The 144,179-nt window shown below is 45.3% G+C and overlaps 1 protein-coding gene across 1 annotated transcript; it reads left to right on the forward strand.

The window, feature by feature from the left end:
- Positions 1-14,357: 14,357 nt before the first annotated feature.
- WRAP53 (WD repeat containing antisense to TP53) lies at positions 14,358-113,507 on the forward strand. Its single transcript, XM_078671299.1, has 11 exons — positions 14,358-14,540; positions 24,999-26,002; positions 37,525-37,623; positions 40,448-40,556; positions 41,658-41,746; positions 51,782-51,872; positions 64,352-64,484; positions 90,149-90,357; positions 103,220-103,323; positions 107,093-107,236; positions 112,610-113,507. The coding sequence occupies exons 2-11, from the start codon at positions 25,188-25,190 to the stop codon at positions 112,854-112,856; spliced, it is 2,040 nt and encodes a 679-aa protein (XP_078527425.1). The 5' UTR covers positions 14,358-14,540; positions 24,999-25,187; the 3' UTR covers positions 112,857-113,507.
- Positions 113,508-144,179: the final 30,672 nt, after the last annotated feature.

The following is a 144,179-nucleotide window of genomic DNA, read 5'->3' on the forward strand; positions in this document are numbered from 1 at the left end:
AAGATGGTGGAGATAGGTGGGGGGGAGAAGTATTAGAGGCAAGATTAATTACAAGAACCTTTAGAGCGGCGAAGAAGGTAAAACATGTATATATCTAAGGAGATTTGGGGTTTTGTAATTAAAGATCTAGTTTATTGCAAAGAGATTTTGAAAGACTTGATTGTCAAGAAAACTGATCAGGACAAATGCCTTTATTTTTGGCTTATCACCAAAACAACACAGGGCTGCTTTGTTGAGCATATGGTTTCCCGCAAGCAAAGAAGTGTAACACAAACACTCTTCTTCCGTGGAAGTATACAACTTCTGCCCAATCGAATGCTGTATGAGGTTATCAAAATATGGGTAGAGCCTAAGACTCTCTCTCAGTAGTAATTCTGAACGTTATTTTTCTGTTGATCACAGAAAGTCCAACAATAGCTTTGCTGTCAAGGCAGACCTAAGGAGGCGATCAATGGCAACAGGCATATGTAGGCATTACAAAGAAGTGATAAAATGGAAAAATCGTAAGGTAACCCTCACGCTGATGGAAGTGTCTGTGAGTAAAGAGGATGCAATTGTATTGCCAAACTGTGCTTAAAAATTAAAGAGCCATCAGATTCCTGTGCAAGAAATCACAACGATGGCAGGGTGACAGCAGTTTGTGATGGTTGACAGAGTTAAAACACTGCTCATCACCAAAGGTGAAGACCCTGCCGACTATGAAGGAAGTCAGAGGAGAAGCCTGCTCCTTTGGGGGGAGTTATTCCATATCTTAAAGAATATACTGAGAGCAGATATCCCCTACTCAAAAGAATAGGACATTAGTAGCACGAGATAAGTACCAGTCAGAAAGTGGTCTACAATACATGACTAAATGGTCCAGTTATTACTTATGAGAAATCAACAAAAGGTGTACCAAATATAGTCTATAGAAGTTGAACCAGGAAAGTTTGTAGCTGCTATACTACCCAACCCACAACAAAAGGAGAGCTACATGTCGGTCTACTCTAGTTGAAGGGTTGTGGGCATGGGTCTTGTTCTGAGATCCCTCTACAGAATTAGCTAGGACTTTCTACAAAACTTTAAAATTGTGTGTGTTGCACTGACTTACCAAACTGTGCTCACTAGTCTAGTCACAGTCTCACCCCCCCCCTTCCAATCTATTTTGCTAGCTCTCTACTGATATGCACACCTGTTATCGCATGTTCTGTATACAGGTCCTTAGTTTACTTTAGGAAGTGCGCTCTTCACAAGATTCTTGTTTATTAAAACTCATGGTTCACCAATCACACATAAAAGACCAACAGCTACTTTTTTTAATTGACAAAATACCATTCAGATACTATCATTTACCTGACTGTCTCCACTAAAATAAATTAAATCTATTAGCAAATAAAGAAGAGGGGTTGAAGAAGGCTCTGTACCTAATGTCTTTCACAAACAGAAAAGACAAGCGGTATAAACCATATGTGTAGTTCATCATAGCGAAGGCACCCCCTACCTGGTCTCCCCACACGGATCCCACAAAATTAGACCATACCAATTTCACGTTATGGCAGAATTGAGGCCGCAATTTATTAGGCAGTTTTAAACTTACAAGCGATCCTTCGACATGCATTACTTTAAATTATTCAGCAAGCCTGTGACATCTGTACCATAGCCAGAAGCACTGTGCCCTACATTCAATGCCAGCCATAATTTTACTTCCACTCTGGGCAAGCGTCTGCTTTCAGCCCCAACAGGGTGACCTTTCACTTCCGTGTAACCACACGTTTCGTTCCGGGTAAGCGTCTGCCTCCAACCCGACCGGGTGACCTTTCACTTCTGTTGCCACCACACATTTTATTCCGGTTGAGCGTCTGCTTCCAAGCCGACAGGGTGACCTTTCACTTCGGGTACCACCACGCCTTTCCTTCTGGGTAAATTTCTGCTTCCAACCCGGCCAGGTGACCTTACATTTCCGGTGCCATCACACCTCCCAACTTCTTCTGGGCCACAGGCTCTGCCCTTGACAATTTTCTTCCAGTTCAACCCCCAAGGCCATTGCTGTAGCCTGCCAGAACCCCCTGGGTCCTGATTGTCACCAGACTGTGGCTTGTTCCCCTTTGGCAAATGCTATGTTTATGTAGGAAATCTTTGTAAGTACCGCCAAGCCTTTCTGGGAGCTTTCAATGCTGTTTAATGTTTTATCAGCTATGGCGTTTGCCCTCTTTCAGAACAGCCTTGTTAACCCGATGATCCATTCCTCTGTATTTCAATGCTGGTATTACAGTATAAAAGCCCCACTAGAAATCATCTCTTTTAGCACCAGTTTAGCAAGATGTGACTCTTTTCAATGCCCGTATGTGAAAACATTTTTGTTGCATAAACCTCCAACCTTTTCTGACATCCCATATACCTTCTATAGTATATGCTACACCTCACTCCCCTGGACCGGTGTTGCACTGGTGTGGGCATGCTGGGGAGGGCAATAAGGAGCAAGGAGCGCTTAGTATCCCCAAATCCGCTTCACACACCCACCCCAGTGAGAAGGCGGCCAAGGGATGCTCCGCACTATAGCTAAACTAGTAGTTTCTTTTTTTTTTTTAAATATAATCACATTTTGTGAGCGACTCTGGCCCATGAAACAAAATGTGCTTCGAAATTTCGTCAGTATGCAATTGTCAGTGTGAACCCAACCTTCTTGAGGACTCTGGAAAGCGTAGTGGCCTCACATTGTCAGAATCACTCCATTATGTAGACTCTACATGTAAAAGATACGCCTTTCCTATCTATAGGTCTTTCTTTTGCATATTTATTTATGTATACTCTCTCCTGAATCTCAGTTGGCCACAAACGTTGACGATATACAGGCAAGCGCGACCAGATGTCACACGTTGGTGCCTTTTGTTTGGGAAGCACAGGTAATTAATCCATTAAATTGGCATTTGCTGTTGCTTATATTTCCATTTTTTTAATCATTTTGTCCTAAAATATTTCACCAAAACCTCACTCCAACCACCTCAGCTCCCTCCACCTGCAGTGTGACCTCACTGTGCGTTTGTGTCTGTTGAGGTGAACTGGTGCTAGACCGGCAACTATGCCTTTGCGAATCGGCCAGTGCACCCCCCATGCACAGAAAAAAAAGGGCCCCACGGCAAACAGCAGTATACTGGTGGTACCTCGCATCTAACCATCTGCAGTGAGCTACTAAGCGATGTACAAAGGAATACATTATTGAGACCATGCTTTTGTGGCCTTTTTTTTTTATAAGTGGTAGGTCCCTACCTACATCTTCTAAGGACACTTGTCCATGTGCGCCAGCGTGCCACCAATGACTCACTCCAAACACCTCAGTTCCTTCCCAACTGCGGTGTACCCTTACTGCACGTTTGCATCTGTTACAGTGAACTGGTGCTAGAACGGCATCTATGCCTGCGAATTGGCCAGTGCACCCCTATGTTCTGGAAAAGGTCACTATACTGGTAGCACCTCGCAGCGAACAATCTGACAGTGTGTGAATGACCAGATAATGGCAAAAAAATCCCCTGTAATATAACGGAAGAAAACATTGGTTTTGTAGGCTCTGGGACATCAAGTTATCTGCCCAGAATCACAGGATGTCAAGCCAACTCTTAAACTGGAAACCATGGTCCCCTGTTCCCAAAGTCTGCTGCCCTGACGGTTACGCCACTCCCTGTCTCTTAACCTACCATCTCACATCCATTGTACATCGCCGCCCGCGATCAGTACACAGGACTCCACTAAGGTACCGGTCTTCAAATGTGGCCTATTTTGGTTTTCTTAATGTCAACACCTTCTCCCCTTGTGTTAACACCTCCCAATCGGGGTAACACGCGATGTGACTCAGAAGAACCATCCATAGAGTTAAAGCCTGACATTGTCCCTCTAATGACACCAAATACCTATATCTAGTTCTGCATTGCGCGGAGCACGTCAACAGGGTGCCAGAGTACCTTGCACACAGACACAAAACATGCCGTGGAAGCTGCAGCATCTCATACATATCCAATCCCTCCTCAAATGCTCGACATCTACCCACGTAGGCCTTGAAGCCCTACCTAGGGCAGACAGCAAGAGACACTTTGGTGGGGCAGGAGGCTGGCAGAGCACTCTCCCTGCCATGATCCCCTCCATTCGCCTCAACCTTTGTGCGCGACTTTCATCACATCTCCAACACTAGCATTACTATCACTGGTTATAGTATACTTTTGTGTACACTCTTGCTGTGTTTGTGCTTACTCCACGTACTGTACTTCCCCTATGTGTAACTCGATAACTGTTTCTGAGCCAATGACGTGTATCAATTTCCGCCCCTCCCCAACCCGTCCTGCTTTGAAGTAGGAGCACTGGGGAAGGGGGAAAGAGCAGTTAGGAGCTCCCATTCTCCCAAAACACCCACCTCCCACAACCCCGGCGATGTGCCTAGCACATCTACTCCGAGGCAAGAAATGATTCTAATCCCTTTCCAGGGACACTGTCCTACTATACTCTGTGAAATGGAACTTGGAGCAGGACCCTAGAAACTATAACTAACTTACTATACTGCTCTGCTGCTACGACTAATAACTGCACCATTAGTTCGTAGCTTTGGGGCAACACTGCTAGGTCACTGCACTGTAGCTTAATGCATTAGTTGATATACTGTGCCCCAAGAGAGACGCTGCGTATGCAACAATGAATCATGGCTTCCCCCATCACTGCACGCCTGCCTTACTGTTTGACATACATGCATTAATGCTACTGCAGCATTCCCAGTTCAATCCTCATTGAATGAATTTTGTTGCGTTTGAAAACACCCTTTCTGTTTGCCTTTCCCCTTCTTTTATTCCTGTACCGTAGTTACCCCTTTCTCTTTATCTTTCTTGTACTTCCATGACTTGCCTTCTCTCCCATTTTTCAGCAGCTTGTGCCGTTTTTGTCTCCTTTTTCTACGTCCCTATATTCCTGTAGGACATCTGCCCTTATGACATCTTCTATTTGAACCCGAAGCCCCGCAGGCCGTACACCCCACCAAGCTATGCCTGGGGAAAAGCCCCCATGGAGATGCCCGCCATTTACCGCAGTTTTAACGGAGGCTGCCCCATGGGCCAGCGCCATAACAGCTGCCTGGGACCCGGGAAACCGGTTTGGGCAGCTTAGTACGCCCAACAAAGGGAGGGTTCTACCCACCACCCCCTGGGAAAGAGCTCATGCTGAAGGTGGCAGCGAAAATACCTGGCCAATGGGAGGCCAAGGGCGACAACTGCAATCTCCCCGCCAATGGGTGGACGCTGACGCTGGCCAAAAGGGGACAATGTGGGGGGCTAGAAGTGCACCGCCAACCCACCAACGGTTACTTTTGGAAGCTGGGGCGGTGCGCTAAACAACTTTTTAGCCCCACCCACCCACACCGAGGAGCAACAGCATTGTTGCAGTGCTGGACGGCAGGCGAGCCGGATAAGAAGGGGTTCAATTGTTGGTAAGGAGACACACCCACAGGGCGGTGTGCAGGAGAAAGGGCACTCACCTTGGGATGCCTTATGGCAGGGTGAGTAGGCCGGAAGGGGAAAGCAAGTGGGGACGGCACTCGCAGCCCAGACCCATGGAATGGCAGGGCACAATATGGACAAACAAGGTAGCAAGTTGGGGCCTAACTCCAGGGAGAGGCTACCCCCCACCTAATCAGCATGAAAACCAACAGGGAACTTTATGACCCCCATAAAATGACATGTACAATGGCCTAAACAAACTAGGAGGGGTCACAAGTACGGTAGAGAGATAACAGAGTAAGATTGTGATATGCCAGAAAAGTTTTATGACCTGTCAGACGCTGCGATTTATGACCGGTCGCGTGATTTACGAGGCTGTCAAAATTATTTATGCCTGCTAAGGAATTGATTGATGATCTGCGATGTCTATGATTTATGAGCTTGTCAAAATGATTTATGACATTCTGCGACATCAGTTCATGGCCTGGTCATAGCTGGTGATGACCAAGGTACTGTAACCAAAAGTAAGTTGTATATGTTATGCTAAATAAACTGCAGCCAACATATAACACAAGAAAAACAAGACATACACGTGTTGGTAAACTTGATTGGAAAATATATGTGGAAAAGGGTATGCATAGCAGTTTGGAAGTGGGCCCAGTGCAGAAGTTATGCTGTGGGTATACTGGCTGTAGAGACGAAGCTCACCCCATTTTCTTTATATATATTTATTAAACGCAACCCCGCAGGGAGGAAAACGCTTCAAAGAGCACCAGTTGTATTACAGATGGTGCTTTTTTGTTCGGAAAAACGCTTCACTGTCAGGCCCAACGTGCTTTAAGTGAGCACCCGCGCATTTCGCCGGACCATATATTGCTAGGCTCATGGGGGAAAGTGATTTGCCCAGAATCCTGGTTTGTTGATCTTCCCGCTATCCCTGAACCTGGTTTCTTAAGCATTAAAATGGGCTGCTCCAGCCATTATGCCACCTCCTTTATTGTTCAAGCAGTAACTTCCCTGGGACAACTCTGAATGTGCTGCCTTTTTGTGTTGCGTGCGAACCTGTGGCTGCTTTGAAGGGGCAGGACTATGTTAATGCAGAACGTGACACTAACTAGAGGTGTCATTGTAAGAGTTCCCCAAAGGACGGTGCAGCCAATTGACAATGTAGGCTCCCCTGCGGCCCAAATTACCCAACCAACCACCACCGGATGTAGCACTGCCAGGCACCGCTGAGGTACTGGGTTTTTAAGAACCGGCACAGAACCGGTAACCCAGCGGTGTCAGGGAATCAACACCCAGAGACCTCGGGTTCTCCTGAGTCAGACCTACAGAAACTCAGTCTTCTAGGTGAAGTCAAAGATTAATTTATTTGCTGCAACCAAGGTAACAGGGTCCTAGAAGTACAATATGGGTATGTTCTCAGGAGACTGCACACTTTCACGAAGTCAGGCTTCTCTCTTTATACATGATTTTCAGCCTTGGGCAAAACATTCCTTGAATTCGTGGTATTTCATTTATAGTTACTGGTTACAAAAGAAAAGCAGAGTCATGATGACATGTACATATTTCATGTCGTGCTGCCCATAACAAATCATCCGGCAAGGCCCAACATTTCATCAGATATCGCTGGACCCCAATAAAAACGGTCACCTCCCCATCATAAAGCAAGTAAAGAAAAGGAGTGGAGAAAAGATGTGAGCGAGATATGGCAGGTGTGCGTGCTCAAATGGTTTTATGGCTGGTTGAGCCTAGATGCTATCTTGCTCGTCCACTGGGAGGGAACTGACCTAACGAGTTCGGCCTGGGGCAATGGTTCTAACTTGTACTGGGGTCAGGGAGAAGTCGATTAAGGAGTATGTGTCCTTGTGGAATCAAATTCAACTGGATTAAGGCCTATGTAAAGGGCAACATGTAGCTAAGGGTTCAGAATGTAAATGACGATTTCGAGGTGGAATCGTCGCTCGAATACGCCGAAAATACATGTACATGATGTACTCGTCATTCTCGGTGTTTTGATACCAAATTCGTCCTATTTCGACGACGTTTTTATTCTCGAGTCCAGTACTATTATATGAATCCAGATTTTCAGAACCACACCGCTACATTCAATCCTCCCTCTTTCTGCTGTGAAAAGGGGGGGGTCTTTTCCCTAATCACTGCAGCAATTAGACTCCTGTAAACTTATATAATTTGCCCAGGATCACAGGATGTTGAGCCACGCCGAGATGAGAACCCGATTCCCCCAATTCAAAATTAACAGCCCCAAGCATAAGGGCCACCTCCCTTCCCCCTTAGTCCCCGCTATTGTCTACTGTTGTCTGCTTTAATAACCTTGTGCTCTCGAGCCCCATTACCTTGGCTGATTAAGCCCTAACCAGCGAGCATTTCCCTGTATGCCGTCCTAGCAAGTTACTACTTCGCAACCCCTAAACTGAGCATCCAGCTGCCTGAGAAGCCACACCCCTCACGAGCAATATCATTGCACCAAGCCTTCCTGCGCCCCCTCTGCCGTATGCATTATTTTACCTTGATTCGCCCTACCCCAAAAATGTTACCCAGACCTCCCTACACCTGACCTGCTGTCCGTGCGTATTTAAACTTCACTGGACTCATCCTTGTCTCCTGTGCATGCACCTCAAAGCTCCCGGGTCATGGCATGTGTGTGGCCTGAACCCGCAAACTTTCCAACGCCCCTGAAGGGCACTTGAATCCCCGCTGTGCTATCTCCGGTATTTGGGTGCACCTGCATTGCATTGATACCGCCTACCCTACCACACGTTAAGGGAACCCGATCGTGCTCACCTCCCCACCCCACCCCCCCAACCATCCTTACTGTGCCTACACTAATTCTCCTGATGCCCTCCGAAGCTTTACCCAGAAAGGACACAATCCGTCACTTATGGTAGCCACACCCTCTTGTGGCAAGCACTGCAACTCTTGCCCTCCACCAATGCCAGATGTACTGAATGCCCAGAGAACGTTTGGGAAGCCATAAATCCCAGCATCCTATATCCTGATCCTCCCCTGGATAAAATAGCCGAGATGCGGCCCTCCCAGCACTCCACCTCCCTGTGTGCTGCCCCCTCTTGCGTTGCTTCTAGCCCTCCCCTGTCCACCGCTATTGTTTAAGACCTAAACCTCCCTGTGTTCCTTAAAAACCATTATTGTGACATACCCATAAACAGACACGCTCCTTGTACGTCCTTAGCTACTAATTAAAGAATGTGCTCTTTCCCACAGAGACCTCCGGTCAACGCGTCCGCGCCCTAGAGCCTTGCATGTCACTAACTTGCACATCTTCTAACCACCACTGTGCCAGACCCAGAACCAACAGCTGAAGAGCGTCATTCCTGCCCCCTGTCATCCTGTGCAAGCTGGGGCACTCTGAGCCATCCATCACACGTCATTCACCTATTCTCCAGCACATTGTTCCACTCCTGCTGCCCACATCATTCACCTATTCTCCAGCACATTGTTCCCCTCCTGCTGCCCACATCATTCACCTATTCTCCAGCACACTGTTCCACTCCTGCTGCCCACATCATTCACCTATTCTCCAGCACACTGTTCCACTCCTGCTGCCAGATTAACCGCCCCCACGCTTGGAGCCAGCTGCTTTCGGCAGTGCTCTGACTGATAAACATCCGGTAGGAGCTGGGGGACAGTCGGAGGCTGTAGGAGTTCTCTGTAGCTGGATCTTGAGAGCAGTGGAACAGCGGTCTACACCTTTGGGCCACAAGAGAACAAGATTGACCCTGTCCAAACCTTGGTTCTCCAACTAACTAAAAGAACAGAAAAAAGCATGTAAAAAGTTTGAACGCAGTTGGCAGCAAGCTTATTGCCCACTGGCCAAAATAGCACTCAGGAAAGGTCAGAACAGCTACTATGCCGCGGTCAAGATCGCCAAGGGCCGGTTTTATGCAGAGCGCATCGCACAATCTAAGAACAACTTTAAAGAAATCTTTAAGATTGTCCAGAGTTTTCTGAAGCCATGTGCGGAACGGAACGCAAGGTCGCTCCTGCCTCCAATTTCTGGTGCGCGCAGCTTTTGGATTTTTTTATTGATAAAATAAAAGCTATCCAGGATAGCTTTGGGCCAGCATGCTCTGGGCTGGCGGAACACTCGCTCCAGACAGTCTGCGAATATGAGCCTGCCCGCACTACTTTGACAGTGTTTACGCCCATTCCTTTGCCAGATACTATGGCCATTCTCAAATCAGGTTCCCCAGCAGATCCCCGTCTTGCCAGGCAGTTGGCCGCTGTGGCGGAGGTAGTCAACCCCAAAGTCAATAACATGATCAATTTGTCTCTGCAATCTGCCACGGTGCCCAACGAATGGAAACAGGCCAAGCTACTCCCCCTGCTAAAAAAGCCCTCATCTAACCCCAAAGTTTTGGCTAGTTACCAACCAATCTCACTCCTCCCGGCTGTGGCAAAGGTATGGGAGAAGGCAGTCGACAAACAACTGTTCGCGTTTGTCGAAACGTCGGGCGCCGTGCATCCCGCTCAGTCCGGTTTTAGGGCCTCATACAGTACAGAGACTGCTCTGGTCGAGATGACGGATTCTAGCGGCAGAGCGGCTCTGGTTTTACTGGACCTCTCTGCCACATTTGATACGGTACCTCATCGCCAGCTACTTGCCAGTCTGTCAACATTGGAAACTCAGGTCAGGTGTGGAACTGGATTTAATCCTTTCGGCCAACAGAACACAGCAAGTGTGGCTGCCGCCTTTTTCATCCACTCGGAGAAGTATTACTACGGGTGTTCCACAGGGCTCAACATTGAGCCCTTTACTTTTCAATGTTTATGTGACACCACTGATCTATTTGGCGGAAGGGCTGGGCACCAAAATCATAGCCTACGCTGACGATACCCAGTTGCTCTTTACATGGAAAAAAAATGAGGTATCTCTGGACTCCGCTAAAAACTGCCTGACAAGAGGTTTTTAAATGGTTAAGACTGAGGTTCTCCTCTACGGGTCCTTCCCGCTGAATTTTGGGGATGACCAAGGGTAGCCCAGCAAAAAATCTGAGGGTATGGTTTGGTGAGGACCTCAGATTCCTAACACAGATGAATAAACTGGCTAGAGTATGCTTCGGTAAACTGAAACTCCTTAAAAAATTTCTGCCGTTATTGCCTAAAGCGGCTAAAGAAATTGTGACCTGCGCTCTCATTCTTTCGCGGCTAGACTATGCGTATCCTCTCTATATCGGCCTTCACCCTATCAGCTGAAAAAGCTACAGATCATTCAGAATGCGGCCGCTAGAATGCTACATGGTATTCCGGGTAGTTCCAGCATTAAGCATTCTCTTCATGATTTGCACTGGCTTCCGGTTGACCAGTGCATTCTGTTTTAGGCATTGACCATTGCCCACGGTGCCCTCTATAAAACAGGACCTCTATACCTCAGGAGCAAAAACAACAAGTGATGGACTGAATGTGGATCAATGTCACACACTCCCCCAGTCAAAAGATCTGGGCCCAAATCCATCGTTTTTTTGCACTCCACACCACCCTGGGTTAGACAATGGCGATATGCAAATCAGCTCTGACCCTGTTGCCCCATGGGAACAGTCCAGTCCGAACTACAAACGCCATGTCCTTCCCAGAACGGAATCAAGCATCCGAGGACCGGACCGGTTTCGAGGTAACACCTCTCTTCAGCCCGGCTAGCTTGACTAGGTGTGGAGTGCCTGGATGCTTGATTCCGTTCTGGGAAGGACATGGCTTTTGTAGTTCGGACTGGACTGTTCCCATGGGGCAACAGGGTCAGAGCTGATTTGCATATCGCCATTGTCTAACCCAGGGTGGTGTGGAGTCTTTTGACTGGGGGAGTGTGTGACATTGATCCACATTCAGTCCATCACTTGTTGTTTTTGCAATTGCCGCCCTAAGTGCGCTGGGGATGCCCAGACGTGGGTCCCAGGCACTCCACACCACTTGGAGTCAAGCTAGCCGGGCTGAAGAGAGGTGTTACCTCGAAACCGGTCCGGTCCTCGGATGCTTGATTCCGTTCTGGGAAGGACATGGCTTTTGTAGTTCGGACTGGACTGTTCCCATGGGGCAACAGGGTCAGAGCTGATTTGCATATTGCCATTGTCTAACCCAGGGTGGTGTGGAGTGCAAAAAAACGATGGATTTGGGCCCAGATCTTTTGACTGGGGGAGTGTGTGACATTGATCCACATTCAGTCCATCACTTGTTGTTTTTGCAATTGCCGCCCTAAGTGCGCTGGGGATGCCCAGACGTGGGTCCCAGGCACTCCACACCACTTGGAGTCAAGCTAGCCGGGCTGAAGAGAGGTGTTACCTCGAAACCGGTCCGGTCCTCGGATGCTTGATTCCGTTCTGGGAAGGACATGGCTTTTGTAGTTCGGACTGGACTGTTCCCATGGGGCAACAGGGTCAGAGCTGATTTGCATATCGCCATTGTCTACCCAGGGTGGTGTGGAGTGCAAAAAAACGATGGATTTGGGCCCAGATCTTTTGACTGGGGGAGTGTGTGACATTGATCCACATTCAGTCCATCACTTGTTGTTTTTGTCTATACCTCAGGAGGCGCTTCGAGTTCTATGTGCCATCTAAACATCTCAGGTCCCAGGGTCAATATCTTGCTGTTATCCCTTGTCACTGCCTCGCCAGAATGGAAGGTAGCTCCCTCTCTGTAAGGGCAGCCATGGCCTGGAAAGCCTGCCTTTTGAGCTCAGGAACAACCACGATCTTAGGCTGTTCAAAAAGCAGTTGAAAACCTTGCTCTTTGTTTAGTCTTTCAGCCGCGTCTCTCACTCCCTTTCTCTTCTGTACAGGTTTATTTATTGTATTTATTTAAAGAGTTTTATATAGCGCTGGCTGGACCCGAAGGTATCAGAGCGCTTTACATGAGAATCAACAATGTAACAGAAAAAGGGACACTTCCGAGTAGCCGCGCGCATTACAAATGCTGGTTAACAGAACATGGACGGAGGGGGGAGGGAAGGGGTGGGAATTCAGTCCTCCATCTGCCCACAAGGTGGTACCTGGGCTAAGCCTCTGGTGCAGCCGCGCCCTACCGCCCAGTGTAGTTATCGATCATTTTTGGCCCAACTGTACCCGGACCCCGCCCATGTTCCTGTGCTGTCAATTGCCTCCTAACCTTAGGGGCTGCATCATCATCCCAGTGTGTCCTTAATACCACCCGCCCCCAGGGCCCTCCGTAAATCCCAAAGGTGACCGTCCGCCCCACAACCACCTGAGTATCTACCTGCCGGACGCCCTCCACACTCCCCAGCATTTCTCCCTGCATAGCGCCCCTTCATCCTTCCCCAGACAAGGGGTCCTGAGTGCTACCGTAGGCACCACTGTTATTCCCAAGGAATTGTAACTCATTTAACAGACCTCGGAAGGATGAAAGGGCGAGTGAATCAAGACTGGGGCACGAACCGCCCTCCAAGGATACCAGCAGCTCCTCAAGTCCTCTCCTTAAGCCAGTTGGAGCCAGCCCGGCAATCCCTTTGAAGGCGGAGGACTGACAACCTTCCCTCATCGTCCTACCTCTGCCCTTACTACCACCGGCCCATTCAGCAACGACACCCGGCTGCCTGGCTTACCAAGAAAATGTTCGGCCCCCATCAGTCCACAAACCAAGCACTGAAAGAAAGTGCCAAGCTCGTCCCCCCGGGCCTGCGAAGAGCTCTCCCCTATGGCCGCCAGCCTACAAAATGTCTCGAAATTCTTCTGAGACTCCGATGCCTCACCCCTCCTCCCGGACGAAAAAACAGAAACCAGGCGTGCTCAAACAGCACTGAGACCCATCCAGTGACGAGTGCAAGCAGACCACGGTGCAAGGTCACACAGCTGGTCTGCTGAGCACACATATCCGAAGCGGCGGGGCACTCGGAGGCCCGGGCAGAGGGGTGCACGCAGGGCTTTAAGTGGGATAAAAAACTGGAGGGTCTCTCAAAGGGGCGTGATAAATGTAATGAAGGGCATGGCTAAAAAAACAAGCAAGCTAAAAATCTGTGCTTAGGCGCCCGACTTGTATTTTGCAGTTTCTTTCATTGTATCCAGATACTTAATATTTAGTAATATCATACATACAAGTCAGCACTATTGGCTTTGTCAATAGTTGTTCGTTGCATAAGATAAATAAGCAGCAACTATGGCTTGTATATAATATTGAAAAAGCTTCCACTTAAAGCCCTTACCACGACCATGTTACTGCTCCTGAGTTTCAAAAAGAGAAGGGAAATCCAGAGAGAAAATGACTCTCTTTAAAGGATCTCCCTTCCCCTACAACGCTCACCTGGCATGACGACATGTGGTAACTTCTCCACTAGTGAGAAGTGAGCAGTGTGAGCAGCACATCCATGTGCCTGCTATCACTGCAGTCTGGGGGAAAATGGACCGCCTGTGCCAGGCTCAAAACAAAGCCCGATAGAGACCCGTTTCAAGGCCCCCTTTAAAAAACTGCCGGTGCTCAGATCCGGTGAGACCCGGCCCACTTAAAGCCCTGGGTGCACACACTCTCCTAACCCACCTCGAGGCCCAGCCTTCACCACGGCTAAAGGTCCCCCGAGCAGGCAGCGGCTCCTGCAGGACGCCCCCTAAGATGGCCGGACCGCGGGAGACTCGCGGAGCCCAGTCCCCATCCTTCCCACCTATGCAGAGCTGCTCAGGGCAGGGCCTTAATCTGGCCTCCCAGACAGAAACATCCAACAACCGTCCCGAACCCGTCGAGAATACCGCCAGCTTGACAGAGTCAAGGAAAAGATTCCACAGCCAATCGGCACATCTCACTCCTGTGCGGCACGCTAGGATTGGATAAAGCATCACCAGTGCTCCAATCCTGGGTCACCTTGTACTTTAAATTACTTACTAAACGAGTCCCAGAATATGTTCAGCTGTGGGATTGGTTGACGTACGACCCGGAAGTACTAATGTGAAGGACGCATGGTACTATTAAAAAACATAAACAGCGGGCCAGAGTAGTGTGCTGAATTCAATGGACGGTCCGTGTAAGTAGTGGGCAGTGAACTCCCATCTTTCTCTCTGAAACCCGCCACAGAGAGATGGACCACCGGTTCAGCAAGTTGGGGAACCAAAGAACAGGGTGCGTACTTTGCAGATGTGCTTCCGAATTGTGTTTCGCCACAGATGCTAACTTTCTCATTCCTTGAGAGTGAAGTTTCTGTGTTTTCATTCAGTTAATGTGTGACACTTCTGTGGTATATGTCATGGTGAGTGTAGTGAAGCATATTAGTCCATTTATTGAGTGCATGTCCCTAGGACCAGTACGCACACTGAAGATGAGCGCAGCTAAGTTGTAAAGATGTCCCTATGATGGTCCACAGTTGATTGACTGTAGTGTGGGATGTACCGGCAGCTCCTGTACATAAATGCTATTCTCAAGGATGTTTTAAAACATGCTTATATTCATTGAAACTAATCAGGCATATGATCTCAAAGATTCAAAGACACTTTCAGAAATAATACCCTCATTCTCAGAACCCGGCCGCCAGGAAGTTAGTTCATCATTGTAAATTTGTAATATCTTCTTATTGATTCTCCACCCTTGATTGCTGTGTTTGATATTTTATGATTGCCTATATGGTTTTACTCTACCTCTCCTGTTGATTTTTGTGACGTTTTATTTTGTACCATTTCTCTCATGTAACGTAACTGGTTCTATTGTACAGCGCTCTGACATCTTCGGGTAAAGTCTGCGCTTTATAAAAGTCCATTAAATAAATAAATAAAATAAATAAAAATTATGATGTTGTAAAACAGCATATTTTGTCGGTAACTAACAAATAGCTTTAACCTGATACTGTTAATAGTTAAGCAATCAGGCCGCAAAGTTGGAGCTGGCATAAAGCGTAAATCGCATGCGAGGAGGCAAATTGGCAATCACTGCCCCAAATGCAAACCCTGCAAAATAATTTTCCGATTCAATGGTATTTCCCATCAGAAGGTGAAGGATTTTTGAAATATGAGCTTTTTTTTATTTACTTCAATGTAATGTGCAAACATCAATACATCGGTTTTTAGTTTGCCACCCACACAGTACAGCACTACAGTTAGCATGTGTTAAACCACCCTATCTACTTGCCTCTAATACTCTTACCAGTTGCTGCAACATAGTTCTGGGGCACTCTCAGACCTGATCCGATAAGAGTGCCTCTTCTTAGGTGCTTATGTAAGCCTGCCCATGTGTCAGCAGTGCTCTTACAGCTGTTTTGACCACTGGAGCTGGCTGGCACTAGATGTCACTGTCTGGCAGCTAATTAAAAAGAGTAGAGTGATCCACAAAAAGGCAGGGGAAAAAAGAGATATGTAGCTTAGCTTCCTCTTCATCTTGTTTGCTTGACAAATTACTAATCACGTGGTAATGCGGAAACTTAACTTAAATTTCATTACTCTAAACGAGCCATGCTTGGCACTTGGTAGGACTGTTTTAAGCAGTGGTAGCCCTTGTAGTGTGTATGAGATAGGGATAGACAGTGACACATATGCTGCACATGTGTTGAAAGCTGGTTCCATCCTCCATAGTATACCAAGTGTGTAGGGTTTCAACCTTCCCTAGAGAACAGTTCACGTTTTAAAGTTCTGCATAGGCCTGGACATGATTCTTTAGGAGAACATAATATGAGATTATCTATATTATTTTTTAGGTCGAAACCTACTGTTTATTCTACAGCGGAGCCTTTGGTAACTTACTGGATCTTGACTCACCCAGCAGTCATCGCAGACTCCAACCGGGTTGGAATTATCACCGGTTCTGGGATTTACTGTTCTCATCCATTAGGATTTGGCCCCGAAGAGTCAGAGTTGAATGTACTCTGATGAAACACGTGTCGGTTGGCGGTTTTGTGATTGAGCATTAAATCAACAAGAAAAGACGTGTCAACTGCTTGCTTTTCTGTTCTGTATACTGACATATCATATGTATGATTTTTTTGTGTGCACAGGTCCTTGGTTTTTAAGTGTAGATGCTTGGAATGTCAAACATTAATTAAGGGGTAGTGAGGGTCACCCCTTGCCTGTCTGCACCGTAACTAGCCCGATGACATTACTGAACGAAGTGTATGCTGAAGCACTAGCTGCGTGACTGATTGCAATTTACGCCGCTCTACTTTTAAAAATATCTGATCTCAGCCGAGCAGCGTTGGAAAACGATTGTATGTTTTGAGCGTGAAAAACACCTCACTTTTAAAACTGCACCGCGTCAATTGATTTTAAAATTGCACTGTGTGATGAAAACTGTGAATCACCTCGGTAAGATCCTCTTTCTAAAATATCTGTTGACCCCTGTAGCCCCGGTCCACCGCAAGCGCTTGGCTTGTTTGTGTGGAGGGTGCAGGGCGGTACCTTCTTCCGGCTTTCAGGCTGGGGCAGGCATTGATTGGGCAACGAATGTGTAGAGGCGGAGCTGAAGACCAGCCCGTCCTCTACATAAACCAGGCACTCACTATGAAGCGCAGCGAATACGCGCAGCGCCTGCGCCACAGCCGCGCCAAAGACAAGCCTAAGACCAGCCCGTCTGGGCCCGTCCGGGACAGTACGGGGCAGGGAACTATACTCCACCAGTCCGTCACATCTCAGGTATGGGTTCCAACCAACTAAGAGCCTTACGGCCTGCAATACACAGTAACTGCACCGTGCTAACGCCATCTGATAGCACACACTGTACGAATTGCAACTTCTCCATTACTAATATTCAACCATATCCTGACCCTGGAATTTGTACTCAAAGACCACCCCAACGATCAAAGCAGGCCTCCTGTGAATACTCCTTTTTTAGCGTTAACTGTAGATCCTTGCCGCAGCACAAACTCGACATCTTCAACCTCTTGCTAGATGAAGTACCTAGTGTCCTGTTCCTAACGGAAACATGGCTACACGAAAGTTCAGGGCCAGACATAGCTACCGCCCTCCCCTCTGACTACGCTATCGTAAGAAGAGACAGACAGGGCCAAGTAGGTGGCGGTATTGCGATTATTTTTCGCGAAGATTTTACCTGCAACTTGGAACCAGTTAATATTTCCGATTGTGAAGCCGCATCTTTTAAAATTACCCTAAACCCCAACTTCACGCTCTCCGGTCTCCTAATTTACAGGCCACCCGGGAATGCCAACACTTGGGCAGCTAACCTAGCAAATTATATCATCCCTTTCCATCTAGATTACAAAAACTTCACACTCCTTGGTGACTTAAATTTGGACTTTAAGGACTCAACAAACGTGACATGTTGTAACCTAATCGACGACCTAGCTCCCCTCAATCTGACACTACTCAACTCAGGACCTACGCACAAGGCAGGACACCTATTAGACCCCATTTTGTCCAATATTCCAGGACTAAAATGGATGCAAACCAGCCCCATATGTTGGTCAGACCATCATCTCCTTCGCTTCTGCCTCACTCTACCCAATGCCCCCCCAATAAACAAGGCCGGGCCAGCTAACTCCATGAGAAACTGGAAACTTCTTGATATCGAAAAACTGAACCAAACCCTCACTAATAGACCGCCTACCCATGACCAGAATATGGAAAGTATAGCCGAAGCCACTAATTTATGGCTGGAAAACGCAGTCGACACATGCCTTCCTCCAATTCAAGCAAAAAGAAACATCCATCGCCCCCCAGCTCCCTGGTTCAATGAACTCCTTAAATCCGAAAAATCAAAATGCAAAGCCCTCGAAAGGCAGTGGCGAAAAGACTGCAACCATGATAAAAAGATGATCTATAATAAGGCCAGAAACGCGTACCACTCTTCCTGCATTAAGGCCCGAGCCCTATATGTTGCCAACACTATAAACACCGCCGCAAACAAAGCAAAAATACTATTTAACACAGTAAAGGACCTTGCAGGTGCTCAAACAATTGCTACGACTCGTCCTTTAAATAAAAAACAATGCCAGGACCTTGCCTCCTTTTTCAAAGAAAAAATAGAAAAAATCATTCTTAACATCAATTCCATCTCCGAGGAAAATGGCCCACAGGAAGATATCCTCGTGATATCGGACAAAATGAACATCTTAGAGAAATGGCCTCCTATAACCGTGGATTCCCTAAAATCCTCCCTCAAGTCCATCTCATCAGGCTCCCCTCGTGATCCAGTACCCGTTAGTGTCCTAAAACAGCTTGACACCACCTCCCTGACTATTATAGCAGACACTCTAAATTCCTCTCTCCAATTCTCCACAGTCCCATCTCATTGGAAACACGCAATGGTAAACCCACTCCTGAAAAAACCCTCAGCTGACCCCACCATCCTGACAAATTATCGGCCTATATCTCTGCTTCCAGCCTTCTCCAAACTCATGGAAAGGCACATACACTCTGCCCTCACCCTCTTTACCGAGGAAAATGACCTCCTCCATTCTACACAATCCGGCTTCAGAGCAGGATACTCCACGGAGACCGCTCTGCTGGGTGTTACGGAAAACATCAGGAAACTCCTGGATGAGGGGCAAACGGTCGTACTCATTCTATTAGATTTGAGTGCGGCGTTTGACACCATCTCCCATAGTATACTCCTGGCCACACTCGAGAGGAACGGTATCCGCGGTGATGCACTGAAATGGATCAAGTCTTTCCTAACAGATAGGACCTTTCAGATCAAATCTACTCTTGCCTGCTCTGACATTTTTTACGCCCCACATGGAGTACCGCAGGGCTCTATCTTGAGCACGCTGTTTTTTAACCTGTACCTCAGACCTTTAGCCGACCTAGCTGACAGCGTAGGACTCACCCTCATGACCTACGCGGATGATTCCCAAATTATTTTTTCATTGTCAGATTCAGAACCCTCAGCTCCTTCCCTCCTCAAACATGGGCTTCAAAAAATTTTCAGCTGGATGACCACCAACCAGCTGAAACTAAACGGTGATAAAACCGAGATCCTCCTACTAGGAAAAAATAAAGAACTATGGAACTCCTCTCATTGGCCCCCCGAACTGGGAAATCTCCCCACTCCAGCAACCCAGGTAAGAAACTTAGGGGTTATCATTGATAATGCCCTGTCAATGAAACAACAGGCAAACAAAATTGCAGGCCTATGCTTCACCATAATAAGGTGGCTGAAAAAAATTATATGGATGCTACCCCCCCGCCACCCAAAAGACCGTAGTCAACGCACTAATTACATCACGTCTTGACTACGGCAACATCCTCTACCTGAGCTCAAATCAGGCAGTCATCAAACGGCTTCATCTGATTCAAAATTCGGCTGCGAGACTCCTGTGTAGTATACCAAAAACCGCCAGAGTGTCAAAACATCTTAATGATCTTCATTGGCTCAGGGTAGAAAACCGTATCAGCTTTAAAACCCTGAGTTACATGTTCAAGATCAAATCCAAAACGGCACCAAACTATCTACAAGCTCTACCCACTCCCTATTTACCAGCGAGAAATCTGCGTTCTCACACTGCAGCAAATTTCGCTGTTCCTAGGTTCAGATTGTCAAGAATGGGTGGTAGATCTTTCTCTGTCAAAGTGCCTACTCTGTGGAACACACTCCCCCCACACATCCGTAAAGAAGAAAACTACGCCAGGTTCCGAAAAAATATGAACACTTGGCTGTTCCAGAAACAAACATGCTAATACCATGCCCATCTTATACCTTCGTTCATCCATATGCCACAGGCGCCGGGAAACCCTTTTTGGGTAGCTGCACGCCATATAAATGTAAAAAAACTAAAAAAAAAATGTTTGATTCTTGGCCAACTTATTTGCCAGTCACCCAGCGCAGCGCAACCACTCCCTCACACTAAAGAACCCTTTCTTTGACTAACAGGCCTTTAAATCTTGTTCTTATCTTGTCACATTCGCTATGCATTTAATGACAGAGGTCAAATGTCAGGCTCTGCCTTCAAAGGAGCTTGATGTTTAATTTTCTTTCTCTGACTTCAAAGTGAGAGAATGTATGTGACAATCATACTGGCTCCTAAGAGTGTGTTGGAGGAAGGCTATGAAATATGGTGGAAGCAAATATTTCATTGCAGCTGAAACAAATCAATATATTAGGTGATGAAATGTCCTCATATGATCGTTTCTGCGCTATATACTTCTATCAGTAAAACTGTATGTCTGTGCAAATGTAATGGTCCTTTCAATTGAAGATGTGTTCTCAATCAATCATAGGGTACTTCTAAAGCACTGCTTGTCACCCGAGAGGGTATTCAGGTGCTGTGTTGCGAAGTCAGTCGAAGAGTCGGGTCTTGAGTCTCTTCCCTGAAGTGGGTCAGCGAGAGTAAAGTGTGGAGGGGAAGGATTTTCAAGGACTTGGTGGCGAGAAGGAGCGTCCTCCGGTGTGGCACGGCAGATGTGTGGTAACTGTGTGAGGGCGAGGTGAGCAGAGGTTCCTCGGAGGTAGGCGGAAGTTCAGGCAGTGGTTTGTGTAGGCGGGTCCTTGGACGTGGAGGGCTTTGTAGTTGTGGGTCAGGAGCTTGAATTGGCATTTTTTCTGTATGGGGAGCCAGTGGAGGTCTTTCAGGTGCTCGGTGATGGGGGTTCTGTTTGGCAGGATGAGGATCAGTCTGGCTGCTGTGTTCTGGATCATCTGGAGCCTCCTTATGAGTTTGGTGGTGCTGCCTGCGTAGAGTGTGTTGCTGTAGTCCAGCCGGCTGGTGATGGGGGTGTGCGTCACAGCTTTCCTGGTTCTGATTGGGAGCCACTTCAAGTTTTTGCAGAACATACAGAGATTGTGGAAGCAGGCTGAGAAGACGTCATTGACCTGACGTTTCATGGAGAGTTCGCTGTCCAGGATGATGCTGAGGTTGCTGGTGTGGTCTTTCGGAGTTGGGGGTGGGTCAGAGTACCAATGCACACCTGGAGTCTTTCCAGAGGGTGGTGAAGATCAGTACTTTTGTTTTGTCCGTGTTTAGCTTCAGAAAGTTGCTCTTCATCCAGGCTGAAATGTTCTTCATTCAGTTGAGGAAGTTGGTCTTCGTCGTGTTGAGGTCCGCTGAGAGCAAGAAGACGAGCTGGGCGTTGTAAGCGTAGGAGATGATGTTGATGTTGTGGGTTATGATGATGTCTGCAAATTGACTGTAATGGCAGTGCACTACCACACTTTACATACTCCCCTTTACCCCACTCCTCTCTACTCTGCATCACAGCACTCTACTCTACTCTACTCCACTCCACTCTGTGCCACTTCACTCTACGCCGCTACACTACTCTGCACCGCTGCAGTTTATGCAATTGCACCCTATGCTAATGCACTCTACTCTTTACCATTCCACTCCAAGGTAGTGCACCAAATGCCAATCCGCTCTATGCACATGTTCAAGATGGGGCGCCTTGTCGCCCCACCCATTCGCACTGCTACGTTACGCCTCCTTGGCGATACTGTATGTAAGGTAATCCTGGTTTTTTTCAACATTTTTCAACATGACTTTTACTCTAGTCTTTTCTTAGTTTGACTGCGTCCACACACAGGGTGTAAATGCCACACTAATCTACTCTGCACCACTGTACTCTCCGCCATGGCAGACTACCATGATTCACTTAATTCTACACCACTTCACTTAACTTTGAGACAGTCTACTCACCGAAAACTGCATTCGGCACCTCAATGCCACTACAGTCTGAGCTGCACCACTTCAATCTGCTCCACTCTACTGTATGCCACTGTACTATACTCTAACCACTATGCTCTGTGCCAATGTACTCTTCACCTCAGAACCAATGTACTCTACGCCATTGTACTCTACACCAACCTACTCTGCACAGTTCACCTTTTGCCACTGTACTCTACTCTACAAAACTCTATTCCATTGCACTCTACACCATTATACTGTACGTCACTGCACTCTACGTCACACTATTCTACTCTGTACCACAGTACTCTGTCACTCTACTCTGCACCACTCTACTCTATGCCTTTGCACTCTACGCTACTCTACTATATTTCACTGCACTCTACAGAAGTCTACTCAGCAACACTGCTTTCTCTGCCACTGAACTCTACACCATTCTACTCTATGCCACTACACTTTACACCACTCTACTCTGCATTACTCCACTCTATGCCACTGCACTCTACCCTGCACTACTCCATCTCACAAAGATCCTCCCCATATCCATCTCTCCAATGACCTGTTTGTCCATGGCACATGCACACTTTATTTTTCCTATGAATGTTAATAGTTTCCAAGTCCTATTGTCTCATGTGTACTATTAGTTCTGGCACCTTAGGCAATATTTTGTTGCATTCTGGGACTTTGCATGGTTATATCTGAGACTATTCTCGCCATGTAAAAGCAAAACTGCTTGTCCCAGAATATGACATGCTTTTGGATAAGCTGCCAGGACTGGTTGAAGATGTTGCACAGGACATGGATCTACTTGGCAGCCGTCAGTGTTTTTGCTGCCTTAAGTGAGTAAACTAAAATGGTACTGAGAAACATATTTTACTGCAGCCAAATAATGAGTATCATATATGCTTGTTCTCTTGTGCACTCCAAGAGGAAAGTTAAAAGCTAAAATTCTTCCTTTAAAATGGCACCAATCGGAGTATTTAAACGGAATCATAGGGGGGTTCAAAGCAGTTGAGAGGGGTTGCAAATGAGCATCTTTGCACAGTCAGTGATCTAACATCCATTACTGCTATTCTAAGAAAGTGTCCCTAGTTTTTTGTATTTGTTTTGTATTAGGTGGCTATTTGTACTGGTTATCATTCTATATATATATATATATATATATATATAAATATGCTTCAGCCTAAAGCATTCTATAAAATGTGGTAAAACAAATGCTACTAGGTCCACCTTCTGGGTCAGAAGGGCAGTGGGCAAATGTCTAAAAGCGATAGATTTCATTTTGCGCAGGAAATGGTAGCTACAAATACGTTGGGAATTTATGTATCAAAAGGAGTTAATAACAACAGCTTAAAGCTTCAGTGGGTCATGTATTTGCATACTGGTGTTAAAGGAACTTTGGTATCTTGCTCAAATCTCATTATCTATCTGTCAAGTGGCCCTAAAAGGGGGGAGGGGGAAGCAGTGGAGATTTTCTCGCAAGGGGTTTTGAGAAAGAGATTTCGTAAGTAATGGATTTTAAAGCCCAATTTGAGCGAGAGCACCACCCAAAGCTGGCTGAAATGTAAACAACCCTGGACAGTTGAGTTCAGGAGCCACTCCGCTTGGCTTTTTTGTAAACCTAGTGCAAGGGATCAGAACATGGCAATTAGGTGGAGGTGGTCAAAGACTGCTCCAAAGAGTGCTTTGTAACTAAATAATCATTCTAATTGGTACAAATCAGAACCAGTTGAAAGCAGTAGGCAACATGAGTAGTGCCATAAACCACTTGTGCTTCTACCAAAACCACACTGTAGCAAGCTTAGAGTGTCGTAGGGAGCCCTTGGTGGTTCCCATGTTCTAGGAAAGTAGTTATTATAAACGGTAGACTCTATACCTCCTGCATTCCAAATCTTCTCACTTCAAATGTCTGTTTTTTTCTAGCAGAGATTTCAAGCATTGCATTAGCACAGTGCCATGCTCACCGAGCTACAAAGTGACAAAAGCCTTTTGCCATTTCTACAGCGTGGTGTTTAAGCACAGGATTAGCAAGTGCCATCCACACCGAGGTGAAAACATTGTAAACGCCCTTTACCATTCCAGGCACAGTATTCCAGTTTAGGATAAGTAAAATACTATCCAAACCAACCCAGAATTATTAAAAATGACCCCATACATGTGTTTCACTCTTATTAGTGCTCGTCGGAGGTGTTTCACTCTTATTAAAGCTCGTCGGAAGTATAGCTTTATCCAGACACAAGGGAGAAGGTGTTGTCAAAACAATACCCTTTCAAGCTTAGATTGCTGCATAAATTGGGTGGTGTTCCATATAAAAGGACTGCTTTTCACCTAAAACCTGAGAACTACCCAGGGTTCCCTGCTCCCTTTTGTGTGTGTGTAATATATATATATATATATATATATATATATATATATTTATTTATGAAGTAGCGGCACCAACTTTGGCAAATGAAACTGAAAAACTTCAGAAACCATAATGCACTGATGCAATACACCATGAGGGCGGGACTTTAACTACATTAAAAGCAAGAGAAATTATGCCGCCACATTTCCTCCAGAGCCATTTCCTGTGACCAAGGGCGATGACGCCCAAAATGCGTTGGGATTTTGAATGGCAGATTGTTTTAACTATGTTCCCGAAGATGTTTGCAATGCTGTCTTGTTGAATAATAGAGTGAACACACGCTGTGCGAGGTACCTTCAATTTTGGGAATCTTTTGTTTGGTGTGTGTATGTGTATGTGTATATATATATATATATATATATATATATATACACACAATATCATGTTCAGTTAGGCATCTAACAGCCCATTCTGATGGGCACAATATAAATTATGCAAATGTGAACATTGCATGCCTGCTGATGGTGCATAATAACCCCAGCCAGCCCAAACAAGAACTAATATTACCTCCAGCGGTGCTCCGTATTTGCTTCTGTCTGTCTAATGCCATTGAGCACACATTGCCCATTTTCCACAATGCTTATGTTTTCAATGCTAATAAATGTTTTTTCTCTTTCAGATAGCTGATAGAAGTTTGGATAAATCTGCAGCTGGGATGAGTGAGGAGTTTGTTGCCCATGCCACATTCCATCAAGCCAGAAAAAGAACTAGACATTTAAAAAAACATTACCTAGAGATGACATTGCAAACTATCATCTGAGATCTGTGAAATTCACTTTGCAACATTTTCGTAAATAAAGCAGAGGTAATGGAGGTAGAAGCTGCCAGAGACTCTGGGACAGAAACTCCCAAGGAGGTTCAATATGGGAATAGTGAACAGGATGGCGGACAAGTGGTGATTGGGGATATCCATGCTGCAGAACCTGCTCATGCAGGAGGGGATGCGCAGGAAGGACAAGACTGCATATTGAATGCAGCAGGCGAGGTCAGCACTGAGGTACTTGTAAGTGGTTCCTCAGTGAAGTTGTTACCCTCGCAGGTGGAGGCTGTTTGCATCACAAACACAAAGGAAGAGGTTGACAATGGAGAACCATTTGCAAAAGCTGCCCGCCTGAGCAGCAATAATCCGCCCAGTGAAGCTATTGTTGGGGAAAGCTATCCAGGCACCCCTCCCCCGGATCTCTCCACGGCCGCCACAGACCACTCCACTGGATCAACCTCTGTATATCCCTCTCTCAAGATTAAAGAAGAAATGCTTCAAGTAGCTGCTTCTGCTGACAGTGCACTGGGTAATGACATTGCTCCTTTCCCCGTAGGATCAGCTTATGTTTTCCCCAGTCTCAAGGAGGGGGTAGAAGTACAAGCAACTCGTGATCAAGATCCTACAGTCAGTAGAGCTAGGAGTCCCAACGAGAAATCAGAAATACCCGAAATAGCTCTTCCTCCTGCAGAAGCCTTGGAGAGTGCTGGAACACTTGTACCTGAAGCATTACCTGATGCACAATCCTCTCTCAAGGACGTAGCGGAAACACAAGACTTATCTCTTCCCAAAGAACACGGTCTAAATGAGACACGAGCTGAAGAATTTAGTGTTGGAACAGAGTATTCGGAGGAGCAATTCTAGTAAGTATTTCCACGCTCCCCTATAGAGGTGAAAGCTTATTATATGTACGCACACATTTGAGGTGAAATTATTTCTCTACCTTTTTTAGAAATAGAATGGTTACTACTAGTGACATCCCCCCCCCCAAAAAAATAACCCTTGCCTCCATTCTGAATTATGAAAGCATTAACTGCGCAAAAGCTTTCATTTTGTTGTTGTGTATGGTTTTTGTTAAAAATTGTGGCCTCTGCCGACGTTTAGAAGAATCTTTTTATATTATACTAATTAGATGCCTGATTGTCTTTTCCTCTGTCCCAATTTATGAAAACATTAAACTTCTTAAAGTTAACTCAAACAATACTGCTTCAAAATAATAGAAAACGTCTATGTATCAACACTGAATATACGTTTTCGGTGTAATGTAAAACATCTTTGCAGAACAGTGAATAATTCTGGTATTGCAGTCATTTGGCAAGAGAGCGGTTTGTTAATACTCCTTTTTAATTCTGTTACTCAGTTTGCGTAGTTCTAGCCAGGAGTAGCAACCTACAAAAATGAAACAAACTTCCAGGTGACTTAAAGTTGTCTACCTACTAAGGTATTTTTTGAGTGGACATTTTGTGGAAATTGCTTCAGAGTTAACCTTCCAATGGTATTGCATTGTTTATGCACAAATGCACCCATATGCTTCTCGGCAATGTATGTGTAACCGAGGACTGTAAATCTACGAAGTAAATCATCATGCAAACAGAAGTGAACTGATGGTTTTTCAGCAGGCCATATGGATGGACTGTGGGGGGACCGGCCATTTCTTAAGGGGCCAATACATGGAACGAGTGACTTAGATGTTTGAATTTGGGCATGGGCATTGAAAGATCAGAGCAAGCACCTAGCATCAGCTGGTACTTGAAGGTCTGCGTTTCTTAAAGAAGAAGGCAGGACCATTCTGTTAGAATGCACGATGCAAAGTGCTTTAAAATGAATGCTCTGCAACAACAGGAGCCAGTGAGACCTACAGGGAGCTTGTCAAGTGTCAGATTTCCTAAAGCCACTCTGCATCACTTGTAGTTTCTTCACTTGCCCATTCGGGATACCCAAATAGATGACATTGCTATAATCCATCCATGCATGCAAGGTTGGAAGGCATTGGTGAGGATAACAAAAGGAAACCACTTTCAAAAATGTGCCTTTAAACCTTGCTGAGTTAACCTGTGTATCCAAAGGTTTGTCAGGTTTGAATTAGGTGTCTTGCAGATACCACCATGGTATGAAAATCACACAGTGAACATGGGCCCAGCTAACAAGTCCAGAGTTTTTTTTCTGCCAGCGATAATCATAACATTGGTTTTATCAGTGTTTAGCTTGAGTAAATCCTTGCTTATCTTGACAGCTGGCACTCCCTGAAACAAAGGCCAAATTATCCATAATGCACCAATCTGGTGATGTCGTCAAGCGAGATGTCGGGCCAAGGTCCGACAGTCCTGAGATTCAACCTAATCAGTGACAGGGAGGAGTCCTTAAGTACACCATAAGTGATAACCTAATTCTTCAAGACACACGTCTAGAGCAGTGGGTCAAAAAAGAGTGCATCCAAGTTAACCATTTCCCCTTTATCTCTGTTGGGGCTTACAGCGCAACTATTGCTGAGTGCTCAACAGTATCGAAGGCTGGCAAGATGCCTAAAAGGACCAGCTCTGCAAAACTGGGCGAATTGGCAAAATGAAAAGATGATCCAAAACAAGTGAACACTACAGATCCCTTTCCACTAAGTGGGTGAAATCCTACTCTATGAGAATCCAGGAAATGGAATGGGTAGGAGGTCTCAGACTTTTCTGCCACCTTTACTCCTAATCGGAGATGAGAAATTGGTCTAAATTTCACTAGATCCCTAGATGGAGAGTCATTTTATAAGGCATAAGTACTATGGCTTTCTTCATAGATCATGGTTCCATGCTTATATGAGGGGAGTGGAATATCCCCCTTTAATCCCATGGAACCATGACGCTTATTGCTAGAAAATGCGAAAATAGATGCCAACAAACCTCTTTTTTCATTCTGGTATTAATCAAATGTCTAAAAATTGATAAAATAGCGTTCTTCCCTGAAACCGGTTGTGCAAAAAAATAACATTCAGATTTCAAAACTGAATCCGTTTTGCTGCTGCATATTAGAGATGGTGTTCTCTAAACCAAACTTAACATGTGCCAGAATACAGATCTTTTATCAAAATACCACGTCTGCATTTATAAAGACCTGCTTAAAATCTTGTAAACTGAAATCCAAACATGAGATGGGGAGTTACTTTGTCCTCAGTCAGTTAGAGCCAGGAAATCCATCTGGGGTTTATGTGCTGTAGAAAAACACATAAACTAAACTAACAACACAAGCAAACCTAAGACATAATTTAAAAAATGAAACCTGATTCCTCGTTTAACATTCCAAAGTCATATGTCAATTTGTTGTCCTATGACCCAAGAGCAGGGACAGTCCTAATCTGTGTTTTCTTACGATTAAAGGCGGATTGTTTTTTCATTTCCTGCCAGCTTTTCATACTTTTGAAGTGTTGTTCATATTTGTGGGTCCTTGCTTAAATTTCCAGGCAAATTGAGCTTCAAAGGCATCTGAAAGGAAGAAGGAATGATGGCTGCGAATGGTGCTAGTCATCATTGCAATATTCAGTACAGTCTTGCAGTGACCGAGGTACTAATTCATTGTAACACTCAGCTGAGTGTCACCAGGGATGAATTTTGTGCATTTTCACTGTACATTTCTGCATGGAATAAACCCAACTGCAGTTAAATAAGGGGAATATTAATATCCATTTTTTTTACGTTTCCCTTGCAGGTTTGACCTTTTTCCATGCATTAATTGAATCAATTTCTGTAGACTTTCACATTTTCATTCGGTATTGGCAGTCTCTTCACAAGTAATATCATTCAGTTGTTAATTGAAGTGAAATTCTTTTTCTTTTTGACTTTTTACTTCTAGGCACACCACTGTGACAGGAAGTTGTAATTCAATTAATTATTCATTGCTACAATTGGTCAACCTTCTTATTGCCATTTGTAGGGCTGAACACTATGTGTGTTTGAAACATAACTGCAATATTTGGGGAAAAAAGAAAATAATTTCCACCTTTTAGACATGTCTCATATGAAACCGCATCTGTTGCCTATGATATCTCTTCACTTCAGAGTGCTGTTTTGAAATGGAAGATGATAATAAATGTATTGTTCTATTTTTGGGACAACCCTGTTAGCACTATATCCTTTTCCCTACCATGCATACTTTGTTAGGTTTGACTTGACAGCACATTAGTTGTCAATACCGCGATCAACAGAAAAAGAGAAAAAACAGAAAAAGAGCACAATTTAGCAATCCTGGTCTCTCGTGAGATATCTGTATTCCCTGTGTTTAATATGTGCAGGACCTGTATCCATCACGTTGATTGTGGAGTGAGTTCAGCTGTCGCAAAGGTCTCCCTGGACTATCGGTCGGCACCTTACGATAATGTGCCGCACATTAAACACAACCTCCAAAATGAAGACAAACCCTCTCAGAGGTTCAACGTATCAGGATCAGGTTAAATGAGAGTGTCTTTGTTGTATAGGCAGCATTACCGCCCCTGTCATGTGCACAAACCTCAGCTTTATATTAATGTAAAGAACAACCCCTTAGCACTTCCAAACCTCCTTGTAAATCTGTCACTATTTCCTGACTATGTGGTGCAGAAACTGCAACCTTATTAGGAAATACAACTAATCTTCAAAAGTTGCAGGTGTTTATTCTGAGAGTTGCCTGTGAACTTTGCAATATCTGGTAAACCAAGAGTACATTTGTTGAGCTACTTCTGGACAGAGGTTCTTTGTGTGAATTTGCTGTTACAGCATTTGAGACTCCAAATGGACATACAAATTACAGTGAGTAGAAAATGATGAACATGGAAGAGGTGCCAATTGGCTGGTTCTAGGGCACCTTCACCTATTGCATTTAGACATGCTGGAGTCCATTTTTTTCTCCACTCATGCCTCTGATAAAGGGGCTATAGCTGAGTCCACATGTTAACTTCCTTGAGTACAACATTTGTATGAACAAACACTTTGCTTCCACTGAAAGTGCTTGTATTTCACTCCTACTGACTCACGAGTTTGATCCCTCACCTAACATGTCCACCATGTGCAAACGTAGGTGTGCTGGAGCTTGTACTGCTGTCCTTTTGGTTTTTGAGGGGGTTCCCTCCCCCCAATATGATCACTCATTAAAAGCCAATGACGTAATGATCCCTATCAACGTTTGAGCCCAACTGCTAGTTGTCCTGGAGAAGGCACAGAGATGTTACATAGCTGCAAGCAGGGACAGAGGCCAGTGCCCAAACAGCCCTTTCTGTAGGGGAAGGTGCATCCAGAGGTGGCTATCTACCAGCAGCACAATGCCATAGGTTACAGTTCCCCCACCAGTCATGCAGTACTGGGCTCGGTCAGCAGAAACTGAGACCCATTCTGCAGAAGACTGGGAATAGTCCCAGGCAGATGCTCTAGTCCTCTCCCTGCTTAAGCCGCCTCTGAGCCTTGTCATGCACTGCCCAAGATAATGGAGGCCAGCGACCCTTTGAGAGCGTTGAGATCTGAGAAGGTTCAGCTATTGCTGAAGATAAGACAACTCAGCAGACTTTGCTGGAGTGCTGTAAATGTGTTTCAGAGGGCCAACTTTTGCTCAGTATCACACATCACAGTGGTCCCCACTGGAGTGGCATAAACTAAGTTGTGCGGAGGTCCACAGCTTTCTCCAACAGGAAGTGTTCTGTGCCTTCCTTCACTTAACCAGTGAGCAGAACAGTGGAACGTAGCCCTTAAGCAGTCATCCCCAGCATCCCAATAAAGGATTACACTTATTTGTTTGGAAGCGTATAGACTGCAATTTGTTGGCATCTTTCATTACAAGCATCCCCTTTGAACTCCCTTTGAGGTGCACAGTTTGTAATGTTACACCTCTCCGTGAACCTTTAATACATGCTGACTCCGTTCATGCAATTGAACTAGGTTTGTAGTGTGTCTGAACAGTGTTGTACTTCTGTTGGTGGCTGCATAGGTGGGTTTGGTATGGTACTTTACTTTGGCCAATATGATGAGCTGTATGCGGAGTGGAGAGACGTCCGTATAAAAATGTCTTTGGGAGAAATGATTTCCTTCCATTTTCTTTCCTTTCTGAAGACTTACACTTTATTGACAGCAAGTTCCTAGTGTGCTGAAAGCTTTGACTTGCATGTTGTAATTGGGATGTAGGTGTTAACATAGCTTTCCAAAATATTGTTGAAGTTGTTATGAGGGTGTTGGCATCAGACGTGGAATTGATAAGGTGAAAGATGTTGTGTTATACCTTTTATGTACGGTACACATCACTCGGGAGAGTGTCATGGCTCCTTAAAATGGGTGTGCAGACCTGACCTGTCTGGGGCCTACTGGAAGAGCCAGATTTTTAGTTTTGTACGAAACTCTAGGATGGAGTGGGTGAAGTTGGTTCCAGGCTTTTGGCTCAAGGTAGGAAAAGGCCCGCCCCCTGCATCAGCAGATGTGTAGAATGTGGGTGAGGGGCATGTTGGGCAAGCAGAGGTGTCTAGTTGGTATGCGGAACTGTATGCAGCTCTTGAGGTATGCTGTGCTTTGGTTGTTTATAGCTTTGTAGATGTATGCGAGGAGTTTGGAGAGGGCGCGTCTACAGCTAGGAAGCCAGTGGATTTTCATAAGGTGTTTGGGCATGTGAGTGCAATATGGTGGTTTGAGTGTGAGTCTTGCTGTTGCATTCTGGATGGCTTGGAGCCTTTTTGGTGGGTTGAACAGTGATGCCGGCGTAGAGGACATTGCTGTTGTCCTGTCTGCTGGTGATTAGAAACTGTGTGACGGACCTCGGGTGCCAAGTAGAAGCTATCTGAGGACTTTCTTAAGTAGCTTCTGAGTGTGGAAGCAGTTGGTTGCAACCATATTGGCTTGGTTGTTCATTGAGATTTTGTTGTCATTCACAATACCTGGGTTCCTGGCCAAGATGGATGGGCTTGGAGTTGGTCCTAGCTCTGTGGGCCAAAAGACCAAGGACCAGAGCGAGTTATCGTTTCTGAAAAGACCATTTCTGTTTTATCATAGTTTTACGAAGTTGATTTTCATCCCGTCCACGACCTCGCACATGGAGCTGATTTTGAAGGTCGCTTGTGTGTTTGAGATGTCTTCTGCTAGGGAGAGGATGAGTTTGTGTTGTTGGTTTAGGAGTTGATCATTCGGTCCGTGTGTAAGGATGATGTTGGCGAAATGGGTCATTTAGATGTTGATGGGTATGGGGCTCAGCGAGGACTCTTGAGGGACGCCACAGGTCAAGTTGGAGTCGGCAGACAAATACAGAACTAAGGCTGTGTTTGAAAGAGTAGCTCCTTCCTCTCAGGAAGCACTCAAAGTGCTGGACTATGGTTATTGGCCCCATGGAGGCGTTGCATTAGAATGGGGTTAGGAGACTGTGCCGAACATTGCTGAGAAGTGTAGTAGGATGAGTGTTGCCGTGTCCCTCCTTGTCCACAATGCGGTTGTCGTCCATGGCAGCAATGCGGCTGGTCCCGTGCTGTGGTTTAGTCTGAAATAGGATTGGGAAGGGTCCAGGAGGTGGTTGGCATTTACATGGTTGGCCAGTCTGGTGTTGATGAGCTTCTCAAGTACTTTGGCTGGGTAGGAGTTGGGTGTGAAATAGCTCTGTAGTTAGCTGATGTCATGGGTTGCGCTCAAGGCTATTGTAGGAGTGGTAGGATGGTGGCGTATTTTCAAGAGTTCGAGAGGGTGGCGGTGGAGAAAGAGATGTTGAAAATAGTTGTTCGTGCAATACAGATGGGTCAAGTACGATGCTGGCTCCCGAGTGTATGGTGCACATGGTACAGGTGGTGTCCATATGTTAAGGCCTGGCCAGCAGGTTGGGTGTTATTTAGAACGTTCTTGCTGTTGGATTGGAAGAATTCGAGGTTGGAGAGGTCCGGTTTGTGGGCGTGGGTAAGTTGTTGCTAACGGATTTTATTTTATTAGTTAAAAAATGTGAGCGGGTTGGGTACAGAGTTCCTGTGAAAGGGGCAATGTTGTGGAGCTGCCAGCTCGGGGACATGAATCCCTTCTCTATGGCAAAGATTTATTTCACGGTGTTGGAGCTGTTTTGAATCTGTTCAGTGAGGTCAAGGCTCTTGCTGTGTTTGTTTTTTTTCTTAATTATTTTTATTTGGTTTTTGAAAGTCCTAACAGCAGGGACTCAAACAATTGTCCATTGCATATAAGAAAGCAGTTTGGAAGGGCATCAATACAACTGGTATCTCCACCCAGCTTCAATAATGTCATGAAGGTATTGAAAGAATCGATAACAAACTGACAAGCATCGTAAATCCAATAGTGTGGGTCTTTATTTCTAGTGTGACAACACTGCATTCTTTTCATCCTGTATATCCAACTCATAATATTTAATCCAACCACCTCATTTCTTCTAGCACTTGGTGGCTTTGACTCAATGGATGCAGATCTGAAAGGCTGATCTGTTGTTATTGCTGTGACACCACCATCGTACCATCTGTTTTCAGTGGCGCTTGGTGAGTCGGGGGTTCTTCTGTGTACTAGTTTGCTTTTAGCTTGGGTTGAGATGCAGAGGTAGTTATGGGGAGGGGGGGTGGTGTTGGTAGTCCGCACAGAAGGTGTCTATGTGTGAGGTAATCTTTGTGGGTCGGGGTATTGACTGTCTCTGGGGATCTGGCTCCTGCTTGCACCACTTAAGACAGATATAGGTTTTCCTATATCTGAGGTCACTGCCTCTAAAACCTATAAGTTACCCCGAAAGCAGGCCTTTCAATCCTGAAGGCAGGGTGCTCGGTTCTAAGTGCGAGGGTGCCCCTGCATGAGCAAAACACCTTTACAACCTTCAGAGTCCATTTTCCTGGGTTGTAAGTGCATCAGCCATTACGATACCTAGAGTGGCCATGCGTCATTACGCGACGACCATCTCTAAACTGGCTGTAACACACCCTGTCATGTTTTTTATTAAACATATCGGAATCCTGCGATGTGGGAGGTTTGATTCCATGCACTCTAAAGCTCCTCCGGGAGGCGCCCAGTACTCCAGGTACCAGTCTTCAAGACCAGGACAGCACAACATGACTGCTGCCGACCAGAGACACGATTGTGCCCTCCTGCTGCTGAGCCAAGCTTGAGCAAGAGAAGTCAGAACAATAGGTATCCTGTCACAGGGAAGTGTGACGATCTCCCAAACAGGGTTTAGTGTATTGGGGCTGGGTGGGAGCGCTTGCCGGCGCCACTCAGTCTGCTTGAAGGGCACATTTGGTGCCCTCCTTGCATAGTCCAGTTCAAACCAGCTCAGTGAGCCTTTGGCTCCCACTCTGGTGCGAAACTGAAAACAGGACATGGGAGTATCCTCCCCTCTATCCAACCCCTTGAATCGTTGCAACCCTTTCCTTAGGGTACTTAACCCCTTTACCGCGGGGCTAATTCCCCGCGGTGCGGGGGGGGGGGGGCACGGGCAGCGCCGCAGTGCTCGTGACGAGCTCAGCTCGTCACTCTGCACAGTGGGGTTGTGCTCATGGCGAGCAGAGCTCATCACGACTCCGCCCACTCAATGGAACACCCCGCACAGGAGGGGAATTATACCCGCGTGGGCGTTCCGCAGCGGTTATGACGAGCTCAGATCGTCATGAGCACAGCTCCACTGTGCCTCATGACGAGCTGAGCTCGTCATGAGCGTCCACCGGGTTAAGGGCTTACCTGTAGGTGGGTCCCTAGGTTCGTCGTGGGACAAGATTAATTTCAAGACTCCACTTCTACTTCGACCGTCTGGGCACTCTGGACTTCGCTGGACTTCACTCTGGCCATCAAGATCTCAACTGGGAAGACTCCTGCTGCTCCTGGTCTCGTCGCCCTGCTCCTCTGCTGCAACGTCCGTGCCTGTGCTCCATACAGGAACCTTCCAAGGCCTGTGGACATCCAAGAGACCTGAAGGAATCTCCCTTTGGAAGTGAAGGAGTCACTTCCCTGCATCTACAGGCACCACAACAAAGCTGACCTTTTTGCTGATCTGAGCTCCCACAGACTTCGAAAGGCTCAGCAAAACTGGTGGTGGTTCTTCACAGATCTTGAGGCCAGCCCTGCCCTCTCACCAAGTTTGAGGCCCGTATCCCTCATCGGAGCTGCAGGAACCGAACCCCTGTACACCGCGCCGACTTGCTGTTGCAAAGGCTTGTTGGCTTCCTTGCTCAAAGATGTTCGGACTCCAAGTAGCCCCAACCTCAAGCATCTCCAGTGACCAAGATCTTCGTCCTCACAGCAACACTTGCATCGTGGGCCTGCATCTTTGGTGAGTTGCTCTAGGTCCTCTTGCGACTACAGTGACTCCGACCTGTGGATCCTCTTGAGGGTCTTCTTTGATTTCTCCAGGCTGACCTCACTGCTCGGGGCTGCCCTGACTCCCCTGCTTGTGGTGAGTCACCTGGTCCTTGCTGCTCCCAACACTGCACCTTCTTCGCTTGCCAGGGCTTGTTTTGTTCTCGATGGACACCGACCCCTCAACCGTTGAAATCTGACGTGGGACAGCTCGTGAACGGCTCCTGGTCTTCCACAGTGTCACCTGGTCCTAGCAGCTGCAGCTCCAAGTTCACCGTCTTCTCTCCTGCAACACTCGACATCGGTAGCCATTAGTCTTCCGTGCCTCCTGGTCGCTCCTGAGTGGCATAACCTCTGTCCCCTCTGCTTGCAGGTACTTCTCATCCTGAATCCTCCTTTGGGTTCCACCAGACACTTTCACATTCTCCAGCAGTGGCATCTTCCTGAAGTCTCCCATTGAGTTTGACGGCTGTGTCCGACGCCACTTCATACCTATGCACCCAGCTTCCCGGGTGTAAGTATACTGGTTCCTAGGGTTCCTACAAGGTTTCTTCAGGGTCACTAGGGAGGGTCCTCCTTTAAAATTGAAACTGAGACTTACCTATTGACTTGTATTAAGGACACGGTTGTGTACCCACTCTGCACACAGCCTCTGTGGGGTTCTTGGTTACTTACCTCATATGGTTCCTTGGGTCCCCGGCACTTCTACGTCTTCTGGGTATAGTCTTGACTCGAGTCATGGTTCGCATGCCACTATTTTAGTATTTGTTTTGGTCTCCCCCTGGTGACCACTGTGTATTTGTGATACTTACCTGTTTCTGTTGAAAAGTATTGTGTGCGTTGTGTATTTCTCCGGCTAGGATATATCAGTATGTGTTAGTGAGTGTCTTGTAATAAATACATATTTTTATAAATACACTGTTTCTTTTTCACTTAATCTATACCAATAAGATTATGTTCAGGTAAAACAAGCTGCTTTACACTCTTTCTAGACTGTCTATAGGCTGCTCTCCACTGCTTCCACCAAGAGAGCTTTCTAAGGATGTCTAAGACCACTAAAATCACCATAATCGTTGTCTGGATTGGTGCAGGGTGCCCACTTACATAAGTGTGCATCAAATACCAAGCCAGCTTCTCCCATTGAGTGGTCTGAGCCGGTGAGCAGGGTGGGCTTGTTCAATGGAATGTGTGGGAAGTTGGTAAAGATGGGGTTGAGGAGCTGTCTGGTTGCGTTGATGGGGTTGTCCACTCGTTTAGTGAGTCCTAGTATGCTCAGAGCTTCCATGAGATTGGTGGTTTTGGTGTCGTTCTGGTCCTCTTTTGAAAGTTGAGTTCATGTAGTAGAATGAAGGCGTAGGATGCAAATGCCAGATGGCCCGCAAGTGTGGTGCTAAAATTGGATTTTGGTCTGGGCAGAGGGGAGGGGTGTAAGGCCTCTCCTAGGATGTTGGTGCTGAATATGAAGCCTAGGTGTTCTAAGCAGTCGCTGGTGTTTTCTGAGGTTATGAAACAGTTAATATTCTCTTGATAGATGATAGCGAGTCCACCCCTGGATTTGTTGGTTCTGCCTTGAGATTTTGTATCTGGAGCATGGTGGCCACTGCAATGTCTGGAGTGGATGTTGGGTTAAGCCACGTTTTGGTGAGAATTAGTAAATTCGGAGAGGCATCTTGAGGGGGATCCAAGACCTTTGTGGCCTGTTTAGCGTACAGGTGTTGAGAAGTAGGCAGTTGAGGGTGGAGAGTGTGTTGTTCCTGGTGGTGTCTGGCTTGGTTTGTTTTTGTTTGCAGAGTTTGGTGGGGCCGGAGATTGAAGAGTGCGGGTTTGGGCGGTGGGGCACAGGAGAAGTAGCACAGTGGACAGGAGAACCCACCTTTAGGCTTATTGCAATCATGGCTTTGGTTGGCAGTGCCTCGGGCTGCAGTAGGTGGCTGGCAAGCCAGGGGCATTGCCACTGGGTGGTCAGTGCTGATGGTCTTGCCTTGGCATGCCTGCTGTAGTCCGCGTTGCAGCAGCCTTTAAGAACAAGATATGGAGCAGTTGCTGATAAGATACCTTGCAATAAAGTGTATGTTCTGATGAAGGTGTAGGGAGGGAGGGGAACACTATATCAACATTTGTCTTTTCCACCCCCTTTGCAGTGGAGCAGAGTATGATTTCACCCACAACCCAACAATGCTGACCGGAGCATGGCACGATTATTGCAAGATGACAGAAAACTATCTCCGTGGCTGTAAATGGTAAGACATGCTACAGAGCAGCAGGACAATGTGCACAACTATCTATACAGATGGCTTTGTCATATGCCCCCTGTTTTTGCACATCGCTTGGCTCGGTTTAATCCTCTCTCCCTCACACCGATCTGGTTTGACAACTGCATGTGATGTTCATCTCTTATTGCTGCTGAAGCTTCTTACCCTCACATGCATTGCTTGTTCCTCATGGTCAGAAGGCAATAGAGCTTCCTCAGCACATTTTCTGTGTTATGTTATGTTATGTTATGTTAAATTTTCTTATAAAGCGCTCGTACACCAAGTGGTTTCTTGGCGCTGGACTTAAGAATTTTTTTGCTGGGACCACATGTGTTAGTTGTCAATAGAGTCTAATTATAAGCTTGGGTGAATAGCCAGGTCTTAAGAAGTCTACGGAATCTAACAAATTCAGTGCACGTTCTTGTATCTAAACGGAGAGTGTTCCAGAAACTGGGGGCCAGTACTGCAAACCTGCAGCCACCTATTTGTTTCCGTTTGTAGGAAGGAATGATTAGAGGGTTCTTATGGGCAGAGCGTAAGCTACGTGCAGGTAGGTATTTCTGGACAATACAAAATTATGGTAACCAGGTATAATTTCAGGCGCACAGCATAAGTATAGGCAGAGTATTGTCACAATAAGATAAACGTGCTACCAAGCTAGAGGGATAGTTTACCAAACTATCCCACACTAAACAAATAACACTCTGGGAACTACAGAAACTCAAAAGTTCTCACTGAGCACTCTACAATACAGTACATAATTCATAAATTATTACACAAGTATATCAACAAGTCCCAGTAATAGAAATCTGGTCGTCAAATTGTCCTGATCAAGTTGAAATCCACTCGATTAGTATCCTGTAGTAAACAGACACCGGGGCTCTATATTCAATCCATGTAATAGATCTATGTAAGATTTTATTGAAAATTCTCCATATCAAATAATATTCCTAGCAGCCAACACGTGTTTCGCCAAGCATTGTTATAATGCACCATTGACTTCATCAGGGTTGCAACCCAAGAAGAAGTAATTTGAAACATATTCACTAAAAACATATAATTCACAATCTTACACAAGTCTCTGCATCACCTTCAGAGTACTGGAAATAATTGAAAAGAGTGTAAACCACAACCTACTAAAAGTTAATTAATTAAAGTCCCAAAGTTGTGAGATGGTAGAAAAACAACCTAAATTTAGGTGCACCCCATAGTGCCCGTGAGAGAGCCCAAGTAGTTAGAAAAAGGAAAAGATAATCAGAACTTATTTTCCTTTGCTTTGCAACCATATTATTATGGTACTTGGATTATATGTTAAGGTAAAAATCTTTTAATTATCTTTTCCTTTTTCTTACTACTTGGGCTCTCTCACAGGCACTATGGGGTGCACTTAAATTTAGGTTGTTTTTCTACCATCTCACAACTTTGGGACTTTAATTAATTAACTTTTAGTAGGTTGTGGTTTACACTCTTTTCAATTATTTCCAGTACTAAGTGCTCGTTTTGACTTTGTAACTCAGAGGACACACATTTTTTGGGGTTTTGTTTTGTTTTTTTAAAGCAAAATTATTAACACAACTGAACTTTTGTAACATTCAGTTCCTGAGCTGTACATATTCGGCCTACATAGGCAGATTGGTTTGTAGTGAATTTAGCTAATTTCTTGACACTGCTGGTATGACTGGAAGCAGGGTCAGTTACTTGTTAGTTGCATCTTAATATTTTGATTTCCATGTCAGCCTACCACCTTCTTCTCTAACAGATAGTCTAGATTTAGTATACAAAAGTCACAAACTCTTGCATTGTCAGATCTTCAAATCTGATTGTGAAAACTGCTTTGTCTGGCAGGCCTAGTCTCCATGTTTACATTTTTTGTGCATGTACAGTGCTCGAAGGTGAGCCTCTGTCTTAATCCCTGTTTGAATCTAGAATTTTGTGATGCTTTCTAGCCATTAGTCATGCATTATATCAGGCACTTGACGAAATGCTGTGAATCAAACCAGTTTTAAAGCGAGTTTGAGCCAGTACTATGATGGACCAGCTACGTTTACATAACTTGTAGGAAATGGAAAAGAAAATCAAATTGTATGTACCAGGCGTAACTCGTACCCGGTCATCTGAAGTCTGCAGTTCATATTTTGGGTGCTAATGGCGTTGGCTTCAGTGTGGCTTGACAGTTACGTATGCAGAGAAGGCCATGCCATGGAAGGAATTTGTGGTTGGTTTCTAGAAGGGAATAACAGTAGCTTTTGAATTGATAACATGCCTGTGAGATGTACTGTTAAGTGGTACAGGTGTCTATAGGTGAGGGGCTGGTCAGAGGCATGAATGCGAAGACAAGAGGAACAGGCTGATGTAAGCAGAGAGTGGATCACATTTTGGGGCTGTACAGGATCTTAATGAATAAGATGACCTCTGCTGATATGAAGAATAAGTTGTGCTGGTGTTCTGTTACCTGTTCACTGTCGCCCATCGTACCACAGTCACTGTGGCTTCTTTTGCATGGCTAAATATAGGATCTGTTTGCATGTCAGCAGCCATGTGGTCTTCCTGTGCGTGCTAGGCATGCATTTATTTCCTAAGTGCCAATTGAGTGACTGCATTCAATTACGAAGATGGTGACCAGTCATGGCCTAGAAAACAGACATCCTGCCACTGTTGTCAGGTCTGTTTGTTGAGCGCCTTTAATAAAGTAGATTTTTGCAAAGGCTGCCAGGTCTGTTTGTTAAGCATCTTTAACTAAATATAATGTTGCAGTGGAGTTTATATTATCCACTTGGTTTATATAACCATCCTGGTTTTGTGTTTCTCCCAGGGCCCCAGATGGATCCTGTCTGCTCACAAACAGCGCAGACAACATCCTACGAATATATAACCTTCCTCCGGAGCTGTACAGTGATGATTGGGATATTCTTGTAGAAATGGTATGTAAGCACAGTGGATGCTGAAGCTAAAATGTGTCTCATACCAGTTTGGCTCTCTATCATCTTTCTAACCCCTAATCTTCTTTCATTTATCTCATGCATGTCTTTGTTATTCGTCTTATTGTATGTTTTCAATGCACCCCTTCATAGAGTGTTCCTTTTTATCATAGTGGGAGGATTCCTTACTCTCTTCAATTTCTCTCCATTCATGATATTGAGTCTTACAAACTAGTACAAGCATCATATTCCCGTCATTCCGGCAGGCTGAGGAATATCTGGCACTCTTTTTCTTCTGCTCTGCTCTGCCTGCCCTAGGAAAGCATGGATCGTCCCAATCTGCAAACAACTTGGTAGCAGACAGCTGCAGGTAGCCTTGAGGCTCTTGCACACAGAGTCCTTGCAGACGGTTGTCTGTGCTGTGTCCAAATATCTCCAGTGGAGCAGGTGCATCAGAGGTAACACGCTGGTCTGAGCCTTCTTGTCATCTGCTATGTTCCGAGCACTGGGTTAATCCTTCTAGTCTGCAGATTTACTTCTTCTGTTTCCATTATGTGAATGTGCAGGGATTCCCTCTTTATGGTTGTATTTTAATTACATTGATAAGCCATTAACCTTTTCAAACCATTTTTATTTTATTTGAACTACCTGTTTTTTAATTAGTGCTGGTATATGCTTTTGGCTTGTAACTACTCTTGGATCTTATTAGCCAGGTTTTAGCGAATGCAGATACACGTCTTAAATCTTAGTATATTCATGATTACTTTTTGTGGGCTCACTACGGTATGTGGCTGAGTCTAGCCTTGTTTATGTTTCACCTGATTCTAAAATGTTTTATATGGGATTGACTATTGACGCGAGTTGGGTTGGCTCCACCCTGATTTTATGTGTTTTTGTATACTGTATTTGCTCATGTACTTTTTTTGGTTGCAAACACCGAATAAAGAATTGATGATGATGATGATATTGAGTCTTACATAAAAATCATGGTTTTAATGTGTGGGAGGGAATCTCTCTTGTACGTTCAAATCACAACTAAGCCTCCTAAATGTTTGAATACAGAAGAGTGAAAGAACTCTGAAACATTTGCTTCCTTCTCTACAGAGTCGTGTGCTGCAGATGGCTGAAGGAGACACCATATATGACTACTGCTGGTATCCTCGCATGACCTCCCTGAACCCAAGCACTTGTTTGTGAGTTCTCATCCTTCCAACTTCTTCTAAGGTAGCAGGTTGATCTTGGGCTAAGTAGCCTATTGTTGGGGAAAACCCGGGTCAAAGAGATGAAGTTTATGGAATAGCACCAGGATCATACTGTGGGAATCAGATGGCGATAACAGCTGCTTCCATTTTAAGGCTGATGTATCCAGTATTGCAGGACCTTCTGGGATTTCGTGAAGGTCTATGACCCCTTAATGTAACCATTGTTCTATCTGTAGGGTGTCTTCTGACTCAAACCCAGTCTTTGGCTGCACTTGCTTGCTTTCAAGTTCACTGTGGGGTGAAGGACCAGCTTCTCACTTTCAGTGCTTGAAAGTTAAGAATATGTGCAGTCTATCCATCCATTAGTCTTTGCCCACTGCAATCCAAGACTCCGCACAACTACTACAGCAGGCAGCACCTCAGCAGCACGTTCCAGACTCTTCTCTGGCACCTCTGATAACCGTGTGACCATCAAGTTGCTTGTAGCAAACACAAAGCGAAATCTAGCTTCTCTAGTGCTGTTTTAAAGATTACAGCAAAGCCTTTGATCATGTAAACCACCAGTTGCTCTGGTCCAAACATACTGCCTGGCAAATACCATCACCACTACTGCGAAATAACAGTTCCTTCTCCAGTAAAATAAAGACCCACCACGCTGTTAAACAAGGGTGCTTACTAGCCCTGGCCTTCTGTAATTTGTATATTTATGACCTGGTTCCTGAATTGGATTCTGTTCTCGGCCAGGCTCCAAAACTCTCAAATCAATCCATAACTATGCTGCTTTACACAAATGGTGTGGTTCTTCTAACTCAAACGGTGATGTGGCTACAAAGATTGGTTTAATGCATTTTACAAACATAGAAGCTCAGATGCAATGCCAATAAATGTAGAAATAACAAGCATTGTAATATTCAGTAGAAAAAATAAAAAAAATAGGTGCCTTGTTCTTGAAAAACCACTGTTTGACCAAATCTAACAAATACAAATATCTTAGGTGCTGGCTAAATGACAAAGGAGTCCACTTAATACATCTCGACTCTTTGAAAACAAAAAAAACCAATTCTCTCCAATTTGCTTTTCAAACCATGCTTAAAACTACAAAACAAAACCAAAGGGGATGATGGACGGAGTGTTGAACATTGCAAGCACTCCCCCCCCCCCCCCCCCCCCCCCCCCAGTCAACTGATCTGGGTTTAATCCATCATCATTCTTTAGCTCACTCAGCCACCCCAGTTCAGACATGGCCAAATGCAAATCAGTCTGACCCTGTGCCTTATGGGAACAGTCCAGCCCGAACTGCCAAGCCATGTCTTCCCTTGACCGGGTTCAAGCATCCTGGGACTGGTTTCTGGCTAATCAGCCGTCATCAGCCAGGCTAGCTTGAATCCAGTGGCAAAGTGAGCAAGGGACCCACGCCTGGGCATATCCTGCCAATTTTGGGCAAACAAAACTAAAGAATGATGATGAATCGATTTGTACATCTTTGTTAAATTCTTTTGTTTGTACTTTAATTGACTTGATTGTCTAAATAAAGTCATTCTATCTATGTATCATTGAACTAGTATGATCTGTGTAATGACACTTTTTAGAATCTTCCCTCCTCTATCCATCCTTTATCCTATTTAAACCAACTAACGTGCCTACCACTCAGATTAACAACTTTTATTTCCGTATACTAATCCACTTTGGGTTCCAGAGTAGCGTCCTATGTGCCAAATAAAGCGCTTTGCCTCATCAGAGGTAATAAGAACTATATAAATAGTTACAATATGTCATTTATTATAAAATTTAGTTGGACAGATTTCACTAGCTTACATTTGGAGAGGAAACCTGCCCACCAAAAAATGGAGATTTGACCCGCAGTGCCCCGCTGCAGAAATGGATCAAACCAAGGTCAGTGGGAGAAGTGTACCCAAAAAGACCCAGAACGGTGATTCTAAGAAGGGGGGCTAGGCCCACAGATGGGAAAGGAAAAAGGTAGTAAACCTACCAAAGATGTTCCCTCAGAACCCTAGAGAGGGTGTCCAGACCGACCCAGGGCTAAAGAAAGTATCAGACATGAGTAAGTGCTTCGACTGCCAGCAGTCAGGACACTACAGAGGGGCTGCAGCCTACCTTAACCCCTTCCACTCTCATGACGAGCTGGGCTCGTCATGAGGTAGCCTCCTCGCACGCTCATGACGAGCCCAGCTCGTCATGTAAAGTGCGGTTTTAAAAATCTCAGCGTGCGAGCGGAATTCCGCCCGCCCGCACGCGGTTAAGATGAAGGTTAGCCCTGGGGTGGCTAGTGTAACCTTTGAGGAGGACCTCTCAGATGAGGAGGTCCTGGTAGCTTTCAACTGGGAGAGAGTCAATATGGTAAGCTTGTGATCCCTGAGGGTGGGAGTAGGCACTTCCACCACCTTAAATGTACTTAGGATCCCAACCACTGCCCTGAAATATACAGGTGCCACTCGCACCATAGCAGTGGACAGGTCAGTGTCCGTAGACTGATATTTGCTAGGAGAAGTAAGGAGAGTTTGGTAGTTCCAGGGAGGTCACAGACTCCTGTGGCCTTACTGCTCCTAGAAGGAGGGAGTGCCCTGAGCTGGCATAGGATGATAGTCAGTCCTGACCTCCCCTAGATTGTCTCCTAGGCATTGATCTTCAAGAGGTTGGTCTGACCCCAGAGGCGGTAGCCGCCCATGGTGCCTCCAGTCCCAAAGATCCTGGAGGCCGTAGGCCCCAGAAAAAAGGTAAAGATGGGAGAGGAGGGCCACTCATAGAGGCTCTGGGAGTCTGGGCCACCTACTGAAGTAGGGAAGGGCCCCAAGACTGGCCCTGCTGAGGTCCCCTCCAGACTCTCAAGAACCTCTAGATATTCAGTCAACTGCACAGTCAGGGTGCCCCCCCCCCCCGAACTGACAGCAAGTTTGGTGGAAGGGAGTGGTCTGCCACCTGCGGTAGTAGCTCCTCACTCTGTAAATTTAGAAAGGCCCCAAGTAACCCCCAGTTGCCACTTGGGTATCCCACCCATGTCGCTGGAGAGCTCAGGGTGAGGTTCTGGGCACTGACGGCTGTCAGTAGCCTCTATTGGGTGCTTGCCTTTGTGGCAGAACTATCCTTTTTTGGGGATCAGACCCCATGATAGGAAGTCAGGTAGGCCTTTTGATCCCTGATGGTCAGTGTGGGGATACTCAAGTGTTAGAAGGCCTCTTTGGGTCAGCTATGTGTTGCCCTAGCTTAGCTAGGGTTGGGTAAGGTAGGTAATGCACAGACTCAAGTATAGGGTGGAGAGAATGTTGAGAGAGACAATCCTTGCCAAGGCCCAATTCAGGTTGGGGTCTGTCGTAGTTGAGGGAGATAAGCTACCCAAAGGGTATTACCCTGGCCGAAGGTTGAAAGGCAGACTAGGCCCAGCAGTGGTCAGCCAGTTTCCCTACCTCCTTCTTCGCTAAATAGTCAAGGAGACATACCAAAAGTCAGGTTGAGTTCTCCTAGACATATTCGCTGGAGGAAGGGGGGTTGTGTAAGGAAACACAGTTTTTGCAGGTTTACCCCCACTTTGTGTCCCTATTTTGCATTTTTGCTACTAGGTACTGGTGTGGTTCTGAAATGCTCTGAGCCCTGCCGAACGGCACTGCATGTGCTCTGATCCTTGAAATGGTACATGTTTGATTGGCATGTCCCCGATTGGCAAGCACCATTTGGTTCATGGCACCTGGGGTTGATAGGGCCTGTAAGTTGAAGTGTCTCTCGTAGACTGAAGCTCCAGTTGTGCCCTCGTGACCATGACACGGTAAAAATCCCAGTCTGCCACTGCAGGCCAGAAGAACAGTTTCAAACTGCTAACTCGACTTTGCTGTTTAAGGTAATGGCAATGGCCAAACCTCCCATTTTAATATATGTAGGTCATCCCTAAGGTATACCCAACGAACCCTAAGTCAGGATGCTGAATGGTAAAAAGTGGAACATTTACTTTTACATGTTCCAGCAGTAATAACCCTAAATTAGTTTTTTTTTATTTTTTATTTTATTTTATTGAAACTACAAAGATCTGCGTATACAATTTTACGATCATGATATCAGTCACATACAGTCAATCGATATGCATTTCCTACATGGACTACAACACTTATAAGAGTTCGGTAATGTTACAGGTCCTTGTCCGAGTCGCGATCCAACTCCGGAGGTGTACAGATGTTCCCCCTATATACGTTCCATTTGCCCCACACCCTTCCCCATTTCTTTGGGCATTTCCTGTGAATAAATGTGGCCTTCTCCCCTACTATGTTGATATCCATATCTCTACACCAGTTCATTAAAGTCGGTATATTTCCTACTCCCCATTTTTGCGCTATGTTTCGTTTGGCTATCATCATGCCTGCCGTTGCCCTCTGATATTCAGCGTGGTTAAGGTCTGTTGGTTCCCAGACGTTGAGGAGGCATTATTTAGGCTCAGACGGGGCTTGTTTCTCAGTGACCTCCGTGATGGTTCCCATCACTGCCTTCCAGTACGGTGTAAGCTTTGTGCATTCCCATAAGGTGTGATAAAAGGTACCTATGATGCCACAAAGGCGTAAACAGCATGGTTCAGGATTTCTTCCCATCTTGTGCAGTACTACCCATGTATAGTAGGTCCTGTGTAATATTTTAAACTGTACCAACCGCAGTCTAGAGGAGATTGCCACCTCTTTAGGCGATGCTATCGCTTCTTGCCAGTCGGGGTGATCCATGTCCCCAACCGCTGTCTTCCTGAGCTCCCTGAGTCGGTCAAGTGGGTCTGTCTGGTTATTAATGATTTTTTTTATAGGTTAGTGAGGTTGCTTTTTTGTGTAGATAGTCGGTAAGCAATTGGTCTTCTAAAGCGGACGATTCAGGGAGTGTTTCTGCTGTTGGGAGGGCTGCATTTATCGCATGTTTAATTTGCATATATCGGAATTGTTCGCCCGGAGCCATTGTATATTGTTCTTGTAGATAGGTATAACTGACGACCTCTCCATTGTGCCAGAAGTCCCCCAGCCAGGAGATGCCTATCAGATCCCATTTTTTAAAACCTTTGCTTTTTCCCAATGTTCCTAATTTGCCTGTGTCCCACAGTGCAGTGTGTTGTATCAGTCTGTCTGACCAGCCCAGGTGCTTATTTACCGTGTGCCCTATACGGATTGAGTGTGCCGTTGGGCCCATGAGGTCACAGGCTTTCCGTTTGTAATAGAGCGCCCTATTAACACCTCCTTTTCCCAGGGCCATTTTGTCTAGGCGATAGGCAGGGTCTATGTCGGGTACATGAAGCCATTGATTGATGACTGTGAGTTGTGAAGCCCAATAGTACGCATTGAGATCAAGTAGGGCTATCCTGCCATCATACCAACTTCTTACCAGTTTTTTCGCTGCCACTCTTGCCGGTTTGCTATCCAATAGGAGAGCAGCGACCTCTGAATTTACTTCTTTAAAATACGATTTGGGAACTGGATAGGGCGTGTTGTGTAGGGCATATAGCAATCTGGCCAGGGCCGTCATTTTAAAAAGAGCTGCTCCACCCAGTAGGTTGAGTGGTAGTGCTCTCCAATGCTTGATATCGCGCTTCAGCCGTTGCAGAGGGGCTTGCAAGTTAAGTGTTCTAAATGTGTCCGGATCTGATGTTACATGTATGCCAAGGTACTTGAAACTATCCGTGACTATCTGAACCTTGCATTCCTTTGGGAGACGCGGGGGCTGTCCATGTATTATGTATAGTACGGACTTATCCCAATTAATGGCATACCCGGATACCGAACCAAACACTGCGCAGATATTGAGTAATGCATGGAGGGATCGCGTGGGTGAGGCAATATATAGTAGAACATCATCAGCGTAGAGGGAGATGCGATCTTCCCACCCCTCCCTCCATTTTAGACCTCGGACCATGGGATCCCACCATATCCAAGCCGCCAGTGGTTCCAGGACCAGTGTGAACAATAAGGGTGTCAATGGGCAGCCTTGTCTCGTCCCCCTACCCAAGGTGATCTCCAGTGATATGCGTCCATTGGCGACTACATGTGTCACAGGGTCGGTATAGAGCAGATGTATCCAGGAACAGAACTTCGATCCGAACCCTAAATGTTGAAGGTCCGCAAACAAGAAGGCCCATTCCAGCGAGTCAAAGGCCATTTTTGTGTCCAGCCGGAGGACTGTGGTGTCTTCCTGTACTGTATGTTTTCGACCTAGTACGCAATGCAGGTGCCTGAGATTCAGTGCTGTGTTCCTGCCAGGCATAAAGCCCGATTGGTCCAGGTGGACCAGTTTGACGAGATGGGGTGTTAGCCTAAACACCAACGTTTTTGCTAAGATTTTCCCTTCGGCATTGATTAAAGAGATTGGTCGATATGATGTGCATTCCTCCGCTGGCTTGCCCGGCTTGTGAATGGCCACAATAGTTGCCAGATGTTGATTTCTAGGGAGTGATCCCATGTCACGACTCGTTTCGAACATTTTCAGCATATATGGGGCTATCTTGTCCGCCGTATGTTTATATAACTCTATTGGGATGCCATTAGGACCAGTGGCCTTACCTGATTGTATATGTCTGCTTCTAGACCCTCAGTTTCTTAAGGAGTGAGCCTCGGCATGCGGATGTCTTTAAGAAATGCGAGTGCTTCCTGGACAGTGGTAGTACTCGTAGATGTGTAGATTCGTTCGTAATGTTGCGCTAGTGCAGTCACTATTTGTTGTGGGTATGATGTGACATCCCCGTTTTATTTTCTAATCTGCGCTATCCATCTATTCGCCCGTCCCTCACGTCTAGCCAGGCAAGAAGTTTGCCTGCTTTGTCTCCAGATTCATAGATCCGGTGTTGGATTGCTTGTAGACAGGACTTGGCGTCAGTTCAAAGGTGTTCTTTGTATTCCTGTCTTTTCATGCGTAATGTATGCGCCGTAGCGTCAGTGGACCCAGCAGCATGTTGGGATTCTAATTGCTGTACCTCTTGCTCCAAGGTCTCTTACATTTTTCTTTTCTTTTTTATGCCCTTCAATTAGGGAGATAGCCTGTCCCCGTATCACTGGTTTCTAAGCCTCCGATAGCGTTAATGGGGAGGAGACTGACGCCTCATTTTCTTGCAATTATTGCGTGGTTGCAGTGACTAAACTTTTCTTGATTTTTGAGTTTAGGAGGAATCCTGGGTATATGGTGTACATACGACTTTGAATAGTGCAGTGCGCCTGAATCTCTGCCATTACCGGGGAGTGATCAGAGATCCCTCTTGGTAAGTGTGTGGTCATCCCTATCCTCCCCATGTCGTCTAGTGTTGTGAATATGTAGTCTATGCGGGAGAGGCTATTATGAGCTCCCGAGTGAAAGGTGTATTGTCTCTCAAGTGGGTTTTGGAACCTCCAAATGTCCAATAGGCTGTGTGCTTCTAAAAAGGTGGCCAAGGGTGAGCTTAAACGATGTTGGGGGAGTGCAGGCGTATGGTCCAGTGCATCATTTACGGTCATGTTGAAGTCTCCCCGTAGTATTAAGTCCCCGTCCGGTAACGTTAGGAGGAATTTGCCCAGATCTTGGAAGGCGGGGGAATGTAGAGCGGTGGGATATAGACAGTCACTAAGTTAGGCAGACGACCCTCCTGTTGAATCGAGAGTGCTGCAAAGCGGTCTTGGTCATCTTTAAAAGTGCAGTGGACAATGAGGGGGAATCCCTTTCGCACTAAAATCCCCACCCCTGGATCCTGTGGTAAACTCTGAATGTACTGCCAATTGAAACCCCCACCCGTCAAGGGCTTTACACATGGAACCCATCAAGTGTGTCTTCTGTATCAGTATAACTGCCGGGGTCATGAGTTTCAGATATTGTAACACCAATCCGCGTTTTATCTTGTCCCTCAGCCCATTGACATTCCAGGAGAGGAACAACAGGGTCGGCGTTGTGGTGCGTTGTGCCATTGGATCAGACGAGGCCATAGAAGGTGTGAGTGGTTGCGACATGTTGTATAGTAAAGGTCATTGTGAACCTATTCCCATAATGACTGTGTGTCAATAATTGCAGATCGGTAACTATCAAAATGCTAACATTCAAAACATTCCCGTATTGCAGATATACATTACTTACATCTGAATTAGGCACTCCTCTGCCCCAGCCCAGTTGGAGTAATGACATGAACATAATATCACATTTCCCATTCCTACGGGGGCTTAATGAGTTCCATCATCATGACAATACTAAATTGTTGTTTTTACTATGGAAAGGCTAGTAGCCCCATTGGCAAGTGCGGAATTACAGGCCGACACCTCAGCCCTGCTAACTTCTGAATAGGACTACGAAAGGCTGTATTGTAGGCATCAACATAATCTGTGCATTAAAATCCAACTCTGCACTCAGTACGTCTTCTACATCTTCAGCATCCTTCATCCCTTGCATCAGGACTACTTCTATAGGAAAGCCCTGCCAAGGATAAAAGTGCTTGTAACTGCCTGAAGACTGCTTCACCTGCTGAGGTAACTGGTTCTGAGGACCTTGCTGGCCCCCCGTATAGCTCCCTACTGGAGTTGGCCACCTAAAGTGACTATAAGTGACCGCATTACAGCTTGCCCAAACTTTTTACTGAAAAAGTTTCCAAGTGTCAAATTTGTTGACTATGCCAGTCTTTGTGGACCGAGGTGTGTCTCCAGAAAGACCCCCACGACTCCGCTTCATCCATATCATCCTTGGAGCATGTTCAGCATCCTTCATCCCTTGCATCAGGACCACACCACAGGAATCCATTGCAATGCGGATAAACTGCTTGAAGACTGATTCTTCTGTGAAGGTAACCATTCTTGAGGACATTGCTGGGCCCCCTGCTGGAGGAGGTCGCCCTAAGTACTACCTAACCGAGCTCATTGACACTTACTCAAGTTTTCCTTGAAAGAGTTTCTTAGTGTCGAATTCGGCGAATTTGCCAAGGCTTGTTAGTGGTTTAGTGAACTGCTTTAGTTTATTATATCTTGTACAGATCTGCGGAACCCTCCAATGAATCTTTTTCTTTGTGGTGTCTAAAATGCATAAAAATACAGTACATTTTTATAAACTGGTGTAGGATTTCTTTGGTGTTGTGACGATTTCTACTTCAGTTGTTTTTGTGCTCTTTAAATCTTTACAGTTGTTCTTTTGTTTAAGCTTTGCTGCTCAGATTCAGCGCCACCACAGGTTGAGCTGAAGGTTTGAAAAACGAAACCCAAGGCTCCTAAAGGGGGTGGTAAGAGTATTACATGGCGAGGCCGCACAACCACACCGTATAATACGCCCTGATTTCCTCACAATCTAATATAAAAACAAAAACATATTTTGGTGCAACTAGCTTGAAAATCACACTTTTTTCAAACCGGGAAGGGTTTATTAAAAATGGTAATTGAAGTACATGTTTATATTCTTTGATTGTGTGTGATAAAAAGATGCGAATATTTAATTATGTACTTAAAAATACAGGGTTCGAGGAATAGACTTTTATTAACAAGCTGCTGACTAAACTCAATGTAGGTAGTGGTTGTGCTGGGAGATTATTGAAGCTTTCGCCGGCCTGTGAGAGCTAATATTAGTTCCCAACTGTGTTTAGAATGTTGAGGTTTTGCTTGGCTTCTGCAAATAGATTGCTATTTAAATTTTGGGCAAAGGCTAAGCCCAGAGATGTTTTAAACCTTTCCTTCAATGTTCAGCTATCAATATGCCCTGATCGCAATTTGAATGTTCAGCCTTCATGAGGAGCACAATAATTAATCAATAGACAATGTTGAAAATCTTGAGAGGCTGTCCTTTTGACATCATTTTCAACATAAGGGAAAATATAACCGGTATTTGAGGGTTTTGGTGACATCATAAACTATGAAGCAGAACAATGAGTGGTTTATAAATGCCACCATAAAACCATGATGTTTATATGATAAGTTGCTACCTATACCTTGCCTTCCCATGTGTAATGGGGGCTTCAAAAGACACAGAGCACTCTTCTGAGGCCCACACAGTGCAGTGGACCATTGAAGATATGATGTGCCGCCCACCCCAGCAAAATCTAAGTGTGCCATCCTTTTCTTGCAGCTTTGTCAGCAGCAGTAGAGACAATCCTATCCACCTTTGGGATGCTTTTACTGGGAATCTTCAATCGTCATTCCGGCCATATAATCATCTGGTAAGCAAAATCAATTCTTTTTTAAAATATTTTTTTCCCATTTTTGTACATTACACACATTTGCTGCAGTGCTACTTTGAAAAATGGCTGCAGTGGGCAGAATGATTTTGATTTGAATATTTATAATGCACAAAATTGACTTCAAGACTGTATTTGATATCCAAGTGCAATAATCCAGACCAATAGTAATTACATTTTCATAAAGACAAAATACAAGTTATTGTTGGTAAAATTAAGTGGGAGTATAAAACGGTAACGCAATCAAAACAAATAAATCTGCTACTCTGTAGACATTTATGACCATTTTCAATGTTACATTTTTTCGTGAGCTTAATCACATTGGCACTTTTCAAGTTCCACACGTTACCTCCATATATAGCAAATTGTTCCTTATCAGACCTTACTGTACTTGTACGTAAAAACAGGGGATGGGGTCAATGGGGGTGCTCACCAATGGCCTGTTATCTACCAAATGTAAAAGTGAGAGTAAATGTGTAGGCTAAGATAGATGTTAGCCTTGATAGCAAAAGGATTTCACATCTATCATCTGCTGGACAGTCTGGTTACTTTAGGGGGCTCATAGGTTGCACTGTCAAGGTTATGCCCTTCTTGAGAGGTTGGCTACTACATACATGATGAAACCTGCCAACTATGGAACATTACAGTAGAACAGCTGCATTAACCTCCACAACCGTGCTTCCTCTCCTATATTACTCATTGACTTAAAGCCTGTCTTTGACCATTTACAGTACTCCACTGCCTTTTAGCTTGGTTCGCACTATAGAAATATTATATAACTACCTACATACAAACAGCAGGCCTAATAAGCCTTTTTAGATTGAATCCTACCCTACAGTGCAGCTGTCTGGTAGCAAAGACATATTGGAGGTATGCCAAAAGTTTACTGAGGGATACACTTGCCCATTGCTTACCATTTGCTTTGTGTTTTGTCACTCACATTTGCTTGCTTTCTATTCTGTGGCTTTATTTCCTTTAACTTGTGTTTGCCCCTCCCATCTGAGCATAGCCTGTTTATCATCTCTAATTGGCTCCTTCTTTGCTTCCACCAGTGTCTGCTTGTCATGAACAATTGTTTCTATTTTCTTTAATCACTACATGAGTGAATGTGTTTTCTCTCTCTACCTTGGGTATTTCTCTTCCAAACACCTATCTCTCCAAGTTGTTTCCTTTCCCAAGTTCTGCTGGCCACCCTTTCCGTGCTTAATGTTGTTTCTCGCCCATATCCTTCTTCCCTGCCCTTCTGTGTAGCTTCGTCCTCGGTTTGCTCCCCACAATGTCTTCCTATCCCATGTTCCACATTCGGCTCTCTTTGCAGATGTGCTGTCCTCCTGTTAGACTTAGCCCTCACTACAGGTCACCAACAAACCTTTTGCCTTCACACCTCCTGTTTTGCCGAATTTGTTTTTGTTCGCCTTGTGACTCTGTGCACTTCACCACTGCTAACCAGTGCTAAAGTACCTGTGCTCAACCCCTAAAACGTGGTGAAATTGGCTGACACTTTATTGGCACATTTAGTTTCTTTAGATGTCCCTAGAATAGTGGTATGCCATGTGCCTAGGGCTGGTGAATGAAATGCTACTAGTGGACCTGTAGCACCGATTGGGCCACCGACTTAAGTAGCCCCTTAAAACATGTCACATATCTATATGCCTATATGTGGTTTTAAGCTGCCAGTTCGACTTGGCAAAATAAACTTATTGCCAGGTCTAAACCTTCCTTTTAATACATATGAATTACTCCTAGGGTAGGTGATATTTAGCCCATAGGGCAGAGTGCAGTGTATTTAAAAAGCTGGACATGCTTTATATGACCTGAAAGTGATAAACTCTCAAATTAGTTTTTCACTATTTCAAGGCCTACCTCTCCAATAGAATAACATTGGGTTACCTTATTACATTTAATAAGTGATAACTTTTGATTGGGAGTAGGTAGTAATTTCGAGTTTGGTCTCTAAAGAATTTTAATTTAATATCCTCTTTAATGGTAAAGTAGGTTCACAAAGTGGGACTAGTTGTTGGCAGGATGGGCCATCTCTAACAGAATGAGGGGACGGAGCTGTTGCCTATCACACTTGCAGTACAAAGTGGCTGCCTGTGCTCACTCACTAAGGGTTTCACACTAGTCAATGGTCATCCTAGACAACCTGGGGCCAGGGCAGGTATGAAGGAAATTCTACACACCTCTGTGGGAGGAACGCTGTAGGAGCCTCTCCCACTTCAAAGGGGGCCACAGGTATAAAAATATGACACTCAGACCCAATCTTTAGTACACTTCTCGACCTGTGGATACTACAGAAAAAGGATGCCCTGTTGCCCTGCTGCTGAGGCCTGCTCTGTTTGCTGAGAAGGAAGTCTGGATCTGCTCCCTTCATCCCAGGGTCAGACCCTGTTCTGAGCTACAGGGTCAAAACATGCTCCAGAGGCCCCCCTGCAACTTCTCAGCTGATCTGCTGCACTGGACATGCAACTGGACCTGTCGGAGCCCTGCTGGCCTCTGCTGGAAGGAGTTACTGATCCCCAAGTGGTGCCTCCCCAGGTCCTGGGCTGGCATTTGAGAGAGCTCCTCCTGGCCTAACTGAAGGTTCCATCGAATCCAGGCAACTAAATCCGTGCAAAGGCTCACCGCACAGCTGTCATCCTCCTCGGAACCTTCTCAGAATGACGCAAAGCCCTGAAGAACAATGGAATGCCTCGCTGCACAGATGCCATCCTCATTAGAACGGACACAGAGTGACGCAAAGCCCTGCACAGCTGCCAGCCTCATGGGAAGTGACACAAAGCCTCACAGCTTCACCGGCTAAGATGCCGGATGATGTGAAGCCTTGCAAAGCAACACCGCACACTAAGGATATGCAGTACATGCAATCCTTGGCAGGCCAATCTTGGTCCTATGACCAACCTGCGCTCCTTCGCGGTTGGACCAAACTTGTGAGTTTGTCCCGGTCCATGGTGACCAGATACCCTGAGTTGGCACTGCTTTTATCTAAACGTTTTAAATTCCATATCTCCAGTTCTACTGATTGGATGTTTGTCGTTTTAATCTCATATAATTAATTAAAATGTGCTCTGTTTCTAAATTAGTGTGGGAATTTTCTTGTGTTGTCACTTTATTACTGTTCAAGTGCTCCACAAATACTTTATGTATTGCCTCATGGTTAAGAGTCACTGCGTTTGTGTCAAGGTACCAGAGGGTTAAGCGCAGGTTAGTTTAGTTACTTTTTGTGGTTCATCCTGACAAGTGTTGTGGCAGTTGCCTGAGAAGGGCTCACACCCTCCTCAACCAATAACCTAATTTTTCCCCACCACCCGAAGCGTCCATCTCCCAGCCATCCTCTCTCCTTTGTGCAGTTGTTTTTCCCCTGTCCACCTTCAATCTGTTGCCATTGTTGCTTTTTGCCCATCCACCTTTCTTCAGTTCCCTTTGTTGCTGCCATAGCTTTTTATCTGCCCACTTTCCTTCTATTACCACTGTTTCTTTTAAACCGTTGCCACTGAGGTTTAGTATTGGGCCACCCTTCCATTCCCTCATTGATGTTGCTGCTTAGCGCATGCACACCCTCCCTTGGTTACTACTTAGTGCACAACCGTCCTCCTAACTTTCCTGCTTAGTCCGCCCACCATCTCTCCATTAACACTTAGTGATGGCTGCTGCTTAGTGCCTCCTCATCTCTCAGCTGCTACTTCATGCATGCTCACCCTATCTCCGTTGCGGCTTAGTAACCGACTGAACACCCTCCCTCTGTTGCTTTTCCTTGCCCATTTACCCTCCGTTGCCCTTGTTGCATTCTCCCTGCCCACCATCCATTGCTGCTTTTCCTTCAGAAGACCCACCCTATATTGTGACTTCCAGAAACACCATATGGAGACACATTTACAAGTTTAAAGTTACTACAGTCACAAAGGAGCAGTAGTAAGTCCAGCACCCCACATGGCCATCAACTGATACGGCAGCACTCTTCCAAAGAAAATAATAGAGGCAGGGAATTAAGTAAAACACTATAGGAAATAATAATTTAAATACATTTAAAGGAAATACATTTTTAATGAAAATAATGAATTTCGACTTTTTAATAATATGTATAAATTAAATTGAATGCTAAACTATATTTAAACATATTATTTAATGATTTAAAAATGTAACAACATTTTTTTTTTTTTTCACAACCAATTTTATTGAGCAATTGAGCACCAAGAATGTGGCGTCTCCACACACGAAGATCACCACAACAGTATCAATATAGCAGTTCCATATGCAGCAAACAAAAACGGTAAAAACAGGCTCAGAATATGCTCAGTATAGAAACTCCCCAGCAACCTACCCTAACCCACAACTCTACCCCCCCCCCCTCAAAACGCCCCCCCCAACCCCCCTACCACACGTGTACAGAAGCAATAGAAAAAGAAAGTAGGTGAAATGCCACCAGGGCTTTACCGCTTCGGGCCAGAAATGTCACTGTGATCAAACGTCCTCCTCCTGCTCCGCCGGGGGGTCCAAGGACAGACCACGGTAGTCAGCCCAGCGCTTCCAGATTTTGTAGTGTTTGCGCGGGCAGCCCCGTGCTTCAAAGATCGGCCTCTCCAGACCCATAAAATAATCCAGCCCAGCCCTCCAAGCAGACAGGGGGGGAGCCCTCACTGACTTCCACGCCCGGGCCAGGTCCCGCTTAGCCACAACCAGCCTCAAGAGCAATAAGTGGCGCTTATAAACGTTAATGTAACAACATTTTTAAATGTAAAAATAAATGTCATTTATTCGTTAGTTTAATTCTGTACATGTCTTTTTGTCATTTTTAAGACTCAAGTACTTAAGTTGGCTTTTTTTGGGATAAATAATTAAAACCTTTTTTACTTAATATAGTTAGAATATTATATTATTAAATATTAAGTTACATTTTCGCTGTACTTCACCACTGTATAGGAGATCTCCCTTTGCTAAAGAGTTCCCTATGGTACCATATAGGGAAAAGTTAAATACTTTATTAAACTTGAAAACACAAAATATTTGTATGTTAAATATTTTAAATGTTAAGGCTGTTTATTTTAAATGTACAAAATAAAAAATGCTTTAGCACTATTAACTTAATTTTGAATTACATTTAATCAAAAATATCAAATTATTTTTCTGAAGTTTACATTAAAAATGTTGTGATGTATAGAATTAATTTAAAGTAATTTAATAATATTTACTATTGTTACATTAACATTTTTAAACTCCAAAATGTTTGTTAACCTATTTAAATATGAAATAATTATAGTATTTTCCGATAATTATTTTAACATTAAATTAAGTTTAGTTATACTTTTAAATAGTTCTAATAAATGAATTACATTTTAACGTTCTTTCCTATAGAGTTTTACTTTATCCACTACCTTCATTGATTTCTGTGGGAGGATGTTGCAGTACTAGTGACTGGCCATGTGTGTGGCTGGACTCTGGGCTCCAAGCTGGAGCAATTTAATTACTGTTTTGGGTTCTTTTTGGCTGTAGCAACTTTAAGCCTGTTGCAATTCACAAACTGCACTTTTACTTTTTTGTGGGTAGATTACTGTCTCGGAACCATGTTTTCTCACTTCAGCTGCTAGTCTTGGTGGGCAGGACTGTGTGTTTTTTCAGAAAAACATGGCTGCTTTGGCAGCAGTTAGTGTCGGAGACCATGTTTCCCCAGAAACGGCATGAGTGCCCGAGTCTATGTTTTCCCACAGATGGGAGCACTGAGTGCTCTGAACTAGAATTCCCCAGACCAGGCTTAGCAGCGCTGAAGGCAGTGGAGTGCCGAGAACCATATTTTCCCAGAGGGCACGGCTGCCACAGTTATGAGTTTCCGGGACCATGATGCCCCAAAGAAGGCACACCAGCAGCTTGGAGTCACGTAGCCCCAAATAAGGCATGGTTAAACTAACTTCAGGGAATGCTGGGGAAAACATTTCCCCAAATGTGACATGACTTAATGATTCTATGTTTTCCCAGAGTGGTATGCGCTCATATGACCATTTTCCTGGTATGGCTGCAGTGAGTGGTGGGCTATGTTTTCCAAGATAAGGCAAAGGTGGATTGGCTGCACAGGGTATTGTCTCACCTGCCTTTAATAGGTTGTTCTCTGATGACGTGTCCCTGGCATATCATGGTTTGAGTGATTAGCCGTGTGCTTGATGCAGAGAGTGTGATATCAACATAGCGTGTGTGAAGAAACGCACATGGACAGTCTCGAGGGCCACTCCAAAAAATATTAGGAATTTTCTAAAAGGAACATTTGGATCTTTTCAGGGACAATTTACTCTTCTTGTCTATCCTGAAGCTTTTGCTAGTCTCCTGAATGCCCAAGAATTTGTGAGTAAAATAAAAACACTTGTGATAGCAAGAAAACAATTTAGTTTGCGGTGTGTGTGTGTGTGAGATATAAATATTCAGGGTTATCATAAAAGAGGCAAAGCCTTAAGCTTCTAAAGTTGAAAAAAGTAATGGCTTTTGTAGAGCTTTATTTAGAGCACTGTGCTGTGCTTATGTAGCGCTATATAAAAACAACTATAACACAACTAAGAGAATGTTTTGTGAAAAATGCTACGTGCTGTGGACCGATCCTTAAAAAATGTCCAAATTCACTATGTCAAATGTGTACAATCTAATTACATTTGCTCATAACTTGTTTTCTACGACGCACTGTGGTCAGCATGAGGTGGTTCATAATAAAAGAATCCTTAAATAAATGTACTGATTAATGATTTTTTTATTTTTTAACGCCAGGCCGTCTTGGCAACTTGCATTAGCCCTGAGCAAAGGAACCACTTCGCCAAAGTGTCATACCTTTTCCTTGGGAAATGCAGGAGAACCTCTGCCATGAACATGGGCATTTAAGGGAAAACATCAGGAATACGTGAAAAATGCCCTACTCCACATCTCTCTGGTATTATTTAGTATGCGGTTTAAAAAGTCAGGCATGCATTTCCTTTTGGAATCATACTATGACGACCAAAGTTCTGCAACTACTTTCCTTGCGCCTTTAACTTGTTGATTCAACTAACGTCATCACATGCAGTGTAGGGACAGGAAATGTAGTGTCTGCAATGGCCCTCCCCTTCAGTCCACCGCCTGGGCTACACTTTTCATGTTAACAATCGATCTTCCTCACCATTGTTTGCGGCAGCCACACTCGTCACCGGGGTCTCAATAAAAGTCACGGTGATAATGAGAGATGTCCATCAGTTGTATTTCACTGGTAAACCGCTAGTAAACTGTCCTGGACAGCTATAAGACCGCTATAAGAGCTGAACAGGGATATTAAAGTAAAATGTTGGCTCTTTGAGCTGTGTGTGAGCTGAAATGCTTAACTCAGAGTAAATTAGAGATGCTATGGATGCTGACGCTGTAAGGCATTACACTAGTCATGACTAATTGCTCCATTGGAGGCTGAGCAATGTGGCGTGATCACAGGAAAACTAAACTGCTAGTAGCACTGTGTGCCAGCGATCCTCAAGCAGAGGGTGGAAAATAAAAGTTGTGCATGGACCAAAACATATGGCCCATATTGAAAGGATCCATGTAGCAGGGGCAGTCCACAGGGCCGAAACAAAACGGCCACAAGGCGGGACGAATGTACAGTATTTACCAACGAAAACTATGGAATTAGTAAAGGCAGCCCAAGCAACCACTGAAAAGCAGCGGGTGTATGGTGGGTGTGTTTACCCTACCTTAGAGTTCACGTGCGCGCTGACTCTAGGCTAAACCTAAAAACCTTGAGAAATCTGACAGTACCAAATACTAAATTTCCATAAGTGTAGTAGGAGTGCACTTTCCATGTTAAAACCTAGAAGTAGAAGCTCCCTAGATTATTGCACATCTTCTGCGAGTAAGTAGTGCAGATGATGGACACTTTACCAGGGACGTGCCACTCTGCCTAGCTCTAGAATAATACATTTTCTCTACATCTCTTCCTTTCCTCTCACCTTATGAACCTAAAAAGGGGGAATCATCCAGGGTTTCCTGTCACTAAACAAAAGGCAAACAAATATGACCTAAATGACTAAGTAAGCATTGTTTGAGAGGTAGATGCCTGAAGCCAGGTTGTTTTATTTCATTTCCTTCTCGGTTTGCCTAATGATAAAATGTCTAGCCTAAATTTGGCAAACAAAGACCGCTTCCTTGGTGTGTGCATAATTTCTAAATATGGCTGCACCTCCTTGCTTATTTATATTTTTGATTTCTATAAATGTTGACAAAAAATTTGTATTCCTGTTATACATCAATACTTCCATGTAACCCCCTCCTAGTGATCAGAGCTGGTGTCAGTTCTTCTTTCACTGCTCATTGATGATGCACGTTTTACGCCACAGATTTTTTTTTGCAGGCTGCTGTGTGGTTCAATCAGCCCGTGAGTGTGATGCAGGGTAGTAGAAATGAAATGTAAAAATAAGGGTAAAAAAAACTGTTTACAGGAAAGGTTTCTTGATTAGAGTGTCCTGTTTATCCTATGCTTTTCTGGTAAACCTTTGAATGTTTCCATGATTCTGTTTCCATATTTTGCTTAAAACATGAGGCTATATATTATGGTGAAAATTGGCGTGGGACGCTGGAAAGTTACGATTGTCCTACTCATACCAAGAATGCAAAAAGCACTTAATGTGGATTTCCAAGTAACATGATTCTGTTTCCTCCCTAAGTATTGTGGAGAGAAAATATTTTATGCTGAAGAAAGAGCCATATGCATCCTGATTTTTTTTGTTGTTGATTGTCTGGGAGAGCAGATTGTGGACAACGAAGATAGCTGTCCAGTGGGGTCTGGTGGTATCTTACAACTCGGGACGTCACCTCCGAATTACTTACAAGAATGTGGTGGAAGATCAAGCAAGCAGACCGGTTCAATACACCGCTAATCTGAGAGAGAAATCCATTGAGTTATCCGCAATGCTGTCGAGCTGACAAGGGCTGATGAGAATCCACGCCTTTGAGCCTGTGATGGCTCTCAAGAGGTCCAGACGCAGCACTGGGGCAGATAACTTACTTGTGTAGTTTAAAATAAATCTGATTCGGACGAGACTCAATAAGGTGTTTGACTGGTCAAGATTCATGGAACATTTTGTTGAATCTGTCACTACAAATGTGACTGAAATGAGGAAAACTATAAGTAAACCCCAAGGAATGGCTTGTATTTTCGAGGCAAGGGTAAAAGCAGTGAGAGGAATTCCCTCCGCATTAATCTGCGATTTTTATAATGTCCTGGAAAAGCCGAGACTCCCTAACCTGAATTATTTTGGAAAGCATGATTTCTGGATGCTTTTCTTTTGAACCTTCACTTCAAATGGGCAAATAGAGTACTTGCTGAAACAGAGTGTACCATTATGAGCTATCATAGTTTTTGTGTTTCAATTTTGGAGACAAGTTTGATCCTACTAGGCAGAAGGTGTCGCTCAATGTGAAGGTCTTGTAATTCAACTATTTCCTGATTGTTTCGTGTAGGGTCAGAGGAAATTGTGATTCTTTTGGCATGGTGAAACGGGGCTGCAAAAGAAATATATTAAATATATGCGTATATGTTCAAAATTAGGGATAATCAAAATGGGCCTATTTTTTTTAACTGTAGTTGGATAGACGGATGGAAGAAACTTTGCACAGTACGCAAGAAAACGTAATCTGAGACTATTGCATTACTAATTGGAACATGGAGCATGGAACAAGATGCTATTCAAGATTTGGATTGTGATGCTAGTACACTGTGCTCCCTAAGTGACCGTGAACGAAGATCGCACCTGAATAGTGAATCATCATAACATAGCAACTGTTTATTCTTTGCAATCACTGCAGAAGGCTTTTAATGCACGACACTGGCCACAAATTTAAGGGGAAGTCTGGTTTATAAGGCCACTAGCAGCCCGTCCCGACGTTTTCCGGGTATGAAATAGAATGTGTGTAATGTGTGTATTTGGCAAGGGCAATTTATTTTAAAATCTCGCGGTAGACAAAAATTTTTGTTTCATTAGAATAGGGACGGAGAAGGCCCAGCTGCAGCCCTGGTTGATGTTAGCAGGCACGTGTAATTGGTGTAGTGATCCACCGCCTGAGCCTGGCTACAGCCCTGGTTGATGTTAGCAGGCGCGTGTAATGTCGTTGAATGAGAGAGTTATCAGCCGCGGGTAAATCCGTTTAATGAGAGAGTTAAGTGACAGCGAGTAGGAGAGGCTGCAGCAATTGTCCCAGCAGACACGCTCATTTGCGTGTTCCCCCGCTTGAGGCCCACATGCAGGCCTGTTTGATGTTAGCAGGCGCGTGTTCCCCCGCTTGAGGCCCAGCTGCAGCCCTGGTTGATGTTATCAGGCGCGTGTAATTAGTGTACTGATCCGCCGCCGCCTGAGCCCGGCTAGATCCCTGGTTGATGGTAGCAGGCGCGTGTAATTTTGTTAAATGAGAGAGTTCAGTAACAGCGCGCAGGAGAGGCTGCAGTAACGTTACTTACCAGGCCTCCAGGTGAACGCGTTTGTCACGCCCCCAGCACACGGCCACAGCAGACGATCTTCTGATTAATGTACGGCCGACATGGCATGAAGGGCGGAACGCAGCACACGCCCCCAGCGTTTCTCACGCCCCTAGCGTGCCCCTTAATGCGGCGCAATTGCGTTCACATGGCATGAAGGCCGGACACACGCCCCCAGTGTTTGCCACGCTCCCAGCGTTTGTCACGCCCCCGGCACACGCCCACAGCCCACGATGTGATGGCCGTACCACACGCCTCCAGCGTTAGTCGCGCCCCCAGCCCATGCCCACAGCACAACACAGACACGCCTACAAGGGACTACTTTGCTGGCACGGTTCTTTTACCTTTTAAATGTATAGAGGAGTTGGCCTAACGGCTAAGGCGCTCGACCTCGGACCTGGGGATCTGGGTTCGAGTCTTGATAACGACGACCAACATCCTGTGATTCTGGGCAAATCACTTAATCTCCCCGTGCCTAACAAAAATGAATGTGTCTTCATGTAACATAACTGGTGCTATGTAAAGCGCTCTGATACCTGATTCAGTTCGGGTTAAGTTTGCGCTATATAAAACTCTGCAAAAAAAAAAATATATATATGGTGGCCATCTGCATAGCCTATGTCCTTCTGCTGCAACTGCCCTTTCCAACGCTGTATTGGGTGTTGTGATTGGTGCTGTGGTTACTGAGATTACCCGCCTCAAAGGTTTGGGCTCTCTCTTTATAATATTAGTATGGATATGGATTCAGCCACTTGATCGTCTACTGCTCTGCTGGGGGTGGCAACTGGGGATCCTTGAGTTCGACTTGTATATAGAATCTAATGGTTGCTGTTTTATGAGGTCTTTGTTTTGTTAGGACTGATGGGAGATAATTGGTGGTAGAATTAGATTTCTGTTGCTTTTTTATATGGACACAAAAGAGGATATCTGTGTTCTGGGCCCTCTTTTTTTGAACTTTTTTTTTCCCAGGTCGAGTGTTTTTCCTATTTGGTCTATTTAGGCAGTTCTATTGTATGAGGGTGGTGCCAGGTGTGAAATGGTTTTAGGTGGATTCCTTTCTCGATAAGAAACTAAATTGGAGAAATAACGGTTGTGTGCGGAAGAGATGAACGATGATTTGGAGCGTAGTAGGCTAAATCCCTATGGCAAAACAGGGTAGAGTAATGACATGGAATGTTTGAATAATTACACCAGAAGATGCAATGCATTCTTACCTAGAAAGCGGAGAAGGGATATATTCGAGTTGCATGTCTTCAAGGAGCGTATTTGAAGTGATAGGAGTATTAGAAGGATTTATATAAAATAGACGGGTAGGCTGCTCTTGGCCTCTTAGTCATTTGAGTGGCCTGTTGGTTTAGACAGCTGGTGACCTGCCATTTCAGATCACCACAGCGACAGGCTCCTAGGGGTAGGTTTCTGCTATTTAATGGTTTAGAGAATCATCCAGAATTTTGCCTATTGAATCTTTTTGATCTAAAATGGTAGATGGGAATTTCCCTCAGAAGCTAGCTGTAATAGTCAAGCGTTTATATTAATGTCCCATTCATTTGGACAGTGAACTTCAATTGTATGATGTACAGAGCTGTGGATAGCACGCCACCATTGATGGGATCAGAAACTAAATTAATGAAAGGTTAACAGACAACGTAGCTGCCAAGGTCTGACTAATATCAAATAGGAAAAGAAGGAATAAAGAAATTATCGCAAGCTCTAAATTAGGACAGTTTCAGTTCAACATTAATCTCCAATTTGGGATCAAGTAGGTGATCCATTGTATGAGGTGGTCCATATGTGCTTCCACTAAAATGGCATGTCAGTAGAATGAATAAATCACATACATGTTATTTCTCTTAATAGAAATCTGTGAACGTTTTTAGGTCATCTATGTACTTGGTAGGTTCAGTGTTCTATTTTGTGGCTCTAATTGTGCTCTGTCAGCAATGGACTTTCATAGTGCAAGCGTCCCAATGTTCCTGTTTTTTTCTTCTTGTTCCAGGATGAGCTGACCTCTGCTCATTCCCTCTGCTTCACCCCAGACGGATCGCACCTCTACTGTGGCTTTGATAAGATGGTGAGGGTGTTTGACACCTCCCGGCCGGGTCGAGATTGTGAGAAGAGGCCCACCTTTGGTAAGTGGTGAGACGCACAGGCGAGAACTGCAATGTCAAGTGTTCTGTTGCGCTGTATTCAAGCCTCATTTAGGGCTCAGGTTTGACATAAAGTTGGTGGCTTGGTCCATAGTTTGTTGCTTTAGGAAACACTTGCAATATTGCATAATAGATGTTTACCAAATATGTTGGCAATAAATCTGATTTGCAGCATGTGCACTGAAAGGTTTGCATACGTGTATCGCACCCTGAAGATGTAGTGATGCAGATTCACCTTTATTAGCGAGTACACCTACTTCAGGGTGACCTGTGTACCTGGGTATCTAGTCTGACTTATTCTTTGTTTAAATTAGCTAAAATCTCACTTTTTGAAATCCTATGACTCTTTATTTCCCAAAATATGGTGTACTGCTCAGTAAGCAGCCACTCCTTCCAAGTTATACCATTACTTCCTTTACAATTGCTTCTGTGGGTGCTGATATTTTATTATCCAGATGGTGGCAAAAGAAATAAAGCCAAAAATAATAATTAACAAATTGAATTGGTACAAATCAGGGCAACAGTCTTTACAACCTGTGCCTAAGCACCCTTGCTGTTTCCCCGCAATCTGAACAATGCTTTCTTGGTTAAGGCCGTCCGCGTTCTAGCTGTCTGAGTGGGGAGATGAACCAGAAGCCATGTGGGGGGGAAGAACCAGAACACGTCGTGGTATTTGGTCTGGGGGACTGGTTTTCGGACTCAGGGCGGGGTCTGGGTGCGGGGTAGTGTTTAGTGCAGGGGGGCAAGTTTTAGGGCTCAGGGCATGGGGCGGGCAGTTTTCAGGATTGGGGGCCAATTTTTAGGGCTCAGGGTGGGGTTGCTGTGGTTGGGGCAGTTTTTTGGGTAGGGGTCGGGTTTTAGGGCTCAAGGTAGGGGGTCAGCGTAGTTAATAGGGCTGGGACTGGTAGATTACAAAGCAGGAGGGCTGAGATTTAAGGCTCCTGGCAGTGGGGTCTAGGAGTGGGATCTTTACCACACCTATACCTTTACCAATCATGCTTTTAAAACAAAATTCATTGTGAAGGCATGTGTGGTAAAGACACAGTCGTTGTAAAGACTACGTGGTTAAGGCATGCGTGGCTGAGTCAGAAACCCAAATAAGCAATGCTCCCAGGATACCGCAGTATGTACTAATCAAGTTTATCAATTGTCAACACAATATTCTATCAAGATTGCAAACTGAGGTAATTGACTCCAGTGCACTTTTCATTTAACCTGGGATACATGTTCTTGGAATGTTTATAGCGACCTTGGGCACAGGCTTCTTGCCCATGTGTGTTATAATGCCTTGAATTCTAAATTTGTATTATCTTTGAAGTACATTGTCTGCAATGTCAAGATTGGTTCGTAACAAAAAAACGGGGGAGGTCCCCTAACTGATCCAATGAGGGACGAGGGGAAAGTACACAGAAAAATAAGGAGTCCCAGAAGAAGGAAGCTGACATCCTCAAACTAACAATAACTATAGAAATACAAATGGAGAGATACTAGTGCCACAATATTCACTATCCCACTGTGAAAACAACATATTACATGAAAAACAGCAAAAAAGCGAAAAATTATCACTTGTCGTATTAAAATATATTCTCATTTTATTCAATACAGTATACATCAATTTTCATGTCTCCCAGTTGATCACACACAATGAATAAAAATTAATAAATTAAAAATCACATGATAAAACATTTCTTGTGAAGTTTCAATATTCGTGAAGTGGTTGTCAATATTGTGGCACTAGTATCTCTCCATTTGTATTTCTATAGTTATTGTTAGTTATAAGCTCACATGGTATACACCTTTAAGGCAACTCAGATCCAGCACTGTGTCACTCCTCACTCCTCTGAGAATACAGACCTGCAGAAATGGGGGTCGAGCCTTCTCCTTTCTTGCCCCTTCCCTCTGGAATAAGATGCCCCTGAACTTGCGCACCAACTTAGAGAACAGCTGCGTTCGTAAGAAGTTGAAGACATGGCTCTTTGCAAACTAAGCTGTCTTCTCATATCAGAGCTGTCTGCAAGCGCCATGAGACTCTTTGGATGTGATATGAGCGCGATACAAATGTATCTGACTTGACTTGACTAGAGAAGCTTTGGTTGGCAGAATTATGAGGCTGAACATCCAGATTGAAGATCTGGGCAAAATAAGGCAGAGGGTGTTTGAGGGGCTGGTGGGGGTGGGCAGGGGGTCCTCCCTTCAATCATGTGGATTTTCTTACTGAGATGTTGACTCAGAAGCTCAGTGAATTGGAAACCTTTTCAGAGTCTCTGGATAAACGGCTTAGAAAGTGGGTTTACAGAGTGCATGCAGGAACTAAGAGAGGAGACCCTACATCAGGTTGAACTGTGATGGCAGGCAATCACTTGGCGGAGAGGTGTGCAGTTTCTCTCAGCAATATACCCAAAAATGAGTTGTAAAACTAGGAGACACCCTTTTACTTTTGTTACCTGATCTGGAATAAGACATGATTACAGCGAGCTGCTCAAGATTAAGAGATCTGTCTGCTATAGTAATTTGTGGCCCTTTATTGATGGATCTGTTGGTGGACTTATTGAGGAAGTTCTGGCGTGCAACATCTCCGGGAGTGTGAGCACTGGCTCCCATTCACTGTGATGTGAGCTACTGTCCTGCAAATGTTTCTGATTGTCTCTCTACTGTCCACTCTTTATTTTGTGCTCCCTTTGAGTTACAGTGATTACAGTTGTGGTATTAGCACTACTCTTATTATACGCTTACATTGATTTGTGACTGGGCGATTGCCGGAGTGTCAGAGAAGGTTTCAGTGTTTATTTTGGTGAATTATGGCAATTGTCTAGAATGAAACAGTCAAGAAAAGTATTTAAAACTAAATGGGAGCTGTGAGACAATATAGGAATTCAGAAAGGTCATAAGGAAACCACTAAGTGTACGGAAGACAGTAAGCCTTTTATGGTTGTTAGAGTAAGTGCAAGCCAGTTAGTCAGGATTATGTTAGATAGGTTGGAAAAATCACACGTTTGTGGAGTGTTACTACTTCAGTAGAATAAATCTGAGCTGCTGTTGATCGTCAGTACATGATAGGATGAAAAAAAGTCCAGCATTACCTCCAGTACCAAAATACTCTGGAGGGAGCCCCTGAATGTCCCACATCCCTCTCCCCCCTTTGTCATGCTCAATACACCCTGGAGCATAGCTGCCAAGGTTTCAGATTGCCATGTGTGACATTTTTATAAATTCAGTGAAATTATGAGTGACATTTCAACGACAATGAGTGACACTATCTCGGGAGCAAAAATCATGCAATGAAGACGAGGGAAACTTGTAAATATCAGAAATGACAGCCATTTGAGCAACAAGAAACTCCAAGAACTTTTTGAATCTGCTGCAGAGCACCAGAAATGGAAGGACACTAACCCTAGTGCTCCCTCCTGAAACCTGACTGTACTGTAAACTAATGTATAACCATGATATTAAACACGTTTTTCAGTAGCAGTACTTAACGTTATGTGTACATATGCTGACACATGCACAGGTAAATACAAAAATACTTACTGGATGCAACTGAAAGAGCAGAGAGCGCCCTAGTAGTGGCAAAACACGCACAGGCCCCCTGTAGTCTGACGATAATACCCTCAAGTGATTAGTATGGGTAACCAAGAAGGATGACATGACAGAGCAGCCCTGCGGCCAGTGCTGAGATTATTACTGTGAGACTGTCTGAATTTGAAATGAAAGCTCAGATCTTGCAGATTACGTAAACCTCAAGGATGATGAGACAGACCAGCCCTGCACCCGCAGATTTTACTGTGTCTCAATTAACAAATCTCATCTCACTGCCATGCGTGGTGGCGCGCTCCACGCTGTGAAGAAAGTTACAATTGTGATCATCATGAGGGCGGACAGGGGACCTCTCTGAGGAATGACACGAGTCATAAGCAGTGCAGAGAGAGCAGATCAGATCTGCAGATAATAACCAGGCTGTCTCAGGAAGGATGACGAGACCGAGCTGCCCTGCCTGCAGATCATAAATTAGTTTTTCTGATCAGACTGTGCGACTACAACAAGGGTATCAGGGCGTGCGCTATCTACTGTTTATTAGGAACACACCTCGCTGGTTGAAACAGGGCAGTGGACCAAATCGCTGCTAGCATAAATCAGTAATTACTCTGCCTTTCCCTCCGTTAGTGGTAGAAGTCTCAGCCTATACTGTTGTTATTCAGTGCACTTCACTACATCACATGTGGGAGGTCGGGGCTTCACCAACACTGTCCTTTACCCCTGCAGTGGTCACACAGAGCCCCCTGTTATTGTGCTTCCTTTACTTTAAATCAAACCAGCATCTTCCTATAATTCTTTCTTAGGTCAGGGTCTTGGCTGTATATTGCACAGAGGCGCACGGCGCTGCCTACTTTCACTCGCCACGCTCCTGAATCGCCAGCGCTGTGGCTGCTTCGTCCCAGTGCAGATCCCTGCAGCGTCTTCTGTAGGGAGCCCCGAGCCTGGCTCCCAGGGGCCAAGTCGTGTAGCAGCCCAACAGAGCCGTCCCAGACCAATGGGCCGCTACTTGTTCCTCCTGCGATGCAGCACCACACAATCCTACACTGCTGCGCCTCTAAACGCCAGGGCAGCAGGCCTGCCTCCGTCGGGCCCAGCCTCAAGCACTCGGCCTCGTGAGCGCCCAAGACCTCTCAAATCAAATCAAAACAGCTTTATTCGGTGACAACAAAGCAAGCACCATAAAACCATACTAATACACATGTATCTAAAAAAGTACATTCTGACTATATTTCATGGGGGAACATTGATTATGATACAATATGTGCAAATTTAAAATACATGGGGGGAAAAAGAATAGCACCGTAAAATAGCAGGTCCATTTTTCAAAAATCCTTAAAATACATAATCCTTAAAATACAATCTACCACTAATTCATACAATAAAGTGCAGGTGCAATCAGTGCAAAAGAATGCAATTAAAAATGATATTAATCATCATCTTTTTCATACAGCAGAACATCCAGAAATGCATTATCTTTTCTTTTTCTAATTGATTTTTGTATAAAGCATATTACAGCGCTTATAATTTTCATGGTGTCCAAGCTGCATATAAAATTAAACGCATCCTTATAATTAAAAAGCATGTTTTTTAAAAATAGTGGTTTCAATACAGTTTTTCGGATATCAATGTAAAAAGGGCAAAATAAAATAAAATGCAGGGTGGACTGGGAAGTTTTACCATCACATGGACAGGGGGGCAAGATTCTGTGCCATTTCTCAGTTCTTGGGAAAGTAATTAGATAATGTAAAGTGCTCATCCTTAGCCTGGTCATATAAAATCTGTGCTGGACATTCTGAACCAAGATAAGATATAAGTGAGTTCCACTCATATATGGACGTTCACAGTAAGCTGCCACTGTCTGTTTTTGCTTAATCGTCCTATCCCTGTCATGTTCTATAGCAGCAAGATATCTCAATTTCAGATCTCTTTTACTATATTCTTGTATGCTTATCGGGTCGTCTGTGCAAATTTCACATTTTGTCAAAAGATTAAAAATGTGACACAACCATGGTATTTTCATACCATGGTCTAATGCTAGGCAATCTATAACTAAATCCTTAGAGAATTTAGTTTCTTCCTTTGTCCATAAGCCATGACAGAGTGTAAGGGCAGCTATATTGAGGGTATCACTTAAATATGGTACAGACAATTCTTTGTGTACGATCAGGTTTGTGACTGCACTAGGGACTGCGAACAGTCTTTTTAGGAACTTATTTTCGTTAGTTTGGACGATTGCGTTATTTGCTCTCCCCCATATGGCGGCTCCATAGTTAACTGCTGGACACACTTGCTCCGATACCAATTTAAAATTTCTCGTAGAGGTTTATTCCCAAGTTTTGCCGCAAACCTCAAAATTCCCTCAGTCGTTTTTAAAAATTTCATTTTACATAAATTAATATGCAGATTCCATGTGCCACTATTAAAAAAATAGTAACCCCAAATATGAAAAAGTCGGGGCTCTACTTATAGAAACCCCACCCACATGATGCTGTCTACACTTCTGTCTCTTACCTCCACATGACATTACAAAAGTTTTTTTCAAATTCAACTGTAGATCTTTGTTAGTCATGTGTTGGGAAAAATGTTCTATCAGGCATTGTAAGCCGTTAGCGGTTCTGGACATTAGGACAGCATCATCTGCATATAATAACAATGGGGTGGGGCGTATTCCAACTTTTGGGGCATCTACGGCCAATTCTTGTAAAAACGGATATACATTATTTATATATAGAGAAAATAAAAGGGGGCCAATACACATCCCTGTCTAATACCACGCTTTACTGCGAAGTCAGGCGTGCATTCTCCTGATTTTCCGTACCGTACCCGTGAACTTAAATAATTGTAAATTTGGGATAGAAAGAGGATTATTTCTATGGGAGCACCAAGCCCTCTTAAAATTTGCCATAATTTGTTATGATTAACTAAGTCGAAGGCACTAGTCAAATCTACGAAACATAGGTGAAGGGTACCTTCCTTGGCTAACGTGTACTTCCCGATTATCAGGTCTAAATTCAGACATTGCTCCACCGTCCCAATACCCCTTCTGAAGCCATACTGTGCCTCTCATAAGATGTCGTTTTCACTGGCCCAGTCTTCAAGCCTTTCTAACATAATTCGGCCCATGATCTTAGAAGAGGAATCAAGAAGGGATATTGGGCGGTAGCAATTAGCCTTTTCCCCGTCCCCTTTTTTAAATATGGGTACGATGACGCTTTCAACTTATGTAATTGGCAAGACTCCTCCCAGGGCGGCATTAAAAACTGTCACTAGTATCGGTGTCCAAAAATCCAGATCATACTTAAAAACATTTATCAGCACACCGATTGGACCTGCTGCTTTCCCAATTGCACTTTTCTGAAGTGCAAGTTTCACTTCCTCTGGTGTGACTGGCGATGTTTTAACTGAGTTTACCCTGATACATTTTTTGTTTTTCCAATCTATAATGTTTATATCTCCTGGATTGAAAATACTCTTAAAATGTAGCACCCAATCTTCCGGTGGTACCACGGTATCGATCCTTACTGCGTTGTTATCTTTAAAATGTGGATGGTTGACTATTTTCCAGAAGAGGGCTGGGTCTTTTAGCTCTGCTGCTCGGTTTAGGTTTTCCCAAGCCTCGTCACAAATCTCCCTTTTTCTTATTTCCAGTGTCTTTTTATAATGTCTCCTGGCGGCACTTATTTTTTGTGGGTCTCTAGGTTTTTGTTTAAGCGCAAATTTGTATTCCCTGTTTATCCTTGTACATTCATGGTTAAACCATCTTTGGGTTGGACTACATGGTTTTTTCTTTTTTTTTTGGCTTTAGATCACCTGCAATTACTTCAGTGATATTACAGAAGGCATTTATAACCGCAGTATGTGTAGATGAGCCGTCCAAACATATTTCTAATTCTTTTGGTTTTTTCCATTTAAGGGTTTCCATAAAAATGGAGGGGTTAACGCCTGTCCATTTCATAGAAACCCCATTGTTACCTTGATTGTGGAGAAGTGTGGCTCACTGGTTAGAGGAGGCAGACCCGGACGCTGAGATCAGACCCGGGACCAGGGTTCAATTCCCGACTCGGCAGGGTCTTGAGCCCAAAATGTCCACGGACTCGGTAATTCTCGCTTCGGTGCCTACTCGAATCACAGGTTCACACTCTGCAACTCTGGGCAATAGCTTGCTTAATCTCCACTACGGCCCCCCGCGGCGGGATGCCTGGCTTTCACCTTGGGGATACCCTGTAGGGGCTATCTCACAGGGAAAAACCAGGACGGGTTCCCAATGCAAAGCGCTTTGAGACCTGGCGGTGATATTGCGCTATATAAAAACCCATCCATCCATCCATCCATTGTCAATATCGACGTCTCCATCCTTACCCCTTTGGTTAGGTGACAAGTTTATTTCTAAAATCAAACTTGGGGAATAATGGTCACTAAACAAGCTAATGTTTATCAAAACTTCCTTGGCCATCTTGTTGCCATTAGATGATATTATGACATGGTCTATATTTGAGGATGACCTCGTTCCCACAAAGGTATACAGGTTTTCTTCCCCCTCTGGGGCAATTGGTTCTAAAATTATTAAATCATGTTTATGTATTACATTATTAATGGCTTCCCCATATCTATCATGTTTAAAATGTGCGATCTTTTCGCCAGAATAGTCACAATAACCACATGGCTCGCCAGCTTCAATGTCACATATATCACTGTTAAAATCCCCAGCCCAAATTAAAACATAAGACCCTACAATTCCCTTCATAAAACAATCTAAGTCCCTTTCTAGTGAGTCAATTACAGTGCTCCTTGAATTGTCAAAAACATTATTATAGAAATGTATAATGACAAAAGTATAATTTTCATTAGAAGTTAAATTAAAAAACTGATAATATTTTAAATCTGTGAACGTTTTCCCTACAGTCAGGGGGGAGGCAACTGGGATTAAAGTTGCCAAGCCTTCTTTCGGCCTTTCCTTTCTCGATGGAATTGCACTTGTACAAATGCTTTCAGGGCATCACGTTTCTTGTAATAAAACGACCCCCAATCCCTCCAGTGTGTTTTTCCAGTTGGCATCATTGATCTTATTTTTGATGCCAGCTATATTCCATGTTGTGATTTTTAAGATGTTACTCATTCGTGGTTCAGGGTCAGCTAACATGGGGTTAACCGGTCTGACACTATGATCATACTCTGGTACGCCCTCTATCTCTCTTTCACAAGTGTCTATTAAGTTAACCCTTCTCGCATTTGTTTTGAAGTTACTATTTCTCATGTTAGTACTACTTACCCCCATGAGTAGCACGAAAATCTATTTCGGCAGGTTGTTGGCTATTTGCTTTTAAGTGTGTTTTAGAGAAGCTTGTGCTTCACTCGACAACAATAGATCTGACATTTAAGTCACATTGTGGAATAGTTTTAGGAAAGTCCCCTAGGTTTTGGCTATTATAATTTGAAACCGACTCTCTCTTGTCCCTTGTAGTTGAATGTACAGGACTAAAATGTTTGGGTATCAGACCCAGTCAATTATTCTGCTCTAGTGTACTCAGAGCCTCATATCTATTGCGAGTTGGCACTTCACAAGTAATGGGGCCCAGCAACCATCCAGGGTTCCTTTGTGTTCCCCCTCTAGGGATTGCATTTACTCGATAAAAATACCCCAAGTGGAGGACATTAATAGCGTCATTCCGTATTGTGAAAGGGGCTGCCCTATCCAATATACACCTAACCAAATTCGGTGACCTAAAGCATAAGACCACGTTGTCCCCAGCCAGGCCTTTTTTAGGTTTTGCTTGGCAATGCGTACGAAGTACGCATGCGCTAGCAAAATCTAATGTCATTTCTCTGTGGGGTCGGGTATCCGCCCCCTCCTCGCCCCCTCCTCCCATTGGCTAGCTCCATAAATGGAGGCTAGCCATTGGGAGCCGGATCTGTCCGTCAAGGCCGGACCAGATTCGGGGGCGTTCCCGAGAATTTTTCCCTTTTGGCCACGTCATGCAGCGGTGGGCGGGGCTTTTTTTTGGGCTCGTCGAGGTTTGTTTAGGCCATTTTGCGGCCGACCGCCGGCCGAGGAAGTCCAGGTGAGTCTTCCCTTTCCTGTCCCCCCTCCCGCTGTTGGTTCGTTTCCCGACCCCCCCCCCCCCCCCCCCCCCCTCTCCCGCTGTCGGTTCTATTGCCCGGTTTGTCGTCGTCTTGTCTTCCCTTTCCTGTCCCCCCTCCCGCTGTTGGTTCGTTTCCCGCCCCCCCCCCCCCCCCTCCCGCTGTCGGTTCTATTGCCCGGTTTGTAGTCGTCTTGCTTCCCTTTGCCTGGTTCTCGGTGGCCGGCTCCCGCCGTCTTTCTCCCTCTCTTCCTATAAGTGCTTCTTGGGCCCCAGCCCGCCTCAAGCCGCTATGTGCACTGCTACATGCCCTGCATGTTGTCTGCTCGGCGCCCGTGCCATCTCTGCCACTGTGCCCTGGTGCACGGACTCCCACACGGGAATTACCTGCGGCCCTGATACCCAGTGTGCCCGGCTCCCTCCCCGTGCAATGCACTGTGCCTGCTCTGTGCGCTGCCGTGCGTCCTCAGTGCCCCGAACCGCCTGTGCCTCCGATGCCCTCTCTGCGCCCTGAGGCTGCAGGCACGACTGGCCGGGGTTCTAAGTGGCACAGACAAAGGGTGCCTTTTCACTACGAATTGCAGGTGAATGGTGGTTTATTGTGGGGGGGGGGGTCACCGTCTCATGCAGATGTCTGCTCAACACTTCTTACACAGATGTAGGGGGTGGTGAGCTCCGCGCTATACAAGCGCTTGAAGCGGGCGTGCGTGTGTTGCACGAGTGTGCAGGCACCGGAGTCAGTGAACTGCTTGCAGCTGCACCAGTGTCGATGCAGAATGTGGTCCTTTAGGCGCTGGGAGCCCTCCACCTGTACCTCTTCAAATTACGTACCTGTTTGCAAGAGAGATGTGCTTTACACGACGCGCTTATCTTCCACTTTACTCCCTACCCATAGGGGGGGTTTATGTGGCTTGTGTTCCGTACCAGCTATCCACGCATACGCTGACAGACATCTCGGGCAGGTTATTGCTATAGCGTCTGAGCGTCCACTGCCACTTCAAGGCGCTTAAATCCGTGTCTAGTCGCTCAGTGGTCTAATGCGTCCACAGCAGGGGCCTGTGTTCCCGTGGTCACAGGTTCAAATCCCGGCGGGTCCACTCAGCCTTTCATGTATCTGAGGTCGATAAAATGAGTACCATTGAGTTGGGTAACAAAACGCATCTGTTATTCAGCGCCAAGAGACGTATGGGTGAACGTGCTCAAATTCACGTTACCTTATGTTATGTTAAATGGCAGACGCCTTGTGAAAGAGGTGATTGCAGGCGCGTGCCCCCAGGTGTGTGTTTACCGACCAGAACGCCTGGTTCCTTTGCCTGGTTCCTTTGCCTGGTTCTCGGTGGCCGGCTCCCGCCGCCTTTCTGGAGGAGGCGCAGTGCAGAGGACATTTTTATTTCAGAGAGTGTAGCTATCTCCCCCATCGGAGAGAACCACATATAATAAAACATCAACTTCCACCTGCGTTTCCTTCCTCGCTCCTACGACCTCCTGGTCGCCAATCGCGATATATGGCTTCGAACGAAAGGCGCTAGATTACGAGCCTCTTCCTACTTTGCGGTAGAAAATTAACAAGCGAAATTCGGAAAGGCGGCTCAACAGAAATAAATATTTGTGGTTCCGCAGCTCAGCGGGTGAATGCGGCTGTAAACAAATCCGTGTCTGATGTGAAGGGCACGAGGACAGAATGCAAGGAGGGCGGCTCCGCGTTTCACCGTTCTGTGGTTGATGAAAGGAGCGCCATGGGGGTCGGTGCTGTGTAAAATGAAGCGCCTGTTATTCGGAGCCGGTGTCTTGCACCAAGGGGGCCGAACCCTGGGTGTCTCTCTGGCTGGAAACAAGGGCAGATTCTGAGCCTGCCCGAGGTACTGTCCCATCCTCGGCGTCATTTGCACTGACATATATCCCCGTTGGCATTTTATTATCAGAGTACGGACTCACACACACCCTTTTATTTTTATGTCGAACCATTTTGCAGGTCAACATCTTCATATTATGAAGCCAGCATCCGGGGGTAGACGTCTACTACTTATATAACACGCCATTATTAGGTCGAGCTGGCGTTGGAGCGCGAAGCGCTCCCGCCAGCGAGACTATAGTCACCTTCCTCCCTGTCAAGGGAGTAACAGCTGTGAACGAGCCCGACACAGAGCTGGGAACGAGCCGACCCAGGTCTGTGAACGCGCTTCAAGGTTGAGCAGCTTGTGCACGTTTGTTGGATGTCAGGCGCTGCAAGCCCGCCAGACCAATTATCCCAGCATGAAACTCTACTTCCTGAGGCGCCACAAGAACAATTATCCCAGCAGGAGTCTCCACTTCCTCAGGCACCGCAACAATTATCACAGCATGAGACCCACTTATCACAGCATGTCAACAGGCGCCCCAGGCTGCTGGAGCACTCAACTATAATTAATGTGCAGTTGAGTGCTCCAGCAGCGTGGGGCGGCTCTCTGCATGCTGTGATAATGATCACTTTGGGGCCTCATGCTGTGATAATTAGGGCGGCATGCTCTATTTGCAGCACTGAACATTTTCAAAGAAGGCGAAGCAGTGACATTCATTGGAGACACTCACCCTCACGCCCTCACCCCCTCACCCCTCACAGACCTCCTCACCCTCACACACCTCACCCTCACACCCTCACCTTCACACCCCCTCACACACACCCTCACATACCCTTACCAGCACCGCAAAACACAACACAACACAGCACAGCAAAACACAACACAGCACAACACAACACAGCACAGCACAACACAGCAAAACACAACACAGCACAGCAAAGCACAGCAAAACACAACACAGCACAGCAAAACACAACACAGCACAGCACAGCAAAACACAACACAACACAGCACAACACAACACAGCACAGCACAACACAGCAAAACACAACACAGCACAGCAAAACACAACACAACACGGCACAGCACAGCAAAACACAACACAGCACAACACAGCACAGCACAGCAAAGCACAGCACAGCAAAACACAACACAGCACAGCAAAACACAGCACAGCACAGCAAAACACAGCACAACACAACACAGCACAGCAAAGCACAGCACAGCAAAGCACAGCACAGCAAAACACAACACAGCACAGCACAGCAAAGCACAGCACAGTTAAACACAGCACAGCACAACACAAGACAGCACAGCAAAACACAACACAGCACAGCAAAACACAGCACAGGACAGCACAGCACAGCAAAACACAGCACAGCAAAGCACAGCACAGCAAAACACAGCACAGCAAAGCACAGCACAGCAAAGCACAACACAGCACAGCAAAACACAGCACAGGACAGCACAGCACAGCAAAACACAGCAAAGCACAGCACAGCAAAGCACAGCACAACACAACACAACACAGCACAACACAACACAGCACAGCAAAGCACAGCACAGCACAGCAAAACACAGCACAGCACAACACAGCAAAATACAGCAAAACACAGCAAAATACAGCAAAACACAGCAAAACACAGCACAGCAAAGCACAGCACAGAAAAACACAGCACAGCAAAGCACAGCAAAACACAGCACAGCACAACACAGCACAACACAGCACAGCACAGCACAACACAGCACAGCAAAACACAGCACAGGACAGCACAGCACAGCAAAACACAGCAAAGCACAGCAAAACACAGCACAGCAAAACACAGCACAGCACAGCAAAACACAGCACAGCACAGCAAAACACAGCACAGCACAGCACAACACAACACAGCACAGCACAACACAACACAGCAAAACACAGCACAGCACAGCACAGCAAAACACAGCAAAACACAGCAAAGCACAGCAAAGCACAGCAAAGCACAGCACAGCACAGCAAAACACAGCACAGCACAGCACAACACAGCACAGCACAACACAACACAGCACAGCAAAACACAGCACAGGACAGCACAGCACAGCAAAACACAGCAAAGCACAGCACAGCACAACACAGCAAAATACAGCAAAACACAGCACAGCAAAGCACAGCACAGCAAAACACAGCACAGCATAGCAAAACACAGCACAGCACAGCAAAACACAGCACAGCAAAACAAAGCACAGCACAGCAAAACACAGCAAAACACAGCACAGCAAAGCACAGCACAGCAAAACACAGCAAAACACAGCAAAACACAGCACAGCACAGCAAAACACAGCACAACACAACACAGCACAGCAAAACACAGCACAGCAAAACACAGCACAGCAAAACACAGCAAAACACAACACAGGACAGCACAGCACAGCAAAGCACAGCAAAGCACAGCACAGCACAACACAGCACAGCACAACACAACACAGCACAGCAAAACACAGCACAGCACAGGACAGCACAGCACAGCAAAACACAGCAAAGCACAGCAAAGCACAGCACAACACAGCAAAATACAGCAAAACACAGCACAGCAAAGCACAGCACAGCATAGCAAAGCACAGCACAGCAAAACACAGCACAGCACAGCAAAACACAGCACAGCAAAGCACAGCACAGCAAAACACAGCACAGCAAAACACAGCACAGCACAGCAAAACACAGCACAGCAAAACACAGCACAGCAAAACACAGCACAGCAAAACACAGCACAGCAAAACACAGCACAGCACAGCAAAACACAGCACAGCAAAACACAGCACAGCAAAACACAGCACAGCAAAACACAGCACAGCAAAACACAGCAAAACACAGCACAGCACAGCAAAACACAGCACAGAACAGCACAGCAAAACACAGCACAGCACAGCAAAGCACAGCACAGCACAGCAAAACACAGCACAGCAAAACACAGCACAGCAAAACACAGCACAGCAAAGCACAGCACAGCAAAGCACAGCACAGCAAAACACAGCACAGCAAAACACAGCAAAACACAGCACAGCACAGCACAACACAGAACAGCAAAACACAGCACAGCACAGCACAGCAAAACACAGCACAGCAAAACACAGCACAGGACAGCACAGCACAGCAAAACACAGCAAAGCACAGCAAAGCACAGCACAGCACAACACAGCAAAATACAGCAAAACACAGCACAGCAAAGCACAGCACAGCAAAACACAGCACAGCATAGCAAAACACAGCACAGCAAAACACAGCACAGCAAAACACAGCACAGCACAGCAAAACACAGCAAAACACAGCACAGCAAAGCACAGCACAGCAAAACACAGCACAGCAAAGCACAGCACAGCAAAACACAGCAAAACACAGCAAAGCACAGCACAGCACAGCAAAACACAGCACAGCACAACACAGCACAGCAAAACACAGCACAGCACAACACAGAACAGCAAAACACAGCACAGCACAGCAAAACACAGCACAGCAAAACACAGCACAGCACAGCAAAACACAGCACAGCAAAACACAGCACAGCAAAACACAGCACAGCAAAACACAGCACAGCAAAACACAGCACAGCAAAACACAGCACAGCAAAGCACAGCACAGCAAAACACAACACAGCACAGCAAAGCACAGCAAAACACAGCACAGCAAAGCACAGCACAGCAAAACACAGCACAGCAAAACACAGCACAACACAGCACAACACAGCACAGCACAACACAGCACAACACAGCACAGCACAGCACAGCACAACACAGCAAAACACAGCACAACCAAGCACAGCACAACCAAGCACAGCACAACCAAGCACAGCACAACCAAGCACAGCACAACCAAGCACAGCACAACCAAGCACAGCATAACCAAGCACAGCATAACCAAGCACAGCATAACCAAGCACAGCATAACCAAGCACAGCATAACCAAGCATAGCATAACCAAGCATAGCGTAATAAAGCACAACAAAACATAGCATAACAAAAAATAGCACAACAAAAATAGCATAACAAAACATAGCATAGCATAACAAAACATAGCATAGCATAACAAAACACAGCATAGCATAACAAAACACAACATAGCATAGCATAACAAAACACAACATAGCATAGGATAGCAAAACATAGCCTAACAAAACATGGCATAACAAAACATGGCATAACAAAACATGGCATAACAAAACATGGCATAACAAAACATGGCATAACAAAACATGGCATAGCAAAACATATAATAGCATAGCAAAACATATAATAGCATAGCAAAACATATAATAGCATAGCAAAACATATAATAGCATAGCAAAACATAGCATATCAAACACAACCAAGCATAGCAAAACAAAGCATAGCAAAACATAGCATAGCATAACAAAGCATAGCATAACAAAGCATAGCATAGCAAAACAAAACATAGCATTACAAAACATAGCATAACAAAACATAGCATAGCAAAACAAAACATAGCATAGCAAAACACAACACAACACAACACAACACAACATAGCATAGCATAACAAAGCATAGCATAACAAACACAACAAAGCATTGCATAGCATAACAAAACAAAGCATAGGATAGCAAAAAAACATAGCATAACAAAACAAAGCATAGAATAGCAAAACAAAACATTGCATAGCATAACAAAACAAAACATATCATAGCCTAGCAAAACATAGCATACCAAACACAACAAAACATAGCATAACAAAACATAGAAAAATAAAGCATAACACACACAACCACACACACACAACCACACACACACAACCACGCACACATAACCACAACCACACACACAACCACAACCACACACAACCACACACACAACTATCTATCTATCTATCGCCCTCACTCTATCTGTCTATCGATCTATCGCCCTCACTCTGTCTATCTATCGCCCTCAGTCTGTCTATCTAATCGCCCTCATTCTATCTGTCTATCTATCGCCCTCACTCTATCTATCTGTCGCCTTCACTCTATCTTATCGCCCTCACTCTATCTATCGCCCTCACTCTATCTATCGCCCTCACTCTATCTATCGCCCTCACTCTATCTATCGCCCTCACTCTATCTATCGCCCTCACTCTATCTATCGCCCTCACTCTATCTATCGCCCTCACTCTATCTATCGCCCTCACTCTATCTAATCGCCCTCACTATCTAATCGCCCTCTCTATCCAATCGCCCTCACTCTATCTATCTTATCGCCCGCACTCTCTCTATCTATCAATCTATCTATCGCCCTCACTCTATCTATCAATTTATCTATCGCCCTCACTCTATCTATCTATCTATCTATCTATCAATCTATCTATCGCCCTCACTCTATCTATCTATTTATCGCCCTCACTCTATCTATCTATTTATCGCCCTCACGCTATCTATCTATCGCCCTCACTCTATCTATCTATCGCCCTCACTCTATCTATCTATCGCCAGCACTCTATCTATCTGTCTAGCTATCTATCGCCCTCACTCCTATCTATCTATCTATCTATCTATCTATCTCGCTCACTCAATCTCTCTATCGCCCTCTATCTATCGCCCTCCCTCTATCTATCGCCCTCACTCTATCTATCTATCCCACTCACTCTATCTATCGCATCACCACAGCATCACTAAGGGGCACAACAACATCACTATGCGCTACCACAGGATCATTGAATGCCACAGCATCACTAGTCGCCACCACAACATCTCTCAACCCCACCACAGCATCAATCTGTGCAACCATTTACCAACAACTGGGTCAAATATGATCTCTCAATGTTTCAAGCTTTATTACAAATGTCACAAAAAGAGGTTAGTATTTCACTTCTGTTCTTGGATTTTCGTCACAATAAAATACACTGAACATATTCTTCACAAAAGTTATTTACAAAAGTTTAAGCTATTGCCATTATAAATTTCAATAACTTTTATTAAGTATTAATTATTAAAAAAATTCAAAGCCATTGTTATTTGTAATATCAATACATCTAAGTCACGTGAATACAACACATATTGCATTACAAATGCTATAGGTGTCACAAGTTATAACTATTGGCATTGTAAATGACAAAGCTATTATTTTTGCTATTTTCAAAACCAACACATATATAAAAAATGTGTCATTTAAAATACCAATAGCTCAAACTTTCCTAATGCGAGACCTTATGCATTGCAAATGCTTGTTACATATATATCCGTTCAGTACATAAAGAAAGGAGCCCGACTCCAAAGCGGCCGCCCGGGATCACACTTGCTGGTGCGGAGGAGCCGTGACTCGATGTCTGTCCGCCGCCTTTGCTGACACCAGACACCAGCTCCATCAATCGTTGACACCAGACACCAGCTCCATCAATCGTCTACTGGCGACTTCCGCCCAAAATAGACAGACATGTTCAATGCCCCAGCGATGGAACCCTCCCCCCTCCCAGCGGGGGCTCATTAATATGGAAAACATCATGCACCAGAGACCAGCACGAGGCGATGATGATAAAATCAGGAGCAATGACCGGACGGATGCAAACATCACGAGGCAAGTGATGAAATGCGGAGGCGCGCGCCTGAGCGGGGGCAGATTGCGCCCCCACCCCTTCCTGCGCGTGGCAGCCGGGGCACACTGTTTGGGTACCCTAGGATGCAGGTCGCAAGCGCTTCAAACAACAAAGCGCATTTTTTGGAGACGCTGCAGCTATTTAGTTCCACGCACCCGCCTACAGTAAAGCACTACGTGATGTAAGTTTGATGTGAGGGTGGCGTATGAGACGGAGCGGCCAATACACTGCAGAGGACAAGAAAAGAGCATTTATGACCATTTCCCTGTTCAAGGAGAACATCTGGCTGCAAAGGTAACGAACAGCTGTGCAGCCTCGTGCAAAGCCCCGCACCCCCACCCCAGCCTGTCTCACTGTATCTCACGGGGAGCAGGGTGTGGGGCCGTCTTTCCTTCCAGTTCTCGATTCTTGTCTTTTTCCATCCACCCCTCCATTTTTCTTTCTCTCCGGTTTCTTTCAGTCCTCTTCCACCCGTGCATCCTTCTTTCCTTCTATTATTCTGTGCCTGTCTTCTCCCCTCCTTCCTTCCATCCATAACTAACCCATCCTTCCTTTTCCTCCATCCGCCCGTCTCTCCTCCCTTCTTTCCTTCCCTCCATCATCTGACCTGCTCCCCTTCCTTCTCCATATCCGTCCTTCTCACAGGCATCCATCACTTCTCTACCCAGCCATCCCTAGCTCCATCCACCCACCCCTCTCTGCGCCTATCCCTGCGTCCACCCTTCTCTCACCCACCCCTTCAATTTAAACTCTTTCCATTCAGACCCTGTCCGTCGATCCATCCTTCTCTCCAACGACCTACCCCTCTACCTCTTATCTTCCTCTCCATCCCTGCTTCACTCCATCCACCTACCTCTTATCCTCCTCTCCATCTATGCTTCCCATCATCCACCTACCTCTCTACCTCTTATCCTCCTCTCCATCCATGCTTCCCCATCATCCACCTACCCCTATCTCATCCTCTCCATCCATGCTTCCCTCCGTCCATCTACCCCTCTGCCTCTCATCCTCCTCTCTGACCATGCGTCCCACCATCCACCTACCTCTCTTATCCTCCTCCCCATCCATGCTTCCCTCCGTCCACCTACCCCTACCTCTTTCTCCTCTCCGTCCATGCTTCCCTCCATCCACCTACCCCTCTACCTCTTATCCTCCTCTCCGTCCATGCTTCCCTCCATCCACTTACCCCCTACTTTTCATCCTCCTCTCCGTCCATGCTTCCCTCCATCCACTTACCCCCTACTTTTCATCCCCCTCTCCTTCCATGCTTCCCTCCATCCACCTACCCCTATCTCATCCTCGACATCCATGCTTCCCTCCGTCCATCTACCCCTCTGCCTCTCATCCTCCTCTCCGACCATGCTTCCCACCATCCACCTACCTCTCTCTCTTATCCTCCTCCTCATCCATGCTTCCCTCCATCCACCTACACCTATCTCTTTCCTCCTCTCCATCCATGCTTCCCTCCGTCCACCTACCCCTACCTCTCTTTCTCCTCTCCGTCCATGCTTCCCTCCATCCACCTACTCCTCTACCTCTTATCCTCCTCTCCGTCCATGCTTTCCTCCATCCACCTACCCCTCTACCTCTTATCCTCCTCTGCGTTCATGCTTTTCTCCATCCACCTAACCCTATCTCTTTCCTCCTCTCCATCCATGCTTCCCTCCATCCATGCTTCCCTCCGTCCATCTACCCCTCTGCCTCTCATCCTCCTCTCCGACCATGCTTCCAACCATCCACCTACCTCTCTCTCTTATCCTCCTCCTCATCCATGCTTCCCTCCATCCACCTACACCTATCTCTTTCCTCCTCTCCATCCATGCTTCCCTCCGTCCACCTACCCCTACCTCTCTTTCTCCTCTCCGTCCATGCTTCCCTCCGTCCACCTACCCCTACCTCTCTTTCTCCTCTCCGTCCATGCTTCCCTCCATCTACCCCTCTACCTCTTATCCTCCTCTCCGTCCATGCTTTCCTCCATCCACCTACCCCTCTACCTCTCATCCTCTTCTCCGTCCATGCTTCCTTCCATCCACTTACCCCCTACTTCTCACCCCCCTCTCCTTCCATGCTTCCCTCCATCCACCTACCCCCTACCTCTCCGTCCTCGCTTCCCTCCATCCACCTACCTCTCTACCTCTTATCATCCTCTCCGTCCATGCTTCCCTCCACCACCTACCCACCTACCCTCAATCAATCAATCAATCATGCTTTTGTGTAGCTCGGCTACTCACCCGTGAGGGTTTCAAGGCGCTGACCCATCGACCTCTTATCCTTCTCTCCATCCACCCACACATCTATCGCGCATCCTTCTCTCATCCATCCCTTCAGTCTGTCCTCTTTCCATTCATCCGTCTATCGACCCCCTTTCTCTCCATCCACATGTGTATCTGTCACAACCTTAATGCTCACCTTCCACCCCCTCCCCCCCCCTCTCCCCTGTGCTCTCTTGTAGCTCTTCCCATAGCCCCATCATGCAGTTCTCTTCCATAGACCTGCCTCTCCGACTGAAGTCAAAGGAGCTGTAAGGTGTTTGTGTGTGTTTGCTCTCTGTGGGTGTTTGTGTGTGTCATTTGCGAGAGATAAAGCTAGTGGCATTGCAAATGACTGCCATTTATTTATGTTAAAAAAGAACATAAATAAAAATAATGTCGAGCAATGCCAATAGCTCAAACTTTAACAAAGGCAAAACCATTGCATTGTAAATGCTTGTTACATTTTCCCACCCAGGCAACCCTTCTAACCATCATCAAGTCATTAAGTAAATGAGATCCAAGCCCAGTTTTTAAATCTAAATAGTGGAGAGCCTTATTCTTTAGTGATGACCAATGTTCCTCCTCTTGTGGTTTCAATTTCGGGACATTTGCTAGCACTACGGTATGCGGCGTGGCATCTGGTGAGAGGTCAAGAACTACCCCTTTCGTTCTATCCCCTTCCACCCTCTGCAATCTTCTTGCAGGACCGTTTGATGCTTGCATGCATGTATGTGGGGCATTTGGGTTACTAATAATGATGGTACAGGCTGGATCGGAGGACACACTAAAGTGGGGGAGGGGGTTGTGGATGTACTTCTACCCGATGTTGTGATCTGGAACTATTTCCTACCCGGCTAGGCACCATGGTTTTTGTGGGGCAACTCCCAATGCGAATTCCTGGGTACTTCGCCAAATGGTCCTCTATTTTGTCTAATCTCTGGTCTATTGCCATTAATCTGGACATAAGAGGATCGATTAAAGCCATAAGTTTTACTTCCATTTGGTTAAGAAACTCATCTTTAGCTTCTACAGAGTCTAAATTTGGCAGGCCGGGCTGATCACTATCAGTTCCATCTATACCCATTCCGTCTTCTTCCTTCTCAGCTGATGGAACTGAGATCCCTCCCCTCTCTAAGGCCACACTCTTGTTCTTGGCTAGTTTTGCGGCCTGTAGACTAGCTTTTGGGGCACCCCGCGCTTTCCTTTTCTTTGCCTGGCTGTTTGGGGCGTCCCGCGCTGTGGGAGCGCTCTCGTGATTTTAAAGCGCCTCCTGGCGCTCTAGCCAAGACGTGCTGCAGGGCGCCGAGAAGAGGTCGGTGTGGCACGCTGGGAAATGCAGTCTTTGCTCTCTGTTTGCGGCGCAGTCACGGGCACAGAACTAGCGATGCAGCCCTCCCGGTGGCTGGTTCAGGTTTAGCAGCAGAAGCAAAGGCAGCAACCAGTGAGTCACAACACGGGTCAACAGAGCACAGGGAACCTCTCAGTGTGTTAACGCCGCTGTCAGCCTCCACTGTGCTCAAGCGGCAAGGTGAGCCACCCACCCGGAGGCCTCCAACAGCCAGGGGAGGCTCGCCACTTCAGCCCCTCATCACCTGGGAGGTCCAACCATGCCACTGCCGTGAGCCCAGCCACTTACCGTGACCCGATCCCGGACCTGGGTGCAAGTCTCCCGCCGGCCGCTTCTGACCCACCTTAACGTGACGTCTTCCTCTTCTTCCGGAAGTGAGGAGGCACTACGGTATCCCGGCGTCTAATTAGTGTTAAAGCCTCTCGGCGCCAGGAAATATACAGCACGAGGAGGCCGCTGGCGGCATGGGCAGAACAATTGTAACTTTGTAGCAGTCCCTCTGAGGTGAGAGCAGACAATCTATTAACTATTACATTACTGAGCCCAGCAGCTGTTGGCAGTGGCAGAAAGTCTCGGAGGAGCAGTACTGAGAGCCAGCGCACAGGTGCAGGCACCTGCGGCTCGCGCTGGCACCCTGTGTAGCCAGAATTTCAGAGTGTGGCATTATGCTTGGCAATGCATTTCAGTGCAGTGATGCGGATCACCACACTGAAATGCGTGAGCGTCACACCTGAAGCGTGATACTTGGCAGGCATGCTGGAGGTTGTACATGCTACTCTTACCCTCAGTGCGCTCGGCCCAGACACTTTATTTTGTAGAATTTGAAACATCTGTGAATTTTGTTGTCCTCTACAATGTCTTATGTTATAACAATGATTTTGAACACAGGGCAGAGCAGACTATTTGTGTAACCGAGAACCAACCTTAGTTGTGTCCCAGTGGGTAACTAGAATTCAATTGATCAAGTTGTGCTCTTGGGCTGGAAAGATTCCCAGGTTTAAGTCTGATACCAATCCATGTGCTGTCCCGAAGATTATTTTTAATATTTTTTACTTTTGGCTATCCAATCCAATCCAAAAATTCTTTATTTCGGTCATTAAGACCATAAAAGATACAGATAAAACACACACAATTTACTTTAAAATGCAATTCATACAGTTTCTTTTTTCCCAATTAATACAATAAATAGATAAAATAAAACACCACTATTTTCTCAACTCGCTAAATTAATACAGAAGGGAAACCAGATCATAACAATGTTCGCACAATTAGAGGATTTTCTTCTTCCTTACCAGCCAAACTGCCATGAGGAATTTGGCTACTGCAAACACAATAGGAGCAAGGGTATTGGTTTTCATTACTCTATGTGCTTGTAAGTAGTTGCTAAACCCCAAGTTTCTACAAAGGGGCGCTAGCCAATAATTCCTAGCTTTGGTATACGCAAGGCAGACAAACATGATATGGAATTCATCCTCCTCGTGAATATTACAGCTTGGACATATTTTATCGTTGCTCGTTGACCATTTAGAAGTGAATGATCTTATGGGCAAAGTGCCGAGCCTCCATTGTGCGTACAGTTTCCTTGCAAAAGTGGGATAGATAAAATCCATGAAAGGTTCAAAAGCATATGAATTTTTGGATTCCAGGAATCGGTTTGTAAGGGTGCCGCTATTTTGTGCATTCAGCAGGAGTGCTAGTCTATGATCTTTACAAATTTGGATCAATCTTTTGCGAGGAACCCTTCTGCAACCATGTTCAGGGTCCATCCATAACTCCGATAAGCTCATGGAGTATAGTTCTTTTTTCACAAAAGCTAGCCAGGGGATCTTATCGCCTACATTCAGGTTCATGACGTGGATTAGGTCCTGCTTGTAATGAGTGAGTTCACTGGTGGACCAAAGTCTATGCCAGAACCTCACCGGCTTAGACTCTAGCTCCTCTGCAATGGAAGGGAGACCCATGTCAAGTCTCAGAGGCAAGAGTGGTGAGCCTCGTGGTAAGGCCAGGAGTCGTCTTAAAAAGCTATTTTCCACTCTAGCTAGTTCTTGGCCTGCTCTGTGCCCCCATAGTTCGCTCCCGTATGTTGCAGCTGCCTTGGCCTGGGTTTGGTACATTTCAAGCGCCGGGCTAATGGGCTTGTAGGAAGAGGTGTTAACCACCTTCAGAATCGCGCCCGACAGCTGGGATAATTTTAGACATGATCTCGCTATCTGGGGGTCCCATGATAAGTTTTCCTGTAATGTTACTCCCAGATACAAAAAGGTTTTTACCCTCTCAAGGCTGGCGGTACCCAAGATGGGATTAGGTCTGGCTTTTTTTGGTGGATTGAATATCATGAATTTGGTCTTCTCTGTATTGATCTCTAGACCATGTTGTTTACAGAAAAGACCGAATCCATCCAGAATCCTCTGGATTCCCATCGGGGACTTAGAAAGCAGGAGGGTGTCGTCGGCAAACATAATTGCCGGCACCCTCCTGCCTGCCAGACGTGGAGCATCATTATCTTTAACATCTTCCAGATGGGATATAACATTATTAATAAAGAGGCAAAACAGGGTCGGCGCCAAAACGCAACCCTGCCTCACCCCTCTGCGGACAGGGAAACTAGGTGAGAGGCTACCATCCCTCCCACACCTAACCTTCGCATAATTATTGTCGTGTAACCTAATTATGATATTTAGGATCTGGGCAGGTACCCCCAGCTTTAATAGGACCTCCCACAGTTTCTTACGAGGGACCAGGTCAAAGGCTGACTTCAGGTCCACGAACACCATGTACAGCCTTCCTCCCTCTATCCTCACTGTCTTCCAGTAAAGGAGGACGAGGCGGAAGATCTGGTCCATGGTGGACGTGTTTTTCCTGAAGCCGGCCTGAAGGGGGCTCAGAATGTCATTGGCCTCGACCCAATCTAGCAGGTGGATCAGGATGAGGCGAGCGAATAGCTTTTGGGAGACATCTATAAGGCTGATCGGCCTGTAATTGGCTGGGAGCAGAGGAGAGCCCTTCTTATATATAGGTACAATCTCTGCCCCCAGCCAAGAGCAGGGGATCGCCATCCCTCCCAGTATGGCATTAAAGAGGATGACGAGGTACGGGCCCCAGATCTCAGGATGGTGTCTAAAGAGATCCCCAGGTAGTTTATCTAGACCAGGGGCCTTCCCCACCGCCAACCTCTCAATAGCACTCGCCACCTCACCAAGGGTGAATTCTAAGACTGCTTCCAAGGAAGCAGGGGCCTCGGGCTCTACATCGCCAGATGGCAGGGTAATGTCCCGATAGAGTCCCCCGAAGTGAGCCTCCCAGACAGCGGGGGCAATGTTGGGCTCCACTGCAGATTTAAGTTCCCGTGTTCACCAGGGCCCAGAATTTCCTAGAGTCTTTGGCATCTAGGGCGTCTGATATTTCATGCCAACGGTCCCAGTCCCACTCGGCCCTGGCGGTTTTCAGTGCCGTTTTGTAATCCCTTCTTAGTTCTTGCACCCTGCCCTTATTGGATCCTGTTTTTATAGCAGCAACTAAGTCCGACTTAATCTTCTTACAGCTGCTATTGTACCAGGTAGGGGTTCGGGTCTTTTTCCGTCGTGATGGTACCAATGGGTAGAAGACCTCAGCGAGACCACTTACTAGTTCCGCATGAATTTGCGCTAGTTGCTTATTATACTCATCGGGACTCAAAAGATTTATAAGGTCATCCACTTTTTCAGGACATGATCTGTATTGCAAGCGGGGACCAGTTTTTAGATTGGGGAGATAAGCATGGTGGGACTCCCCAGAAATCGTCCTCCGTAGTGAGAGCACCCTCCTTTAGCCCTTCTAGGGGCTCAAACTGACAGGCTATCCACAAAGCCCCCATTTTCCTTCCATTCTTTCATTAGAAGTGAATAATTCATGAGCAGTTGCCTGGAGCAAGGGTGACGTCTTAATAAGTTATCAATAATGAAGAAAACATATTGCGATTAGACAGATCGTTAGAGGGACATGAAGGCTCAGCCTGACAAGATCTCTTAATTCACTGTTTCGTTTCGTTTTTCCCTTGTTTACAGTAAAGAAGCGTGGGCAGAGCGGGATTGTGTCCTGCATTTCCTTTAGTCCTGTTCAGGACATCTATGCTTGTGGTTCATATTCCAAGACGGTGGCCCTATACTCCAAACGAGAGGGCATTGCCATCACTGTCCTCCAAGGGCACCAAGGTGGCCTCACGCATGTGATCTTCTCTCCAGATGGCAACTGTGTGTACAGCGGCGGGAGAAAGGTAAGCAGGCTAGTTATCCTACTGTAACCTAAAGGTGTGGCAGACATTGGGATCTGCCTCGGTGAGTTAATGCTTACTTCTGACCACTTCAGTCCTCTTGAAAATCAGGAATGGACTCAGTCTTTCACCCTTGGCAAACTGATATGCATAATAGTATTTATCATTTACAGCACTTAGAAATGGTGAAAGTCGTAAATAAAAAGTTATTATTCAGTTTTATTATTATTATTACTTTTCTATTTTGTGACTAACATTGTCTACAGCAGTATTTCCTCAACTGTGGTTCGGTACAACTGGTGAGCCACAAGCCTATGGTGTCTTGAAAGTCCTGGTTTATGTGTAAGTAATATTTAAAATGATTAGCTTGTTTATGCACCGGTGCAGATGTGCTGAACAATGCCCCTAAGTCTAGTTTTAAAACAAGCCCTTGCAAGTATTCCCAAGAAAGTCTCCAGGTGATCCTTCCAGTATTTGTTGCTGCTCTTTTTTCACTTAACTAAACAATTTCAACAGAGAATATGTTCACTAGACATGATCATACACAACCATACTGCTTGTGTATGACTTTCACACATAAAGTTAGAAATATGTATGTGGCCTTACTGCCAGAGCTGCCGACATTGGATCCAGGTAACCTGGGTTGAGTCCTGGCTTTGGCTCAACATCCTTTGATTCTCTGCAAATCACTTAATCTGGTGCTCACTTAAAGTTCTCTAATGCCCATTGGCTATGTTCGCACAATATAAAATTGCAATATATATACAGCATCCAAAATGTACCAAACCTTAGCCAATACTCTGCTGCAGAAGGTCTTTCTAAAATTTGCTGAAATCAGTGATATCCACACCAAGGTTTTTCATAAGCCTTGGGGTTTTAGAGAACAGATGCCACAGGCCAGCACTCCTGTTCGAAAAGTGTATCACTCCCTTCTTATGTCCATTAAAGCTAGGTGGGAAGCAAAAGGTTTGTAGTTAAAAAAATTGGGTCATGGTTCTAAAAGGTTTGGGAAGCACTGGTCCACAGTAAAATGTGTAATTTCTGCATTCCCATATGAGGTCACCCAGCTTGTGGCCCAATGGAGTTCTTCAAGCACCTCCTCCCAATAGTGTGTAATTTGGGGGTAACTCCACACCACACACCCGGGTCTGTTGATAGATAGAAAACGTGCAACTATAGAGGGAAGAGAAGAGCAATATGAACAATATGAATTTGTATGAGCTTCAACCATGCATTTAGTGCTACCTCACACACCCCCTTGTGTACCATGGCCCACTCCCACTTATTACTGTTAATAAAGCATTTTCACTGTGATCCATAATCATTATTATTATATCAATAAAACATTTAAAATGAGAAAAACATGTCTGTGCACTTAAAAAAACAAACAACCTGCAATCATATAAAAGCAGTCCTTAAAGGGCATAACGTCTTGACTACATTATATGCAACCATAGACTTAACTCCTAGAGAGCGCTTCAAGACCTGTACCTTTCTTAGACATACTCAGGCCGCAGTAAATGCAACCATACAATCAGCCCGTAGAGAGCGCAGCACTCCCAGCTGTAGAACTAAAGTTCCAGCCTTAGGCGTGCTTGGAAACATTGATAATATCCTGGAGGGGTCCTGGATTCTATGACCCCGCAAACATAGGGTCATTACTATTATAAAAATTCCTTGGGAGAGATGCTGCGATAATGCAGATCCCCCCCCCTCTCTCTTTTTAGCATTGGTGGTGCCCCCTGGGGGCAGGGTCCTTAGTTCTTTTGGGAACTAGTTCTCCATTGGCGGCCCTAGGGTCCAGCAGCAAAGTGCATCGAAATCACCAGGCAAGAGAGAGTTCCCCTTGTGCAAATGTTTTTAAAGGGGTGAGGAAGGTTCCAGACGTCGGGCACCCCTGGCCAATCCTAAGGTGCCACGTCACCTCTCCACTCCTATACCAACCCTCCTGTACAGCATGCTGGGAAAGTTCAAAATGGCGTCACCGATCACATTTGCTCTTGGGGTCTCAGCTCATCGCCTTGCTGATATAAATGCAAGTGCCTTTTGCACCAAAAATTCAAAGAGAAGCCCCTCCTGGGTTGGCTCCAGATGTCTGGGCTTCCTCCTTCGTTCAGGGGGCTGGGCTGTACCCAGTCCATGGGGCAGTTTGACAGGTAATTAACACATTCAGATTTTCTCTGCCACCCTTTCCTGAGCAGGAGCGGAGGGAAGAACTGTTAATTGCTCCCTTTGCTTGGGTCAGCCTATTTTTCCTGCTGCTGGAGAGAAGTGTGATTAACTTGGCACAGTAGGGTGATAAAAGATCTGGGCTCTGATTCTGAGCTGAGTCCGAGAAATATGGCAATTCTGGATGACCCATAAATTGTACAGATCTCTTTTTGGAAGCTGCAGAATTGATTTTCCCTAACAGGTCACACCCCAATTCGATATGTTGCTGGTCTCTGTAGGCCAAAGGAAACATAACTACACTTTACAGCAGAAAAGTGTAGTTATGTTTATCTCTCTATGTGTATAATAAAGTCTTACTTAAGACAAAACAGGGCTTTCCCTGTTAGTATACACCGACATTATAAAGCCTACATCAGGTTGATATCTAATCCTGCAGAGTCCCCATTGCACCAGGCTAACTGTGCGTTGTTACCGGGCTACCCACGACAGTAGTCTCCTACACGCAGCCCACCCGCATGTGTGTACAGGTGCTCATGTGTAACTGGACAAGTGCCGCTTACCGTTGCTGTGTCTCAGCTGCCTTATCTTAAAAGGTGACCACTGTCAGTAAACACACGCCGTTCATTTAACATGCAATTAACGTGGTTGAGACACATGTAGTGAGGCTCACCCGCAGTAAAAAGTCCAAAACCTGGCTGATCCAAAAAGCTAAAAAATCCACGCATACTGAATGGGCGGAACCCAATTGCAACAGCCATGCAGTTGCAATGGATTACTTGTTGGTTGGCGGAATATCAAATTACGGAAACTGACTACACACCTCAGCAATTGTGTGAGGGACGTCTACTTGCCACTTTATTCCTGAAGTCACACCCCTCTGAAGGCCTTTCACACCTATTGCTTACGGCACTGGGGTGCCTGCTTAATAGAACGTTTATCGAGCCATATGCCCCAGATATCTCCCTCTTGTGACTCCTCGCCGCTGTGAGAACACTGTTTGCCAATGATTTGATACTCTGGGAAGAGGCAGGCACTACACAGGTCTGAGATGTTTTAGGGACTGTAAATTATTAAGCTTTCATACACTCCTAAGAAGAAACGAAATGTGTGGTCAACTCTAGTTTACGCAGCTTGAGGAGTTTAGGATGCATACAGTCGTACAAAGCATACATATGATGGGGAATGGAAGGACGGTTATCACATGGCTTTATAAAGCCATGTGATAACCTTCCTCCTGTTCATCATCATATGGCGCTATCTAAGGCTCTTTTGGACCATTGGGAAGAGGACATATGCTAAATGCACAGATAGGCTGTACATTTAATGACAACAAATGGACACGAGTATTAACATATTCCCATAATGTGTCCTGAAATAACTACTTAAAATAATTTCAGTCCAATACGCGACACAAAGCGTATATTAACACCACTCAGACTTTGAAAATCTTATCAAACTTCTAAATGTGTGGTTATTCAGTTTGGTAGTTAAGTTGAGTGATCACCACTACATCTACCTCATTCTGACCTTGCACTGAAGCCTCATTAATTAGCCTGGGTTCTCCTGTGTTTCTCTGGTCCGTGTCCTCCTCACCTCACCAACTAGACTGGAAATCACCCATTTTTTCAAGGTGCAGAGATTAGTCTGTTAAGAGGGTAGCCAAAGCAGGGGTCCCTTGTCTTGAGATTATTCTTTACTTACCCAATGAGTTTGGCAAAATAAACTGCTCACTAGGAGTATGGAACCATAGTGTAGCTTCCTATATTTTTCAAAGTGTTATTCCAGTACTAATTCAAACCTACATTAATAGTTGGGACCAGTAGCTGCACATATAAGGATTCATGTCAGCCGGATGCACATCACAACACTCACTGAGTTTTTTTTAACCTGTAAAGTGGATTTAAAGTAGGGATTCTTGTGCCCGCTCTGCACTTACAACAATGCTGCCAGTAAACCACGAGGCAAGTCAGTGTCATGTGGAACCTCTTGGTGGTCTAGGTTGTTATTAAACATGGAACAGGATTGCATTATAGTTTATTAAATCAAACTCAAGAGAATGTTTTGTACCATGCACATGCTGAACTCATGTATTTTAAGGTGCTCTCCTATTTGATAATGAAGAGAAAGGAGGCAAAGTGAAATAAAATAATAACTACTTGGATGACATAATTTGATCAAGTGTAAAAGCTAGGATTTGATCCCAGGTTTTATGGTCTTACATTGTTAAATTTTGCCACTAGATGGGTATATCTGTCCCGTTCTGGTTTTACATAAAAATATAATTCTTTGTCTTTAATACTAGGCACATGAGGTTAGACTGAAGGTGGAAGGCAGAAGTCACATGAAGGCTTGGCTCGTTTTGGCTCCAAGGATCCAAGAGAACCTCAAGCTGAGCCATCAGTGGCTCTCCCGCCTCTTGTCACATAATGGCAATAGGGGTCAAAGGGCATAGGAAGAATATGATTTAACTATCAGACAATTTGGTGGAGCAATGAAGGGTACCAACACCACAGTGTTTCAAGATTCCTAACTTTCTCACTGTACAGTATTTATTGAGTGGATTATGAGACTGGGTATTCTCTCCCCATGGGTAAAATCAAATGATTGTTGGCTTACTGCCCTGTTTTCTATTCACTTACCTACCACCAGTGTTTAGTTTAAGTTTTTACTATTTATGTTGTGTTTTTTAAAAAGGGGAAGCAGAAAAATATCTCCAGAAAGTGATTACCCAAGAGTGCAAAATTAGTTGCCTGGGGAGATCGAGCTAAATAACAAATATGCCTTGCTCATTACACAACAACTGGGGGGGGGAGTGGTTCCGACCATGAAACTCATTAGGCTGGAAAGGGCACAGCGTAACTCTCCAATACACCACTTGGGTATCTGTACCGGTAGTGCTGCAAAGAAATACAGAAATCTAGGTCAGACCAACACCTGGGCTATTGCAACCTTCTCCAGTGGTGAAAGTAGGAGTCTGATCCAAATGGCAAAGGATTGCTTTGTCAAGGTAAGTACCCTTCCCAAATGACCTTTTATAAGATGGTCATCCAGGTAATAAATGTGCAATCCCAGGTACCTGAAAGTATCAAACTTTCCTTGTAATGCAGGGATTGGTACAGCGCTATGTTCTACCTCTGTCAGGTGTTTACATGAGAATATGCAGCACTTACTTTATTTTCAGACCTGAAATATTGCCAAATTCGTTGAACAAATCAATCACCACTAATAAATTGTGTCAATCCTCCCACAGATAAATGAGCACATCATCTGCGTACAGTGAGATAATGTGCTAACTGCTGGTCATCCTTATTCCCCAGTCTTGAATGTTCTGTCTTAAAAGGCATATTAATGGCCCCCTGGCTGTTGCAAATATGATGAACAATAGTGGCATCCTTGTCTAGTGTCTTTGGTTATGCAGAATTGTTTAGAGATCACCTTGCCTGCTCACTCTTGGCAAGCAGTTCCTTGTAGAGCAGCTGCACCCATCCTCTAAATTTAGGCTCAAGACCCTTTTTTTGTTTGTTTTTTAAGTGCCATCATGAGGTATGGTCCTCTCCGGATATCAAAGACCTTTGCTAAATCAAGAGATACAGCCAGTTGTATTTTCCCCTCCCCACGTGTCCCCTGCTTGAGGCAAATCAATTACCTTAAATTGAGGAAAGTGTGTCTGCATGGGATAAAGCCAGTCTGATCTGAATAAATCACATTGCCCACTGGCTATTACCATGCCTAAGACCGTATCCTTTAGATTCAGTAAGGCTATTCTAGGTTCAAATAGCTCAACTGTTGATATGAACAAACGTCAAGAGTTTGGGCCAGACCACTATTAGCACTTCCCTCATCGACCCTGGCAGTTTCCCCATCCCATCGTGCATTTTCATACATCTATACAAGCTTCAGGACAATTTGAGTTTTGCAGGTTGTATAAAATTCAACAAGTCTGTGCCCAGATTTTTATTTTGCACCATTTGGTCTATGGCGATGTTGACTATTTTCTTAGACCTTCTAATGCCTAATACTGTATTGGGTCATTTCTGGGAATGTTCATGGCATCTAAATAAGCATACAATCGACACATTTCCATCTCACGCAAGGCTTCATATAAATGTTATAATATTTAGAAAAGGTCTCCTTGATGCCTACCTGTGTGAATTATTTCACTCTGTGGTGTTTTGATAGCTCCATTTGGGGTTCTAGTGGCATCAGCTTTTAGGAGCCAGGCAATTAGCCTGCAATCTCTGTCGTCTTCATAGAGTTTTTTAGCTGTGTGGTCTTAATACTATGCTTCTTTCTCTGCTATCTAATATGCTGAAATTGTTCAGGATCATTTATAGATAATGCAGACTTCTTCCTATCTGATCCTGTCACCGTTTCAGGTTAAGAGTCAGGTGCACCTGCATGAGGGGTATTTTTGAGTAAGACCACAGCCACCGCTTGTGCCATTTCTCTAGCTGCTTCCTCTCTGGTGGGTCTTCCTTGAGTGTGTCTGCTCTGCCTTTTCCTGCTGTGTTTCATTGTTTATTCAGTGACAGGATTGTACATGTCATCTGGGATAGCCGCTCCTTCTACTGGAGCCAAAGCCAATCCTCTTTCAAGCCAATAGGAAGAAGTGGTCTTGTCGCCTACTGTAGAATTGAAGGTTTGGTCTTTTTTTTTTTTTTTGGTAAGACGTTTATTAGTAATCAACCTAGCAGTACACATAGCGTAGCCTACAACCCTTGGGGCCGGCCGCAACATTACGATGTATTGTAAGAATAGAGAGGTGCGAAAGATAGGTATACATTCCCACATCTATGACCACGGAACATAGGTCTTTAATGGTATCCTTCGTAGCACGGGTGCTCATAGTTCAATTGTACATTTAAAGGGCGTCTTATTTTATCAGGTTATAAGGAAACAATGTAACTCTGTAAGCTGAACAGTTCTCATCGGTGTGTCCCACATCGTTGGCCGTGTCATCAAGTAACATTCCAGTGTCTACAGTACTGAAACCCATAAAGGTCACGGATAGACCTCTGCCGCGTGTCCACGGAATAAATGTATCTGCTACACGTGCGCGGTCCATCCTCGCCGCGAGTCACTCCATCCATTAAGGACGGCAGAGCTCCACGAACTATCAATGCAGTGTGTGATGCGTCTTACGGATAACTGTTATAGCCTAACTGTAAGTTGGGGAGACACGACCCGCGCCAGACCTCGTGGCCGGTCGGGTGTCCAAGTGTGCCTCCTGGGTGAGGTGTGTGAGGAAAATGGGGGCTATATACGGGAGACAAGAATCCAAAACAGATAAACAGGGGGGGTTATGTGGGAGGGGGGGTGGGGTGGGAGACTGTACCTAAGGGAGCGACGCCGTGAAAGGGGGCCAGGAAGATATTGTAACATGACATGCTCTGATGTGTCCTGGCGTGGGTGGCTGTCCGGACCTCCGGCCAGCGTATCGGACGCGTGGTATGGTCGTTTGTCAGTTGTCAGGGCGGCTGTGGAGGAGGCAGGTCTCCACCCGTCTGTAAGCACCACATCCCCAGCGCTCCGAGTGTGTGAGCGTCATGAGGGGGAAGCACTATCTGCGTCCTTGGCGTCTCCACATCTGTCCCATCTGCGTCACCTCGCTTGTGGCGATCCCTATATGAATCCTCTGGTCGCGCCCTCCTTCTGGAGGGATCTCATGATATCATCCCAGAGTTGTGCGATTGGGAATTGCCTTAAGCCTGCTATCTCCTCTCAATGTAATGCCACGCTTTCTGCCCTAGCCCAGTTAGTGAAGGAAGCATACCAGTATTTAGGGATCGGTGGCTCCCTCTGTTTCCAGTGTTTGGTGAGTAGCCGCTTGGCTGTGATGAGGCCTAGATCCCAGAACCTGGCTTGTGTCTTATTTAGCTTATTTCTTTTATATAACCCTAGAATGCAAGCCTCCCATGTGTATGGCAGCCCTGGGCCAGTACTGCGTGTCAGGAGAGACGTCACCTCCCCCCAATATGTGGCGAGAGAGGGGCAATGCCAGAGCATGTGCAAAATGTCCGCGCCTAGCATGTCGCATCTGGGACAGGTAGCGGTGTTGATCATGAAGTATCTATTAATTCTGTCTGGCGATAAGTATGCCTGGTGCAGTATGTAAAATTGAATAGTCCGGAAGCGGGAGTTGCGTGGGATATTCGTGGGGCAGGCTAGGATCATGGTCCACTCCTTGTCCGTCCAATCCCTCCCTCGGTGGGCCGCCCATTTGTCCCGTATCGGTTGTGTGGACCGCTGTGTGTGCATGAGGAGGGCCTGCGCCAGCCAGCGGATGATGTGGGAACCGTTGCCCATGATATGCAGGTACTGCATTAGGTGGTGTATCGGCGGTTCTTCCCGAACATCTCCCCAGGATTCCGTGTACGCCCGCTGTATAGACGCATGGAGCAGGAACTGCCCCGCCGGCAGACCCGTGCCCTCCGCCAGGTCCTCGAACGGGAGCATGGCCCCATCGGCATAGACGTCGCCCGTAGTCTCCACCCCAGCCGCAGTCCAGCTCTCTAGAATGCGCGGCGTCACTGTTCCGCCCCTTCTGGGGGTGCCCAACAGGGGAAGCGCAGGGGCATAGGGCCTAACTTCCCGGGTCAGTTTTAGGCTACGGAGGAAGCATTTGCGGGCCACAGCTACATGTAGAGGTAGTGGGCGGGGCCCCTTAGTCAAGGGATGGAACAATGTGCATATTTGCGTGTGCGTCCATGTGTAGGTAGCGGTGGCCGTGTCATCTAGGTGTGTGCCGCTCAGCCAGTGTGTCACCCATTGTAGCTGTGCTGTCAGATAATACAGCTCCATGTTAGGGACCGCCAGCCCACCCTCAGCAGCTGGGGAGTAGAATTGAAGGTTTGGTCTTGTCGCCTACAGTAACTCAAAGGTTAGCCGGATACATGAGAACATAACAAAGGCCCATCTGGCATCCCCCCTTTTTGTGCTTCACTTGTGTGGTCCTGGTAGATGTTAACTGTGTTCCCATATATGGTCCTTTGGTTCTTGAGAGTTGTAATATTTGGTCTCTGTCCCTATAGACAAGTAGCCTTGCCACTATCGTCTCAGAAGTGTCCCTGGCAGCGGAGGGTGCCCTACGACTCAATGTGCCCTTATGGCTGAAAAGCAGTTGGTTTCCTTACCCACCATGATAAATGACGTGAGCCAATCCACGAAGAGCAGATCCATGTTTGGACCCCCCCGACTGTTCTGGTATCCCAATGATCCTGATGCTGTTCAGTCTAGAGTGCCCTTCGGCATCCTCTCCTCTCAGTTTATGGTATCTCATTTCCTCCTTCAGCGACTTAAGCTATATTTGCATTTCCATCATCGTTTATCGGAACTGATTTATTATATTCAACTCAGCCAATGAGCTTCTGTGATCCTTCCTCAAGTCTGACATCAATTGACACAAAGTCTGTTTTACATTCTAGGGTGTTTTTCTTGTCCAGAACTGATTGCAGTATTTTATAAAATGTGCCCCTATGCTCATCCAATGTTGAGTCTACATGCACCAGCAGATCTCTCAGTTCAGAAGTTTACCCTAGCATCTCTTCAGAGACCCTAGTTATTGCCACTGACTTGCCACTTTTCAGTTTCACCAATCTAACACCTCACTGGAAGAGTTTGGTGATGCAGGCTGCAGTCTCTGCACACTCCTGGCTGCATAATGCCACTCCACGGTCAGTAGAATAGTTACACAAGCAATTAAGTAGTGCAGAGGCAGACTTCCATCATACATATCATTTCAGGTTGATGTCCTTTAAGAGCAGCTTTCTCCTACATTCTGGTCTCAAGGGCAGTCAGCTTCGCCGTTGCCCATCGAAAGTGTAATAGGCACATGTTTGTTGGGGTCATCTACAGTGGTCCCCCCTCCACACACACACTTCATAAAGCTCTCTCAGAACTAGTCCTCAGGGACCATGCTTTGTGCACAAATTATTTGTGGATCTCACTCTGCCCCCAATTAACAGGTCATTGTTGTGGGTTAATGGCTGCACATGAGACCTAGTTGTTTATTTGTTAGGTGGCACATCTCTTAATAGCATGGGTAGTGTGAGCAAAGGATAGCAAACACCATTTCATTGTCGTGAATTGTCAGATGAGATTATCTATCCTTGGTTTACAGTAGCAAGTGTTGTTCTGCCAGCAGTCTTCCAAGAGTCTGTTGGTTTCTGTTATCTGCTTCTTTCTAGTCTCTCTGTATGATGGCCAACATACACTCCGTACCCAGCAAGACGCTATTGAACGAGTATATTAGGTTGTTTTGTCAGTAACATTTCTATTGTGTTCCTGGTACCATAGTGATGTGTATTCGCTGTATTTTCATATTGATGACGTGTAACAGAGTAATTCTGTGTTCCTTGTATATTACTTTTGGGTTGATTTTACGAGGGCTATTGTGTCAGCAGCACTTCAACCAAGTGGGTGATAACTAAGTATTTTTAGTGATTCTATACCTCATGTCTGGGCCACGTTGTGGCAACGCGGAGGTAATAGTGTCATTAGTAGCATTGCTGCTGGTTTCCCCTCTGCTGCTTAACGACACACAAACCACCAAATTCACTTCCAAGCTGCCAAATGTCGGTATGCCTTGTGAGCTTCATTGAGCTACTGAGCTGTTCTCAGCAATGTTGGTACCAGTGACTCAGAAGATAAGTGGCCTGTAAAGCAGTCTGGCATCTCTACCAGGATCACTTGAAATTGCTACTCAAGACCAAAATATCTGTGGAAAAAATACCCTTTTACATTGACAGCTGACTGCAACACCGGCTCTCTTTGCTGCAAGCAAAGCCCACGTTGACTCCTTTGTATTGCATCTTCTGTCTTCGCACAGTACACCCAAACTTCCACATAGGTCAACCACACTCTTCTGTCTCCTCATCCTGTACCTCACATAGGACCTTCAGCTGCATAAAGGTTAACTCCTCTCCTGCCACAGTAACATACTTAGCTGCTGCAAAAAAAGAAAACACTGCAACATTATTGGAGCGCCTCATAAGCTTTTACGCTCTACTCCCAGCTCCCTTTGGATGATGCCCTTTACTCGCACACATCTTCCATCATTATACAGCATCAGTGGCAAATGCATGCTATATAAGTACTAGAAAACCTAATGGTTTGGTTGCTCTGGAAACTTGATATGCTGATTTTTCACCCCAAGTACAATCATATTCTTGGATAAATAACTCCACTCTTATTACAGCATATCACTCAAAGAGCCTAAGTTTTACTTTCACTCTCTGAGACGTCTTCTGTTCTTTGTCTGGACCGGTTAATTGAGCTTACATAAGTCTGGAGTGGTATGCTCGCTCTCTAAAAAATCTACTAGTACTTTTTGTGTTTATCAGTTTAGGAGCGCTCCTCTTGCTGACACAGTGTGATTGCTTCTCACTTCTTCACATCCTGTTGGATCTGTAGTCTCAAAGGTTCATTGTTTCATTAAAGCAAGCTCCATATTCCTCACAAGTGCATGCACCAGTCAGATGAAATGGCGGACCACTTCTCTTATTTTATTTCCTAAATATTTATGGCTGCATACTCGTGAGTATTCAATTGCATTTTTAATTTACCCAACTGGTTTGCGCTATTTTTCAGCCGGATTATTTTTATAGTCCGTTTAAAAAAGTATACCTGTATTTTCTTCCTGAATCTCAAAGGTTTTGCATTTTCTCCTCTTTCCCACATTGATTATAGATGCAAGTCCCTCGTTTAGTGCATATCTCCTTCTTGGCAACACCAGACAGTTTGACCCTAGATAAAACAGAATTTTTATTTTTTATTTTTTTGTACTCTCTGTGGGTCTGATGTGCCGCCATTAACCCACAACAATATGCTGTTCGTTGGAAGCGAGTTCCACAAATAATTTGTGCACACAGCAAGCCACATTGAGTAATCACCTAAGCGCGCCTGCCAACAAGGGTTATCATGCAGTAGAGGAATTTTGTGAAGCTTTGCTACAGACCACAACAGAGGAGAACAAGGTTGCTGTGAGTTTAGGAGCCTTCGAGGAGGTCTGTCATATTACGTGTGCTTATTGTACAGCCCTTTGAGCTCATAAGAGAAGGTGCCCTTCGTGTTGGGACAGACACCCTGTTGTGTGCTTCAAGTTTATCTCCAGAGCAAGTGAGAGCTTGTCCAAAGTGCTACTCTCTATTTCCGTGCCCCGTCACCCACTCTCACAACTCCACGTCCTGGGACTGTAAGGCTGAAGCCCGCTTAGGACTAAAAATAGACTTTCAACCTCATCCCTTATACACTGAACTTGAGATTTGCTGTTGGTCTACCATAGTCTGGTTGGAGTCAAACCAGCTGTGGTCTTGCCAGTGGCTGGCAAGACAGGTCCTCTGGTAAATTACTGTTAACACTTGTGGTGGCTTACACCATTTTTCTGGCTCCAAGGTTAAACCCAGAAGAAGCCTTGCAACATTTTAAGCAAATAAAAACGTTTATTTAATTTTGAACACATCATCAAAGGTTAGTCACATGTTCATACCATAAATGTTAAGCTTTTTCTGTCTTGAACTAGCTTCAGCAAGAGTCTCCACCCGTCTGTAAATTTATAAGCAAAAGTGTAGGTTGAATGATTGGCATGATTTTTGGTAGTCAGGTAATATCAGTTCCAGGTATGCCTGGTTTTATGGTATAAACACATTGGTAATGATGAAAGTTATGATGCATCTCTTCTCACTGATATTTCTAGGATCCAGAAATTCTAGCCTGGGATCTTCGACAGCCAGGTCAAGTGCTCTTTTCCATGATGCGGAGTGTGACAACCAACCAGAGAATGTACTTCGACTTGGAAACGTGAGTTGTTGATGTTGTGTCATGTTATTTATCTGTAGCCTGACAACTGCCAATAATGTACCTCTTGGTCTCCGACCTGCAGCAATGGGAACAGTCCAGACCCACCCTGACCGGCAGTTTCAACTGGACTGTTCCCATTGGAGCAAGGCAAGGTCAAGCCTGATTTGCAGATGGCTGGGTCTAAACTAAGGTGGCATGGTGTGCAAATTAATAATGGATTGGATGCCGTCCTGAATAATTACCAGTGACTGAGATTAATTCAAGCTGATTCCATCCAACCCTTTTTGTATACTTCATCAATTATGATTGGGTGGTTGTGGCTGTCCTGTAGTGGTTCCTCCACTGTAGTTGTAATACGGTTGGTGGACTGCCAGTCTAGAGGTTCAGGGACCACCACCACGGATTAGTCCACCGAACTCGTAATTAGGCCCTAAGTCTAGGGATAGCAATCGGGAGCCTATTTGTATTTTGAGAAATAAGAGGTTTAAAGAATACGATCTCGAGATTCGGAGACTGGCTAGTTATATAACAGAATTAGAAAATCCCCGGAGATGAGGCAATATCAGGGTTTTTGGCCTCCTTGAGGGTATTGAGAAAGATGCAGATAAATGCAAAAAAATGGGGGAGTCTGTCTCCCAAAAGTAAATACTACTATGCCTATAGACACCGACATTGAAAGGGCACATACAGTGCCTGTACATTAGATTAAGGATAGTAATTATCCCAGGCTAATGCTCTTGAGACCACTAGGCTTTTTTTCACTACACCTTGATACTTCAAAGGGCCAAGAAGAACCCCAACATTGAGTGGGAAGAATGCAGACTTACATTTGCTCAAGATTTTGCAAGAGAGAAAGAAAAGAATAAGAAAACGTTTCCGTATCTTTGATCACAGATAGGAAAACGGAAATGCAATAAAAATGTTAAGGACCTTTCAGAATAATGATCACATGTAAAGGGAAGATGCAAACATTTTATGTTACTGTTTCACTCCTTTTCCTAAGAGATAATAATAAAGATATGAACACAGGAGCACTGTTGCCTTGCAGCTCACAAAGAATCACTGTTTTGGTTAAAGTTAGCATACCTGGCTTAGTTGGTAATCTCATCTTATAGTGGCACCTGTAGGTTTTCATATGTTATGGGAATTGGTTAGGTTTGTGATTGTCGTATGATTAGACCCAGTGTTTAATTTAAGCAGGAGATTTCATGTGGGTCCCACCAGTACTCTTTTATGGGGACCGGCACTTATATTTTCTCTTCAGATGTCTGATCCTAGCAAGAGAGAGAAAAATGCAAAAGGGAGAAAGAACGGAGAAGAGAAAGATGGAAAAACCGTAACAAAGGAAGGATGAAAAGAACCTGCAAGAATGAGATAAAGGGACAGGGAGAAGCATTTGAATCCTTGATCATTCTGCATTTGTGTTGGATGTTGTGCAGATCACGTTGTTGCCCTGCGTGGCTCCATGTGCCCTTACCATTTCCAAGTGCCTTTATGTTTGACCTGCCTGCTAATAAAAACAAGATTAAAAACAAAAAAAGAGGTAGGGTGCGTCTCGTGGTGGATTGGAGAGGCATGAGCTGGAACTTAGACAATACAGCTTAAGTTTTTTGCATCCCAACCTTCTGTAGCAACAGCCTCGGGTTTCTGAGCAAAACGTTGGGTTCTTGTACTTGGTCCGTTACTCTGGACAGACCTGCTCCTCAGGTTCTGACATTTGGTTCCTGTTTTCAAGAGTAGATTTATGATCAACTGTTCATATAGTTTTTACTTGTAAGATTGCTGTCCTAGTTCAAGTATCAATTTCATATCATTCTACTGCTCTGACTTATCGATAGGTCAGTTGTTAAATGTTGTAAGAGTCTACCTCACTTTCTTTGTAATGTGTTGTATTAAAGTTTCAATCATGGTATAACAGTACCATATGCATGTGAGGGAATGACATTGTGATAAAACAAGAGTTTTCCTCATTTGAGTGTGTCTCATCCACTTTTATTGAATTACACATACTTTTGTTTACAAGTGTGTGAAGATATAGAGTAAGATTACTACAGTTTATTTTCATTAAGTAGCCCATCAGTAAGCCATGTTAAGTTGTTCCGCATACATACTAAAATGGTTTTATACAGAAATTAATACAAAACTGACTATTTCTTGGCAGATTAGGCTGCTAGTATAGCTACATATTGGGTATGGTGAAGCTAAGTAGAGAGGATGGTAGGGGATGTGATCTATTCCATTGGTTGGTGCTTGACCCAGTTTGGGGGCCACAGAGTCGGACAGGGCCACTGCAGTCTCTCATATTAATGGCTTTCAAACTGGGCCAAGTACAACCCTTTCCACATTTCACTCCCAGGGTAGCGAGGGCTAGCAGTCAGACAGGTGCTCTGCACTCAACCAACCAACCAACAGATATAATAATTTCAGTGTCCTGCCCACTGCTTATCTTTTTAAGAAAAATAATCTTACGGCAGTACTTTATACTTCACAGTTCGTTCAGCAGAAGCAATCTTGCTGGTCACGACTTCCTTCCGGTGCATCACTTCCCCTTTTCCTCCTCTATGCTGTTTCCCCCTCTGAGTGACCCTAGATGAGCGTGTCACCAGGAATTCTGGCAGAAACATGAATAAGGCCCCCATGTAAATCAGATCACTTGTTTGCTTGGGTTCTTACCACCGGTGATGTAATGGGTATGAGTTGAGTTATTGGTCCCTCATACATGACTATCACAGACTCCGCGTGTGATTCTGCCACAGTGGGAGGCTTGCCAACATGTGGTTGCAGGCCGCCAAGAAGGCCCATTGCGAACTGTTCCACGGTGATAATGGTACTCGTGCAGGCCCTGACCACACAGTGGCTGTTCTACCTGACTGATGAAACTGGGCCAGCCCCAACTGGGCTAACATTTTTGCAGACAGACTAAAGACTGAGTTACCATCATTGCTTAGTTAGTAGCAGACTGGATTTATGAAAGGTAGAGTTTCAAGTGACAGCATCAGGTTGTTTGGTCATGTAATAAATTTCACAGAGGGGACGGTTATCATATCTAATGCAGTGGACCTGGACAATCTTTTGTCATTTGAGTTGAGATTCGTTTTGTAAAATGCAGTTAAATATTGGAAGCTTTAATTGAACAGCAGATGCCTCCATATTTGTATATTCTCTTTCGCCTGTAATAATTGCTGTCATATTGTCTTTTTAGTTTTTAGTTCTTTTTATTTTTGGGTTCACTTATATAATTTCAGTAAAATGATCTCAAATGAAAAAAGCGTTAAAAGAACAGTGTTAATAGTGAAGATATTGAAACAAAGCATTTAATTTGTGGGGTTTTTTGTGGTCCTTTACACCAAAATTGTCCGACGTTTCTTAAGGGTGCAGGATGGATCAGAATCTTTGGGGTGGTTTTAAGGAAGGAGCTAATAGAGCAGTGTTGGTGTGCAGAAGCCTATCTCTCACCCTTTCGCCATCAGTTACCAGTTGAAACTGGAGGCTTGCCTTTTTCCCCCTTTTATGTATGCTGTCGTGTAGTGGGTTCCCTCTAAGGTAGGGGGCTCCATGCCCCCTACCTTAGAGGGAGGGGGCATGAAGATTGGAAATGCTGCATTGTTTAGTTTACATGGTGCGCTGCACCCCCATGAGAGAGGCATCATTTCTTTTCAGGGGATGTTTCATGTACCTTGTTGCTTTGCTGACCGTGTTCACGAAACCCCAACATTGTGTTGGAGCCCAGATGCCCTGCATTCACTGCCACACTTTCCCTTTCCTGTAGGAGCGGCCAGTATCTTGTGAGCGGCAACACAGAAGGTGTGGTGTCGGTTTGGGACACCACCTTGCCCCCTACCGGCATTGAATATCCGATCTTGGAGCCAGTGCTCCAGTTCCAGGCACACAAAGACTGCGTCAACGGAGTCAGGTAAGCAAGTTTGCTTATGCATTCGATTTCACCTGGCCCTGCAGTGCGAGGGTGATGATGAAGAGGAGAGACCGGACATCATGCATCAGCCCTATCGACTGTGCTTTTCCTAAATTTTGTCCCTGGCGGGAAATAGTACGATCTTAGAATGTTTGGAAGGCGACCTGGGAAAGTTACTCCAGTGGTTTCATGCTTTTGATGCTCATATAGGTCCAACATGCTTGTCACGAGATTTAACCGCTTAGAGTTAAACTCAGCCTTTCCTACTCTGGGAGGTCGATAACATTTGCAAATGCTTGATGCAATTTATTTAACTACTAGATTTTACCATTTGTATCTCACTGCTGGATTTTACACATTTTGTACAGATATTCCACAAAACTCCATGCAAGAGTTTTAATTTGTTAGTTCAAAGAAGGAAAAGCACCGATATCCACTGTTCTCTTGGAAGATGCAAGATGTTCTGCTAGCCTTGACACTTCAACTCCCATCACTGTGCACACTGCTCCCTGTCGTTTGACTTTTGCATTTATAAACACTAGACCGGAGATGTAGATCTAGGAAAGATCAAATTGAATTGATGTTTTTAGGATTTTTTAGGCTTTCCTATGATCTAGATATATTTGTTGAGAAAGACATTAAGCACAATGGTGCATTTTCCATTTCTGTGTGCTCCCCAGTTTTGTCAGTGGTACATTTGTGCCACATGGATCACCCACTTTGGTAAAGTGCAGTCACCTGAGTTAGGGTCTTCTGGTCCCACACAATGTGGCACACTGTATTTCTAGAGCACTAAAGATAAACGATAAGTAAGAATGTGAATACATATTTGAACAGCATAATATAATCGAAAAAATATTATAGACACATTTTTATACTATTTTGTTTTCTCTAAATAAAAATAAAATCACTTTTTAGTAATGAGTCTATGCATAACTTGAGCGGTTTTCTTGGGAAAGAAAACCAGGCATGTGTTCAGTGTAATAGATAAAAAATAGTAAGTTTTAAACTCTACATCATATCTATAGTTGCGAGGTCTCTTCAGAAAAAAACAAGCATACATAAAACATGCTATGCCATGAACCTTGTATGCAGATGCACAATGTAATTTGCCATGTAGTACATTTACAGGGAGGGAAGGAGCAGCATGACCCGTCAAAATGTCCCTTCTCTTGAGTCATGGCCCTTTCTCGCACTCAACAATGGTAATACATAGCCTAGCACACGATGCACATGTCAATAAAACATTTTATTTGGAGCAAGTGGATTCATAAATGCTGATTCACACATGTATTGCGACAGGGCCAATGTCCGATCACATGTTCCTATGACGGTGGAGCTGAATCTTCTGGATATTCTAGATCCTCTTTCTCCCGAGCATCACTGCTTCACACTGTGGGCTTTTACAAGGAGATTGTGGTCTGGTCCTGTGTTTATAACTATTGAACATGAAAAAAGGGCACAAACCACATATTCAAATGCACAGAGAGTAATCTTATTGGTTACTTTCGCAGAGGGAAAGGAGGCAGTTCGGTCTGGACTGTTCCCATGAGGCACAGGGTCAAGACTGATTTGCATATGGCTGTATCTGAACTGAGGTGGCGAAGTGAGCTAAAGAATGATGATGGATTCAACCCAGATCTGTGACTGGGGGTGAGTGTCTGAAAGGTTTCAGCAACTACTCATAAACAATGGGACCCCTGATAGTAGCTAAAGGTAGAGAAGCAGGGGAAGAAAACAGACTAAATATAAAAACAAAAACTCTACTTAAGTGTTTTAAGAAAAGATGTAAGTCAACTGTTAATTTGCCACTCTGGCTAAGCCCAAATGACCAAAATCTTCAACTCTAACAGGTCAAAGTAAACATTATTTTATTATCATTTTTTTTATATTCTTTCATTGTATACAAATTTATATGTCACAAATAAATATCATATCATAGATAAATCATAAAGAAAAACAGATCCCATTTCTCATCCACCACTCACAACATGCATACAAGATAAATCTCACTCATACCACATATACGAGCATAGCAAGATGAATCTAGACAACGCGCTAAAAATTCAAGTTCCCATATAACATTGATATGAAACGGATTAGCCCAACAACAGTCTTAATCAAGGATCTCACAGATTCTAAGAGCTTAATTTGAAATATGCTTTCAAAGATAAAGAAAAGTGCAACATAGACAAATGGCTTGTAAATGAATTGATCAGTGCTTCAACATAGTGAGGACACAATAATCCAAGACGGGAACTTATTCTAGCGCCGACGCGCGTTTCGTTGAAACCACCCCTTATCTGGGTATCACCTTCAGGGTGCATATGAAACTTTAAGTAAAAAATGTCAAACGGGACCTATCTACGCTTACAAGATTGAAATGCAATGTAGGCAGAAAATCCTCTGAAACGGATGGGGCAACTACAATTTGCTGTGGGTATAGGGTCGTGCACCGCTGTTAATCCTGTGTGTATTTGCTTTCTTTCGTGCCTCCAGGGCTCGCTCCCCGTCTGGAGCGATAAGTCAATAATCCACAAGTAGCAGTAATACCTAGTTGGGTATTCCTGTCCCCCTGGGCACCGATTCGTGCTGTGTAACCAGCTCAAAGACTCAATCCAAATTTAAAGTTCAAATGAATAAAATGAATAAAACGTGATCCTTCTTCAAAATTGTTTGTTAATCCATGATTTATTTCTCATGTAATCCAATGCATTTCGGCAGTTATTACTGCCTTCATCAGGGAAATAAGTTTCTACAATAATCAGAAAAAATCAGCATCAGTAATTTCATTAAGTTCATGATATATACTGTTATACAACATCTTAACTCATTGGTGCTAGATTGTTTATAATATGCTAAATCAATTCAGTGCGCGTTGCATGTTTGTTTATCTCTTATTACAACCGGTGGCGTTCAATGACTTTCTGTTAGCATTTACTACACGGGGATGGTTCTATATATTGCTATGGCGGATGTTCGCCGTCTACGCGTTATATTACATATGGCCGCTACGTTATCTGTTTAACCTCGCAGAGCGTGCTGGCTAATCGGTTTGTTACTTCAACTTCATGTCTACGCATGATGGAGGCTTCGTGTTAAAAATGCATTAGTTTGCGCTATCTGTTTGTTGGTTCCCTGTTATATAAAGTTAAAATTGCTCACCTCGGCGTTTGTATCGCCCTGCTCTATGGCTCAAAACACCCTCTGTCTCTCTTCTCTTCCGGTAATCATACTGAGAGGTTCACGCCTGAGCACTGTTATCGCTTCCGCGTTTTTTTTGCTTACAATGTAACTTTATTAAACATTAGGTGCCTAATCGATCCCCCCATTGCAGAACATTTTACTCAGAAGCAGCACAACGTTAGCCAACTAAGAGTGTGCATTTTGGAAACATTGCCTAAAAAAGAAGGAACTTCCAACAAAACGATTTTACTGAAACAGGAGAATTATTGGATTTATAATCTCGGCAGCCTGAAACCAGGCGGACTTAATGAACGAACTGAATTTCTTTGTTATTTATAAAAATTTTGTTCTCTATAAGGCGATACATTTCAGTTTACCCATGTACTAAATAACTAATATACAGTGAACAGGACACTAGCTTCTAGGCAGTACCGATTCATTTTGGAAGCGAGCACTAGGGGGGATCGATTAGGCACCTAGTGTTTAATAAAGTTACATTGTAAGCAAAAAAAACGCGGAAGCGATAACAGTGCGCAGGCGTGAACCTCTCAGTATGATTACCGGAAGAGAAGAGAGACAGAGGGTGTTTTGAGCCATAGAGCAGGGCGATACAAACGCCGAGGTGAGCAATTTTAACTTTATATAACAGGGAACCAACAAACAGATAGCGCGAACTAATGCATTTTTAACACGAAGCCTCCATCATGCGTAGACATGAAGTTGAAGTAACAAACCGATTAGCCAGCGCGCTCTGCGAGGTTAAACAGATAACGTAGCGGCCATATGTAATATAACGCGTAGACGGCGAACATCCGCCATAGCAATTTATAGAACCATCCCCGTGTAGTAAATGCTCACAGAAAGTCATTGAACGCCACCGGTTGTAATAAGAGATAAACAAACATGCAACGCGCACTGAATTGATTTAGCATATTATAAACAATCTAGCACCAATGAGTTAAGATGTTGTATAACAGTATATATCATGAACTTAATGAAATTACTGATGCTGATTTTTTCTGATTATTGTAGAAACTTATTTCCCTGATGAAGGCAGTAATAACTGCCGAAATGCATTGGATTACATGAGAAATAAATCATGGATTAACAAACAATTTTGAAGAAGGATCACGTTTTATTCATTTTATTCATTTGAACTTTAAATTTGGATTGAGTCTTTGAGCTGGTTACACAGCACGAATCGGTGCCCAGGGGGACAGGAATACCCAACTAGGTATTACTGCTACTTGTGGGCAACTACAATTTGTTCAGGGATAAAAGAGACCAAAGGCGTGCTATGTAGCGGAAAATATCTATGTAGCTGATCGACAAAATCAGGAGAAAGAACTTTCTGACGAGGCTCGAATAATAGTGTAGGTGAGATAATCGACCTTCAAAACATGAGCTTCATGTGGGCCTCTAAAACTATAGATTCCAACTTGAAAATAAATGCAACGGATCACTTGATGGTCTTTTTTTGATAACCTTGAAAAGGTGTATGACACACTCAAAGCCCGATGGTCAAGGTAGCTCTCCTAGCGGATGGCTGCTACAAATCAGAGGAGAGAGAGTTACGGCATGGCAATACATGGTAATACATAGCCTAGCACACGCTGCACATGTCAATAAAACATTTTATTTGGAGCAAGTGGATTAATAAACATAGATTCATACATTTTTTGCGGCAGGGCCAATGTCCGATCACATGTTCCTATGTCGGTGGAGCTGAATCTTCTGGATATTCTATATCCTCATCCTCCTGAACATCACTGCTTCACACTATGGACTTTTACAAGGAGATTGTGGTCTGGTCCTGTGTTTACAACTATTGAACATGAAAAAAGGGCACAAGCCACATATGCAAATGCACAGAGAGTAATGTTATTGGTTACCATTGAAGAGCGAAAGGAGGCGCAGCCTGACCTACAAATAACATTCTGCATATGTGTGTGTCTGTATTGTGTGTAATAAAAATCTGTATGACGTGGCATTTATTGGATGCCACGGATTGGTTACTTTATTGAGAAGCAGCTTATGGACCACTGTTGCCCTGTCACCTCCTCGCTTGCTGAAAGGTATGGTCTGGGAAAGGGGTGGGATTTTACTGAGGGGGCTTATCCAGAAATCAAGAGGAGGGACTCATAGCAAGCACTTTAACTGTAGCATGTATTTCTCTCTCCTTATCAGTTTGCACCCCAACATGCCACTTCTAGCCACTTCGTCCGGCCAACGGAAATTCCCGGACCTCTGCGAGAGTGCAGGCGAGGATGACAAAGAAGGCACAGATGGTGACCTGATGACACTGAAGCACATCCAGAGTGAGAACTGCTTGCGGGTCTGGTGGTGCGGTGGCCCAGAGATGGAGGAGGAAGAAGGGCAGTGTGTGGCAGCCCCTCAGACTGGAGAGAATGCACATGGGGAGACTGGACTCTGAAGCCAGGGGCACCATCCCTTGTAGTTTTGGGACGACACAGTGTGTAGTAGTTACCCTCGACCTCTCCCCAGAGGAAAGACTGCTTTAGACTTTGTGCCATCTATACTGAGCAAAATGGAAACCTTGCAGCTCCCACTAAAGGAGGGCTTTGTGCAGCAGTAAAACTGCATTACATGTACAAGTGATGTATTTTGGTTCACGTACAGCAGTCTACCTGTAACATTCAAGCCCACATCCTGTATTCGAGTTAGAAGTCAAAGGAGCAGGTTCTATTTTATGTTCTACCTTTCTACGATACCATTTGTATTACTCTCTGAATGTGATGGTTTATGTCAGCTGGTCATTCCATTCAGGTCTCCCAGAGCCTGCTGTGAGTTGCCCTGCTCATCTCTACTAATGGCTGTCTCTCACCCTAATACTGTTATCCATTTGCTTATCCTTCTCGAGAATCTACTTTTGCCAACTGTTCTCCAAGTACCCTCCCACTAGCTCTGTTCCAGAACTGGTTACCACTAGAGATAGTCTTGATTCCTGTCTTGCTTATTCTCATTTACTGCATATCTGTATTTGCTGTGAAGCGCTCTGATACCCTCGGGTCCAGCTAGCGCTATACAAAACTTCAATAAATAAATAAAAAGATAGTGACTTTCAGCTAGATTAGTCCTAAGATTCATAATTTGGTTAATACACGCATACCTGTTATCTGATAAATTCACCTCAGTCCTGTCCCTTACTCTTTCCAACCCTTTCAGTGCTCTAGCCCTACAGTCAGAGCCACTGTTTAATTTACAGGAAGATGAAAGGGAACCTGATGGTCTAGGGCGGGGGTATTCCTAGAAATATTCACTGTTCCAACAAACAGCATATTCTCCGATAGCAGTTATGGGAGCCAGAAACGTGCCATTCTTTACAATCAATATCTGTTGTAGATTCACACCAGCAAAATACTCATGTGATGTTTATCTAGACCATAGTCTATCCTTTAAAAGGAAAAAAACAACATTTAGGCTTCTGTCCATTGTCTGTTCGGAGACTATACTAACACCACCTGGAACCCCTGATATTCCCTTTAGTCTCACACCATCCTCCAGTTATTTTGTATGTCATTGTGTCCTTCTGGGTATCAGTTTCTGTGGCTTTTTTTAGCCTCTTCTTAATAGACCTTGAAAACTATTTCAGAAAAGCTCCTCTGTTCATTAATGAAGTTTTGTTTGGTACCACTTTTGCATAACAGGATGTCTATGTATTGTTATGGATCATTGAAACAGTTGAAGTTTTGAACATGTGCCTATCAGGAAGTGTTTGGAGCGATGCAAACGTTGACGGCTAAAATGAGAGACTCTCTCTGCCCTCCAACCATGAGCTTTACTGATATTAAATCAGAATTTCATTGTGCTTGCACTAAAACTCCTGGCGGCATTGAGGTGCTGTATGTAGACTATTCAGAAGAGCAGTAGTTGAGACATTCTCTGCTGAGTTGAGGTTTTTGGAGGCACACTGCCCAATCTCTCCCCATAAGACATACATTTTTGTATTGGTTATCTGAAAGTTTACCATTAATTGTTCTCATTTATACTATTTGTGTAGGTTTGTGGCGATAACTTTACAAGCCCAGATTATCAGAAGCTGCCATTAGAACCTGCGGCATTTTCGTTTGCTCAGCAGTTGGTTTGCTAGAATATTCTAGAATACAAACGTGGTTGGCCCTGGCCTGTTACCAAATCTAGAACTGCACTCATGGTTCCAGTCTGCGCCCAGAGAACTCCCTCTAGATTCAGTTTTGCAATACCGATTACAGCCAATTGAAGATTGGCTTGCAGCTAAGCAGGACTGTCAATAGCTCATTGCTTGTAGCACTATGTGGGAGAGCAGTATGGGTCTCAAAAAAGAAAACACACAAGCTATTCTTTAGTAAGGAAACAATTGTATCTAATCAGCTTGCACATTTTGCAGCTACAAGGTGCTCAGTAAGGCATTCATGCCACAGACTCTTGGCCACAAGGGGTCCCATTCCACCCTCCATTGTCCTTTCCAGTTGTTCACGTAGGTCTCTGGAAAGGACAATAAAAAATAAAGCTATAGATTGGCGGGTGTCAATAAAAGCGGAAACTCTTGGAGTTGGGTCTTAATTCAAACAGTGCCATGGCAACCTAATACATTATCAAGCACAGTGTGACCCTCATCCTGCACCTCTACTCTATGTAGAATAGACAACACCTATTCTATGAATTCAGCTTCAGTCCAAAAGAGGAAACGGCCTTTACAACGCGGTCTAAACCACGCATGCTGCTTTCCCGCAAACTCAACCATGCTCACCTTAACCACGCATATGCCTTAACCATACGTTGTAGAGGCACGGGTGGTTTAGCCATGCGTACCTCCACCATTCAACCGTCGAAGTGTGCATATTTCCCAGTGATGGGATTCTCGGTTACTCCTGCTACATATCTGTTCATGACTAGAGAAAATGAGCCTGCACTGTCAGGCTCTCAGCTAAAATGTATTTCTGAATGTGTACTTTTTATGTCAAGGACATTTCTGAACACTTTTCCCATGCTATGAATTTACGGAGTAGTTGAAAATGTGAAGTGGTCTCAAAAGACTGTGGTCATCATTGCCCCTACGTTGATGCTTCCTGTTTGAGACTTTCTACAGATTAATGCCCCTTTAGCAGTTTGCGTCTCAAGCCTGAATAGCCATCTATGACGTATGAATCAAAAGGCTATAGACTTTGCAGCACATAGGATGGTCATCTCATCACATCAAATAACAATACCACTGAACAAAAAGGTCATTGTCTGCGAATTCTAGCACACTTTCAACAAGACGGATGGTATTGACTGCTGCTCTTTGATAAATGTTCCATCAGCTGAACTCAGGATAAAAGGCAACATTGTGCACTTTACAAACCTTCACAAGACACTATTGCTAGGATTCCAGTGCTCACCAAGCTTCTCAGGAAGACCAAGCAACAAAGGTGAGTCCATTAAGAAAATGCATTTCCCCCTTTCCTGCTTTATCTTATTTGATTCTTGCTGTGTAATGCAAAGCATGCTCATCTGTCATGGTTGAAAAAGTGTGTTACTTACATGTGACATTGGTTTTTACCATTGTGTTTTACATAGAACCAAAACCAGATGTCCCCTGCCGCCTCCTCAGGAGGCAAATGTGATAATAGTGAGATGCTCGCTGGAAACAGCAGCCAGACCATGTGAAATGAATGCGTCGTTAAACTCAGTTTACTTCAGAAGTTCAATAGCTCCTAAATAAAGACCTTCCCTTTGCAGACACCCACATATTTTTCAGGCTCTAAAGCTATTCAACATCCTCGCACCAGAAGCCCAGCATATCATTGCACGTCATCAAGACGTGATAATAGGCTGTCATTGGACTCCTCACAGAACCACAATCCATCCTCCTCGGAAATCTGATTTCTTTTGTGTTTTTCCTTCACGCGTTGAAATGTGAAATGTACTTGTAAACCCAACAGTGCCCTTTTCATTGCTTCTTTGGAAATCATGTAGGTGGGCTAATAAGAGCTGGCTTTTGTATTAAAACCTTAAAGGCTTTGTTCAAAACATTTTCAAGAACTTATGGCACAAGTATCATAAGGCGAGCTTTTCTAGAACAGATAATTTGCTGCAAAATTGTTACTGGAAAGAAACTTTCTTCTTAACTTTTCCATAACCTGATAAGCTAAAAAGCAGAACACCCCATGGTAATTGTGTTTGTTGGGGTAGTCCTGGTGTGAACAATGATTGTGCTGGTACAAAACCAGGATGAAGAGTACTGTACAAACTTTGAAGTTGAAGTGAATTAAGACACAGTAATAAAAAGTAAATTATTTTGGTGTTACTAGAACATTTCCAGCAGATCTAATGCCTTCATTTTCCGAAACACATTTGGGACAATTTCATGCTGCATGTAACTTTGCTCAATCCGCAGTCCAGAATTCCCTTGACTAATCGTATAGCCCAAAACACGCACTCCCTCTGCAATAATATACCTTTCTTTGTCCCAGTCGGTTTATATTTTTCTGAGGATTCCAAAAACACATTAATGCTTTAAAAACATTTGTGTTATTTATTAAAATTAAGTAATTTTGATTTATTTTAGGATATTTTTTGTAGTGACTTTGTTTATTCCGTCTTCATCTGGCTGGATAATTTGTAATTCTGTGGGTGGTAGTGTGTTGCTCGTGTTCCCCTTATTGCTGGTAATGTAGTGGTTGATGCACCCTCTCAACCACTTGGTAAACATTAATTTTCGACATCTTGATGTGGCCCTTTCAAGAAGACACTGTAAACAGTTTAGCAAATATAGAATAATATTGGCTTAATTGTGGGGGATTGCTGTACTCTACTGATTCCTAACAAAGGCCAACTTAAAGACAGGCCAGTCATTCTCTTTTGGCAAGTGAAGTTGGTGTTCTATTGGAATACCTCTTATGGACTCTTTTAAAAATCTGTATGTGTAACAGGAGTATGTCAGACTACCTTAGGCAAAAAGTATATTTTTGTGTAGCAGAATATTTTGTTAAATTATTTTTTTTAAAGTGCCACTAAATGGAAATAAATAACTGTAGTTAACATGCCCAGGTTGGTTGCCTTTGTTTAGCCTTTCGTTTGCCTCCAGGAAGCAAGAATCTATGTGGAATTTCAGAGCCCTCTGGAAAGATGTATGGACGAAAAGCAATGGCAATATGTGTGCTTTATATTCTTACGGTACTGGATTTCCTGGCCCTTAACTTATGTGTCAGGATTCTGCCATCCTGCCAAGAGATGTCACTTGCGAGGGCCCTTTATGAGCCTCCCTTTGTATCGGTATATGTCAATAAACACATCTACACTTATCATACTTAGTTTCTCTGCATCTTTTAGTACAGGTTTCTGTTCCACTTCCCAGATGCATTATGGTCCTTGTAGTTCCCTTTGTCCACAGACCACTCCCAGATCACGTCCTGGTGGTGGTTTCCGTTTACCTAGATTTGTTCCTGGATCTTACTGTTGTGCTGACCTCTTTATATTTGCATTCCGAACCCTTCTCTGTTTGTGCTGATCCATACGCCGCTCCACATTTTCCTATTCTCTGTCTGTCTTGTGTCTCTTGGTCTTCCTTTCTCCAGGTCTCAGTTCAGCCTTCCCTTCATTGGTGGTTCCCTGATTCTCTGCGCCGGGTACATTTCTTACACCTGGCTTTCTCCCTGCACCGGTGCTTCTCCCCCTGAAACTCCAGCTATTTCAGCCCTAATTGCGCAGAGACCAGCAACTTGCAACTGACTTCAGTTGAATCTCCTTGTGTTCTGTTGTGTTCCTGCTGCTTTATTACAGGCTTGTTCTTTGGTTCTGTATACCTTATGCCCTGGACCCATTCCTGATTTCGGCTATTTGTAGGATCTGTTTGTCCGTTGTTTTCCTGCAACTCTGTTCCTCTCTTAGCCATTGATAATAGTCTCCTGCCTGCACTCTCTCAAGATCTTTATGCAGACTCCTTGCCTTGTGCACTTGTTTGCATATTTCTGTCTTGCCTTTTTTTTCTGTGAACCATTTTTATTTTATAAAAAAACACAACCTATACCCCATATTGGCACTTTGTCTCACGCAGGATACCACAACAGTATAACTTGCAGCTTCCCCAGATATGCCCTTCCAACCCCGCAAACCTCCCCCATACAAAGGGTCTGTTATATCTACAGTGTACCAGAAACATTTATTCTCTCCCCACCAGTACGTCACCAAGACCCCTATAACTGCCTCTCATGTACCCAATCTCTTCCCACTTGGCGGCATCCTCTACCCTCATAGACCTGGCGTTCTGCCACCCTACACCAATCCATCTCCATTTGCCATTGTTCCACACTGGGTGGCTCGGCCGCCTGCCACAGGTGCGCACATTTCATTTTGCCACTGCAAATCCCAGTGTGGATAGTAGTCTGCGGAACCTGCCTGGATACCCACCTACCAATACATTCAGAAGGATCATTTCAGCTGTGGTCCTGGTGCCGTGAGCACCTCACTGTCTAAGCCCCTCCCGGACCCAAGCCCAGAAGTCCCTAGGCTTCGAGCAGTCTGGAAGAGTATGCAGGAAGTCCATGTATAGCTCACACCCCTGATACATGTGTTGGTGGAAACTTGTCGGATCTTATGCATAAGCACTCTTGTGGAGTAGGACCTGTGCAAGAGGTGCAACTGCACTAAGTGAAAGTGCACTCCTGGGTGGACAAATCGCTTCCTCCCATTTGTCGTCCTCCATAGCTCCTACAGCTACCTCCCAGGAGAATATGGTTATAGTTCTTCCCTTTATCGCCAGACCACAATTAATTGCTCAATCCTCTGATGCCAACTGAAAAAATTAGTCCGTATTCAAGATGGAATAGAGGTTTGGTACAGCATTTATCCCAGAAATGGCATATGTAGGGACAAACATTACCTGTGAACAGTGTAAGGTGAAACAAGATAATTATGTGTTATGAGGCATGAATGACAGTGTGTGAGGTACACACACAAGCTTTAACAGGATAGCAGTGGCATATCATTCATTACTTGCTCTACAATAATGAGCATTAAGAGAGATCAGTTAATTGCTAAAGGCATTATAAATACTCATCTCACCAGCCGTAATGAATTATTGAACATTACCAAATGTAAGCATGAACGGAAATTGCCCGACAAAAAGAAATTTGATTCATCACAATGTACTTAGATGTGTGACACATTTACAGAATTTTGGCCAAAAGTTCTCTTTTGCTGCTGGATCTACACCACAAGTGAAATACAAAAATAACAGTAGGTTTAATAATATTTGTAGTTGAAGTGATATCGTCAAATATATGTAGAACGGTGATGCACTAACTTGGTCACCAATGTATCCAAAAGGTTTTCACAAATTTGGTAACTGCAATTGTTGTTAATATACCTTGGGCAAAAACCCATTTATACAAACTAAAAACATTCACTCATTTGAAATGAATTGTTTTATAAACTGAAAGAGGACCTTCTCTGTATATGTAATCGCTTGCAACTGCCTACCAAAAATATATATGGCAAGAACCCAATGTCAGTGAATCTGGATCATTACCACAGAAGAGGACACTGGAACAAAATGAAGCTCTGTGGGAAAAGCACACATGCCTAAACACTAGATGTAAGGAGACCGAGAATACACAATCTGAGCGAATCCTATTGAATTAGCAAATTAGCAACTGCTGAACATGGTTTGAATGTGGATCCAGAACATCAGTTTTTTTTTTTTGTTTTTTTTTTTTAAAGAACAATGATGAAATGTCTTGGAGCAATTGTGTCTGTGCTTCTCTGGAATTCCATTTGAAAAAACCTTAAGACTTTGGAATTGGGCATCAGTGGATAGAGTAAATAGTGTAAAATCACAAACATTTCACTTGTTAGCTATTACTTTGCTTATTCATGATTCTCTGGTGAGTTTCAAACCTATTTTTATCCTTGGAGCATACTTGTTCCCATTGTTTGGATAAACTAATGGTAATAACTATAGTTCATAGATAATAGAATTGGTGATGATTAATAAATCCTGTAGGTTGTATGACATACAAGTTGGTATACCTAAAATATAAGATGCATCATGTATACTTTAGAGTTTCATTAGCTGTATCGAAATAAAGAAATGTAATAATTGTTTGTAATATCAACACCATAGTACTTATACTTTTGAGTATCAATCAATCAAAGTCTTTATTCGACGAAAAATGGTCATAAACCACATATTAAAAACCATAATCATATTAAAAAGTACATTAACAGTGCCAAAAAATACAATAGATAAAATAAATAGCTGTCTTTCCACAGGCTAAGAAAACAATAAGATAATTTTTATAACAAAAGAATTCCATATGCTCACTAGCAGCAAGATATGTTTGTGCAAAATACTAGGCAGTTCATAAGATCAATGTGACCTAAGCCATCTCTACAGCAGATACATAAAAATACAATGCGCAATTGGGGCAGCAAATCGGTTTGCTAAGGATGGTAAAGTGTTATGTTACTATTAGTTTCTAAATTGCACTTTCACCAGGCGGTCTCTTGGCGCTAGGTAACTGATACGGCCTTGACCCACAAATTATTGGTAGGCCTGTTTAAAGAGCCATGTCTTCAGTAGTTGTCTAAATCTAGCGTAGTTAGTAGTATTCCTAAGAGCCAAAGGCAATGTATTCCATGCTTGAGGGGCAGTGACGGAGAACCTACTCCCTTTGTTTTTTGCATGAGGGGATAACCAGGTAGTGTATGTGGCTGGATCTCAGTTCTCTGGTGGGGCAGTATTTAATAATCTGAGATTTTACGAAAGCAGGACAGTTCAAATATAAGGTCTTAAAGACAGTACAGCACAACGTCATTCTCTGTGTGACTGGCAACCAGTGGAAGTCCTTAGTCACCTGGGAGATGTGGCCATATTTGGGCAGATGATATATAAGCAGGGCAGCCTGGTTTTGGATTAACTGGAGCTTGCACAAAAGGACTTGGGTAAGACCCAAGTAAAGAGAATCTGGACAGGACTAGGGCTATTATTACTTGGATAAGAGCCTCCCTGGTGAGGAATTTCTTTATCTTTTTTATGCGTTGAATTTGGCAGACGCTTGCTGATGTCACTGCGCCAACCTGCTGCTTAAATGATAACTCCTCATCAATGATGACACCGAGGCTTTTTACTGTCTTTTTGAGTGAGAGAGAGGGCTTCCAGCGGTCAACCTTATTTTTTGGTAATAACTATCTCTGTTTTGTCAGAGTTTACCTTCAGATGGTTACTGTTCATCCAATCCTTGATGAACAGCATTGTATCCTGAAATTGCTGTCTAGACGTGGATCAATCGTTAATCGTAAATAACAATTGCATGTCGTCAGCATAGGTAAAAATATTAACTTTCTTGTTTTTGAGGGAATTGACCAAGGGGCGGATGTAGATATTGAAACGGTGAGGAGAAAGAGAGGAGCATTGTGGTACCCCACAGTTGAGTTGTACCTCTGCTGAATTCAAAGGGGGTAGCCTAACCGTTTGGGATCTATCACTCAGGAAAGAAATGATCCAGTTCAATGCTGAATCCCGAAGGCCTGCAGCTCTGACCCGGTCAGGCAAAATGATATGGTCGACCATGTCAAAAGCCGCAATCTGAATGAAACACATTAGTTATAGATTCCTTACCTTAAAATTACCCCCAAGTGACAGACGGGATCCGGAATGTTTTTCGTCAGCAGTACCTCTGCGCAGCGGAGGGTGGCGTCGGTCAGCACTGCGTTAGTCATTGGCGTTGTGTGGCCGGGATGACGTTGCAGTAGATTCTTAGATGCCACCCTCGGACGCTGATGTCAGTTCTTTCTTTTTCCACGCCAGCCAGCGCAGATCCGGAGAGAGCGGTACCTCCAGTCACTATTTGACTGAACTCTTTGAGCAACTTTTGTCAACGTCTTTTTGAGCCTACGACTCCTGGTGCACATGGGGATGCCCGGCTTCAATACTTGTGGATCCTTTTCCCGACTGATGTCGGTTACGGATCTGCAGTACGTGTGCCTCTTTTGCCTGTAGCGCGACCATGACCCCAAGACGTGCTCTTACTGCAGGTCCATGGCTCCGAAGGCATTACGAGAGCGGGCCCGAAAGCTTCTTGAGCGTCAGCAGTTGGCTCTGCGCCGTTCAAGGCCCCGGTCACGCAGGTGGTCGAGGGGCCAGTCACAAAGCCATTACCACTCTTCCAAGACTTCGAAGTCTTCGCACTCGAGGAGGGTAATTCGAAGCACCAGAAGAAGTTGAAGAAGCATTGTCACTCTTCGACTTCTCCCCCTCAGTCGGCTTATGCGACGAGGGATGCGGGCTGTGCCCCTCCCATGGCTCCGCGCGCAGAGCCCGAAGACTTGACTCCGGGCTTTCCTCCCCTCCCTTCCCAAGACCAGGACCGACTCCTGCCCAGATTCGTAAATTTTACAAGGCGATGCACGCCATCTTTGGGCAGCCTGAAGCCGCCTTCGGGCCCTGCGGACTCAGTAGGGGGACCTAGGCCTTCTCCACTGACGGCCCCGCAGGCCCCCCTTGGATCCAGGCCTGGATCCGGATCAGTGCCGGTTGACCTTATTACGCCTCCACTGGCACTGCTTCCTCCGGCACAGTTCAGTAAATTAACGAAATTGGTCTATAGCAAGCAGGCAGATTCCTATTATCATTTTTAAAGATTGGGATTATAGTAGCCTCTCTCCAAGACAAAATTAGGTTGCCTCTTACAGCAGCCCTCAAAATAATTGTTAAAAGAGGGGCCCTAAGATCGATGTTCTGCTTAAAAAGATCAATTGGAACCCCATCGGGACCAGGAGCCTTATTGTTAGTTGCAGACTGAATAGCAGTAACAACAGCAGGGAAACTTATGCGGCTCAACCAACCAATCTTCTTCAATAGGTATGGAATCAAGCCTAATATCCTTGTCCTAGCCCAACAGCTCTTGCACAGGATTAAAAATAGTGGAAAAATTAGATATCCGATCCTGTTCCAGTATGTGGGTCGATTTACAACCTCCCAGTATAACTTAGGATCTCTCAGGTTGGATGCTTTTTCTAGATCCTCCCAGGCCTTGAGTCTAACTTCCTGATTTCTTTGTTCAAGAGTTTGCTTATAATTTATCCTGGCTTCTCTTATCTCCTCCTTGTTCCATGGGGCTTTCTTAATTGCATTTTTCGAATACTTTAAGTGCTGCAGTACAGTTGGGACCTCCTAAACAACCTCTTTTAAAAAACATTTTATCCAATTGAACTAATCAATGTAAGAAATGTGTGATTTACATTATTTGCTTTCGGAATAAATACTATTCCTTACATTTAGTAACTCCGCTATCCAATAGCTAAATGAAAGGTCTTTGCATAATTTGCATTCACATGTATGTGTTTTAGACTCCATGCTATTAAACCCTCCTCCTCTTTCCCATGATTTCATCAATTTACTTAACCAACTCATTTGCCCACTTTCATGCCGCACTCAGATTCTCTCTTTTTGATAAAATGCACCCAGTCCACCCCATCTTTTACATTTAATTTCCTTTAGCTTAGAATTTGTATCCATGTGTATTGTATACCAGTAATCCTCTGTCTTCTCATCTTTTACCATCCCTCAGGTTCCAGTTCAATCATTTAATTCAACTGTCGAAGGTCGGTTATCACTCAATCTGAAGATACTTCTCCGTTCTAGTTCTCCTCAACTTTATAACTCTTCTAGTATCTTTCATGATCTGTCAAAATACTTGAATCCTGCATTATATCATTTCTTAGTACTTGAGTTATATTATCCATTCTACAAGCTTATAATATTTTCGATTTTTTATAGAGTGTTAACTTCCGAAGTTCATTTGGGGTTCAAATGATATGGAGGTAATAGTACAAAATTCAAGTTTACCAGTTTCCCCAGGATGTACACTCTATTAACTTCCTTTTCATCTGTTCTTTCAGTCCTTCTTTTTCAGCCGCGTGCCCCAACGTGTTGCTTTTAATCATAGTGCTCAGTTTACACGACCATTCGTTGTTTTCTGGATCCTAAACTTGATAATGTCAAAATAGAGTTTTATGAGTATCTGAAGTGGATGTTCATATATAAATATTTTCAGAATATTACTTTTCCATCATTATCCCAAGAAGAGAGATTGGTGGTTCCTCTAATATGGAAATGACATGCTGCCTCTGATTTGAAAATTGCGAAGTCACTTGGGTAAGCTGCTCATGGTGTTTTCACAAAATTTCAATTCTTTATCATGTTTTTTTTTGTTGTTCACCTTTCAGTGAAGTTCTGCACAGGCGTCTACTACCTGAAGGCATGATTGTTGGTTTGGGCTTTAGTTTCGGAGTCTGGGAGGGGGTAACCTAATTTTAGTTCATTTATATGTCTCGCCTACAGACTGCTTTAGCTGCCTAGTGATAGCTAGTGTCCTCAAGCTACATACACAGACATACATGCACTGAAAGGGTCTTTTTGACGATCTATTTATGACATTGGCTACTGCGTTTTAAATAGCTTTAGGGACAGGTTAATAAATCTCTCCAGCAGTGTTGTTTTTATCCCCACCCAGTATTTAAAGGATGTGAACATCTGAGAAATAATTGTATTACCCATTTTATGCTAATTCAAGCTTCATGTTGCCTCACAATAGTGAATTATTTATTATTATTTATGTTAAAGGTTAATACACAAAAGTGATTTAGAGAGAAAGTTAACTTTTCTCAGGGGAGCCTTGGCAACTACCCGCTTTGCCCATGCCTTAAAATGGCATGGGTTGGAGGGGTGTGGACAGAGTATTGGATTATACTTATTTCATTCATGACCATTAATGATTATAATCAGTGGTTAAAGTGTATAAACCAAGTATGGGAACTGTGATAGTCATATGGGGTTGGGTCAGTAAGTCTGGGGGCAGGGCCAAAGGAATAACTAAAAAGGCGAAAACATAACTGACACACCCTAAATGAAAAATAAATGCAAGTTAATGTAATTGGTGGGTTATGCAATCTTTTACATTGTAAAAGGTCAATTGCTTAAAGTGATCGTAGCAGATCTCTCTTTGTGTAACCAGATAGTCACAGAACTGAATCCTAGTTGGTCTCGTGGATAATAGTGACACCTCTGTTTGTAGTGCTAAGAGTTTCTAGTCAGTGACTGAAAGCAGTGTGAATATGCAAGTTATAATTTTAAATGTGTCTAGCACACAGTATAAGATAGGCTGTCACAAATTGTGGAAAGTAATTAAGTGTTTGTTAAAATAAGTGCTTTCATAATATATATTTTAAGTAATACGCACTCTACCTAGTGCACACATTTTTTTTGCAAGTTTCCATTAACAGGCACATTCCGGAGCTCAGCTGCTGACTCCCTTACATTACCTCTCAAAAAGAATACATATTTTTCTCTAGGAAGAACAAAATAACTCCATAAAACCTATTGTAGCTTCCAAGCAGCCTTTAGATTTGCTGATTAATCGATTGCAGGTGTTTACATTTCTTTCAGAGAGCCGCAGTGCTTTAAATGGGCAGGTACTGTCCGGTACTGAGTACCAGCACTTTTCTATTTTGCGAGGGAGAGTACTGGCACTTCTCAAGAGAAATGTAACGCTTTTAATTGGAGAGTGCCAGCACTTCTCAGAAACAAGCTGGTACTATGGTACAGAGTACCTGCACTTTTATTTTTCCATTTTAAGCACTGGAGAGCAGGCATTCTGGTGCACTGGTTTGTTTCTTTTTTACCTGTCTACCTCTCTACCTCTCTCTTGACTTCACAGTACAGGAGACCCTCTCCTTTTCTTTTCAGGGAGAGGCATTAACCGTCCAGGGAGGGAGATTTTTAACAGAAAATAGGGGAGCTGTTTCTGTAAAATAAAAATAAAAAGCCTGGGAACGTTGCTCCCAATAGAGCCCACTTCAACCACTGCTGGTTATTGAACGCTAAGTGGCTTTTGAGAGATGCATATGAGGACCGTGAGCTGGCACTTCTCTGCTTGTTTTTATGTAACTGTATTTGATTTTGAATAAAACGTGTATCTGAAAGAAACAGGTTAGTATTAGATTCCTTACCTTAGAATATCCCCAGGCGTCAGTCTGGATCCGGAAACTTTTGCGTAGCAGTACCCCTGCGCGTCGGTAGGCGTCGTCTGCAGACGTCCCCTGCGGCTCCGCGTCTGTCGTCGGCGTCGTGCGCCGTGATGACGTCGCTGGAGTATATAGACGCCGCCTCCGCGCGCTGACGTCAGTTCTTCTTTTTTCCGCGCCAGTTAGCGCAGATCCGAAGAGCAGTACTCCGGTCTTTTGACCAACGTTTTTTTTTTATTAACTTTCTAACTCTACGGTGCCGATAGGATGCCCGGGTTTAAGAATTGTGACGGGTGTGACCGCATGATGTCGGTCACGGACCACCACCGACTCTGCCTCCGGTGCCTGGGCGCGGACCACGACGTGGAGTCCTGCGTCGACTGCCGGGCCTTGACGAGTAAGGCTAGGCGGGAGCGGTCCCGCAAGCTACTCTAGCTCCGGGTGTCGGCCCCGCGTCAGGAGCGGTCCCGGTCCGGCCGGAGGTCGAGGGAGCGGTCGAGGGAGCGGTCGCGGAGCCACCACGAGCGCTCCGGAAGTCGTCACCATTCCTCTGGTTCCTCAGGTAAGAGGCACAAGAAGTCGGGGCGTCGTCATCGTACCCCCGACGCTCGCGCGATGCGGCCGGGGGTTCGGGTGGCCCCACCCCCGCGGCTCCGCGTGGGTCGCCGACGCTGCCTGCTCCATACCCGACGGTCCCTGGGCAAGGCGCGTCGCGCGAGGAGATAGAGGAGTTCCTCATGGCCATGAGGGCGCTGTCTCCTCCGACGGGGCCTACGGCGCCTGCGGGCCCGGTGGTCCCGTCCGGGGGCCCGAGCGGTTCGGGTGCTCCTGCCCCGACGCCGTCGGGTGCTCCGACGCCGCCGGCGGCTCCGGCCCCGGCGCCGCTGGGCCCTTCAGGGTCGACGCCGGCTGGTCCACCGGCCTCTCCGGTGCCGATTCCATCGGGGCAACCCATGGTGCCGCCTCCGCGCGGCGCCGGGACTCCGACGCCGGCTCCGGCCGGCGTCGGGGCTCCGGCGCCGGCTCCGGGCGGCGCCACCCCCATTCCCTCTCCTACTCCGGACGCGGAGTCGGACCGGCGTCGTCCGACGCCGATGGGGCCCATTGACCCCGAGGAGCCGGTCTACATCATTGACTCCGAATATGGTGAGGATGCAGATTATGGAGAGGGTTGGGAGGGGTCTGAGGACCCTCTGTCACGCGAGTGTCAGTACGACGTGGACTGGACAGGGGACTTGGGTGATGCCAGTGGTCTGGACGATTCTCCTAACCCTGGTTTTGTCTCGCCTCCTACTGTGGCCTCGGAGGCTGGGGCTGCTTATTCAGTGGTGTTGATGAGGGCTGCCAAGGCCTTACACCTTGAGCTCCCCGTCGCGGTCGTGAGGCCTAACATCCTCACTGAGGTCTTCAAACCGCAGTCATGCCCACAGGAGCCTCTGCTGCCGTTCAACGAAGCCTTGACAGGCGTTCTTTTGGGCACGTGGTCCAGGCCCGCTTCAGGTTCGCACGTGGCCAGACGCCACCGTCCGTGTCCGGACGACCCCAAGTTCCTGTCCACCCATCCCACCCCTGAGAGTCTGGTGATCCAGGCCTCGACCTCTCAGACCGCATTCCCGTCGGCCCCGCCCGACCGGGAATCCAAGAGGTACGACCAATATAGAAAGAAGGTCTTCTCGTCCCTGAGTCTGGGACTGCGGTCTTGCAACACCGCATGCCTCTTGGGCCGCTACACCCACTCTCTGTGGGATACGGTCGCGGAGTGTCTGCCACAATGCCCGCAGGAGGTACGGGCAAAGCTCGGTCAGGCTATGATTGAAGGCCGAGACGCAGCTCGATATTCCATCAGGTGTGGTCTCGATACGACCGACTCGCTAGGCAGAGCGATGTCCACGACGGTGGCGATTCGTCGCCACGCCTGGCTGAGATCCGCCAACTTTTCGCCGGATGTCCAAAATACTTTGATGGACATGCCGTTCGATGGCAGTCGCCTGTTTGGCGACAAAGCGGACCACGCGCTGGAGCGCTTCAAGGACTCCAGGGTCACGGCCAAGTCCTTGGGTCTCTCGACCCAGCACCAGCAAACGGGTTCGTTTCGCTCCTTTCGTGGCCACGGAAGGGGCGGTCCCACACGTGCTGCCAGCCACGCACCGCAGAACACTTCTCAACGCGGTGGCGGCCGTGGCTTCCGCCATGGAGGCGGTCGGGGACAACGGCGAGGTCAGACCACACCTCCCCCCGCAGCATCAGCCTCCAAATCCTCCTAGTCCGAGCTTTCAGGCCCATGTGACGCCAGTGGGTGGCAGGGTTCGCCATCACCACTCCCGCTGGCGCACCATCACATCGGACAGGTGGGTGCTGCAGCTCGTCCGAAGGGGCTACTCCCTCCCCTTCGAGAGCACTCCTCCAGCCATGCCACCGCAGAACCACCGTGTGTCGGGGGACCACTTGACACTTCTGCAGGAGGAAGTTACGGCCCTCTTGGCCAAGGGGGCCATCGAGCGCGTTCCTGGGCCAGAAGTAGGGTGTGGTTGCTACTCCCACTACTTTCTGGTACCCAAGAAGGACAAGGGGGGCCTGCGTCCTATCTTGGATCTACGGAACGTCAACGGCTTCCTCCGGAAGGAGAAGTTCAAGATGTTGACTTTGGCTCAGGTCTTGGCTGCTCTAGACCCTCAAGACTGGATGGTGGCGTTGGACTTGCAGGATGCGTATTTTCACATCCCCGTCCTGCCGGCCCACCGACGTTACCTGCGGTTCACGGTAGGCCACGAGCACTTTCAGTTTTTCGTGCTTCCATTCGGCCTTACCAGCGCCCCACGGGTGTTCACGAAAGTGATGGCGGTGGTCGCAGCTCATCTGCGCCGGTTAGGGGTTTCAGTCTTCCCCTACCTCGACGACTGGTTGTTGAAGGCGGGCTCGCCCCAGACAGTCGTCCACCACCTTCAGATGACGGCAGACCTCCTGCACGAGCTGGGGTTTTCCATCAATGTGCCGAAATCACACCTGTGTCCCTCTCAAAAGCTCCTTTTCATCGGAGCGGTTCTCGACTCGGCGCAGTTTCGGGTTTATCCTCCGGAACGGCGGGTCCGGGATATACAGGCTCTGATTCCCATCTTTCAGCCGTTATCCCGGGTTTCGGTCAGGTTGACGCTGCGGCTGCTGGGGCTGATGGCTTCCTGCATCCTTCTGGTGCATCACGCCCGGTGGCGGATGCGGGCTCTGCAGTGGGACCTGAAGTTTCAGTGGGCCCAGCATCAAGGCAACCTATCCGACCATGTCCTGATCTCGGAGGGCACTGCGAGACAGTTGCAGTGGTGGCTTACGGACCGCGATTGGGTCAGAGGCAGATCCCTCTCCCTTCCCCAACCGGAGCACGTAGTTGTGACGGACGCGTCCATCCAGGGCTGGGGAGGCCACTTGGGAGAGGCGGAGATCAGAGGCATCTGGTCTCCGGCGGAGTCCCGGCTCCATATCAACATGTTGGAGCTGCGGGCGATTCGCCTTGCACTGAAGGCATTCCTCCCCTTTGTCAACGGGAGTGTAGTGCAGGTGTTCACGGACAACACCACCGCCATGTGGTACTGCAACAAGCAGGGCGGAGTGGGGTCGTGGACCCTTTGCCAGGAGGCTCTGCGTCTCTGGCAATGGCTGGAACGTCAGGGTGTGACTCTGACGGTTCAACACCTGGCAGGTTCTCTGAACGCCAGGGCGGACGAACTCAGCCGTCGGTGCTCGGTGGATCACGAATGGCGTCTGAACTCAGACGTGGCGAAAGGCCTCTTTCTGCAATGGGGAGAGCCTTGGTTAGATCTATTCGCCACAGAAGAGAACGCGCAATGTCATCAGTTCTGCGCGTTGGAGTTTCCAAGACGGCACTCGCTCGGCGACGCCTTTCGGCGCGAGTGGAGTTGCGGTCTATTGTACGCCTTTCCGCCTATACCACTTCTGCCCAGAGTGCTGAAGAAGATCAGGCGCGACCGGGCCCAAGTTATCCTTGTGGCTCCGGACTGGGCTCGAAGGTACTGGTATCCCGAGCTACTCAGCATGACAGTCGGTCCCTCGATCCGCCTGCCCCTTCAGGAGGACCTTCTGTCGCAGCAGCAGGGGACGGTCCTCCACCCGAACCTGTCCAGTCTCCACCTCCATGCGTGGAGATTGAGCGGCGACAGTTGAGGCCATTTGACTTGCCTCCTGAAGTTTGTGATGTGATTCTGGCAGCCAGGCGTCCCTCCACAAAGTCGGTATACGCCTGTCGGTGGAACAGATTTGTGGCATGGTGCACAGCAAAGGCTGTGGACCCTCTCTCTGCCCCTCTTTCCGAGGTTCTCCTCTTTCTTCTCTCTCTTGCCCAGCAGGGCTCTGCTCTGGGCACTATCAAGGGCTACCTTTCTGCCCTTTCGGCCTTTCTGAGGCTGCCTGATCAACCTTCTTTGTTAAAGTCCCCTATTGTAACAAGATTCTTGAAGGGCATCACGCACATGTATCCACCTGTTCCGTTTGTGATGCCTCAGTGGGACTTGAACCTGGTTCTGACTTTCTTGATGTGCGCTCCCTTTGAGCCACTTCATTCCTGTCCTCTCCGTCTCCTGACTTTAAAGACGGCCTTCCTGGTTGCCATCACCTCTGCCAGGAGGGTGAGTGAGCTCCAGGCTCTTTCTGTCAAACCTCCTTTCCTGTCCATTCATCCAGACAAGGTGGTTTTGAGAACTAGACCTTCTTTCCTGCCCAAGGTAGTCTCTACTTTTCACATCGGGCAGTCCATCACCTTACCTTCCTTCTTCCCGCCTCCGCATCCTTCAAAGGATGAAGAACGGCTCCATCGTCTGGACCCAAAACGTGCGCTTTCATTTTATATGGATCGCACACGCCAGTTCCGGGTGGATGACCAACTGTTTGTTGGCTACGTGGGTGCGAAGAAGGGAAGGGCGGTACATAAACGGACCATCTCTCGGTGGGTCGTTCTGTGCATCAAAGCGTGCTACTCTTTGGCTCGGAAGGAGCCTCCTGTTGGGCTGAGGGCCCATTCCACTCGGGCCACGGCGGCTACTACTGCCCTGGGCCGGGGAGTCCCTTTGCAGGACATTTGCCAGGCGGCTACGTGGGCCTCGCTGCACACCTTTGCGAGGCACTACTGCCTGGACAGTCAAGTCCGGAGGGATGGCTTCTTTGGCCGTTCGGTCCTCCAGGACTTTCTGGTGTAGATTTGTATTGGTTCGCAGACCCACCACCGGGGTTGGTATTGCTGGGGTATCTATTCTAAGGTAAGGAATCTAATACTAACCTGTTTCTTTCAGATGAACAAGTTACTTACCTTCGGTAACGATATATCTGTAAGAAACAGTAGTTAGTATTAGATTCCTTACCGCCCCACCCATCCTCCCCGTTCTGCGAACTGATACCTAGGGTTAAGGACATCCCTTTCAGGGCCCTAGTTTCATATGGCACCAGTGTTGATTCTCACACGGCTCTGCGTGTTCTGGCGCGGAAAAGCTGTGTACAAAGAACTGACGTCAGCGCGCGGAGGCGGCGTCTATATACTCCAGCGACATCATCACGGCGCACGACGCCGACGACGGACGCGGAGCCGCAGGGGACGTCTGCAGACGACGCCTACCGACGCGCAGGGGTACTGCTACGCAAAAGTTTCCGGATCCAGACTGACGCCTGGGGATATTCTAAGGTAAGGAATCTAATACTAACTACTGTTTCTTACAGATATATCGTTACCGAAGGTAAGTAACTTGTTCATTAAAGAAGTAAAATTAATTGATGTTATGGAGAGGCATCACAATGAGATGAGGATCAAAAATGAAGGTCAATTGTATAACTGCCCTGAGGAAATAAGCTTTGAACTGTAAGTTTGGGGACCAACTTATACAAAAAATGTGTTCTCTAAAGTTTGGGTTAAGTAGATGCTAATGGCCCTGCTCTGGCTACCACCCACTGAGTTAGTAACCCTATTGACTCGCACATTAGGAAACAGTCTATATATAGACAGAACAAAACAGTTGCGATGGTTCATGTTGAGGAGCGAAATTACCAGGGTACCACCGTGAGAACAGCTCTGGCTGAAAGGAGACGCTAACTTGAAGGAAGAGTTACTATGGGTAGGAGGACTGGACACACTTTGGAATATCATTGGAGAGCTGGTTATGGAGGATTGTAAGGAGCAAGATTGAGATATTCAGGTGGCCAACTAAAAACTTTGGTTAGCCGAGGGAGTCTCAGAGAAGTTTAAAAGGGCGTGCAATAAACAAAGGCAGAAACAGGGCTTTATGTGGGCCGGGTCCTCAGATAGTACCCTATCGGGATCTTCCTTTTTACCCTTACCCTCGGCGCAAAAAAGAAAAACCTTTACTCCGCGGCTCTACCAGCCATTACCAGCCTTTGATGTAACCTTGGATAGACTCCTTTGTTATGTATACTGCCACGAAGGAGCCAATCAGAAGGTACGCTCGCCTGCTAGTGATCTGAAAGTGCACACCGTGGGGATCCAGAGCGGGGCAGGAGGGGCGAAGGGCAGCGCTCAGGCTCTACTACTGCTGCGCATGAGCAGCTGCTGCCAAGTATTACCAGCTTCTAGACATTTTTTGAAGCCCACAAGAAATTAAAATTATTTTACTAAGAGTTTTATTTAACGTTTCTAATGGAGTGATATAGTTATTTCACAATATCATAATTTCAGAATTGAAGAATTTTCACTATTCTTATTATCTTCTGCAGCCAACAGCCATTGGTAGAGCCAATAGTTTGTGCTTGTTTTAAGTGCATGCCAGTTGGTCTATTGTATATCTGGATGCAATAAAAGAAAGAGGCAGCAAAATACCAGTCAGGCAGCAGAGAGGTTTAAATTATGTTTGAGCCACGCCCTTTATTACATAGGTTACGCCCTTTTGAGAGACCCCATGCACCCAATTTTTCAACGCACTTAAAGCCCTGGGCATTAACCGAAATGTTGCAGAAATTGTGATAGTGTCCACAGTAGAAGGTGTAATACATTTATGAAGTCACTGCACCTGATTTAAAGCAAGCAACATGTCTAATCTTATAACTCAGAAATACAGTGGCAGATTTACTATTCTTCTTGCTGGCTTTACGTCCAGCACAAAGTGTAGAATTGGGATTTATTTCCAACGCAAAACTTATTTTGCACTGTAAAGTAACCCTGAACTAACACAAACTAAAGCTATATTATGTTACTTTGCACCAAGGGGGTGTACCATGGGTAGTGCATGGACATGTCCATATAACCATCCATGGTTTTTGACACAAAGCCCTATCTACTAACATTTGTAGACAGGGCTTTCTGCCAAAAAATAACACCTCTTTGAGACTGGCGTTAGCTTGAAGAAATGTTATTTCCTCCAAACTTTGTATATATACTGCACTGTACACCACACATACATTGTTTGAAAAGTTTGAAACTATGCCTTAGCATTGTATTTTTTACTGGAATGCTTTATTTCCAGTACAGAACCTACGTTATACATGCCCCACACAATTATCTCTAGAAATGACAGCGACATTGCCCTGCGCTCTCCTAATGCAACGCTGCAACTTTAGCTGCTGCTCTGCCTTACAATTCAGCATTTCTGCCCACAATATGCAGCTCAGTTCAGACTGAAGATTTTGCTTTTGTTTTGTTTTTTTAGTCAATTATTTAATTGGTTAAATTAAGTATTGATAAATAACAGCAAATGCAGCGACATGCAAGTCCAATTTATACCTATATTTAGATACAAATGTTAATTGTGATACATGCACCAATAATCAACAAAATTTATATATGATATTTGAGAGGTAGAAACAGGAAAAGAGAGGTGACAGAATTAGATATAGAAGTAAGATGTTGCTTTTTCAGGCCAGTCTACCTGTAGAACTCAAACGTCATAATATTTTCCAACATCAACCCAAAGATCCAAACTATGAATTTATTAATGTTTTACCTGAGTGAGACAAGGACAGTGAGAGAGATGCAGGTTGTTTTACCGGCGCTCTTACATTCCACATCAACTTAAGTGGATAAGGACTTAATGTATGTCTAGTTACTTTTGCCTTACATTAATTCTTTTATTAATATTTATACAATTCCTATTGCTAAACTAGAGCCAAAACATGGAAACAGAGCAGGCCTGCTTAGGCAAGGCTGCAATGGGAGGAAAAAACATGATTTAAATTGAGCATAGCAGCCTGGCTTAAGTCACAGCAGAAGCCAAAATCAAAGGGAACACGCAAGGCAGACTATAATCCTGCACTCTTCAGCTTAGTTGCTGATGTCTAATATCACACAGCATATGTTGGATAGGTCAGATCCAGTTTTAGCCATTATTGGCAGCCGCTTTAAAACATATTGTAATCTGTTTCCATAGCTTGGGGGAATAACCAGTGGAAACAACGGAGCCAATTCAAAAAAGGCATTTTGGAGTATGTAAAGTAGTACTCCTGTTTTACTTACTCTTGTATGCCTTTGCGAACTGACCTCTAAAAATCTAAAACGACAATATTTGAAAAATATTCATGAGCAAGTAGTACATATGGAAAGGTTTGTGCACTCTTTGCACTTTTTCTAACAGGGATTTGGACTTTCCAAGGCTGATTCACAAAGGCATGTAAGAATATGTAAAAGAGTAATTCTGTTATGTTACATCCTGTACTCTTTTGTGGATCACCTCATTGTTTCTGAAGGCAGCGAAAGGATGGTGGAGACACTGGAGTTGGTTTAAAAAAGGTTTACGCTATAATGAGAACAACTTCCTTTTAATCATGGGAAATTGGTGTGGATGGTAAATTGTTAATCTGATCAACAGTATTTTGTCTGTAACACAGCATGATCCGGTAAATTTGGGATTGAGGTATTGGTGTCTAAACCCCTAATGGCACTGAATGTTCCTTGCTGGAAAGCAGTAAAGTACTTCCTTCTCTAGTTTCTTTGTTTATCCTCTATTGTCTGTCAGGTAAAACCCAGATGATTTAATTATCTTATTTGTCAGCAACCCAAATTTCCATCTTTCTCTTACAGGGCTCAGCCAACATTATTTTTACTAGACTCACTTTTTTAAAGCTAGTGTCCATCCTCTCAATCATCTCATTATGTCCTCTAGTGAGGCCCTCATTTGTGAGCTTCTCATTCTGCTAGTCATGTGGTATAGATTGCCGCCACATCTGGGTCTTTAAAAAATCCTGACTCCCATGCTTCACCTTCTTCATCGACATCTTGCAAATTGAAAATCGCTTTCCCCTCCACCCAAAGGGTTGCCAACAAATCTTCTCCAACATGTTTCTCATGCAACCATTATTCAGAGTAGGAGGCCTCAGTCAAAGGCCTGTCATAGTACCAAAGACTCACCCTGCCTCATTCCACTGGCTTGGTACCAAGTCCCATCTCCGTAGCAGCCCTAATTAAGCTGAAATCCACTGATGTATGCAGCCACAGGTTGAATGCTCCTGCCTTTTGAGCCTACACACAGAATATTAGCAGCCACCACTGACCAGTGCATGCTTTTGCTGCAGAACACCCATAACGTTCATTACAGGTAGTAGGAAATAGACTGTTTGCCACACTGCAAACACCCTCCTGTGTGTGCCTTTGCACTCAGCAAAGGTGCCAACTGCTTCACTATCGAAGCTGAAGGGTATAGGTACTCTTATTATCCTTTTTTAGAAGGAAACTACAGAATTATCCGCGACATTGGACGATAGTGGATCTCCATGAATTTCTAAGCCTGACCCTCAAAAAGTTCTACCTCCCTTGCTCACTTGCCAATGCGGTCTCCTTACCACTGAGGTTTTTTCCCCAAGAACCCCCAATGGTGTGAAAATGATTGGCTTAATAAGTGACACCCGCCTTCTCTTCGTTGCCAAGGCAGAGGAAATTTTGGGTACCTCATTGTGTCACCTAAATATCAAGAAATTTATATTGTAGTACTTAGCTCATCCCCATCCAACAACAGCATCTGTTTAATCCAGACTGGAATAAAGCAACAGTGTCTTCTTATGAGCTCCTGTAGAATCTGTCTCTAAACAGACAAGAACCACACAAGATGTTGTTTCAGATTCTGGGTGCGCAGATGGAAAAGGCCTGCTGCCTTGTTTTTTTTGTATTTACACTTCTTAGTCTGCATTCTGATGGTGCCCTGGCTGCAGCTGTGCTGAGATCCGTGAGGACTGGTGTTGGACGTGGCCCTTCTTAGGGGAATTTACCCCAAAACATTTGCTTTTTCCTCATTGTCTTTTCCTACTCTCTCTGCATGGCCTTAGGAATCTGGGCACCTTCCCACAGTACTGAAGAGAGAAGGTGCGTGCCCACATTGGGCAGAAGGTGCGTACATGATGGGTTTAGGTGCTGTACCTCTGTGCGCCCTGTAAACAGGTACACCACAGACCCGGGGCAGGTACAGCACTGGCTAGGAGTGGGATGTACCACTGAGTGTGCCACCCACCGGATAGCCTACCAACACTGTATAGGGCCTGTCATAGCAGGACTGTGGGGCACCATTGTGTCCCTCCCCAGGTTGGCATCACTTACACCTCAGCCAACCCTGAGTGAGTCATCTCATACCATGAGGGCACCCCCCTAACGTGCGCAGGAGAGGTGGTAGGCTGGGCGGGTACATATGGATGTTCCCTTTCCAGGCTTTCCCTGCCTTGGAGTTTTCCTCTTCCCATACGATAGTCCTGGGGTGTTGCCAATTTTCGTGTGACCTCAGGGTCCTGAGCACATCCTCACTGTCAAGGCAGTGGGGAAGGGTGTGCGCCTTCCTACACAGGCTAGGAAGAGGTGCTGACCTGGAGTTCTGAAACATGGGCGGTCTGCCAACGCGGACCGGGGAGAGCACACTTACACCTGTGGGTGTACACACCATCCCTCATGCTGTTTCGAATACATGTCCTGCCTGTCTTTGCAGGTTTGAGGATATGCCTGGACACCTATGGCATTCTGGCTAAGAGCCTGGCCTGCCATAGCAGGCCGGTGAGGGCATACCAGTATCCCCAGTATCTCACACCAGGGTGAGGCCGGCCAGCGAAGGCCGGATGTGCGCAATTGCACCCGTAAGAAGGCGACCCGTGTCTGGCGGGTCTTGGCCAGGTGGTGTGCTCTCACTCGCACCTAAGGTGCTAGGACCTGGGTAAGCCCATGGGCTGGTCTGCCGTTGCAGACCGGTGTGTACGCATTGGCAGCTTTCGTGATTAAACTCAGCTGCCTGCCAGGACAGACCACTGTATGTGCGCACCCGCACCTATGGTTCCCTTGATTGTGTGTGCCACCTGCCATCGCAAGCTTGTGCGGGACCACTGACTCATGTATTAGTTAAACCTGTGTCCAGTCTGCTGTTGTAGGTTTGTGTGGACATTAGCACATATGCGCCCAGGTAGTGAGGAATACCTGTTGGTGTTTTCACTACCTATGAGACTTGCTTTCCCAATGGTTAACATGGGTAAGTAGTTGACATTACTTAGTGCTGCAATAGTGGATTGCAGTGGAGCATCTTCATAATGTTTTCTATCAATGGATTCGCCATGCCAAACCATTTTCAATGGTAATGGGGTTTTGGCATATCTCGCTTAGAAATGCCATAGAATATAGGTATTTCTATGCTCTGAGCGTCTTGTGGGTCGTGGTGCCTGGCTCTGGTGGACACCAGAGGTCGTGGGAGCACAGTGTGCATTCCCTAAGCAACAACCATAAACCATGGGCATGCCACAAGAACAGCAAACTTCTGCCTTTTGAGGGACAATTGGGATAGATTGGAGAGAGAGGTTTTGACATTTAGCCACTAGGGGCTGGATCATGGCCCCACTAAAGATTAAGATCTGCATTCCATCATTGTAACCCGGGGTGTACCCTCTAACCATGTGGGACTGTATTATAAGGATTGATTGAGTGGGCATGGGGTGGATAGCGTGTTGCACCGCGTAATGGTGCTTTCTTTATTGGGGGGTTAAATTATGAGTTTGCCCCCAGTGTACATACTATTGATATCGTAATGATACGAGTGGACCTAGTACTGCTAGTAATATTTCCAAATGCATTTTCTACCCAAAAGTATATGATGTTCTTGTTATAATGATTGAATGTGTGTTGAATACAAACATTATATTCATACATCCTGCGTGAAGTCTCTTTTGTGACGCTCAGTGTATTTATTGTGAGTGACTGCTGTGCCTTTGCTTTACACATTGCCTCTGAGGAAAACCTGGCTGCTCAGTGCTAAGCTACATAAAGCACAGGTTGTACAGCAAGTATAATCACCCACCCTTGACGGGAGCGGTAGCTTCTGCCTGGCTGGGGACATCCCTTCAGCCAACCAGGGAGTGTGCGTTTCAACATTTCATTGCAGTGGTGGGATAAGATGTGCATTTATACAGCAGCGCGTGGTGTATGATTATGCTCAACAACTTCACAAAGGCAAAAGTGTTCTTTTGTCTGTACAGTGTTCCTGAGGGACTGATTGGCCTTGGGGTTGGTAACTGTTGTTCCTTATAGATCTTTATTTCTGCTCCTGCTAGTTTGCCAACCTGCCTGGGGTCCTATCTAAGTGGGACTTGTTTGAGCTGGCTGATCTTGACTTGTATACCGGGATGAAGCTCGAAGAGTTCTGCCGGGAGAGGGCGGTGCTTGAAAGGGGAAGCGCCACAAAGGCAGATCTTCAGAAAGCCGTACAAGCATGGTCAGAGGCCCACCCCAGAAGGTTAGTGAATGGTGAGAGAGATCCTGAGTGTGAGGAGGGATTGGAACTGACTGAGGGGTTTCCAAATGGACTAACTGGAAACAGGGGGAGCCCCAGTCTTGGGGGATGTGGTTCTCCTTGGCCCCAGGTAGCATTGTGTCCTCTGAAGAGCTGGAGAACAGAAGGGAGGAAAGGACACTAAAATTAGAACTTGCTAGACAAGACATGGAGCTGGCCCTAGCGCCTGCTAAATTGGTAAAAGAGCAGGGCCTTGCCAAATTGGAAACCTAGCAAGTCCTGACTGAGAAGAGTCTAGCCATGGAAGAGGAAAAGATGGCTGGTGAGCTCAGCCTCAGAGAATTGGATATATGAATCCTACAGATAGGGTCAAATTGGAGCAATGGTGGCAGCGCACCTGCAGGTCCTGACAGTGAAAGTAGAGGTCACATCTCCAAAAATATAATACCAACATTCCTATTGGGGGAAGAGACATCAGGAAATGGCTGGCAACGTACGATGCAACTCTAAAAGTGCTATGGGTCCCCAAGGAAAGCTGTAGAGGTAACTTAAGTCAGTTTGTACCTAAGGTGGGGAGAGATGCCCGCCCCCTGCTGACAGGGAAGAGCATGGTGAGCTACCCGGTCATGAAACCATCTTGATTAAGAAGTTTGGTGGAGGACCCAAAAAGTCTGTTCTGGAGGGGAGGGATCTCTTACTTTATGCTGGAAAGACATGAGGGATAATCCTCAGTCGGATGGCCCGGCTTTCTCCCCACCACGAATGACAGAGATGCATTTTAGTGTAGACAGTTCGCAGTGAAGCTGGGTGGTTAATGGTTCCTATGTTCTTTCGTAAAGTGGGAAAGGAGTTGGGGCAGCCTAAAGACCAGGAAGCCTCATGTTCCTTCTCAAAGTGAGATTCCAAAGGATGGTGTGCTTGCCTGCAAGAAAAGGGAGGGTGATGGTTGTGATGTCTTTGTAAATGAGGCAGTTGATTTAGAAGATGGTGTGGGCCAACAAAGTTTGGTGAGACAGGACATCTGCCTGCTTGAGCTAGTGTTACCAATTCTTTACAAAATACCTAAAATGGCCTTTGGCTCCATCCAGAGAGGCATTTCAGTTTTACTTCATTTGATTAGAAGTTTGGTGTATCAATTGACTTCCTATAGAGTGCTTGCTTGCATTGAAATGAATGAGGGACTATTTCTCACCTCAGAAGTATACTGTACTTCCACATTCAATTGTGTATTTCATAAAACCATTGCATTCAGAAAACAACTGCGTGTTCTGCTTTTACTGCTCCATATTTTTTGGATCTGGTTTTTGACAGTGCATTTGTCAAATAGACCTATTACTAACAATATACATAGAGTGGGCTTTTGGTCTGACCATTTCAAACACTGGCTTTCTTCAACCACCCTCTCTCATGCACTGGCTTGAGACTCTGTCTGTTGTGTCTTGGCTCTGCCAGTGGAATAGTATCTCTCACCTGATACTTTTTGCAATTCAAGTGTATCATTCCACCTCCTCTCAATAACTGTATGTGAGGCTAATTTACATCTGCAGTCACTTCTCTGACCCAGAGTCTTAGACTCTGCTTTACTCATAAGTACTTCCTCTGATGTTTATGCCTCTGAACGCCAGGTTGCTCCTTTGGGAGTGACAGTAGCGCATTACAAATTCCAAATTCAATTCAATTCAAATCTTTTCAGCAGGAGCGCCCCTTGCAGGTAAGAGCGGTGGACCAGGGTATGGGAGCACTCGACAGACGACGATTAGGGGAAATTATATAGTTTGTTTTCCCTCTTCGTCGTCTGTCAAGTTCCTGCCCCATCACTCTTACCTGAATGGGCTGCTCCTTCTCTTCACTCCTGCTGCCACTTTCCTGTACCTTGTTCTTCTGCACTAATTGTATAGACATTAGCAGAATACACACAGACCTCTTGTCTTTGCCCTGATTTAGTGTGCAAACAGTTCTCCCCTGAGGCGGAAAGCCGGGGGTTAGGCTGATAACATTTTTAAAATTGTAAATACTTATTTTGGTGTATTCGGTAGATTTACTTGCTGTTTTTACCAACACGCTCCCTTGCCCTCGCAGTACTTCGAACCCTGGTCCACGCGCAGCCGAGTAAGGGCTGACGCGATCGGACACAGGGATTGCCGCCATCTTGGGGGTGGAAGTCGGGTAGCGCTCCAGCTTCGGGATGCCTCCCGCCCCTCAGGTATAAAACCTGCTTTGTGCTTGCGTGCCCTGATTTAGTGTGCAAACAGTTCTCCCCTGAGGCGGAAAGCCGGGGGTTAGGCTGATAACATTTTTAAAATTGTAAATACTTATTTTGGTGTATTCTGTAGATTTACTTGCTGTTTTTACCAACACGCTCCCTTGCCCTCGCAGTACTTCGAACCCTGGTCCACGCGCAGCCGAGTAAGGGCTGACGCGATCGGACAGAGGGATTGCCGCCATCTTAGGGGTGGAAGTCCAGCTTCGGGATGCCTTCTACCACACCCCACCAGTACATAAGGAACTATAGTCCCCGTGCGCACAGCGGGCGCGATGGAGGCGCGCCGAACGAAAGCCCGTCTGCGCCCGTCCGCGCCAAGTCTGCGTCAGGTGCAGGAAGGGCTGGGCACTTCCATCCTGCCCCATTATACCAGGTGAGCGAGCTTATGAACCTTAATACGGGAACAGGTTGTCCCTGTAAGATCGATATGAATAAAATAAGGAGGCCATTCTCATGCAGGTCTTGTCACTGGAACTCGCCCTGGGCCCCAGTTAAGACAAAAACTCCCCCTATCAATACCATTGCCAACACTTCGTATCTCAAAGGGGGATTGATTAATGCACGGTCCATGGGCAGCCATAGTCGGGATATACATGATCTTATCCTGGAACTGAAATTAGACTGCCTTTTTATAACTGAGACATTGCTGACTGAGAATAGTAACCCAGATTTAGCAATAGCTCTCCCATCTGGCTATACTATTTTCCGACAGGATAGATTGAAGGGGAAAGGAGGAGGAGTGGCGGTGGTGCTCAGAAACCACATAAAATGCCACTCCTTCAATTTAGATCCCCTCAAAGGAGTAGAGGGACTTGGCTTTTCCATTAAGTTAAATGAGTCCTCCTCCTTCTCAGGAGGCTTGATTTACCGCCCCCCAGGCAGTGCCACTACGTTTTTAGATTCATTAAGTGACTCTCTAGGGCAACTCCTGCTATGTTATCCTCACTTTACATTATTGGGAGACTTCAATTTACAGCTCGAATCCATATCTGACACACTTGCACTGAATTTTCTTCAGACTCTAGAGATTTATAACCTGCAGCAAAGAGTAACACAGCCCACACATCAAGCAGGTCATACTCTTGACGGGATATGCACTAACCTTCCCCTTCTGGAGACCCAGATTCCAGTCCCACAAATCTGGTCAGACCATAGCCTGATTCCTTTCCACATTCAGGTATCACGTCCTCAACTACCAGCAAAATCCAGTCAACATCCAGCGAACCTTGTCAATTGGAAACTAGTAGAGGATAACTTCAAGCTCAATCCAATCGCTCAGGCACAGATCCCTAACATGTCTGGAGATGCAGTACAAGACTCTAAGTGTTTCCACACTTGGATGCAGCAGGAGATTAAAACTCGGGTTCCACCTAAACGTCCCAGGGAAAGGGGGAAAAGTGGAAAGATAAACGCCCCGTGGTTTACACCAGAGCTAGCCAAAGCCCATCTAGTATGTAAAAGAAGAGAACGTAGCTGGCGTAAAACTTATGACCTTACAGACAGAAGCCTCTACATTCAGCAGAGGAAACTCTACCTTCACGCCATCAAAATCGCTAAGAAGGACTTTTACATTACCGCCATCAATGAAGCTAAGCAAAAACAAAAAACGGTGTTTTCCATTGTCAAGGCCTTTAAACATCCAAGAGCCTTACAACCGGAAATCCCACCATCCTCAGAATTCTGCAACCAGATTGCGGACTTCTTCGAGGAAAAAATTGTATTAATACAAAAAGATTTCCCACCACCTCGTCGATCCCAGTCACCCGTCCTATCGGACTGTGGAGAGATCATGACGGGCTGTATCAGAGCCTTTACTCTGGCTACACTCTCCCAAACTCGGGAAGTAATCTTGGCATGTAAATCGGGCGCTCCCTCTGACTCATGCCCCCCTCGAACTCTCCATCAATTAATTGATGTCGTCAACCCCATTATAAACAGGATTGTAAATGCTTCCCTGAGTACAGGGGTTGTGCCAAGAGAATGGAAACAAGCAATTGTGAAACCCCTCATGAAAAAAACGAATAAATCTACCACCGACCTTGCTAATTTACGCCCAATTTCACTCCTCCCGGTCCTGGGTAAGATAACCGAACAAATGGTCTATAGAGAACTAAAAAGCTATGTAGAAACGCACAATATTCTCCATCCCCAGCAATCGGGTTTCCGTCCTCACCATTCTACGGAAACGGCTCTGATCGAACTCACCGACTCTAACACTACTACAGGATGAAGGGAAGAACGCCGTCTTGATCTTAAAAGATCTCACGGCGGCGTTTGATACCATCTCCCACTCCATACTGATAGATAGACTTAGAGATATTGGAATTGCCGATGTAGCACTAGACTGGATAATCTCCTTCTTGACAGATAGATCCCAAACCGTTTCCCTGGGTCTCTTCCTCTCTAAGGAAAAAAAGGTGCAGTCTGGAGTCCCTCAGGGCTCCATATTGAGCCCATTATTGTTCAATATCTACATGATCCCCCTCATTTCTTTAATTGAGTCATACGGCATACTGGTGACATCGTATGCCGATGACACTCAGCTCATTGTCCCCTTGGAGGAAAACTCCACCGATGCTGAGCAAAATTTAAAGAAGTGCCTTAGGGATGTCTTTAGCTGGATGGATCATAACCACCTTAAATGCAACACCAATAAGACTGAAATTTTTCCCATTTGAAAAAACCCCCCAATTCTGTCCTAGCAAATGGTGGCCAGAGGATTCCCCTGCGCCCACACAAGCTGTGATATCAGCCAGAAATCTGGGCATCCTATTTGACGCCGAATTATCCTTTGACCAGC

This window comes from Lissotriton helveticus, chromosome 12 (assembly GCF_964261635.1).
Source record: "Lissotriton helveticus chromosome 12, aLisHel1.1, whole genome shotgun sequence".
Lineage (NCBI taxonomy): Eukaryota > Metazoa > Chordata > Amphibia > Caudata > Salamandridae > Lissotriton > Lissotriton helveticus.

What these genes read in the sequence shown, in the direction of transcription:
- WRAP53 (XM_078671299.1), top strand. Translation starts at nt 25,188, where the DNA reads ATGGAGGTAGAAGCTGCCAGAGACTCTGGGACAGAAACTCCCAAGGAG. An exon ending in GGGATATTCTTGTAGAAATG is followed by an intron (nt 40,557 to 41,657) that starts GTATGTAAGCAC and finishes CCTTCTCTACAG; the next exon opens with AGTCGTGTGCTGCAGATGGC. An exon ending in TCCGGCCATATAATCATCTG is followed by an intron (nt 51,873 to 64,351) that starts GTAAGCAAAATC and finishes TTCTTGTTCCAG; the next exon opens with GATGAGCTGACCTCTGCTCA.